Source organism: Myxocyprinus asiaticus, chromosome 23 (genome assembly GCF_019703515.2).
Source record: "Myxocyprinus asiaticus isolate MX2 ecotype Aquarium Trade chromosome 23, UBuf_Myxa_2, whole genome shotgun sequence".
In the NCBI taxonomy this organism is placed as follows: domain Eukaryota; kingdom Metazoa; phylum Chordata; class Actinopteri; order Cypriniformes; family Catostomidae; genus Myxocyprinus; species Myxocyprinus asiaticus.
The window spans coordinates 40,730,034-40,874,212 of record NC_059366.1 but is presented as its reverse complement, the minus strand read 5'-3'; the positions used below and the strand labels follow the sequence as shown (position 1 = coordinate 40,874,212).

The window sequence follows — 144,179 nt, the reverse complement described above, 5'->3', positions numbered from 1 at the left end:
TCGAGCATGATCAAATTGTGCAGTAGCTCAATTGATAGCATGTTGCATTTGCGATGCAAACGTACGGGTATGAGTCCCAAAAAGCATGCTAGTGGGCACGTGAGCCAAAAGTGTCATAGAAACACCACAAAATTATGTGGTTGCTTCAGCAATTGTGTTTTTCATGTCACATTTGCTTTTTATGACACTGTTGGTTAGGTGTAGGTTTAAGGTTTAGGGTAGGGAGGTAAGTTTATTTTTATTTTATTTTTAAACTCGATAGACCATCCATCTTAAAAAATGCATCTGTTTCTAAAAAAAATAAATAAATAAATAAAAAAAAAATAAAAATAAAAAAACTTGCTTTTAGCACCACACAGTAGACATTTTACCTAGGAACTGTCGCGATATGTTTAAGGAACCATGTACTGTAATTGCATTTTGCAAAAATGTTACGTAATTTTAATGAGATCAGGCTGGAACTGTCATTGTATGGGAAGAGCTGTGTACCTATTCTTCCAAAAATGTCTTTTGTGTTCCACAGAAAATAAATAAATAAAATAACATCTTTCACATCTGGAACAATTTAAGGGTGAGTAAATACTGACATAATTTTCATTTGTTGAGTGAACTACCTTAAATGACATTTGCACCTACAAACACCTTTAAAAGATAGCAACACTTCCAAAAGATTTTGTTTTAGCCTCAAAGCAAATTCCTGAGGTTCTTTAAGTGTTGCTGATTGTATCTTTAAACTTAGAAAATGACAACCGCAGTACCACACACTTCATCAGCTTTTATGTAATGGTGTTGATTTCTAATAAGGTGGAGACAGCACTCTTATATGGATGTTTGATGGCTTCCCTGTAAGGCTGCAACTAATGATAATCAAGAAATCCTATTGCTGTCAAGTGTTTTTGTCTTGTTTTCTATTTAAAATTGTCTAAAAATCCTTAAAACAAGATACATTTACTTGAGAAGCAACATATAAGATATTTAGACTTGCTTTAAAAGATTGTCTCTTAAATATTTTTCACTTTGTTATACTCTGCAATTGCAGTAAAGATGAAATATACTTAAATTCAAGATCTATTCTCTAAAAGCAAGTCTAAATATCCTATATACTAATTCTCTGGTGAATGCATCTTTTTTTCAAGGATTTTTAGATATTTTAAAATATTTGTATTTTTAATATTATATTCAACATTCTCAGATATTTTTTTTTCTTCTGCAGTATAGCTACTAAAGAAAACATAATGTTCTCTCGTTAATTTAAATGAGTGTAAATGTCAACATCATCATACTGTACATGTTTAAAGGATTGAAGTTTGTCATGCAAAACATGAGCTTACTGATGTTGTTCAATCAGTTTGCTTTTTCATTCCAGCCGTTATGCCTGGTCAAGTGCTTCCATAAATATTTAGCTTACACGTGGGGTTACTTTTCAATTAAGTTTAATGGTGCAATGCTCAAATATTTAGTCGGCTTATGCATAAATTGTAACTAAGTGCCCATTCACGCTAAAGCTATTCTAAGATGTAACTTACACATGGGTGATGTATCTTGCCCCTTTTCACTGATAAGAAGAGTATTGAACATGAAGGTCAGCCCTAGCAAACAGGTCCCTTTCAAAATCAGAGCTATTTGCTACTAGTAAACACTTTATTGTAGACTGTTAAGGATGGTGGAGATAATTTGATCAACTGCCTACATCCTAGAATCTGGAAAGCGGGTTTGAACATGCATGAAGTAGAAAAAAATAAAAAGAGAGCTTTTGTTTCCAAACCAAATCTGTTGTTTATCAATGCATTATGGTATTGCCTTCTCTGCAGAAGATACATGCAATTGTGCAAAATCTGGCCAAAAGAAGGTATCCTGCTTTTTAAAACAGCCTTTTTATCAATTGGAACTTTTCTGACTAAAGCATAGATTACCTAAGGATAAGGCATCCAGTTTATCCAAGTATTTAGCTAAAATGTAGGCTACTGTAATATCGTGCATGCTCAATATCTTTTATGACTCATGCCAATAATACATGTAAACATGTTAAAGCTTAATCAATCAGTAAACTATTTTCATACAGCACTAAACAATGTTTAATATCCAGATAAAGATCTAAACGACGGTTAAGTAAAGCTAAACATTTATCTATTTAAAATCACTCCGGAACCTTTTGCTGTTTTGGCCCGGACTGAGTGGTCCAGTTTGCTCAAGACTTACCATAATCTAAAGTTAAAAAGTAAACCTGTGAAAAAGCCTGTTGAAGCAAACATGAGTTTGTCTTGACTATTGAAACTGCTCTTTTTTTCCCAGTGTCATATCCAGCTGAATGGGGAGGATGCCAAGGTCAGAATCTACCCAGACATCAGATTTTCCCAGAGAGATAAAGAGCTTTTTGTTTGAGTAATATTTTAAGGATGAGTGAAAAAAAATGGGGCTTTGACAGAGAAAGAGAGATAGAGAGAAAGAGAACTAACCAGAACACTCAAATACTGATAACTGCAGCCTTAAAATTTCCTTTAGCTAGTTACTGTAAAACAGATATTTAAATGCGATGCTTTCATTTAAAAAAAGTTGTAAACTTCAATGGTTATACTCTGTTTCCAGTCATCACAGGTTTTGATGGAAGATGTAGATTTTGTCGTGGCAATTGTTATCAGTAATCATAGCTCATTCAACCTTAAAAGAAATATTGAAGACTATTCACGCTGCTCTTTTCCATAAAACGTCCATGGATGTCATGCTCCAAAAAGGACAAACAGCACCATAAAATTATTGTAAATGTATTGCAGTATGCTAAACAAAGCTATATGGCTTCAAAAGACCTTGATTATAGCACACGATTTGTATGAATAATGTTTATTATATATTTTTTTGTCTTTTTTTCTGTCTACTTTCATCATGGAAAAGAGCCTCATGAACCTTCTGCGAAATATGCCCTTTGTGCTTTATGGAATAAAGTCATATGGGTTTGAAACGACATGTAGATGAGTAAATGATGATAGAATTTAAAATTTTGGACCTTTAAAAATGTTAATTGCCTGGACTAACAAATTAGTAACACACACACACACAGTTTATTTTCTTTTTTTTCTTGATCTCTCCCTCTTTCTCTTTTACTTTGCTGCGGTTTCTCTCAGGTCCTCCTCAGATCTGGACTGAACAATATTTGCTTTCATTGCAGAATTTTTGTGAGGATTAAAACCTTTTGGACGTTTTTTTTTCTTTTTCTCTTTCTTTCAGGAGGGGTGAAAGGGGCTCCCTTAATCTGGTTCACACAGTGTCTATCTTTGGTGTAGCTCTGGTCAGTTTGAGCCAGGTCTGTATGGGGCGGGTCAATGGATGGATGAATAGATAGAGGACAGAAAGAAGGAATAGACAGAGAAATGGCCAGAGGGGAGGTGTAAAGGGGTGCATGGGGCATCCCAGGCTGAAGCTTTGAGGATTAACGGGGTGACTTCTCTTCTGGAATGTTCAGCCGACAGCTAAGACCTTCCCACTCTGTCAGACACAGGTGCATGAAGACCAAAAATAGTGATTGAAAAAGAGGACAAGAACAATGAGGAATTTTACCAGTAATTCAGATTGTACTTGCTCGCTGTTATTTTTACTGGTCCCACAACAAAAGATTATAATTTTTTTTAGCAACATATTTTGGTTATTATTATTATTATGATTATCATTTTTATTCTTATTATTATTATATTCAAATATTCATTTGAATATATTTATTTGATTTATATTTATATAATTGAGCAATTACAAATATTTTAAATATTAAAAGTGTTGAAATATGTACTAAAGGATCAAATAAATGATAAACCAATTGTTTAATTATACATAGTAAGCAATTATAAAATTATTGTTTTTAATTTGCAATAATGGTTATTCAACTTTTATTGCTCTTAATCAGGGACTAAAAACGGTTCAAGGAACAAAAGGGGTTGCTGTCCTTTTCTGTATATCGCTGCCCCCTTCCACATATCGCAGCGCAGTTTTGTGGTGCGTTCTGCATCACACGCCAGCCCATGCGGCCCCATTTCGTGGCCGGCCCACTGGGAAAAGTTCCGGTTCTCCCAATGGCCAATCCGCCACTGGGTCACTGAATAAAATATATACCATGAATGCACAGTAAGTCACTTTGGATAAAAGTGTCAGCCAGATGTTTAAATGTAACAGCACATGAAATTAAGCTTGTATAGCTAGAAGCATTTGTGTTTACGTACTTACATAAAATAGGCGAATGTTTCAGGCCAAAAACTCAAATGAGGGCCTGTTGTACAAAGTCTCTGTCGTTTGGTCAAATAAATGGTTTAATAATGTATTGAGCATATGTTAAAACAGAGACACTGTCCATATCGACCCCTCAAAAGCTAATAATGACCCCAATAAAACTATCTAATAACACTGACATGATTAGAATCTTTTCTGCTCTATAAATCATCACGAGTGAACTCTAAATGATCTGTAACACCATAATACAATCTAAAGAACACAGTCATTATGGTAACGGGAACAGAGAGGAAAGGACATTTCTCTGCCCATAATTTAAGCCTGGGAATTCAGTGGAGCTTGTCAGTGCATGTGCTAAATTTCAAGCAGTACACTGCAAAAAAAAAAAAAAGAATAGGAGATAAATTAAGCCACAGACTTGACCTTGTTGACATGATAGAACAGTTTCACAGATGTCTCAATAACTATAAAGGTGAAAATGGTATTGGATATTTCCTTCCATTATTCCATTCCAAGCTCATAAAACAGTTAGATCCTCTCGCCTTGCTATTTATTTCTTTTTCATGGGTCTAAATTTTCTTCCAGAGTTGTTTTCTTTGGAATCTTAAGGTGCTCCTCATTGCAGGAGATAACTGATTGTTTGGGGGGGGGGGGGGGGGGGGGGGGTTCTTGATAAGAAGCCTGTGAAATGGGACTCTTTGTTTTTGGATTCACCTCTTCTTGTGTGAATAGACCCATTATCCTGCTGTTTGAAGAAACTGAGGGGTTGGTGTGAATTTAGTATTGATAGTGTAATGAGTTCAAACTTCTGTAAACTCCATGTGCAGATTTGATATCAGATTAAAGATTGCAGAGATTGAGGATCATATAAACATTGTCCACCCCTTGTTGATGCTGGCAAGGAAAGCTGTTATGATTAAGTGGGTTTGAGATAGCTTGCAATTATATGGAGACTGGGTAGCTGTGGTAGGACCTTATATCTTTAAACAAACGTAGATTCCATCTTAATGGTGAATATAAGTTTGACATGGCCTCTGAAGTCCATTTGGATTAGTGGAAGTTCTGGTGCATATCCCATCTGTTTTGACTGCTGATTAATGGGTCTTATTGAAACACGTAACCATAGCTAAATTTTTGCAAAATATTTTTTACAAACATTAAAATGTATCGAGCTTGATCAAATTGCGCGTAAGCTCAGTTGATAGCCCATTGCACTTGCAATGCAAAAGAACCGTGAATCCTGAAGAGCACACCAGTTGACAGCCGAAAATATCGTAGAAGCACCACAAAATGCTTGAGGAATTGTGTTTTTCATCTCACATTTGCATTTTATGACACTATCTTCTAGGTTTATGTTTAAGGTTTAGAGTAGAGAGGTCAGTTTTGGTAATTTAAAACTGAATAGAGCATTAACCTTATAAACCTCGTCTGTTTAGGATACATTTTATTTGCTTTGAGCGCCACACAATGGACATTTCACCTCAGAACTGCAGTGATACGTGTAAGGAACCTCAGAATGTCAACATAATGTCATCAATGAGAATAGATAAAGAATAATAAAGTCATCAAAACACCGAAATAACAAAAGTATGGGAATTATTTAGTGACCAACAAATGTTAAACAAATCAAAACTATTTTATATTTGAGCTTTTTCAAAGTAGTCAATCTTTGCCTAGATTATAGCTCTGTAAATATTATATTTGTCTACCAAATAATTAAAGCATTTGCCTTTAGATCAAAAGGTTTCATTAGTTTCCTTTTCTTTCTTTCTTTTTTTTTTTTTTTTTTTTTTCTTTTTTGTGTCCTTTGAGCAATGTAACAATTATCCTCCTGTGTTATATGTAACAAAAATCCTTTTGTGGGAATTGTTACATTCCAATAAAAATGGAAGAGATGTTGAAGATGGCCTCAGGTTCCCCAGCAGAACTGACCTCAGGTTAAAGTGGATAAAGATTCATCTCAACATCCATCAACACTTTCTTTGGTCCAAAGGTTCTTATCAGTTCCAATGTCACATATCTTGATCTGACCAAATAGTTTTCCCTCTAGCCCCAGGGGTCGGCTTTACCTTATCAACTTTAATGTCCACATGCACTGCAGGAGGAGGTAGATGCCTCAGGTTAAGTGCAGTTTATCTTGGTAGACACTCCCTTGTTTTTTATGTAAATCAGTTATATGACTTCATTGAAGGTCCGTTTAAAAGCATGAAATGTATTATTTGAAAAACTCTTCCTATGTATATAAGAGGTCTCTCTTTCTTACATCAAAAGGAGGAGATATAAGAAGACCTCAGCTGGGCGATACAGCCCTGAGAAGGCTCACAGCGTGAAGACTGGCCCAAATCTCTTCCCACACACCTCAAGCCAGCAGCTGTAAACTGCAGGTAGGTGTGTGTGTGTGTGTGTTACCACTACGTGCTCTGGATCAGTCGGTGTTCCTCAGGACCACCAAGCAAGACTTTGTTCTTCGTCTGGGAAAGCAAGAGACAAAAACTCTCCCTCTTTTAATTACAGCTCTGCCACACTTTATCAACAAAGTCAGCGCTACTGGAGTTCCTGTTGTCTTAAAACAGAGCTCCTTCAGTCAATGTGAACAAATGAGTCATCAAAGACTTTAGGATTCATATTTCAAAGGTTTTACCTTGTTGTGAGACCTGTGTCATTATCAGAACAATCCCTTTTTTGTTTTATTTTTCATATTTACACACCTTGTTGAATCTCACACTTAAGGTTGGGAATTTTGAACAAACCCCTAACCTTAATCATCAAACTTCAACATGATCACACGGTTGCTACCAAATGTTTCAGTATCCTGACATCTATCACATTCTACCAAGTTACTGACAAATGCCATCTTTCATCAGACGTTTCTTCATCAATTAAAATGTGTGTGCCTTTTCCTGTGGCACTACTAACAGCGTGTTGCGTGAGCCGCCTCAGAGGCACGGGGTCTGGTCCCATTGAAACCAGGAAGTAATTACGTTGACATAATCAATGATGAGCAAGATTCGGAGGTTGCATTTTCCCTCTTAGAGGGGTTGGGGTTAGGGTATATGGTTAATAAAATATGCATTCCAGTTAACTCTGTTACAACATGTACATCTAAAATTATACAACTTGCTTTTGGTGCCACTCTGTGGACATTTCAGCTAGAAACTGGAGCTCACATGTGCCTGTTCGTTCAACAACATTTCAGCTTCGGCCACTGAGGGCAGTGATTTGCATTTCGGTAAGCACAGACCAATTTCAGCAGCAAAACTTTCGACCTACAGTTGCCGAATTCGCAGTGAGAGCAGTCTGTAAACTTTGGTGTGTAAGGATAGGTTTACTATTACTTTTCTAAGCAACGGGACTGAAGAATTTTGCCTGACAGACAATAAAACAGGTACAGAAATCCCATAAACTTCCGTAGAAAGAGGGATCCAAGCCAGGCAACAGAATATCATATGGACTTGGCAGTGGGCTCTTTTGACTTTGGCCAGTAAGCAACCACCTTGCAACCATCCAGAACAACTATCCAGAACAACTTTTAAACAACTTCAAAACAACACCCTAGAATCATGGCAGTGAGTTTTGCGTATGTAATCATTACTCTAATTGTTTTTTAACACTGTCCTGGTGTGCGTTTCCCAAAAACATAGTTTGCCAACTATGGTTGCTCGTTACCAACATATTTCAATGATTTGGTGTTTCCCGAAACCATAGTTCCAACGAACATTCGCAAACAGCATCGCACTGTTGTGTGGTTGGAACAACAGCTCTCCACCTGTGGTTAGAAGCATAGTTTCTTGTTAGTTTGCTGTGTGGACATCATTTCACTTCGCTGAGGCTTCTATATCTTTCATTCCATATACTGTATATCTTTTATTCTGTCAACAATTTAAAAAAACATATTATTCTGGGGAATTGCAGAAAGTGGCATTCTGAAACATCATGTAAATGCGAAAGAGCTTTATCACACATGGTTTCTGTCTGAGAACACGGCTTTTATGCATTTATGTTAACGCATAAGTGCTATTTATATATTTTTGAAGAGTACGCATGTGCGTATGTGCTCAAGTACGACGAGAGATCCCTGAAGTCTGATGTAGAGGGAAACCAATATTGCAGCCTATGTACAGTATCTGTACAATTACACAGTGCATGCAGCTTTCCTGTCTTCTGCAGCTTTCTCGCATTAAATTACTTTCTAGTGTACATGTAAATGAGCTTTTGTAAATTAATATTCACAGATGTTATTAATCCACCCCCTACATAACTTCATTAACGACAGCTCTATGTTGTTGAACCAATGTGGTTCGAACTATGGATGTGTGACATAGGTACTAGGGTTTTGGGAAACAGTTGTGACTAGCTAGTTAATTTCTCCAACAATGCATCATACTATGGTTGTTAAGCAGTGAGTTATGTCGTTGTATGGGAAACGCACCCCTGTCTGATTCAAAAAGTCATTTGGGGTTTGGCACTCTCTTTCAACCCTCTTTTTCTCTCTTCCATTCCTTCATTCTCACGCTCCTCTGATCCTCTATTAAATAAAGTGATCTTAAGAATTATTTGATCTGCCAAATCCAACAAAGCTACAAATCATATGGCATTACGATCACAGCAGACAGCAGCTGCCCCAGTAATCTGCCCCATCTTATTCTCAAAGGAGCTACTGTGCCCCTGTACAATGTCCTCACAAACCTCAGGCATTTGGGAAAGTGTTCCTGTTTGACTTGTGAAAGTGTGAAAGGGATAGTTCACCCAAAAATGAAAATTCTGTCATCTATTCAATCTCATGTTGTTCCTAACCCAAATTACTTTCTATCTTCCATGGAACAGTCACCATTCACTTTTAATGCATCTTTTTCAGTAGTCTGTTTCAGTAGTCACATCAAAGCAATAACTAAATCATTCTACTATCATCATCTCAAAAATATAGTGAGAATTAGATGTTTTGTATCCAGTCAAGATTTAGAGATACCTGTTCATGCATTCATCACCAGCAGGGTGGACTACTGCAATGGACTCCTCACTGGCCTTCCCAAAAAGACCATTAGACACCTGCAGCTCATTCAGAATGCTGCTGCCAGGATTCTCACCCGAACCAAAAAATATGAGCATATTACTCCAACACTGGCTTCCAGTTACATTTAGAATTGATTTTAAAGTACTATTACTAATTTATAAATCACTCAATGGCCTAGGACCTAAATACATTGCAGATATGCTTGTTTAATATAAACCTAACAGACCTCTCAGACCATTAGGATCAAGTCAGTTAGAAATTCCAAGGGTTCAATCAAAACAAGGTGAGATGGCGTTTAGCTATTATGCCACCCACAGCTGGAACCAGCTTCCAGACGAGGTCAAGTGTGCTCCAACAGTAGCCACATTCAAATCTAGACTGAAAACACTTCTGTTTAGCTGGCATTTACTAACTGAGCACTGTGCTGCACTTACTCATTGCACTGCATAATTTTATTTCTGTATTATTTTTCTTTTTTATTAAATTTTACTTTTTAAATTTATTTTTTTACTTTTTATTCTCATTTCTTGTTATTGATTGGTTTTAAAATGTATTTTTATCTTGTATTTTATTTATCATTTATATGTAAAGTACTTTGAATTGCCATTGTGTATCAAATGTGCTACATAAATAAACTTGCCTTGCCTTTTTAAAATACATTTAAAGTGAATGGTGACTGGGGCTAATATACTGGCCAAAATTAATTTGCACTTATGAGAAGTAAGTGATACTGAGTGAGAGAGACCCCTCCAAGTACCAACAAAACAGTGAATTACGACGATGTAGGGTATACAAAATGCTATTCATCGGTTTAGACTTGGAAAATGCAAAGTACAATCTATTTTTGCAAAGATCAGAGGCACAAACCAGATGATCAAAGTAACCAAACAGGAGGATTTTAGTGAATGGCGAGTTCTGTACCAAGTGTGTATTAGAAACCATAAGATATCTTTCGAAAGCAATACATGCCATAAAATATAGACCTGCAATCAAGGAACAATTATATGCATTCTTCTGACATCCATTCAGTTATTGACAATAATAAAATCAAATAGACAAATAATCTGTTCAATATCAGAAAGAAACAAATGTATGACATAAACCGTAGAAGCATGATGCGATTTGAGAAAACACAACACAAACATAGTTAAGAAGATGACATGAATCTCAAAGATTGAAAGGATCCAGATAATTAATGACCTTGCGAATGTTATTTTTTTGACAGAATCTTGCATTTCATCATCAAAGAATGGCTTGAATCCATCTGACTCGTTGATGCTGACCCTGTATTGTGTCATTTTTTCACAAACTCTTGATAGTCAGCACTGGAAGAACAACAAGCCATTCATGATTTACTTCGTGAAGAAAAGTTTTATAAACTGCAATATATACTTTAATTTCTGACAGATGTTTTCACACAATATCATGCAGACATTCAAATCACTTAAAAGGCCACAGAACTAAGGGTCCTGAGCTGTGTCTTCTATTATACTCTGGACCATTTCAAGGACTATGAATCAGTTGAAGGAAGTGACATCTTTGTTCCTTGAACATTTCCTAGTTGTCATTCTCATTCAAAACAACAGCGGGAGGCACTTCATTCATAGTGACTTTAACACGATTAAAGTTATTAATGTTAACGCGATTGTCATAAAATGTCATTATTAAAATTTGGACTGTGCTGTTTGGTGGCTGAATGCTCCCTGGATGCCTGGAACTAACAGAAATTAAAGTGTTTAGATCTCAGAAAAAGCAACCACAAATGGACACATAAACCGCTGCAGTGAGCAAGATTGCTGGATATGTGCAGTACTAACAACTGCATGATATGTAGCAGCACACATCTTATCTCTGGTAGGTGAACAACATTTATGCAAACTAATCGTAGTCATAAAACATGTTCCTGCAGTGGCTATGTACAGTATGTTTGTCTTTATCTGTCTAAATGTTGCCATATAGCTAATTTTGAAAATGCTCATTATTCCCACTGCAAAGATTACAATATGAACACACAAATGACACCTGCATCAGACTGTGGATCCACTTACAGGACTTAAGTTGCTTATCAGAAGATGATGGTAGTTTATGAGCTGATAATAATTATTTTTATAATCTGAATTAACGCAGGAAACGTCACTGAAAATGGAGAGGTTCTGTCAGATAAGGACCTAAAAATTAAAACAACCAAAGCTAATTTAAACAATTACGTTTCACTTTCTTTAAATGTCAACATGATTCTTCATGAAGATATACACTAAACAAGTCAACAAGTACAATAGACAAAGCTTACTTTTTTTATATATATAGATTATTCACCACAAACAAACATAAACCGTTAAGGAAAAGCCACATTCCTCAAAAGAATAGATGTGCAGCTGTAATACATGTGCTAACTTTTATTCATAAAGATCAACAATGACAGTTGATGATATAGACAAGACAATTCACACATGAGTTCTTACCTGGAATCAGAAGACTGAAGATGTTGTTCATTAGTAGATGATGGCGTTTATGAGCTGATCATGGCTCTTTTATAGTCTGAATCAACCTACACTGTAAAAAAAGAAAAAGAAAAAAAAAAAAGGTAAAAAGTCTGGCAGAAAATTTCCAGATGGATACCGTCAAATTACAGTAAATAACTGTACCACAAAATTATTTTTTTTTAAATGTACAATAACTAAGAAATAATGGATAAAAATGCAATAAGTACATAAAACCAAAGATAAATGTCTGCACATTTACAGTATTAATCAGTCATTTTACAGAGCTATTATATTTTTTTAAAAGTTCATTGGACAGTAGAAAAACAAGCATAGTGCATCAAAAATGCATCAAAAATAGCTACATTTTAGGCCAATCTCTGTAATTTAAGGGTATTTAGGAGTTACTTTATGCAACTGCCCCGTCTACCTCCAGTTATTTCCTACAAGATTTTTTGTTTGTCCAAGTAAAAAAACTACAACACAGTGTATAAACACAGAATACAGTATATACTTTTAATTTATGGCATTAAACAGACATTTTAGTGAATTGCGAACAAATTTATAGTTAAAAATGTTCATTTGACAGTGGAAAAACAAGCTTAGTATGTCAGAACACAGCTACATTTAGCTACATTAAAAGGCAATCTCTAGTTATTTTATGCAATTGTCTGATAAAGTGTTTTACTGCCAATATATATATATTTATTTTTGTGTGTGTGTGTGTGTGTGTGTGTGTGTGTGTGTGTGTGTTTGTGTGAAAAAAATCTATGAAATAAGTAGAAATACTTTAAGGAATAGTTCAAGATTTTGAACCCTGGGTCCACATGTTTTCATGATCCCTATTAGTAGAAACCAGAACTTTGCTAGCTCCCCTGCTCCACCTGTCCGGTAACACCGGGAAGCCCCCTCCTACTCTACTGCATGGGCATATGAGACAGTCATTGAAAACTATGATAAATGCTTTTCAAAACATGACGCTCAAGGGGCCTGGGTAGCTCAGTGGTAAAAGACGCTGGCTACCACCCCTGGAGTTTGCTAGTTCGAATTCCAGGGCGTGCTGAGTGACTCCAGCCAGGTCTCCTAAGCAACCAAATTGGCCCGGTTGCTAGGGAGGGTAGAGTCACATGGGGTAACCTCCTCGTGATCACTATAATTCTCGGTGGGGCACGTGGTGAGTTGAGCGTGGATGCCACAGTGGATGGCGTGAAGCCTCCACACGTCTCCGTGGCAACGTGCTCAACAAGCCACGTGATAAGATGCGCGGGTTGACAGTCTCAGACACGGAGGCAACTGAGATTCGTCCTCCGCCACCCAGATTGAGGCAAATCACTATGCGACCACGAGGACTTAAAAGCACATTGGGAATTGGGCATTCCAAAATTGGGAGAAAAAGGAAAAAAAAACAAACAACAAAAAAAACATGACGCTCATGATATAATCATACAGTCTGTCAGTATGTTATTTGTTATTTCTGCTATTTGGATAGGAACTATTTTTTTCTCAAAGACGCACTACCTTCTCAGCCGGTGTAAGCTCCACGACAGCCAGAAGAATAATCAAAAAAAATAACTGCTGACAGAAAGCTATTCTGAGATGAGGGTTGGCACTGTTTTGGCAGCAAAAGGGGGACCTACACAATATTAGGCAGGTGGTTTTAATGTTGTGGCTGATTGGTGTATACTAGTAGAATCTGCCTTTTGACCATTTATGTGCAAAAAGAGTCATTTTGGGTCCTTTTTCCCCAATGCAATGAATGTGTATTGGGAGGCTATATTTTGTTCCACACTTGTGAAGCACAGGAGCAGCTGAAGAAGGCGATCTGCAATATTTGGACTTATATCATGGCCACTAAACTCCACAACCCAAACTTCAACAAAGTTCGATATCACTTCAAGGAAGTGGCTGAGTCCTGATGTTAATAAACCAAAGGTATCGAGGCTGTGCCCAGCAATGAGTGCAGGTCGCAGATAAAAAGCCTGAAGACAAGGTAATGATTTCAGCAATCATTGCATTCAGTCAAAAGATACAATTTTACTATCAGGAAAGTGACGGGCTATGGAAGTTCACCCAAAAATTACTGCCAGGGGGGCTTTCTTCCAAAAAAATTACAGTAAATCGGCCTTTGGCTTCAAAAAGGAAAATAAATGTCCATAAAATGATTCCATATGGCTCGTGTAGTATAATCCATGTCTTCTGACTCCATGCGATCACTCTGAGTAGAAAAATAAATAAAAATGATCCACTAATTCATGAAAATCTAGTCAATTTACATTGTATTTACTTCTTTATAACCAAGCCTCGATAAATGGACGTCTCACTGTTGCAATCCCAAACCTCGCACAGCAAAAGTGGTCCCACAAGAATCAAATGTATAAATAATAATGGATATTATTGGATAATGGATATACAGTATAGATCAAATATAATTTTTGCCACACCTGGATTGCCATGGTCACCTGCTGTAGATCTCCACAAGCACAGTCTTTCCACATGACCTGATGTCACAAAATAAATAAATATTTTGAAATACTCTTTATTCCATTTATACACACCAGCATATGTTCCACAGACACAATGCAAAACCTAACAGTAAAACTTTGTCCTGTACACATACATCTTGATAGTTAAATTATATTTCAATTTTCACAGGCTACAGGGAGAGCATCTGGCCACTTGCATATGTGTGAGCATCAATGGGGCCCCCACCACCCAGTTCTCCTATAGAAGAGCCCTGGAGCTCTTAAATCAAAGGCCCAGAAAAAATAAAATGCCTTCTATGGCTTCGATCCTCGAGCCTACCACGGCTCCGCCTGCCACGGCTTCGTCCCTTGAGACTCCCATGGCTCCACCTTCCACGACTTTGCTCCACGTCATGGCCGTCAAGCCCGAGTTCCACATCATGGCCGCCAAGCCCGAGTTCCACATCATGACAGCCACGCCCGAGTCAGCTCCAGGCCATGTCACAGCCACGCCCGAGTCAGCTCCAGGTCATGTCACAGCCACACCCGAGTCAGCTCCAGGCCATGTCACAGCCACGCCCGAGTCAGCTCAAGGCCATGTCACAGCCACGCCTCAGCCTGCTCCATGCCATGCCACAGCCACGCTTCAGCCTGCTCCGTGCTATGTTACCGCCACGCCAGAATCTGCTCCATGTCATGCCTCCGCCTGCTCCATGCCATGTCACATCCAAGCCTCAGTCTGCTCCATGCCATGTCACAGCCAAGCCCCAAACTGCTCCATGCCATGTCACAGCCACGCTTGAGTCTGCTCCATGCCATGTCACACCTCAGCCTGCTCCATGCCATGTCACAGCCACGCCTCAGCCTGCTCCATGCCATGTCACCGCCACGCTTGAGTCTGCTCCATGCCATGTCACGCTTCAGCTTGCTCCATGCCATGTCACAGCCGCGCCTCAGCCTGCTCCATGCCATGTCACAGCCACGCTAGAGTCTTTCTATTGGCTTTGCCCTGTTCCCATGCCCCATGCCCTGTCTCGCCAGGCCACATCTCAAGGACCCCACTTCTCCCCCCCCCCCCCCCCACCAGCTCCCTAATTAACTTTGTTATGTTTTGGGGCGTCAGGAGCCGCCCCTAGAGGGGGGGGGGGATATGTCATGTTTATGTGATTTGTTCTTGTTTTCATGTCTTATTTTCATGGTTAATTCCTGTTCCTGTCATGTCATGTGATTTCCTGTTCCCTCATGTGATCTTGTCATGTGTTTCCCCTGTTCATGTGTCTTGTTTTCATTGGTTCATTGTTTGATTACTTTGTAATTAGTCTTGTCTTTTCATTGGTTAAAGTTATTTTAGTCTTGTTAACTTGTTTATAGTTTAGTCTTGTGATTGGTTGTCTTGTTTACCTGTTACCCATGTCCTTGTATTTAAGCCCTTATGTTTGCCATTGTCTAGTGTCAGGTATTGCTAATGTAACGTAGTCCATAGTCAAGTCAAGTCAAGTCTATAGTCATGTCATGTCAAGTTTAGTTAAGTTGTTTATGTTTTGTTTTGTTCACATTTATAGTTAGGGTTACTGATTATCATGTTTGGAAATAAACGGCACTAGGGTTCGTCACTTCATCATCATCGTCTGTTCCTGTCATTGCCTGCTGAGCTTTGTTACAGATGTAGCCTATGTCACCAGGTTTTAACTTGAGAAAATGTTTGTAACTCAGGTTACGACAGTAACCGAGACGTTCCCCTTCTGTCACTCACTCGACGTTGTGACAATGTAGGGGGGAAGAGACATATCTAGTATGGAAGCAGAGATGGGCTTTTCTCTCTATGTTTTCTCAGTTATTCGGCTGGGGCCATTTTAATGCTCAATATATGCACCGGGGAAGGTGTTCTTTTCCTATCCTATTCTTTCAGGGGGAAAAGACCCCGCGGAGACCACATCCTGCCCGGAGGGGAGGTGACATGTGGCAAGCATGTCATGTGGGCGCAGAGCCACACATGGAAGAGGCGGGGTGGTGGGTCCTGCCTGAAAGGGGAGGAGCTCTACAAACATGGCGACCGGGACAGAGAGGGCTCTGTCGAAGGGAGACGCAGGTCTGCTGACAGGGAGACTGTGCTGCGGAAAATACATCACAGGGGGTTACCGGAGTAACCGGCACCTGTGGAGCACCTACCTCAGTAAGGGCATATTAGCACACGTACTGGTTCCGGCTGTGAATTCCTCCACTGAATTCACGAGCCACAGGGCTACAGAGGAAGGACATCCAGGGTTCAAGGGTTTGTGAACTTACATGGAAAAAGAACCGCACATCTTCGCCACTTTGGAGGGGAAAGGTGCTATACGCAAGCGATATACCCGGCCAGCTGTCCGTATTCCCGAACTTACCTGTTCGTATCTGAAAGAACACGGGACGAAATCGGCTCAACCCGGAGATTGTAAAATCTCGTGAAGGTATTGGGTGTCACCCAGACCGCTGCCCTGCAGATGTCTACTAGAGAGGTGCCATGGGCCAGTGCCCACGAGGATGCCAGACTCCTTGTGGAGTGTGCTTGTATTCCCGAAGGGGTGGGTACGGCCTGATATGCCATAGTGATGGCATCCACGATCCAGTGGGCAAGCCTCTGTTTGGAGACAGCGTTCCCTTTCCGCTGTCCTCCAAAGCAGACAAAGAGCTGCTCAGAGTGCCTAAAGCTCTGCATGCGATCCAAGTAGATGCGCAAAGTATGCACTGGACACAGCACCGACAGGGCTGGGTCTGCCTCCTCCTGGGCAGTGCTTACAGGTTCACAACCTGATCCCTGAAGGGGGTTGTGGGAATCTTGGGCAAATAGCCCGGCCAGGGTCTCAGGATTATGTGAGAGTCACACAGACCGAACTCCAGGCTGGTATTTCTGACAGAGAACACTTGCAGGTCCCCGACCCTCTTGATGGAGGTGAGCGCAATCAGGAGGGCGGTCTTCAAGGAGAGGGCTTTCAACTTGAATGACTCTAGCGGTTCAAAAGGGGCTCTGCGAAGGTCCAGGAGGACCACGGAGAGATCCCATGAGGGGAACAGGTGTGGCCTAGGAAGATTCAGCCTCCGGGCACCTCTCAGGAACCTGATGATCAGTCGAGGAGCCTCGCTTCGTCTCGAACTCGTGGCTGCGCTGAGGGGACCCTCGAAGCACTTACCTTGCTCCATGTAACCAGCGTTGGGGGGGTCGGTGACAGGGGAGGAGGGACTTTTTGACCATCCTCATAGTCCGTCATGAGGAGTGTGATGTGACCGGACGCGCGAAGGCGGGGGGCCTGCGTTCGCGGCGTCTAAGTCGCAGGTGCTCAGTGCCCAGTTGCCGTGATAACGGCAGTCATAAACACTGGCTATGTGACCCAGGGAATGAGGAAACTGCTCTTTTATTGAGAATGTGGGTACCGCAGCCTGTTCGGTGTGCGGTGAACATAAAAGAAAAGGAAACCAAGAATTTACCTCCCGGCCCTCCACCGGGAGATGGAGTGGTCTGGTTACCAGCTCCGGGTTTGCAGCAGACATCTTGCTCCCTGGGTCTCAGGGGTGCTTAGGAGTCTTCCGGGTCCTCGTGCCGGCCCGTGAGGCGGGGGGCATCAGCTTCCTGCGGGGGGGCTCTATGCTGGGGCCAAGAACTGGGCTCGGGCTGAGGCAGAGCCACCTGAGATTTCGCCGCCGCAGGGGGACGCCCTCGGCAAGCAGACAGGATATGGGATCTTGAGCTGCGCCACGGCAAGATGTGTTGTATAGCCTCCATCTGCTTCCTCACCGCTGAGAACTGATGGGCGAAATCCTCGGCGGTGTCTCCGAATAGGCCGATCTGGGAGATGGGGGCGTTGAGAAAGCGAAACATGTCCGCGTCCCTCATCTCGACCAGATTCAGCCACAGGTGGCGTTCCTGTACCACAAGGGTGGACATCGCCACCACGAGGGTGGACACTGCCTTCCCGAATGCTCGCGCCATGACCTTCGTCACCCAGAGGGCGAGGTCGGTCGCCGAGCACAGCTCCTGCATCACATCGGGATCAGGACTACCCACGTGCAGTTCCTTTAGTACCTTGGCCTGGTGTACTTGCAGGAGGGCCATGGATTGCAGGGCAGAGGTGGCCTGACCAGCAGCGCTGTAGGCTTTAGCCATCAGAGACGGTGTCGTCCTACAGGCCTTGGAAGGGAGTGCCGGGTGATCCCGCCAGGATCACCGCAACCGCCTTATCCACCTGAGGGACCTCCGTATACCCGTGGGCAACCCCGCCATCGAGGGTAGTGAGAGCGGACGAGCTGGGAGGTCGGTTTCGGGCAGAAAAAGGTGCTCTCCATGACCCGTCAGCTCATCGTGCACTTCAGGAAAGAAAGGGACCCGGGGGGGGGGGCTGTGAGCGACGCCCCAAACCCAGGAACCAATCATATAGCCACGAGGGCTCAGGGGAGGGTGGAAAGTGGAAGGTTCCACTCCAACCCGACACACATGGCTGCCCGGGAAAGCATGGCGGTCATCTGGCCGTCAGCCTCAGACTGGGCGGGCCAACACGAAGGTGACAGCCCAATCGAGTCCTTGGTGTCTCATCCCACTCCGGATCTCCGAAAGGGACACTAAGCTGGCCCTGGGGCAAGCTGGTCTCCTCTCGGATCTCACCGGGGGCAAACGAGCATGCTGGGGAATGGGAGGTCCGCGGGGATTTACCCTACGGAGTCGCGCCCATTGAAGCCCCCAAATCGCCTCCAGCGCCAGCTGGGCCGGCCTCATACTCAGAGGTAGAAGGCATGGTGCGGGGGGTGGCTAGAGTGGCTTTCCCCTGGAAGAGGGAAAGCCGCGACCGCAACGTTGCCATGGTCATATTCTCGCAATGAGAATATGAACCATCCACGAATGCTGCCTCAGTGTGATTACAACCCAGACACGTGAGGCAGCGCCCGTGGCCGTCGGAAGCGGAGAGATAGCGACCGCATCCAGGAATCACACAAAGATGGAAAGGCATCTTGAAAAAGACGTGTCTCTAATAGAGAAAATATACTCTTTAAATATAAACTCTCTTAGCCATGTCGAAGTGCCCATGGGCGTAATCTGCACAGATCTGTGCAGAAGGAGAGAAAAGCCACTGGAATGCACCGTATATCCAACAGCAAACACTTCTTGGGAGGTGAATGGACCGATAGTGGAAGACAGCTTGCTGACACACAACCGCTCGGCTCCGAAGAAAAAATCTGAATGAGTGGTTGCGAGCCAGCTCCTTTTATACCCGTATGTCCAGGGGAGTGGCATGCAAATTCCACTCGGCAATTCTCACTGGCCTTTTCTCACAAATCTGAGGTGTCTGGGGCTCCCAAGGGCGACCCTTAGTGTCACTACATCGACACAACGTCGAGTGAGTGACAGAAGGGGAACAGAACTTATCATGGTTGCTATGACAGCACGCCACTCTTTAACAAGTGCGAGCACTTTGAGTGGGAAGGGAACAAAGTCCCTTTGGAAGGGAGTGTATGAGGTACATTTTAGGAGAGGTGTACTTTTAGTCTATAATACTTTCTTTTAATTATATCTTACTATAATTGTACATATTATATATTCTGCACCTGTTTTCTGAAGTACTTCAGCTGGGGAATTAACATTACTTGCATTTGATCATCATATTTTCGAGCAAATTGATGTTAATTCTTTTAGACGAATGAAATTCATTTCTGTTGAAGCAAAGAATTGTGGGTTGTGAGTGCCCATGAAGGATACACCTCATACATCCTCTGAATTCCTGTGAAAGAAGGTCGCATTCGAAGGCTGCATTCGGAGTGTCATACTCGCTTTACTGAAACGGGACAACCTTGATGACCTATGCGGCTGACAAGTGCGACCTCCGGAGGACACAGCCTTCGAAACGAGACACAGCCTTTGTCAGAGGGGAGACTGCGGTCTGATAATAAATTACACTAAAACGTTAAAAAGTATCGATAAAAGAACCAGTAACATTGGAGCTTATTATTATTACGGTCTTCAATAACTTAGCCATGGGCCCTTTTAATACCGGGTTTTGGTACCCATCCCTAAATCAATCATACAAATTGAACCCTCTCCCACAGCAACCCACATTTCATTAGCATTAACTTGCTGAACAAGAGCAATTTGAAAATTAGATAATTGTTACATTGCTATTTTACAAGCTAACGATAGCTAACATTGCAGTAGCAATTTATCAGAGGAATGCTAACATTAGCTTCAAGACTGTCAATTTGACAACACAAAAGTGCAGCCAATGACACATTGAAAATATCGTTCACATGTGTTATCTGAGACACTTACCTCAACCGGTGGTCGGTTGACATGTCCGTTGTGGCTTTGAAAAATGTTGCTATGTTTGCAGGCTCACTGAAAGGGCACATTATTTTTTCCCACACATTTCCAATTAGATTGGATGGACATCCTTACACTAACCCCAGCTGTCACAGCTGTTGAGTAGAGATGGCTCTGCCAACCATTTGTCATTCGTCAAACTTGTCAAACATGTGACCAGTCATTGCTCTTTCAGCGATTATGACACATCTGACATTGGTTGTTGCGGGCAGGAGGAAGCAGACTGGAAATTGGCAGCAAATTTTAATCTGTGTCATCTGATTGCATGATGGACATGTGCGTGCAAACACACACACACACACACACACACACACACACACACACAAATATATGCCTCTGAATAAAGTGTGTTGTTGATTAAGAGTTTGAAAGTTCGATTGATTTATGGAGTTGAGATTAGAATAATGCTGTTTCAATTATGCTTTGGAAATATTCTGATCAATGTCAAAATGCACAAATCTTTCTTTGAATAGGCAACGAATGACTATACTATCATTATATATATATATATATATATATATATATATATATATATATATATATATATATATATATATGGCTGTACTGTACTAACTACCTCAGGGGGGACTCAATGCCGCTAGGTGGAACAAACTGTAATTTGCACTACTGTCTGTTCAAAATAAATGAAAAGAAACCTAGCATTTGGGATTTGTTGCTACCGATCCCGTATTGAACCGTGACCCCAAAACCGAGGTACCTACCAAACCCTGGCTTCTGTGTGCTGTTACACCCCTAATATATATATATATATATATCCCCGCACATTCCGTGTTCACAGTGCGCGAAATCCCCACATTTTTCGTTTTTACATGTTGGTGAAAAGTAGTAATCCACACATTGGAACACAAGAAATCAACAGTTTCTTTCTATAGGACTGAAAATCCATGTCTCTCCATGCATATGTCTCTTCATCATATCTCTCTGTGCAGCGTAGACTGTTTAACGTGCATGCGCTCTCACGGGACAGAGCGCTAGTTTTATTCCCACTTTAAAAAACAAACACATTTTCTCTCATTAATTCGCCTTTATTGATAAAGTGCCGAATGAGACATAATAAAATTAGTTAAACCCTGATTATACACGTGCCTGGAAATCACGAGCTGCTCAATATCCAAAATGTAAGTATACATTTAATTAGGTAATGTTTCAAAACGTAAACATTAATTCGACATGATAATGGCGTTTGATATGAAAAGAAGCAAGATCACTATATGGCTATTAGGCTATTATTATCAGAGCTGTTCAGCTGCAGGGTGAAGATGAATATTTGAAATGTCTACTTCATATCATCCTCATGATACACCAGTTACATGTCTCATTTCTGGACCGTACAGGTATTTTTGTTTTTGTGCTTTGTGCATCAGTCTATGTTGGTCTTTAGGTTGTCTGATTTCATGTTATATACACATAATTCACAGATTAGGCCTGATATCTCCCTAATGAATATTACACATCACAACCGATTTGTTAGCAAGTCCCTTCTCAGGGATTCATATGTTTATTACATTCAGCCAATAATCAAATCTTTAACTCAGTGACTAAATCTTGTGTGTGAAAATAATTCACATGGCCAAAAGTTGCATGACAGCATGACTAAACGGGTGACCGAAAACCCATCATCTCCTCCACAGAACTCTTGGCTTAAAAACTCATGTGTAAATGGCAGTATGGCTGAAGTTAATATGATGTGTTTATGAATTTATATCTGTAAAGCGCTTATATGGGATTACATAAGGCATAAATCATATCTTGCAAATTATAATTGTGATTCAGTTTGGGGGACATTGTCTTAAAAACATAATATATGTAAAAAATAATTATCTTCGGACACATTTTTAAAGCCATGATGGTAAAATCAGAAAAAATCCTTAGTGCTGAGCCCATATTAGGCTACTACTGGTTAGAACAGATATTGTTTAAAACAGACCTGGTGAAAATCTCCCAAAAGTGAAATATGCCTGTGGTGATTCCAGATTCCAGCAATTCTTTTGAATGTGTTTGACTATAAAGGAACCCAAGGAAATAGGCAACTAGATCACCATATGTAGGCTACTGAAAGTGAGCTTGGAAAAATTGGTTTATCTCAATAGTTAATTAGTGAAAAAGCATTAGAATTTTGCTCCGAGATAATGTGCTTAATCGCTAGCCAAATATAAACAGATTAATTTATCTCACGTTATGGCTCACCTGTAAATTTTAAGGAAAATATTTTTAATCACCACACATTTCTGTAAGTTCAGTAATTTCTTCAGTATCTAGAAAAACAGAAGGAAATCTGTAAAATAATATAGTACTCTCTGTAATATAATCTTTTAATTGTCTTTCCACAGTAATTTACAGTAAATTAATTTTGTGTTTGTACAAATGCTATGAATTACCCTTAAAAAACATAAACTCACTTTAACCACACATGCTTAATGACCTGCTATTTTAAGGAAAATACTTTGAATGACTACTGATTTCTGTAATTTTACATTAATTTCTTTGTTATCATGAACAGGAAAAATCTGTAAAATATTACATTTTTGAATCTGTAAAAGTACTATAAATTTACATTAAAAAACATAATATTGATGTAATCTCATATTATGGTTAATTTTAAAGGGTTAAACTTTAAATTACGGCAAATATCTGTAAACATTTCATTGTTTCATGGAGGGAAAAAAAGGGAAAATCTGTAAAAACATACAGAACATTTCCTGTAAAAAATTTTTTTTTTTTTTTTTTTTAAACAGTTTACGAAACATAACTTAAAATGGACTGTGGTTGTGTAAGATAATGACAGAAAGCAAAAGCCCAAAGCTGCATTAAACATCTTTTATGCATAATGCACCAATCTTCTTCCTGTAATGTAGATGTTTTAACCACACGTAACACGACTGACACAGGGATGAGGTTTGGTCCATTTGCAGAGACTGATTAAAACCATTCAGTAATCCAAATTCACAATTAGATGAACAAGCAGTACGCAATATATTAAAATTAAGATAAAGAGTAATAAGAAAATCAGACAGGAAAATATCTGAATACTCCAATGTCCAATGATATATTAGCAAAATATGTTTCTCCAGGAACACACACACAAAAAGAAAGGATGGCAATGGTTAAACTAAATATATATATATTTATTTTTATTTGGCAACTACAATTGTAAGCAACAAGGTTTTTATCTATACTTTGCAGTTTAAGTCCTGAAGGGTTTAACTATAATTGAAAGTTTGAATGACTTTCTGAGCAGCTCTCATTAGCTGGATGTTTTTGTTCAACATCCCTTGAGTATCATAATTGGCCTCTGCAATTATAAACAATTTTCTCTATTGACATTGTGTAAATTTTTTTTTTTTTTTTTTCTGAACATGGACAATATTATCTTGAAAGCTTGTCCATAGTTGTGGTTGCAAATTTCCTTTGATTTCTCATTAGCATTTGTTGTCAATACTGTACAATAAGGTTGTATTTGTTAACATTAGTTTACGCAATAGTCAAAATGAACTAACAAAAAACAATGCTTGTACAGCATTTATTTACAGTATCTTGGCAAAGTCATGGACAGTTTTTACATGAGAAGTTGTATAAGTTAACATTAGTTCATGTATTATAAATAACATGAACTAACAGTGATAAAACTATAGATAAACATTAACCTCGATTAATGAATGCCATATAAAAAAACATTGCTCTTTGTTAACTCATGATACCTAATGCGTCAAATAATGTTAACACATACTTTGGAATCTTATTGCAAAGTGTTTCCAAATTGTTTATTACGGATATCAAATTACTCATCTTATTTAAAAGTGTGTTTTTTTCTCTAGTAAAAATGTAAACACAATGTGATTTTGTAATGGTTATGGGGATTATGCCAATATCTGAGAGTGTCATTGAACTTTAAATTATGATATAGGAACTCCTTATATGGACTTAAGCATGAACATAATTAATTGTCATTTGCTATTGGACCTTTGCTAATAGAAGCTCCCTATTGTAGTTCAGGAGGTGACAAAGGAACTCAGGTTACAGCAGATTAAGATTTCATGAGATATAACGCTGCCTTCACATTTTATCTAAATTATCCTACTTCCCACTTCTGAAGTTGTAATTTAGAGTGTCATGTTCAAGTACTTTGTTGTCGGAGAGACCATAATAGGCAACATGTTAGGTCTAATAAATGATATTTTCTCTGTGTAAAAAATGTACAATATGCATCAAATGGTTATTGATTATGTAAATGTATATTACATATGAAGTTGCAAGCACTAACAAGATTTATTAGTTTTTCAAAGCACAGCTATCATTCATTACAAAACACTACTTTGCCATTTTGAAATTTCCCCAGTCATATATAGCATGATAGCATGTGAAGGCAGCATATGGTTTTTCCTACAAGGGAGAGATTGTGACCTGTGTGATCTTTCTTTCTTTTTCTTTCTTTTTTCTCAAATTTTGACTTCATATACAGTATCATATATAGGTGTTAGTGAATGGCTTGAGACTCAAATATGCGGCAGCTGAGCGACTGCCATTGAGATGAATGGGAATGCTAACAAATAGCTTTCTCAAGGTACTCTTTGGTGTAAACTAGAATTATGTTTAAATTAGTGAGCACTACACTGTATGTAGAAGGCATCCTTTGTAACATGTTTAATTCATGCCTGTACACTTGCTTGCCTCCATCATAGGCTTGGCCCACTAAATATTCTCCATGTTTGTGTGGAAAGTTGAGTAAAAACTGAGGAAACATTTACTGATTGCTCCGCTATACATTACCTGAATACTGGAGGTACCTGCTGCTCTGTGTAATGTCATGCTTTTTGTAATATGTTGTGCTTCATCTGCAACAATCCTGAATACCTTTTGCTGTTTTAATTCATCTATGTTGTTCACAAATTAACTGCTATTTGTCAAATGATCACAAACAGAGACAGAATGAAAACTGAGAACTCTTTAATTATGCAGCATAGAAAGAATACAGAACAATGTCTGACTCTAACTATGAGGGAGATATGCTATCTGACAAGATTCAATGTCATAATCACACACAAAGATTACAAAATGACATTTAAGTAATTATTCTGAGACATTGCTCATGAATAGGGAGCAGGTAACACAAGCTGAACATAGATTTATGATGGAACTTCTAATACACTTTCATCCAGTTAAAACATGCACAAATAGTTTAAATGTAGCTTACAAGGTTACTGTTTATTCCCTTTAAAAACAGACTACTCAGATACTGTAGATAAATGGATGGAAAGATAGATATACTGTACTTAGTATACTGTAGATATATATACTTAACAGGTGTAAAGTTTCAGTGTATATATATATATATATATATATAGTATGTACTGGATATATGAAATACTTCACCATTTTACACACCTGTAAGTCTACTGAATATTATGATTGGTTATGGTTCATACTGGTTGTGTGTTGTGAAGGATTCAGATTTCTGTCTGATCTGCGCCAGCAGTAAAGAAACATCATTAAATCACCAATATCACTCCTCATGAACAGGTACAATAAACAATCAGCAAGTGGGTTCAGATACATGAGACAGAACAGAAAGTGATAAACTTTAGAACCTGTTAAGCTCAACTTATTTATTTGGAAGATCTCACAAATTAACGCCATAATTGTGAAAGGGAGCATAACAAATGTGTAATTCAGCAGCACTAGGAACAGACTGCCCAATATCAATTTGCGCTTATGAGAAGTGAGTGAAATTGAGTGAGAGAGACCCCTCCAAGTACCAACAAAACAGAGAATGGTTACAATATAGGGAATAAAAAACGCAATACATCGGTTCAGACGGTCAAAACGCAGAGTGTGCTTATCTATTTTTGCAAAGATCAGAGGCACAAACCAGATGATCAAAGACACCAAACAGGAGGATTTTAGTGAATGGTGAATTTTGTACCAGTGAGGATGAGAAACCAGAAGATATCTTTCGAAAGCAATACACGCCATAAAATATATACCCACAATCAAAGAATAATGATATGCACCCACCACATTATCCTCTTGGGGTGTAGAAAGTACGAATTTACAAAGGACCTGTACAAGATCGGAAAGAATCAAATGTATTACATAAACTGAAGCGCCATGATGAGATCTGACGAAAAAACACATTGCAAACAGAGTTAAGAAGATGATTGGAATTTCAAAGATTGAAAGAATCCAGATCAACAATGATTCTGCCAAGTCTTGTTTTTCCATATACTCTTGTATTTCGTCATCTGATCTGTTCATGCTGATGTTGCTTTGTGTCATCGTCTCAGAAAATCTTGCACTGGAATAATAACAAACCTTTCATTATTTTCACTATATGTAAAGAAACGTGTTTTTGAAAGAGAAATATTCACTTGTGACTAATATTTTCAGTCAATACCATGCAGTTAGTCAAATCATTTAACATGTTTCTATTGTTGTAAAGCTATTCATTGGGTTCCCAGTGAACATTTTCATTAATGAAAAGAAAACAAAGTTTTGTTTAGCTTTATTTAAAATTCCCTTGAAGGGTTCACGTGCCTTTACGTTTATTCATTAAGGACTACACACAGTCACTGATAACACTTTACAGTAAGGTTCCATTTGTTAACATTAGTGAACAACATTAGTTAACATGAACTAACAGCATTTTTTTAACCATGGTTAATGTTTATTTCGACATATACTAATAAATTTTTCAAATCAAATGTTGCATGTGTTGACATTAGTTAATGCACTATGAACTACCATGAACTAACAATCAATTGTATTTTAATGAACATCAACAAATATAAATAAATGATGTAAAAAAATAGATTGTTCATTGTTTGTTCATAATACTACATTAACTAATGTTAACAAATGGAACCTTATTGTGACCTGTTACCCAATCTCTGTAAAGCTAGAGCACGAAGATACTGTAGCTGACATGAACACATCAGAATTTTTGCCTTGTTTTCCATAAAAAATATTTAAAAATTCTTAAAACAAGATCCATTTACTTAAGACGCAAAATGGCATAAAAATTGGGTCTTATTTTCAGAGAAATGCAAAATAAATAAATAAATAAATTCCAATGGGGTAAGAAAAATATGTCTGTTCTTACTTTAAATTCAGTTTACTTTCCCTAAACAAGACTTTAAATATTGTTTTTACTTTTCAAATAAATGTATCGTGTATTTGAGGATGATTAGCTATTTTAATGGAAACCAAGCCAACAATACTAAGTAAGAAAATTATAATACTTTATTTCAGTGCTCATGAGATGACTTTACCTGCATCAGACTGTGGATCCACAAGGTGTTGCTTATCAGAACATTATGGTGTTTATGAGGTGACAGCGGTTCTTTTTATGGTCTGAATTAACTTAATGGAGAGTGGTTGTGTCAGATAAGGACCTGAAAGAAAACACCAAAATAATTTAAACAATTACATTTGATTTTACTCTCTAAACAGAGAGGCTTTAGATACAAGTGGGTTTAGATACAATAGACAACATAAACCGAAACTTTATAGGTCATTCGCCATGAAAAAACAAACTTTAGGAAAACAACATTACTCAGAGAAATTTTGATGAAAAAAATGTTGTCCAGCTGTACATCATGTGTTAATTTTGATTCCAAAAGATCCACAATAACAGTGAAATCAGAAGCTATCGAGGATATAGGCAATACGATTTACACACTTACCTGGATTCAGACTGTGGATCCACTTACAAGACTGAAGATGATGGTGTTTATGACCTGATCACAGCTCTTTTATAGTCTGGATTAACCCACGAAACATCACTTAGATAGACAGTGCTTCTGTCAAACTAAAAGCAAAACCTTAAAGCTACATTAAACATCATCTTCTTGTAATGTGCGCAATTAAGACAAACCGCATGTAACATGGCTGACACAGACATAAAGCCATCAGGAAGCCAGCTGAAAAGCATACTGAATCTGAAATTGAAAAACAAATGGTCAGAAATGCACTGAAATATTAATTTGCATGAAAACAATAATGAAACTTAAATCAGATTAAATGAAATATTTTGGAGCTTCTCTCATGCACTCATGGAAAGCCACGGAGAGGCAAAGGAGAGCCATGTTGGAAGTTTAGAAAACTGTAAAATTTGCTGTAAAATAACACATTTCATGTTGTTTCAAAACAAAATTGTATGCCTCCACAAGACTTGGATTATGATGCAGAAGTCACATGGACTCTTTTTGGGTCCTTTTTAAGCTTTAAACTATTAGAGTCACAATTAACTACCACTGTGTTGAGATTAGACAATAAGACATCCTTTACATTTTCTATTTTGTGTTCCGCAGGAGAAAGAAATTTATAGAGGTTTGGAATGACATGATGGTTAGTAAATGATGACAGAATTTTCATTTATGGATCAATTATTCATTAAAGGCTTCATTTTCTGGGAAGCGGCTTTGAATTAATACAGTATGTGTCATTCAAAACTAACTTGACAAGCCGATGGCATATTATAGACTGGGATTTCTTTACTATTCACAATAAAACAATATGGTGCATTCCTGAATGCTAGAACTGAACATGGATATATTTTGACACTGAAATTTCATGAGATGCCAGCAGCGGCTTTAGGCATGGGCGACATATGCCGTTGGCGGGCGGCATCTTGCGGGGGGGCAGCGGCACGAGGCACCCACACAACAACTTTGGGGGTGTGGTGAAGCAGGTTTCACCCAAGGCACCATACCCCCCCCCCCCCCCAAAATAATACTTTGGGGGTGTGTTGAAGCGGGATTCGCCCAGGGTGCAATACAAGCTAGAACCGCCACTATGAGATGCAACTTGCTGTCAAACACATACTGAGCTACACATAACATAATCTACACATGTGTAATTTATGTGTAGCTTATGTGTATCTTATGTGTATTTTCAAAGGCACTTGTTGAGTCTAAATAGATGCACAACTTACATTATTTCAGTAGTACACCCAAAAGTCATATCATACGGTTCATGTGTTGTACTTGCTATAAGTTTACTTTGATGTTGTTTCTTCGTCAAATAGCAATGTCAAATGTAAATCAAGTCAATCACTGAAACATCAGTGCCACCTTGAGTAAGAAATTGCATGTATATTATGTAAGGTATACGCATATAAAATACAGATAATTCATTTTTGCATAGAAAGTCAACATGATCTAGTATTTATTTTTATGAATATAGTACTAATTTCTCTTGTAAGACACAAAGAAATAGATATCCTGTGACTGTAAGCTTAAATAGATATGAAATAATTATTAAAAATATAATTTATTAAAGTGCAAAAAAACAAAACAAAAAACAAAACACTCTTACGTACCTGGGGTCTCTAGAGACCATATAAACTTTTTGGTCCTTAAACCATTATAATTTTTTATTTGTTTTATTTTATTTATTTATTTATTTTTTTTTTCAATTTTGCCATTTTTTTTTTTTTTTGTTTTTGTTTTTTTTGTGTGTTACACTATTTATAAGAGATAGATTGAGGAATACTAAAAAGGTGTGAGCACAACTGTACCTCATCAATGGATGAGGTCCTGGGTCTCTAAACACCCGAGGTATGCATTTAAGGGTTAATGTTAACTAATGTTGTTTACTAATATTAACAAATGGAACCTTATTGTAAAGTGTTACCGACGTAACACAGCTCTAATATTCCTTCCATTTTACACAGTGTTTTTGTTCATCATCCCTTGAGTATCATAACTGCACTTTCTCTGACAAAAGAGCTTTGGTCTTGAAATGATAAACCATTTCCTCAATTAACAATGCTTTATGCACATTAACAAAGCTTATTATAGTAGACATGGGTCTTAAAAGCATGTGATCAATGCATTAGGTTGTGATTGTACAAAGATGTTATTTATTATAAACAATTATGATTTATTTTGTTGCTTTTGGTCTTTAGTAAACATTGCCACCCACCTGAGAGAGTCAGTGGAGATGTGTCCTTATGAATTGTTCTAAGAGCAATATAAAATTGTGATGCCAGGTGTGAATTTGTTTACACATCTTAGTTTGTTGTTGTAAGATGAATTGAGTATTGACTGCAGTGGATGGGAATTTAGAGTCTGGTGCAGGTGCTGGAGTAATGAGAAACACATGGTTGAGTAAACGCACACACACACACATATCCAGACACAAAGACTCAGATCTGACTACTGGCTAAATAAAATACATGAAAACACACAAATTATAATTTGTAAAACAAGCACACACCCACAGATATATGAGCGAACAAATCCAGCCCAATTAGGGCCGACGGGCCCTATTTTAAGAGTTTTGTTTTGTTACTTTCATGCAATCATGCACTAAGTCTAGGCACACGTGGGTTGGCGAAATGGCGAGCACAAAGCCCTAATGTGCTGGGTCAAGTGCAATTCAATTCTGAGGTTCCTCTTCAGTTATTGCACAGTCTGCGTCCTATTATATATTCCATTTCCTGTCAAGCAATGTCAATATAAATAAAGACATCCCATTCATAAGATTTTGGTCGTGCATCCCTGTACTATGATGTCTGTGTTGTATGTTCTCTATTAGCCTCTCTGGGACTGTTGGCTCTCTTCCTGCTGGCCCTTGTCTTACCTGCTTGAAACATGCTTTGCTTCTTTCCCATTGTTCATTGTTTTGTAATGTATATTTGTTATATGTTTCTCTGCTTAATGTTTAATTTAATACAGCATCCTTGAGCTTTGGAAAGGCACAACAACAACAACAAAAAGACTTGTTATTATTATTATTATTAATCATATTTATCAACTGTCACACAAATCATAGCTAGTATTAAAAGTGACCTGTAGCTTATTTGATATCATCTACTGGTGGAATCCCCAAACTGTGAATGCAGGAACTGACTTTAGACTCTGCGCCAACGTTTTAGCGCAATGACCTATTTCTCAGGCAAATAGCAAATTGTACTTTGCAGCAATTAATTAACATACAAAACACCCAAAATTTGCACGCATAAACCCACAGATAGCACAAACACTCCCACCCATGCCCACTTGCCTGAGATTGATCTTAACACCAGGTGTAAACAGGGCCTTAATCGTTCAGACATTCACCCTGCTCTAATCTCTTGTATCTGTATGCAGCAGTGGAAAGCGCTCTGATAATGTAGGGATTCAGGTAGTAGATGAACAGTTTTAAAGTCCTTAATTTGACATCTTTGAAGCGTCAATAACTAATCCCCTAATGTACGTCCCCTGCAGTGTTAAAACCAGAGCATAAGCCATCTAAACTCTCAGATCCACCACCAGATCTGTTTATCATAAATGACACACAGAACGAAAAGAACAGGGTCAGTCTGAGGTCACTGATGGTGGGATGATGCAGGGAGTGTTGATTCAATAAGGAGAAATGACATATTAAAGATCCTGCTCTCAAATATTATTACAATAAATGAAAAAAATAATTAAAAAAAATATATAAAATACATCTTTATTTCTAATCATAATGATGCAGTTTCAGCAAAACATATGTATCCCATTCCATGTGTGGAACACAGTAGTTGGGTTTTGGTATTTAAAAAAACTAAAACTAAAACGAGGCTTCTAAAATTCAGTTTAGATACATTACAAACTATTCAGATATTAGCAAATGAAAAGACAAACAAAATATGTAACAGAACAACAAAGATGGCCTTAACAAATGCAACATGTCATACAACTTGTACAAGTTAGAAAAGTATACTTATTTTAGACTCTCACTCAAAAAAATTATTTTAAGGTTTACACATTTCAATGTCATTACAAAATTCCATCAAACTGAATTGAGTAGTCTTTAATAAAATAAAATAAAAAACATAAATATTTTCTTAATTTAATTTTATTAAACTTGACACAATTTAATTTAAAGGAGTTTTGTTATGAAACTGAAATGTGTAATTCTAGGCAAAAATATTTTTTTCGAGTGCACAAAGGACACATACATTGTATGTGTTAATTATTATTATTACTATTTTTGCTGTTGTTTTAAGGACATACAAATGCTAACTATATCATTCAAATATTCAGCAGTCTGTTTAAATACCTTTTTTTCTACAAAGTGAATTTACATTGTTTTAAAGTACAAAGTGCAAAGACTATGGTTTCCGTTGTCGTTTTGGTGAGAGTGTGGTCTGCGGGACAAGAGCTGGTGCAATCCGATCTCAGAGGCGACTTCAGCCTTGTTTCTTTGCCAGGTTCTGCAAGTAGCCAGACCAACATGAAAATGACAATGAAAGCAATGCAATTACAACCTTAATACTATTATAATTTTTATAAACTGTAGTCTAGGCTGATAATTATATATACAGTATTTTTAATTGGTATACACTATGGGTGAATATTTTACAAATTTATAAAGATTTAATACGGTTTAGCATGTGGTATTTTAGTATTTGTTTGTTTCATTACCTGATTTGCATAATTTCTTTAGAGAATCGAGTGCTAAAACGCAAATTGCTCATGCTAAAAAAAAAGTCGCTATCATTGGGAACAATTTATTCTTAGTGAATTCTCCCAAGAGAGGTAAAAAGAGAAAAAGAGTTGGGCTGGAATGCATCTTGTGAATGTTAACAGGCGCAGACATTAACTCACCAGTTTACTAGAGGTTGTGCCTTCACCTGCTTTTGCCCCTGGGGAAAAAAGCAATGAGAAAGTTTTACAGGACAGTTCCCCATTACATGACATGGGTTGTTTCTGAGAAAGTTATTAAACAAATGCAAGCACTCATTTAATAACTTTTAGGCAGCTTATACACCTAGATAAGCGAAACGTAAAAGAAGGCACATTTATAGATGTATTAACTTCCATACACCACTAATTTCTAATATTAAAATTCAATAATTTTTTCCTATGGATGCACTGATATCAAAGTTTTTGACCGATACTAATTTGAACAAAAAACTATATGCTGATACCGACAACGATATTTTGCCACTTACCATATTTTGTCATCAGATCATTGTTTTGCTTAGGAATTATGCTTTTAGAATGTACAAAAGCTATTTTATTGTTCTAACAATAAATAATTTCCATTAAACATGGATTGGATCTGTTGGACACACAAAAGGCCAAACTTTTAAAAGAGCCATAATGAATGATAAATACAAGATAAAAAAAGATTTAAAAAAATATAACATGACGATAAGGGGTTATTTTGCACTGCTAAAACATTTGTGCACTACTGTTTTTTGCTGTTCTAAACAATAGAACTCACGTTTAGCATATTTTGATAGAACATTACAAAGTCATATTATGCATATTCAACATGCTATCGAATTTCATTTATTTTGTTAGATGTTTCTTTATAATTCACACAGAAAAAAAATATTGTAAACTTTATGCAACTCATAACATTTACATAATTTAATGATTAAACCATCAGATTTTCATATATGCATTTGTATTATTATGACCAATCTGCTAATGGTTTTAATCTGGTCAATAATTGGCCAATAAATCGCACTGGGCAATACATCAGTGCATTCCTAGTTTGTCCATATGTAAATATGCTTATTACACAGGTCTCTGGAATACTAGATTCTGATTGGTCAATGACGCCATCTAGTGGTCTGAAAATTCTCAGTAACCACCGCACATCTACGTATCGGACCGCTCATCTGGGTATTGTGAGCAATCTTTCCTACTTCTTAGATAACTGTGCGATCTCAAATAAGCTAATAAAATAATTTCATCTCAATTCAGTGTTTCCTGTCCATGTGTTTATTTACTTTGCAAGCTGTCTTGTAATAAGCTGGATATTGAGCAGTTAGAAAGTAATTTTCCCAAAATAAACACTAACAGAACTCCGATGAGGTGGAATTCAGCTGTTCAGCAATTTATTTCTTCTTGCATAGTTACATACATAATTCCTACACAAATAAATATTTTATGTCCATTTATTTATTTATTTGGTTAGTAGCTGTGTAATAAGCGGGATAACGTACAGTCAGCTGGTTGTTATTGCAAAATAAATCCCTTCAGGGTGAGACAAGACCCCTCCAATTTGCATCTGATCGGTCCATTATTTTAAAATTATAACTGATTCATGTCTAAATTTGAACTATTTTAAACATGGCGCTTATGGCGCAAGATGCTGAAAAATAGAGAGATGTGCCATAATGACCAAAGATGGTGATCAAGCATGTTTACATAAAAAAACAAAAAACTGTGCAGACTGAACACAAGAATGTTCACAGTGAACAGCCCCTTACACACTACAGTTTACATAAGAGAACACTTAGAATCCGTTGATTTCCATTGTGATGGTGCGTCACAAGCATGTACAGAAAAACAGGCAAGGTTTTAGCAAAAGTCACACTTCAACAGTGATTTGCACTGTTAGTGATTTACAACAACAAATCCACCAAAAGTCATTCATTTTTAATGAGAGTTGGCGAACAGAGTTTTTGCTTATTACTTGGTCATCCAACATGAAACAGTGTGACTCACCTTCTTCCTTAGTGACCCCCAAACAGCCCATCAGTTCTTGCAGTGACAGGGCCTTATCATTACTGATGTCGCAGTACTCCACAAACTTCTTTACACACTTTTTTGGTTTAGATTTCTTGCGCAGTAACCGTTTGAATGGTTTGATTTCTTTCTTTCCAATGTCACCGCTTGAATTTTTGTCAAGCTGGCTGAAATACCAGTGAACAACTCGTTCTTCTAGAGTGTGACTGGGGTCAGGCTCCAACATCCTGAATGGAGGAAAAATAACAATTCATCAATTAATCATTGATGGCATTTACATGCACATCACAAAATAATTTCTTTAGTTTGGACATGCGTTGGTTGAAATAAATGTTCTGTTACAGTAGATATTCCAAATAAGAGGCCTTATTCATGAAACACAAGAGGACGATCTGTGTAAATATGTACACAGTCGCATTTAAGTTAACTGGATAATTTATGTAAGAACAGATTAATGGATGATTTACACAGAAATTTGTTCTGCTCATGTTTCTTGAATAATGCCCACTGTGTTGACATGCTGTTAATCAGATTAATACGCCAGCTGTCTTGTTTGGATTTCTTAAAATTGTAATATTGGCAGTTATTTTAATTTGGTTAACGTGTTAACATGACACGGAATCGGAATGTGACCAAATTGCAATATTAAAGGAATGTTGTGGGTTCACTACAAGTTAAGCTCAGTCAACAGCAATTGTGGTATAATGTTGATAACCACAAAAATTTATTTTGACTCATCCCTCATTTGTTAAATATACGCATGTCAATACACATGTTAACATGATTTTAGTGTCATAAATTTGTAATTAAAATTTTTAAAAATGATCAATTATCAGTTTCTTGTTTACCTGCCAGCAGCCGCCGGGTCAGTTACTGCATGGACCATGTCCGTGGACAATGCGTCCAGTATGCTCGTCAGAAATTCTGTCTTCTTTTCCCCAGGACATCCTGAAAAACATGGACACAAGAGTTACAAGTGTTCATGTCACTTTTACATGTAACCCCCCATTAATCAAAACAAGCAAGTACGACCCCCACCATACTTATACCATGATCAATGGAAACATGTAAAAGCTTCACGCTGCAAACCCCAATCAAATGTAATTTAATTTAATTTGTATTAGTGGAACACTAAAGGGAATTTCTGAAGAATCCTCAAGCAGCTCTTTTCTATACATATTTACATTTATGCATTTGGCAGATGCTTTTATCCAAAGTGACTTACAGTGCCCTTATTACAGGGACATTCCCCCTGGAGCAACCTGGAGTTAAGTGCTTTGCTCATGGACACAATGGTGGTGGCTATGGGGATTGAACCAACAACCTTCTTCTGCTTACCAGTTCAGTGCTTTAGTCCACTATGCCACCACCACTCTATATAACAACTGTTCATAGTGTCTCTCAAGGCCTTAGCATACTTATGGAGAAGTGCTTCTTCATTCTTCGTTCAGAGGTAAAAAGAAGTTTGAAACAGCTGAGTAACAACATACTGTTTGCGAACATTAAGACACCCGCTATTCTGCTGGGGGGAGGGTTGTTATATGATGATTTAAAGTAATATATATGCAATAGATAATGTATCATTTGTAATGTTTAACTTTTGCATTCATGGCGCTAATGCACAAGCACGCTATACACGGCCATAATATGAACTTACTACACTCTGTTATTGGAATTTACGATGAAGCTGGTCATAACGATTGTTCAGATGAGGGAGTTTGGACCAGCTCGCTAATAACCCTGCAAGTTAGTGTGTTCATGGTGACTGATCTTAACTAAATGAACAACAAAAAAAGTATTAGCGGTCGGCCTCTAGTGATGTTTTGTTCATAAACAAATCTGTCTTTCTGAACGAATCTTTTAAGTGAACGAATTGGTCTCGTTCACCTCCATACACTGACTCGTATTTTTCATTCACTGACGTCTGGCTGACTTCAGCGCAAGCCAGTAGCATTCGAGTATGGGCTGTTAAGGAGAATATCAATGGATTCACCCACCAAACGAATACGCACCTTCACTGAACCGACATATAGGAATGAGTCATTGTGAACGATGATCTGTTGACCGAGAGGAAGAGCTGCATGTCGTTCGTTCAATTCGTCAATCTCGTATAACAAGAAAAGAGGCCAGATGAATTATGAATAAAAATGAGTGATGACCACACATTACAATGACGTTATTGAATACTCATAATAATTTTTAAGCTAGTATTGTTGTCCTTTTTTGTATAGCTTGATTAAAAAAATCGTGCTCAGCAGTTAACAGTATGAAAGATATGCTTGGTTGTCATTTGTGGGGAAAGACTTGTGATGCTTTAACAATCTGCAGTGCTTAGGTCTCCTAGTATAATTTTTATAAAGGATAATTAGACTTATTGGCTTATTTCTGGTTCAATGCAATTACTTAAAAGATGGTCATTTGGCGCCATCTGCAGGCGCAAAGGCAAGGGTATAGAATTTGTTGAATGTTGGGGGGGGGGGGGGGGTTGCAGTGTGTGGGGGTTGCAATGTGTGGTGTGGAGGGTGTTGTGCTTGCTTTTTTCATTATTTGGGGGGTGGGGGGTTACCTCTTCCCCCATCCCCCCAGAATCTACGCCCCTGTGCAAAGGTGTAATTTCAAGATCTGATCAGTGAACAAATCAATGAACAAATCTTTTTGGTGAACGGAATCAAAAGAATCGAGTCACTATAATAAATCAAAATCACCACCACTATCAGCCTCAAAGTACTGCTGCCTGCCAGGAACAACCGTAGCACCTTTGTACAATGGGCAACCTACCGATGACGTGGACCAGTGGCAGTAAGAAGGTGTTTAGAAGCCAGTAAGAAGTGTTCCTTAAAGTTCGCCCCTGCGAGCAGTTACAAACCACCAAAACGAATGCAAAAACACCTTCGTTTTGGCCAGCTTTTGTTCTCAATAACATCACACCTATTTGTTCTTCGATTTCGTCCGCAGTATGCAGGGGCTGTCAAGATCCAAAAAGGACCTTAAAACTGCACCTTAAAATAACCATAAATCTAGTTCATATTATTTGTGTGCTATATTGTAAGTCTTCTAAAGCCATACAAAAATTTTGGTGAGGAACAGACAGAAATTAAGGTCATTATTCAAGGCAAATCTTCCCCTCTGCAGCAGCTCTCAAGAATGTTAGCCTCAGTCACTATTCACTTTCACTGTATAGAAGAAAAAAAAAAACATGCAATGAAAGTGAATGGTGACACCTCCTTTTGTGTTCCACAGAGAAAAGAAAGTCATACGGGTTTGGAATGACAATTCCATTTTCATTTTTGGGTGAACTATCCCTTTAAACTGTTGCTACAAAAACTGAGGGGGGTGAGATTAAAGGAGAACAAAGCTTCCTTTCATATTACATTTGTACCTTCAGGCAGTTATCAGTATAAACATCTATGAAACTTCATAAACAGCTGTTGAGACTGAATTACCTTATGTATTTATACTGCTCTGGCCCTAATTATTGAACTATATGTTATTTTGACACTCCGAAACTAAGCGAGCATGTTAACCCTGTATATGTTAGCATCTTCATTATAACACAATTCTTTCTCATTAGAAAAGGCATGGAATTGGAAAATGGAAAATACTTCACATTTTGTAAATTTTTGTTTGTTGAATTTTGTATTCATACTGTATATGTATATATGTTTAAAACATTTTCTTTGAGTGAGCTCTGGATGCAGGCACATATATATTCATAAATGGGGCATAGGAATGCATTAACCAGAACAAAAAAAAAAAAACAAACAAACAAAAAAAAAAAAACATGGTACTACCATGGTCCATATCCTTGTAAGTGCAGGCTTCTGCTGGTGTGCAGAACTATTACTGTATGCTATTCCACTTACCGGTGGCTTTGTTGGGTATTGATGCCATAGGTGGCCCAATAAACACTGAAAAGATGTAAAGCTAACAGATGTTTCACTGTTTTTACACCAACTGCACATAAAGATGGTTGAGAGTAGGAGAGATAAGCTCTATAACGGCTTCAGAGATTCTTCGCCACCCTGTCGTAAAAATCAGACCTCCCCTATCCTGTCTGAGGAGGATAACGGCTGCCAATCATACAGAGGGTGAGCTATGTGTCCTGGGTTTATGGTCGCAGGTAAAAGCGTACTGTGTGTGGGAACTGTGCACTGTGGACGTTAGGTCCACAGAGCACAGAAATAAGAAATTTGATTTTGCTTAAAGAAATTAAGGCCTATTTTTAGGACCCTTAATTGAAAAAATCATCCCCAATATTACATTTTTTTTCATTATTTACTCACCTATAATATACTCACTCATGTCGTTCCAAACCCATTTGACTTTCTTTCTTATGCGGAACACAAAAGGAGATGTTTTAATAAATATCTCCATCCGTCTTTTCAATACAATAGCAGTTGACTCACTTTAAACCTTAATAAAGCCAAAACCTATGGTTTGCCTTCAGAAGACTTGGAATATAACACATGAATCACATTGACTACTTCACGTCCTTAGTCAGTGAAAATCTTGATGTCCGTTTTGTGTTCTTCAGTGCACGAGAGAAGCTTGTACACATGAGAACTGGCATTGTTTATGCGCTAAACAACACAAATATGTACAAATTTTCATTTTTGGGTAAACTATTCCTTTATGATTGTAATATAATTTTGACAATTAAGCACACACCCCTAAATTATTACCATAATCTCTTTTACTGTAATGCTTATTCTTATGTCAATTTTAAAGAATTTATACATCATTGTAGAATTTGTCGCACTGACTTTAATTTATATTTTATACTCAATAATAAAAAGAAAATATTACAGATTTTTTTACTCATATGTTACTTATATAACAATATTACAGTACTGAGAATCTAATGAGCATCATCACTGAGAATAATGGGAATTACTTAAAAATAAAAATATTTATTGGATGATTAATAGCATTGGATAGTATATAATAGATAGTAAATAATGTCTGTTTTAATTGTATTAATTTGTTTTCTTTTTTTTTTTTTTTTTTGTGAATTTGAGTTAACGTGGCATAAAACAAGTGTTTGTTTTATGTCTGTTTATTTATACATCTTTTTATATTAACAATTATATCAACTACCCTGCTCTTTAGACATTGGTTTCGGTGTTAGTCATTGAAAAACCCATCAGTCGCCTACTAGTCAAGGAGCTGAGAGAGTCACACTCCTACACCTTCTTTCTCATATCCATCTCTCTGTCCAGAGAAAGAAAGGGAAAGTTTATGTGTGTGTGTATTTGCAATGAGGAGTCTTTGCATGTTGGGCTGTTTACGGTCAGGCCCAGAGGCGACAGATTCTCTGGTGCAGGAGATAATAGCATGCTGAGAACTTTGCAAACAGGTGTGTGTGTGTATGTGAGTGAGAGAGTAATAAGGTAAACAGACGACCTCTCATGAGAGAAAAGAAAAGGAAAAATGGCAATTAAACGAGATGAGTGCAGACATACGAGGGAGTGCATTTTCCCCTCACGCTTTTTCAATAAAAATTACGTTTAGTGCAGTCTAGACACTAACCAACAATAACAAAGTTCCACGAACATTTGAGGATTTGTTTTGCTTACATAATTTTCATGGCCAGATCATAATCTGTGTCCCAAATGACTTACTATGCACTGTGCACTTAGACTACGCACAATGTACTCTGCAATCTAGTATGAATTTTCAAAGTGTAGTATCGCCTCAAATGGAACACAAACATTTTTTTACTTCATGAAGTTGGTTGGTGGTTTGGGGGCGGCTTCCAATTTGGTGCCCTATGCCTAGAAAAGGCCCTGAGGGTGAGTAAAGGCGCCAGAATTGTCATATTTGGGTGAACCCTCCCTTTAAGGCTCCTCTAAATTTGTGACCAAGAGAAATAATATAAATATTCAGACATTCAGTCAAACTGTTCAGTTAACAACACAAATGTATACATAACCATTAACATACACCAGGTTAAAATGCTGTTAGAATTCACTGGTTAAACCCATTACCTACCCTACATTTTAAAGCATTTATGCGGAACCTGCATAAAAACTGTCGGGTTCCTGCAGAGTCATGAGGATTGTGGTATTGACTGTAGATGTTTCGCTGCCAGCAGCCCCCTTCAGCCCCTCCTCTACACCACAATTAACCAGCCATGACCAGAGAGCTACTCACACAACAGCACCTGTACACACGCTGCTGGCAGCCTTACCGTCCACACACACACTGACACACACCTGAAGAACAGAGGGAGCTTTATTCATTAACACCTTGAGATATTAGCATGTTTACCAAAATGCCCAAAGCTCTCTGCAGCAAGGCTAGAAGTTTTGAATAATGGAGGCTAAGACCAGCAATTAATTAAGTTTTCTTAATTCGGTTTTCTCTATCTTTGTCTCACACTTGCGCGTTTACCCAGCTAACTAGATGAGGACATACCATAGTCAGACTTCTTTTGTTTTTATATAAAGCTAATTGTAATTACTATATAGACCAACCCTAAGGTGCGGTCACACTTTGCGCTCCATTCACTCCCATTCAAACACAGTCGCACGCAGGAGACCGGAAAGCTAATGCGAAGAAATTTTGCATTCTGCTGCAGAGGAAAGTTCAAGTTTGGTGAACTCCGGATGACGAGGAGATGTGTGACCAACAGAAGAGCGAAACTGAAAATTCACACACTGACCTCTTGGCTCAATACAACGAATAAATGTTTTAAAGCTCTGTGTTATTGTTGCAGGAAAGTACGTAGATGGTTTGAACATAATCAAAGTCTTTCTAGCAAGTCAGTCCACTGTCGGCCATACTTGGAACGCTCTCGGGAGACTATTTCCAGTCACGACAGTGCAGCTCCTATCTACTTGAATGGGGAAACACCGAAATCTCAAAAACACTTGCTCAAGATTGCGATCGAAGAGCATTTAAAATCAGCAGTAAAATCTGACAAAACTGGTATTATAAATTGTGCTTCTTTACCTCATTATTATGTAAAAAAAAAATAAAAAAAATGCAATTTTCCCGGCTTGTATAGCTAATACACATACGTGTTCTCGAATTGATTGAGAGGCGATGTCTGTATCTAAAAGGTGATTGGCTCTTTTACCTGTAAGGCGGGACTTCCTTTCTACATCCTTTGACCGTTGGGCTCAGAGCTCCTTTGTTGGGCGTTCCAATTTCTCCCATTCATTTTAATAAAAGTGGCCCTTCTCTGCTAAATAGTCTGTGACAGTGGTGAATTCTCAGGGCCAGCAAAGCCTTCTCTGCTGGCCTAACATTCCAAATAAATAAATATTTTTCATCCTTTCATTCTCAATCATCTTTTTGCCTATGTATTTTTAATCACTTTCCACTCTTAATTAAGCTACAAACAAATAGAGAAAAACGTGTGACAGCTGTTTCACAAATCACATGCCCGAAGCAGCGCGTGAGTTTGAGTTCCACACCGTCAGGCCTTCAGAATTTCCACAGAATCCCTCAACAGTGCAAATGAATGTACATCTAATGTCAGATTGTCAGACTCATCAGCCAATCAGATTGATTTATTTGTTCTTGATGGGTGTGGTCTTTAGGATATGTACCGGTCGAGGCCTTCTAGCTGGCCTTGGGTGATGCAATCACGCTTTAAGTGATGTACATAATTTGAAAGCGAAGAGTGCGAGATCTGTCTGATGAGTCGGCTGTCACTGCCACATCACCATTGAGAAAGAGATCCTTATGGATTTAAAAACATGAGACGTTCCGCATGACTGTGTGATTGATTAATTTATTAAAAAGGAAAGTAGGACTGATTTTCACTTCAAGTAAATTGGTAAGTGCTTTTTGCATTGTTATAGCAACATCAGGAGTTTTCTAAGTGTAAATTAGGCTGCTGAAGCATTCAGTGTCGGATCAAGTTTTGAAAAGTAGTGTTGCGTTCCATTCAACTCGGAAAGTTGGATTTTACAACTTCCTACTAGAAAAAGTGCAATGGATGCATCTTGAAGTCAGAATTACAACTTGTAGTCGAGATGCAGGGTCATGATGTCAAACAAACATATCGACACTCAATGAGATATACAAAGTGATAAACATTTACTTTATTAAGTAATATCGATAAATGAGTTCATTTCCACATTACATGATATTAAAGCTTGTTTAACAAATGCCTGCAGAAACAGGTGTATAAAAGATTATAATCTCTTTTGATAATCGTACATCTGAAGCACAAATGCTAGCACTGCAGCATTGTTTATCAGTTGGGTTGCTAGGAGAATTCTCTAATGAGAGTCAAACCCCTGCTAAGCTAACGGAAGCATTGCTGTTTTGTTTCCTTAAACTTTATTTTCCGAATATCGGGGAATGGAATGCATTTATGGTTGGAGATATCAAGTATGAATATCCCTCATCCAACTTGAATGGAACACAGCATAACCGTGTACCCTGACGAAACGAAATTTATTGCAAGCAACATTTAAATCGCAAATATTATTAGATAGATTTTTCCAGGTATTATAGACCTCCTTGGTAAATTCATATGAAAAATTATGATTATTGAATGTCTGTTCGGGAGACGTTCATTTCACAACACAGTCATGCTACAGTTAAAATTATGCTTGCTTGAACATTAATTGTCGTTTCAAGTTCTGGCATTCATGCGTGGACGTGTTTTTAAAATGTCAATTGGTATTACTAGTTAGCTGCAACATAATGTATGATGCCCAAAGGCATAGGGTGTCTTATTCATTGTGAAACTGTGTTTTCTTAATGGCATGAATCACACTGAAGGCCTAGACTTTAAATGCACGGCCCGCCACTGGTCTGTGATATAATAGTATTTGCTATTTGTAATTTATGATTTATTAAAACCAGAAGCCCTGGAGCGTGATATCATATCCTGTCCGTTGTCCAAAATAATTTTCCATGTTCAAAGTAAAGTGACTGCCTCTTAACCTGGTAATAAAAAAAATAATGTTTTGTAAGGTAACCTAAAAAAATTCACGTCGTGTGGTAACATAAAAATTAACTGGTTTTATTCAATAAAAAATACAAAATAAAAATAAAAATAAAAAAACATTATTTGATCTGACATAATTTACTTGACAAATTAGGTTGCACCAATAAAATGAATTATTGTGGGTTAGATCAAGTACAAATATATTTTTAAGGTAACAATTCCTAACTTTTTTAGTTAAAAATACAGTATTTATAATTCCTTTTTTTACCTTTACCTTTAAGATTTAGCTAACTTCTTGGGACAACTTTGTGTCCAAATTATAACACACAGACAGCTTAGCTGCATGTACACTCAAAAAAATATTTTAGCCTATTTTTAAAATTTACACATTTCAATTTCAACAAAATTCCATCAAACTGGAAATTTTATTAATAAAACTTAAAATGTTTATTTTATTTTATTTTCTCAAATATTACTCAGTTCAGTTTGATGGAATTTTGTTATGAAATTGAAACCTGTAAATCTTAAAATTATTATTTGAAGTGTACCTATTACCTCTCATGGAAGGTATAAAAATGAGACTAATCTCATAAAAGGTAATTCACGACTTATATCTAACCTCTTGAGACCTGAGCATGACTGCTGTGTGCATTTTCCATTTCTCTTTTTGATTTGTAAATAGTTGCACCTAATAAACAGGAAGAAAATAGTAATTCTAGAGCAAATAGTTTTCCTAAAAATGTATGTCCAAAATTGATGATGAATGTTTATTTCTACACTGGCAACAAAATCTCATTATTCTTATGTTTTTGCACATTCACACAAGCCAGTGCTGAAGCATTTTACCAATCAGAAATTAGCATAAATAATTCTGATTCAAAGTAATGACCAGCATCATCCTGTCACTGCCAACCATGTTAAAATAAAATGATATATTATAAAATTCTGAATCTATGTACTGATTACCATTGTCCCAAGTCGGCCAAACATGTTGAGTGGTCCAAACATCATCTGCAGCCTGAAACTGAACTTCTGGTCAGATGTTAGAAGTGAATACAAGGAAATGCTCCCTTGCTCCCTATTTAGTGAATGACTTAACCTCCAGTGTGCCATCTGTCTGCACTGGTCTCAGAAGAATTTGAAATGCACCTTACTTTCATCCTAACTCCATATAAAGACTCTGAAAGCAAAATATTTCAGTTTTGGATGAACCCATTGATTCTCAATGTGATAATGCACAGAAAATATAGGATTTCTAAGGAACATTAGTGCTAAAGTACCCATTAGTGTACACTTTATATAGCAGCATGGCATTTTGCGATAAATCACACAGATTTAAAAAATGGCATTTTAGATGAAACTAGAGACTTATCTTTTCACTCAAACAGGTTTCGATGTAAAAACTTAAATAGGTTTCTTACTAGATGTGGTTTTGTTGGCATTTCTCCCAAAGACAAACTCCACTGTGATCGGCAACATGTTGCACACCATTATATTTTGCACTTTCCTTTTGGTACTTACAGGGTCTATTCCAAAACTTAGTGAGCTGCCTCACTGTCTTCTATGGCAGCATCCTAACTCAAATGGAGCCCCATAAGAGTCCGATTTGGAACGCTCTTCATAGGCAGCAACTCCACGGACCATTCAAAAAGCGTTCCTCACACGCAGCGCACGAGAGACTCGATTCGCAACTGATTTCAATACAGTTGATGCGAGAGGAACGACGCAATACTCTGATGAGCATAAATATAAATACGATGCTACCTTCAGGCAGTTTAATTAAGATACCAACCTTTTGGAACAGCCTTCGCGTCTGGAGTATGCCTATAATGCCTTGAAATGCTGCCTCCAGAGGCAGCTCACTAGGTTTCGGAACATGGTTTTGAAACCCCTTTGCCACTATAAGTTCGAAATGATATGCAATTTATATGCAGTTACACAAGTGGATTCACACACACAGATGCATAAACCCAAAAACACATTCAGAGACACATTCTTACACCTCATACTGTTTCGAAAGCCTATTTCACCACTTAATCTTAATTAAAGTATGCAGATAATCCTATTAGTTAAAGTCTGGCCAGGGTTACTCTACATTCTCTTATTCGGCACCGAGCTAAAACACAAAAGCTTTTCTCATGTATTTGCACTAAACAGAAAGTCTATGGGAATAGACCCATTTTTTTTTTTTTTTTTAGTTCCATCTATAAGCAGCACAATGGTGCATGGATATAGTTATTCAGTACCATGGTATAAATCAAAGGACCATGGTATTACCATCTGATACCATGGTACCACCACAGCACTTTTTTGTAAAGATGGGTATAAAGGTTGGCCAATATAGTAAGAAAGAAAAGGTTTTGGCCATGAATATCTGTTTGTTAAACCAATGGAAGACAGGGTAAGTGTTCAGGAAACCTGTTTGAAAACAATCATGATGTTTGCAATGCCGCTTGGTGACACTAGTGCTGTTTTTTTACACACACCAACCCCCCCACTCCTTTATCCTCTGTTTTATCACGACCACTCCCCCAAGCTCATCCCTCCTTTTCATCCTCCTTGCTATATTTTGTAATCTATCTTTTCTACCTCCCCTTTTCCACAGCGAGATGATCTGTTAACATCTGTGGTCGACCGTGGGGTCGTGGGAAACCTGGAGATGGTTTTTAGATGAATAGTTTTAGACTGTAGATGTACACACATAGGTTTATTTCCCTGTAAAAGTGTAAACACTGTGTCTCTGGCAAAATCAAAACATTGCTCTTTTTGTTTGAGCATCCTGACTAGTCCAACACAGCAACATTGAGTGAGTTTGGGGCGGGACTAGTTGTTTGTTTGTCTACCAGTGGTAGACAGGGTAATTTCAAAACATTATTTTTGTAATTCTGTTTGGTGACGTAGAAATTACACACTTCATCTTTAAAACACCTATCTAATTAAATGTTTATATCCTGTCCAAGTGGGTCTTTTTGTTCATCTGTATGTTTGCATGTGAACTCAAGCATCCACATTTGTCTCTGCGCATTAAGCAGTGAGGAGAAAGTTTTTTTAATATTGAAAAAAATATTTTAATCTCGCTTAGCACACACTGACCCTGCAGGTGTCTGCTCCTGTAATGGTCCTTTGGTTTGGTGGGATGTGCTCTGGCATTTCCATCACATTTTGGTTGTTCGTATCTACAGCAAGAAGGAGAGAAAATACAAAGCATTATTGTTTTATTTGACTGTTTATTTTTTTGTTTATTGTTTTATTATTGATTTATTTAAAAGGCCATTCACATTGCCCAATAATAATAATAATAATAATATATATATATATATATATATATATATATATATATATATATATATATATATATATATATATATGCATGCATACATATATACAGTATATACTGTATATTATTTATTAGCTTTGAAAACAAATTTGGTTGATTTTGTTTTAATAAAAAAACAAACAGGTACTGTTGCAAAGTAGATATAAAATGTAAAAAGCTATAATTAAAATACAGTAAAAATGTAGTTAAAAATAATCAATGCATGTTTTCCATGTTTTCACTAAATAAATAGACAGAATTTTTTATTTCACAATTTACATTTTTTATATTACTAGTTTTTATTTATATACCCCAATGTGATTTTTTCATTAAAAATAACAGAAAGCCTAAAAATATAACCATAAACCACATGCCATTCATGACATACTAAAACATCAATTTGCCATCCACAAATCTTAAACACTTCAGAACTGGTTCAGGACAGAAATATTCTTCTTTTATCTACTGATATACTGTGAGGTGGCTGTTAGGGCAAGGTGATAAAAAAAATAAAAAAAAGTAAATATAATTGGCTTCTAACTTTTTTAATGGCCTTATTATTATTCAAAAGGGCAACTGGATGATTCATGAGTCCTGAAGACTGTTATTGAAGAATATTTGGTCCATTCAAACAAGACATGATAACTCTAAAAAGAGGATGTGATTGCTTGAAGAAGGTTTAGGAAGTAGAGAAAAATGGAGTGAAGACTCAGAGCAATGTTCATTGCCCCATTTAGAAAGTAAATGTGATCCAATCATTGTTTGGTGACCTGCCCAAATCAGGCCACAGATAGAGAGAGAGAGAGAGAGAGAGAGAGAGAGAGAGATGGGAGGGAGGGGGCGAAGGTGATGGGAAGGTAGCACTTCCATGCATGCTCTAATGCGCTGTCTGGCAAACTGCCTGGGCCTTTGTTAACTCAATACTACATTCTGTGATGGTCGGCAATCAGGCTTGGGGAGTAACAGATTACTTGTAGTGGCGTTTGGTAATCAGAATACAAAAAAGGTAACTGTAATCTGTTATAGTTACATAAAAACCCATCGTAATCAGATTACAGTTACATTTTCAAAAAAATTGGGATTACTGTCAAGATTACAAGTTTTAATTTCTGTCAAAAGAAATAGTGAATTTTCCATAAAGTGATTCATACAGCTGTTTGTTTAGAGTGAGAGATGGTTTAGAAGTACGTTCTCTTCGGGTTCTCTCTCATGACTCACTTGAGTCAGGAGAGCCTCGTTCTGTCGCATGCGCAAACACCTGTCTCACATCAGCACTCTGCTCTTGAGGCAAACCGCTGCTTCATCACGATGGCCACGGAAGAACATGCATTATTCTCTCTTTAAAAGAGAAAAGCGAAACAACTTTAAAGTTCAGTGGAATTTATGCCTTCCAGCTGTGAAGATGCTCTCATTATCCAAGGACTTGATCATTGGAAGGTAATAAGAGCCACACAGAAATCACATTAGCTAGGTTAGCTAAAATTAGTTACTATGAAAATGTGTTAAAATGAGTTAGCCTTAGTGCTCAAAGAAATCCGTGGCCCTCATTATTTGGCGGGAGCAGGAATAGCTGACAATACTGACACAATTTGCGCATCATTGCTGGTATGGCATAGAAATCCCCTGGTTTGCATGGTTGCAAATGCGAACTGTACTATATTAGCCAGGATGTCCTGTACGTTGTTGTTCCGTTCTGTATTGAAGCTGAAAAATGAACCCTTCCCCAGGTGAACGGTACTTAAACCTTAATCATTTAAGAAAAAAACGTTTTGAATACAACAACAATACAAAAATCAACTGAAAAAAATACCCCTGGAAAACCTGCTATGACTTTCTCTCCTTTTTCACCTCTCATGATTTTGCAACCCTGATCACTATTAACATATCCAAATTGTACACATAAATGCCAAATTAATTGAAAATATGGTTTAAGTTCTTAGGAAAGAAAGAACAATGTCTGGGTGAGGGAAACATTCTGGCAAATGTAACATGTTCAACACTTATAGTAATTAGGAATAAGTCACTGAAAAGACACGCTAAAAGTTTAAATCTGTTTTGATCTATTCTTTAAAGCTAGTTTTTTTTTTTTTTTTTTTTTTTTATCAAAACTTTTCCCCCCTTTAAAATCCTGCTTAAACAGAAACATAAACATAGAGATCAGCTATAAACTGTTAGCTGGTGATGTTTGACTTTGGATCATGAACAAACAAAGGAAAGACACTCTCCAGCATTTAATTATGACAATAATAATAATAATGATGATGATGATGATGATGATAATGTGTGATCTACCTATTTAATACAGTCTGAAGTTAATGAATAGTGCAAATTACAATTACCTATACACACTAACTTCAAAAAGTAATCCTCCCAACCCCGTCAGCAATCCACTGCAGCATTCCCGTGACTCATTAATTGTGCCCCTGCATACACTGCCATTCCCACTGAGTAAATTTCACTGACCCCATAGCCAACAACACACCCACACACTCATACATACTAACACCATTCACTTTGCAGTGTTTTTGAATCTGAGGTATATCCTGTCAGATTTAGTTTAATGTTAACCAAGACATAATTCAGTGCATCTGTTCTGATAATATTTGCTTTATGAGAAATTGTATTTTTCTATAGCAGACAAATAAAAAAGGAACAAAAGTACAAAAGTAAAAAAGACAGAGAACTCACCTGATTTCTATAAAAAAAAACTGAGTTGTTCTACATTAACAGCTCATTTTCTGTTTTCTTGGTAGGGTGCATCATACGTTTCTTTTCCCTAGATATAATAAAAGCTACAACAGTATTCATAATATTACTCAAACATGTTCTGTTTGCATTCAATGCATAATTAAATGTTTTAGAGATCATACTGATTTTATCTTGACATTATTTACATATATGCCAAAATGTGTAATCCAAAAGTAATGAAAAGTAATCTGATTACATAACTTTTATATAGCTGTGATTGGATTATATTACTGATTACATTTATTGTTAAGTAATCAGTAATCCATAACGGATTACATTAAAAAAGTAACTCTCCCAACCCTGTCAGCAATCCACTGCAATGTTCCCGTGACTCATTAAATGTGCCCCTGCGTACACTGCCATTCCCAGTGAGTTTTACTGATCCCATAGCCAACAACACACCCACACACACATGCACACTAACAAAGTTCTGTCATTCTGACACCATTCTTCATTTCCAACAGCATAAGGCCTGATCAGATTTGGGCCAGCGGAGCAGCCCATCTGTTTACCACATGAAGCATCCTGGTAGCAGGTGAGTAGTTCATTGATTTGATGGTATATTTAGAAAAAAAACATCTTAATCGAGTTTAAAGTGAACAGTTGGCTGGTTTTAGAGGGGGTTTGGGGCACTTTTCAGCTGGTCAGCCCACCTTTAACAAGCTAAGACCAGCTTAAACCAGAAAACCAGTGTAGGCTGGTTTACCTTCATGGGTACTGTTCGCATTTTCTACACAGCAAAAATGTACTCTTGCTACCTCTCAGAATTACCTAAATGTTAAAAGAGACTAAATCAGATTGGGCCCAAAACTGGCCCCTGAGGGACACCAAAGCTCAATTTTGTACCCCACAGTAAGTTGAATAATGAGGGCTGCCCCGGGTGTATATTAGATGTACTCTAAGAGAACAGGTTGACTGGCACCTACCATTTTAAAAGCCAAGTGGTGGGTTTCTCCTTTCAATACAGAAGAATTGCTTAAGTTCTATTTTGGCAACTACATATGGAGGGATTAGTTTCATTGGGGCGCCAGAGGTATTTTAGAGTGTTTAAAATAACATTTTGTTAAAGCTAAGGTTAAGAGACGTACTGAAATAGGATCTATTTGTCTTGGCAGTTGTATTGGATAAATTTCACCCAAAATTGTTGGATTGTACCAGAGCTCTGATTTTTTTTTCTTTTTTTTTTTTTTTTATGTATTACCAACTGAATATCCAAATCCAGTAGAAAAGCATTACATTTGAAGACATTTAGTACAGTGGTTCTCAACTGATTTTGCTTCATGACAAAAACTGGTTACAAAACACATTACCAAAAAGGTTTTTAAAGTGTAAATGAAAGCCAAATTAATATTCTAGTTTTCAAGGATCAGGGCATGTCCATGTTGGCGTCTGCCAAATTTGGATCTAGCTTCTACAAAGTGACATATGAATTTGTATTAAAGTACAGTAGACTAAATAAATGGGACACATTTTTTCCTCCCTTACAAAAGTCTATTTATTTTTGTCTTCTGACTGTGTCTGATTATATGGTGAGTTGCATTTTATTATTTTGATTTAGCATTGTTTCTTTTCTGCTGTCTGCAACCCTTTCAGAACACACCTGCAAACTGTTTTGGGTCACAACCTACCAGCTGAGAACCACTGATTTAGGACATTTAGCAAAGTACATGTTCTCACCTGGTGGATGTGCCAGGAATGGGCCGCCCAGTATCCACTAGGACACACCAGCAGTACCCAGTAGAGGGATGGCACTGGACAGGTTTGTAGAGGCCACCATGAGCGCAATCGGGCACAAAAACTGCTTCGTTTTTATGTTGTCTTGCCTCTTCCTGCGCCGACAACTGCTCCTGATCGCATGAGGTCGCTGGGGTAAAACAAGACAAAATTCATCTTATTCACTAATAATTCTATAGAAGTGTTCTTAATTTTATGCGCTAAAAAAGTTCTCCAACAATTTTAGCACTTTTTTCAGCCTGGTTTCATGAAATTTACGTGACCACACATTTTCAATCAAAATTGACGTGCTGTATTACACAATTGGCTGCAGTTTTCCAGTAAATTGTCCAGCTTGGGGAGCCAAAAGCGAGTGAAGTGGTGTCGTACTCAGATGAGGTTTTAAGGTGAATTTTAGATAGATGTTTTAATGATTAAAACATACCTCCCTAACCTAAAACTTTAGCCTGAACTAGGGATGTGCGCGAAGCCGAATACCTTATTCGGAAAGGTACGAATTATTACTTAAAAATGAATAACAGATTCATCCGAATAAAATAAAAAAATATTTGTATGACTGATTATCCAAAAAGCACAATGATAAAGCGACATTCTAAATAAACATATCCAAAATTACAAAGAATTTTTGAATCTGCGTAGCCAATATTTCTAAAGTGTAAACCTTATGAATGAAAATGCGCATGTTGTGATTTCAGATCGTTTGGGCGTGGTATCTGTTAATTGTGCACGTCTGGAGCTTGTCAAGTGTAATATTAACGAAGATACGACATCATATGTACTTTCCACATCTTGAAATGTCTATGTTAATGTATCACATGATTCACACGTGATTCTCATGTATTTATTTATAGCCTAAACCTGAGTGCGATGTTAAATTCCTGACCTGATGAGATTTATTGTTGGAGCTCGTCTTTCCGTCTACTAAAGTTGACCTCATTTATATCCACAACAGCAATTAAGGTAATCTATTCCGAAACAAAGTTAAAATGCTCCATAAAGGTTTAAATGCTCCATAGAGTATTCATCTATTAGGAATATTCCTCCTTATGTAAAACAAAGAAACTGAAACATGCTCTATGCAGGGAATTGTACCTGGAGACACATATAACAAGTTTTGCAAAAATGTAGATAGTGGCATGTTTTCACTTTGAGACCAGGTTGGCTTTTTTTATTATTATTTTTAATTACTATGTGGCACTCACTGAACAGCTAATGCACCTTTAGGACTTGAGCGCATTTACATGCACATTCCTACATGATTATTCTTAATAAGCCGACAACGTTTGGTCATGTAAACGCCTGAAAGGTGCACTCAGTAACGTTTTTGTTTGTGTCATCTTGGATTTACACTGACACCTAGCGGTGTGGATGCAGCATCATTCAAACACAATAGTAGTTACCGCTGCCATTGTAGAAATTCACTATTCACTGTCATCCATGATTCATTTAATCCATCAGTGAAAGTGTCCAATAACAAGGCGGTTACTGAGATTAGGCGAGTAGCCATGTGATCTTAACATGGCAGCCCCCATGAAAGGACCCTCTCCATGTAGAATAAAACAGCTTTTATAAGGTTGCTGATATGACTTGCGTTTTCATCTCATGTGAGAGGTTATTATTTTATGCATATGTTTCAAATGATAATTTATTTATTTTATATTAAATTGTATTTAATAAGGAAAAAAATGACTGAGTGCACCTTTATCCGGGTAAGGTCATAAACAGTTTAAGCAAAAACAGATTGGCACAAATAGATTTTTGCCCATTACTGCAACTTTGTGTTGCATGTAGACACCTTTACAGGCATCCTTACCAACTTATCCAATGTGTGCAAGTGTTGTGCGCTTTTTTAAAAATTATTATTATTAAATAAGCTAATTTTGTTTATAGTTATCAGCATATTACTGTGTATGTAAACATGCTCATTGATAACAACAACATTTTGATTCAGTTTGCCAAAGCGTTGCTGAAATATACGCTAACTTTCATTTTGCTGGCTTCGCCATCAATTTTTTTACTGATTTTTTTGAAGAATGGCCAAGAAAATCAAATATCCATTCGGTCATCCATTCAGAAAATCAAAAATCTAACTGGTCACTTCTGTGAGGCTTTGTCTGAAAATTATCTGAGCAAAATTTGTTGAAGACTGGACAAAATTTGTAGAAGTAAAATAACCCGCTTTTAACAAACTTTTTACCAAGCCCATAAAAAAGAAAGAGAAGAGAAAAAGGAGAGGCAGAAATGGATGTGGTGATCTCAGTAGAGAAATAGAGATATAAATGGAGAGAGTGTTTAAGAGGGAAGAGGAGAGGGTAAAAGAGGAAAACAGAGTTTGAGAGAGAGAAAGTGAGAAGAAAGAGAACTTGTGCTTTATCGGGGGCCTACAGCCATGTCTATGACATTAAGAAGTTAATTACTGCACAGGGCTCCTGCGGCTCAACCAGCATACATATTTACACATTGTCTCTGTCTGCCTGTGTCTGCAGTCTTTGAATGAAGATATTGACCTTGGGCAGAGAATCGCTGCGTAAAACACAATATGCTGGGGAAATGGTATTTAAAACATGAACTTTAAACACAGGCTATCCCAAAGACACATGAGACTCAAATATATCCATATAACAACAGCCTGAAACACATGAACGATCCATATGGGGCACAAACTTTTGAGCCGTGAGATGTCTCTGCATCAGGAACCAATCATCTCTTGAGTCCCATGCCACCACTCAGCTCTCCAGCAAAGCTTTAAGCTGCCTCTCCTAAAGCAAGCATCTTGATTGAAGACAATGAGTTTGAAGGCTTGTGTTAGCCTCTTCGCTCCTTCTTGCTGAATTAAACATCCCTCCATCTCTCTCCAGCTTCACTGTATCATCAGGTCTTTTTAGATTTAATTTCTCAACTTCACGTAACTAAAAAGTATCATGATATTAACATTAACTAGATTTTTACATTTTATTCCAACCTGGTCTCACAGAATCACGTTACTATACCTACATTTTTGCAAATGGATTTTTCACGTGGCTTGTTGTATGTATTGCGGCAGTTTCCTGGTGAAATGAACACTAGAGGCACTACAACAACTAATTTTATTTACTTTCACACAAATCCTGAGAAAAAGGGCTGATTATTAGTTCATTAACACTCTCCACCCTTTCCCTCACACAGTCCTATCATACATCAAAACACATCAAAACACTTTTAATATAGTGCATGACACATTTTCACGTTTGCATCACATAACCAACTACATTTACAAGCGTGTTTAAATGCGATCAAATTGCACGGTAGCTCAATCGATAGAACGTAACATTTGCGATGCAAAGGACTGGTGTACGAGTCATAAAGAACACGCAAGTCGACATGTGAATCGAAAGTACCATAGAAGCATCATAAAATGGCGTGGGTTTTTTTTTTTCAGCAATTGCAACTTCAGCCATTTTTTTCTCATTTCGCCGTTTTAGAACATTATCGATTAGGTTTAGGTTTAAGGTTTAGGGTAGGGAGGTAGGTTTTGTTGATTTTAAACTCGATAGAGCATTAACCTTAAAAACCTCATCTGTTTGGGAGAACATTTAACTCACTTTTAGCGCCACACAGTGGACATTTCACCTTGGAGCTGCCGCGATACGTGAAAGGAGCTACGTAATGTAATTTAGCAAAAAAGGCAATGCTACCACTAAAATACCTTGGTTTTTAACACTACCATGATATTGATACCATGGTATTCTCTGAAGAAACTTACAGTACTATTTAAGTACCATGGTATATGACTATTAGAATCAAACAGTACAATGATATACTGTAAATCAAAGTACCACAGTATTACGTCCTGTTACTATCATTGAACCATAATCCTGCATAGTTCTTTTTGTAAGGATAAACTCTTTCTTTCTTTCCTTCTTTCTTTCTGTCTTTTTTCTTTTTTTTTTTGCCTCTCTCCCACATTCTTTTATAGTTATCGTCCTTTTTTGTGGTGTTGTCAGATCTTTGGCTTCGTGATAGCATAGTTTCAGTCAGAAAATGTTGCCATGAGTTTGTACTTCTTGTCTTTTTTTAAACTAATGCTTTTCTTTCTCCCCATCTTCCTTTCAGTTCGATTCTGAGCTGCTCTGAATAGTGATAATCACCCATTTAAACCCCAAGGAATCAGGCATAATCAAAACCATCGGCGTTCACTGCGCTGAGCTGACTTTTTATTGGTTATACATCAAGAGAACTTTACCATCAAGCTATTCACACACAAGCAAAATTAGTCTAATGCTGTAATAATGTCATCAGAATCAGTCTTAAGTGTATGGCGTCATTTTCCCAGATGGGTTTTAATGACATCACTGTTGACTCCTTCATTAGATCAACATGTCAGGCAATGGCTGGGTGCCACATTGAGTTGGATCTGTGAGCATCATCACTTATGCGCTCCACTTATAACTCCAGCAACGGACAATTTCCAGAAGTTTGCAGATATTTAAAAAAAAAAATTGTAATGCTTAGTCATCACAATCACAAATGAGATCTCTTTAAGATCTTAACGGTTTCTCCTAGAAAGCAATGAGATTAAATGAGAGCACGTGGAGACTTTTGTTAGAGTTAGAGTCTCCTGCTTCTTAGATGTTTCTCCAGAGAAAAAGACCCCAGTAATCTCACACGAGTGTCCTCAAATGTGTCTCAAACTGTTATCAAAGAAGTCTGTGATCAAAAGATTTCAATGCAAATGCATTTCTCATCAAATTTTCTAAGATCAAATTATCTGGGCCACACTCGTTTTATAATTTTACTCTCTTGTTACATGTCAAAATATAACACCGAGCTTATAACATTTTGCTCCTTAACCATCATCACATTCTTCTCATCTACTATCAAATTCTCCATTCACTCACAAACTGTGAAGTCAAATAGAGAAAACGTGCTGGAAATGGACCGAGATAAGACCCAATGTCAAAGTCCAAGTTTGCTTTTATACAATAAATGCAAGCACTTCGCATGTTTTCTCCAAAATACCAAAACAATCCCAGCTCAGATTATTCCTGTTAACATTTTGTGTCAAAAAATGGTAACAGATGTTTGTCTGTAACTTACATTGTGTTCTTGTCCTGTTTTGCCGGCTGCGGACCTGTTCTGTCCACAGTGTAGGGTACTGGGAGATGATGTCTAAAAACACACAGAAAACATTAGATCTGTTCCAAAACCTAGTGAGATGTCTACCTAGAGAGCATTTTAAAGCATCATAGTGATCCTGACACAAATACATTGCCCTATAAAAAATGCACCATCTATTTATATGGTCACCCAGCTGGTCTCCCAGCCTGACCAGCTGAAAAGTGCCCAAAACCCCCCTAGAACCAGCAAAGAGTCCCATCTGACCAGTCTGGGAGATTTAAAACACTCTACAGAGGCACAGGAGATGCAACGAACACTTTCTGCTGATTCCAATTTTGTTTGTCATGCAATATATATATATATTTTTAAGGTGGTTAGCTGGTCATTTTTTGCTGGTTTTAGAGGGGTTGTGAGGTCTTTTCAGCTGGTCAGGCTGGGAGACCAGATAACCAACCATTTTAACCTGTTGACAATCCAGCTTGGCCAGCATGGAAGTCCAGCTAGACCAGCAAACCCCTTTAGGCTGGTTTAACCTTTTCTTTCAGCATGGTGGGGGGGGCTAATGTTGACAGCGAGGAAGAGGAGCATAATGATGAAGATCAATGGCACTTACCTTCCTCATCGGCAGACGGCTGGGGTTCCACTATGGGAGTAGCCAATTCATCTGCATTTAGAATGGAGAAGATTTGCAAGGAAACTACAATTACGACAGTCAGCTAGTCACATAACATCAGCCATGATGCATTTGCACATTGCCCGGCCAGGACAGATTCAAGAGATGAAGAAAGAGAATAAATGAGAGAGAATAATGTAGAAATCTGATAAAGGATAGGGGTGCAGACAGGCAGAGAAAGACTGATAAGTGGTTATAATTGACTCACTGTAAGAAAAAAAAAAAAAACATTCAAATATTCACTCTGCTTGACAGCAAAAAAAACTCTGTTTCTGAAGAAAGTTGAGAAATATTTGCAGCCAGGGTCCAAAATTATCACTTGCCAAGCACCAAATGGAAGTAAAAACTGGCTTCGGTTAGTAAATAAAATGAAGTTGCATTAAAGTTGTTCTGTAACTTAATAAGGAACTGCAACATAATACTTGGTTTTAATCTTTTTTACACTTTTGTTTTTACAATAATACGTTTATCGAAGACACTAGGCAAGTTTTTGTCCTACAGAACTCCATGTGGTAACACATATGTGGAATATTTCTCACATTAAGCCACCAAAATATGAGAAAAACTTTTTTAACAGATGACCTCACCCATCGATTCCACTTGTTTATTAACAATTGTGGGGTTTTTATGTTATGGAAGTTGCCATCTTTTCTATTTAGTCATTGGTACATATGGTTACAGGATGGACTAAACTTCAGTTATTTGTTCATATGGACATTATTCGAGCCACCACTGTAAGCTGTTGCATGAACAGGGCATTTTCGAGACTCACACCTGTAAGTTACTGCGGTTGTCAGTCCCAGACATTGACTGTGAGAACTTGGCCAGAGAGACAGAGACTGGCTCATCTTATACTGTATATGAATGCTGCATGTGACACAATGATCTGCAGTGTTGGTCCCTAATATCTAAGGAACAAATTGTTAAATAATTCTGATGTCAAATTGACAATTATATATTTCCTAATAACAAAATAATGCTAAATACAGTGTCGTGGCTGGTAAATTTTCCAGATTCATCTGCCATTGGCAGGTGTGGCTAGAGGTTAATTTTGAACCCTGTATCCAAAAATAAACTACAGCCCTGTAAAATCAAATGTTTTGTTTAGTTGATATTCTGAAGGTCCAGAGAACCGGTATGCAAGAATACATGCAAACACACAAACACACACACACATAGGACACTAATAATTCCAGCAGAAAGGACGTTCTGGTGTTTAACGAGTGGAAGATTGCTAGATGGTTTGGCCACAGGAATCTGAACCACTGAGAGCTGCAGGTGTGGTTAACTTCAGCAGGTCACCATTAACTTATCAGAGGGCAGCAGACAAACTGCCCTTTTCTTTCATGTGGTGTGTTTCTCTCTTCTTTATAAAAACATTCACTTCTGGCATCTTCGGGAAACACCAGCAGTTGAACCCTGACAACTGTCAGTACTCTGATGAAGTGATAACATATTATTGTTAGTCTGTCACCACATGTTTTTTTCTATTATTTATATGACTTTCTGTGTAGCTCAACACATTGTCAGCACAGGTCGGACGGTGCCACTGGAGGGGGTTTGCCATATTTTTTAACTTTGAAGGTGCCAACCCTAGATTCAACTCTATCTTGAGAGCTGTGTTTTTGAGATAGCCTACGACATTCCCATCAAAACTGAAAAAAAAAAAAAAGTTCATCTAGAGATCAGGTGGTCTGTTTTGTCTTGTGAAAGGAGGGAAATCAATGTCGTTAGTAAAGTGCAAGAGAGAGGTCTTCATCTGAAAAGAAGAGGAATGACGTCCAGGTGAAGTGGTTCATGTTCACTGCGGGACTAAGACAAATCCATGAAGCTCTTTGATTTCATTTTAATGACTGTGAAAGGCAAAGGCTGTTATTATGGCGTCTCTCTGTTTAACTACTTGAACATATGAACATTTACTTTCAGCCCTGAAGCAGTTCTCTCCATTCACAAAACATTAGAATGACAAGCCGCAACCAGTAGTACACACACACACACACACACACACACACACACACACACACACACACAAACACATACTTGTCAATGCACAAAAAAGTCAATTTCATAATCAGTATTTTATTTTATTTTATTTATTTTTTTTTTTTTTGTCTTGTTTTACAGTAGAAATATGTAAACAACCTGAAAAGAAGATCAATTAACTTGGAAGCACATTTGTGTAGCATAATAAGAATTATTTTCATAAATCAATATTCTTTTGCAACAAGTCTTATTATGTTAAACACAATTGCTTAGCATGCAAAATCAAAAATAGTTTAGCCTATTTTTATGATTTACGCATTTAAATTTCATAAATAAATCAAACTGAATTGTATAATGTTTAACAAAATTAAATTAATAAAACTTAATATATATATATATATATATATATATATATATATATATATATATATATATATATATATATATATATATATATATATAAAGATTACTCAGGTTAATTTGATGGAATTTTGTTATGAAATTGAAATGTGTAAATCTTAAAAATAGGCTAAACTATATTATATTATATTATATTAAATATTTTAGATATATTATATTATATTATATTATATATTTTAGACATATGTACTGGAAAAATGCGAAAATGCTGAATAAGAAAATGATTTTTGTGTGCAGATTGTCAATTTTGTTACTCATCAAAGTAAAATAAATAGTGATGTTGAGGGCATTTACCTGATTTTCCTGGTTCCCTTGGATTTACCTTATCAATTTTGGACCCTGAAAACCAATGGGATAATCACAAGTTACTCCTGTTTACATGTTAGCAAATCTACACCTAGAATGTGTATTTGTCAGCCGGACCTTAAAGTTGTACATTCAACAGTACTGGAAGGTTTCTAAAAACAAAAATAGTCCTGCAGATCAGAGCAAGTCTGTGTACCAGGAACAGTTGATTATGCACAAATTGTATTTTCGAAAAGTGACTTACGTTTTCAATTATGTTTTAAGCCTCTATGAGGGAACAGAATAATGTTATAAGGACGCTGCAGGGGGTCAAAGCCACATGACACTATCTTGGAGTAAAAGAGCAACAATGTTTGAGCTCGGCCGCTTTGCCTGCCAAACGCACATACATTTTGTGATGCTCCCCCAGACCTTACTGATTAAGCTGTTGCATGTGCAATTACATCTAATTGGTCTTTTTCGAGTGAAGTTGCGGTTGTTGTGCAAAGCCAAGCCAACAATGTCATGATCCAAGAACTTGTGGCCTGCAGTGATAGGGCTTAGCTTGTTTTGTGTGTGTCTGTGTTTAATGCCATTCTAGGGCAGTTTTCTGCATGTGTCTTTGGTTATGTGGCATTGTTATGCTGGAACATTTTTGCAGATTAGGATTAAAAATGTTCTGGCATTGCTCAATGCTATCGCTGGCTTAGACGGTGAGGGTCTGTGAGCTTGTAGCTTGTGCAAGGAGCTCTGGAAGACTTAGTCTCTTGATTTATACTCCTGAACAATGTGCATGCAACTGGAGAGATAAAGAAAGTTTGGCTTTCTGTAGCCAAAACATTGAGATCTGTCATCAACATTAAGATTACTGTGTGGGGTCACTTTGGAATATTATTGATGATGTGAAAATCTCTCTTGCAAACAAATGAAAGAAAACATCAAGGCACACAATGGAATATACTGTAAACAGAAAACGATTGAGGTAGTTGTGGTACGGTACCTTGGCATCGAGGTTTCTTGTTGGCTACTGCTGAGCCACTGATTGGCCTGCCATTTGGTGTTACACACCAACAATAACCAGTGTAACTGTGGCATTGAACCTGTTATTTAAATATACCATAAAGACAGAAAATTATGAGAATTTACAGAGAAATCCTTCACCCGTGTTATATTGAATACTTTTTCCCATTAAACTTTCTGACATAAAATAGCTCAGATAACAAAAGTAGAGAAAAATATTTTTGGGGGAAAGAAAAAAAAAGGGGGAAATGTTGCCATATGGCAACTCTGTTGCAATAGAAAATGGTAAAAAAAAAAAAAAAAAAAAAAAAACAACAACAACTCAATTTTCTTAAAAGTATTAATTTTTTGTCTAATTAAATTCATGCTTCAAATAAATTTAGAAAATGTCATGTATCTTAAACAGTATATTATTGTTTCTTTAAATACTGCACTTTTAATTTTTTTTTTTTTTCTGAATAACATTTTTATCATTTTATTTTTTCCCTGAGGTCCAGTTATAATGTTAGTCAAGGTTCTTTGCACCTAAAACAATCAGAATGAAACTTTTCATGACCATTTTCCACTCTCTCTCTCTCTCTCTCTCTGAACTTTTGTATTAAACGGGGCCATTTTTGCTACCTTTAAGACTTTATCTACTGTGCATGAATAATTGTGATGTCACAACCTTGAAGATTTAGATTTCTACACAAGCCGTTTTTGCAGCCTTCTTTAAAAAATGGGGACTGGGGTGGTAATTTAGATGATTTCCGAAAGAGTTACATTTATCTAATATCTTGTTACCTCACTGTAGGTTCCATCTGGATTGCAGACAGGAACAAACACCTGTGGAAAGAGTTTCTTGGCCTGTTGCTCTGTGTACTTCTTTTCTGCCACACACCTAGATGTATCTGGAGACATAGAACAAGTAAATCCAACAAGTTACATTACTTATACCAGTGTTTCCCAGCATTTGTTTGTCATATGTTCCCCATCATCAACACCAAACCAAAAATGTGTCCCTTTTAAAGAAATAGTTCCCCCAAAATTAAAATCCTCTCAATTCTCTCATCATTTACTTACTAGAAAATATCTCTGCACTGTAGGTCCATATAATGCAACCAAAACTTTGAATCTCCAAAAAGCACATAAAGGCAGCAGTAATCCATTGAACTGCAGTGATTTAATCCATGTCTTCTGAAGCCATCCTATCGGCTTTTGGTGAGAACAGACCAAAATATAACTACTTTTTCACTGTATATCTTGCCATCGCAGTCTCTAGGCACAATCATGATTTCAAGCTTGATTAAACTTCCAAATGCTTGACGCATGTGCAGAGCGCTAGAGAGCGCTAGGATGTGGTTTTGATCTGTTCTCACCCAAAACAATTTGGATTGCGTCAGAAGACAGGGATTAAATCAATGGAGTCCTTGGAACTTACTGTACAATTCGAGGAGGGCGAATCACTGGTCCATTGTTTGGACCTACACATCTGGGATGGCATGAGGATGAGTATCATCAGAGAATTTCCATTTTTTGGTGAATTATTCCTATAATTCATATGCATTATAACTAATGAAACCCATCATTTTAACAAACCTTGATAAGAAGACCCTCAGAGGACAGCAATACATCTTTTACATACGTAAGATTGTAAGTAAAGTTTGGGGAAAGATGTTGTTCTATTAGTGCAGTTTTGCATTAAAACAATAGAAAGTTGTATTACGGTGATGGAATCGCTGTTATTATAATTCACATTAACTGTTCTCCCAACATCTAGGTGGTGCTATGTGGGTTTAGGATGAAATGAGTTGAGAAACACATTTAGGAGATCTTTTAAAGTAATGTAAATTGTGTGATTCATTTGTTCACAAATTCTCTCCATCCTCAAAATGTTCCTTGCTATATTTAACCTTCATTTCCAATCATTGCACTTTAAAAACACACACAATTCTGCTAACCTTGTCAGCGTAATATCGAAAACAGAGAGTCCACAGAGAGTGTGCATTAAATTCAACCTGACAGGCCAGTCTTCTGGCGTTCTCTCTGTCTGACTGATGTGGTTTTTTGGGGAGAAAAGGAAAGAATGGTAATGGCTAAAGAAAATGAAACGGGAAATAAAGGCTGGCTTCTTCTGCAATTAAATGTCTTAGTATGCCTTTGTATGTACCAGTGTTGGGGAAGCTATTTTGATACTGAAGCTTCCCAAACTACAGCTTCTCATAATTTAAAAGAGTTCAACTACAGTCAAGCTACGCTTTTGAAAAAGTATTTAGCCACACCACAAGTTACCAACAAAACGTAGCTAACTACATTGAAGCTATTTTAATGAACAGTTCACCTCAAGAATGAAATTTCTCTTATAATTTATTCACCCTCATGCCATCCCAGATGTGTGTGCCTTTCTTGCTTCTGCAGAACACAAACAAAGATTTTTAGAAGAATATCTCAGCTCTGTTGGTCCATTCAATGCAAGTGAATGGTGGCCAGAACTTTGAAGCTCCAAAAAAGCAGATAATGGCAACATTAGAGTAATCCATTCAATTCTTCTGAAGTGATCCAATTGGTTTTGGTGGGAACAGACCAAATATAACTCCCTTTTCACTGTACATCTTGCTATTGCAATTTACATCCCAAATAAACAAGAGTCAGAAACACAGTAATGAACAGTAGCATTCAACTTAATACTTTACTTCAAAAAGAAAAAGAAAAAACCCACCGACCGAAGCCTCACCATTCTCAGTATTTCATTTCAACATACTGTAGACGTTCACTCAGTTTCTCCACTTGACAAATCACTAAAACAGTCTCAGTCTGGGATGGCATTAGAGGACAAACACATAAAAAGTCCAAGAAGACTTCTCCTCTGTCCTGCCTTCACTAGACTACAGTACCTGACAGTAGACTGATCGCATGAGCTTCACTATTTGACAGGGATTTCAGCTTAGTTGTCTGCCGAAAATTTCAACAACAAAAAAAATCAGTCTCTTGAGGTTTGACACACATCCTGCATTTACTTCCCTTTACAGTCATCCAGTCTTTCTTTTTCTCTTTTTTCCCCCTCTCTTTTGATCTCCAACAAAAGTAATTGGCTGCATCCAAAAGCCAAAAAGCTTACATTCACGGAAGTAAGAAGGCCTCAAGGCACGTCAACAATCTATTATTTGTGTCACATCCTGTCTACTAAGATTACTACATCTGGTCAGTTTTTGATGGCAGCTTATATGCGTCCTTCACTGCCTTTGATACGCTACAGTCTGGTGCGTGCAATTTGGTGGTTGATTGAAATAATAAAAATGCCATCTGAATGAGTGATTGAAAGCAGTAAATTAGTTTATACTGTATATACCCAGGTTGTTTTTCTACCACAAAATAAGCATTCTTGTAACTAGATATTAGGTATGTGCAAGACTAGTCTACTAGTCGACTAAACGGTTCTGATGCTGCAAGTCGACACTGGAATTACTAGTCGGTCAATATTTTTGCCCATTAAACTGTCCAACATTTTTACACATTTACCTTTGGCTTTATACAGTATTTTTACAAAGCATGCGCTTAAACTATTGTCATGTTAATGTTACATTTAAAATGCAATTAATAATACAATCATTTAAAAAAGAGGATATCTGGAGCAGATGTATGCAAGATGTTTCATTTCACCTCAGATTGTTTGTACTTCTTCCCTCTCTGACTCGCGGCGCACGCAGGTGTAGTGCTGCATTTTGACTCCCTAGTATACTTATGTTTCGGGGTAGGTGTAGGGATGGCCTTTAGGGGTAGGGACCCATGAGGATGGGGTTAGGGGTGGGCTTTACGGATAAGGCTAATCAGGTAGCAGGGAGTCAGAATCTAGTGGGCTGTCAGATTTCGGCACAACACCGGGAATATTTTTTCATGTTAATTTAAATTTTGCTCATCAAAAATGTCTGCTGAGTAACTAGACTAAAAAATTACTTTTTTAGGCTAGGTATGCCAATTTTTTAAAAATGATTATTATTTTTACCCTGCTGATCAAGAAGGCTATTTTTAGCAATGTGCTGACTGCTTAACTGGTTAAACTATCTTTTATTCTGTGTGCACATCATATTAAAAAAAATACATTAGATTTATTGTACATTTCTTACAAGGCTATTTTTTTCTATCCTAGCTAATTTTTTACATCGTAACTGTTAACAGCTGTCATATTAGATCATAGGCTAATGCATATCGTGAAATACGCACACATTTTCAGGGCATTTTGTTTTTCTCATAGATTTGGCATATCTGTTAATTATTTTCGACAATGTCCTGACTGTTTTAATATGTAAACTTTTAATTGGTGAATTCCGTTTAGAACAGGCTATTGGGGTTTCTCTGTTGGTCCTGCACTATTCATTCAGTTGTTTTCAAAAAATATGGCAGTGAATATGTCAGTGAATGCGTGTCATGTTCTATTTTTAATGTACAATGATCATAATACAAGGCAAGCACACTGCAGAAAAATGCCCCTTTAAAGCAGAATTTATTGTCGGATTTGGCTGTCGGATTAGATTAAATATTTTAAATGGGTCGAATAAACACAGATGTTTTTTGACTGTTTTCTGAGGGTTTCTTACTTTTCAGACTAGTCGACTGCAAAATGTATGTTTAATTGTCTGTGAAATTTACAGATATGTGCTAGATTATTTCTAAAGTTCACTTTAATTTGTTTTAGATGATTAGACATGGTGTTATGGTGTCTTGGAAGGCTGTGTGATACCAGTGTCCTTTCGAGGTACCTTCACACACAAAACGTAGCATGTGAAATCATTGACAGACTAAGACTTAGCTTTCAGACGCAGCCATACTCTCTCTTTTTCTCACACCCTTTAAATCTCAATGTAAGACACATTGTGCTTACAAGTAGGAATAGGAGAGAGATTGACAGAGAGAAAGGAAAATGCCGAGCAAAAAAAGAAACAGTACAGGGCATGACAGTCTTCATGCCGAGTCCAATACAACGAGAGTGTCTGTATGGGTACCGACAGCATTTTGCCCCTCCCCTCACACAAATGACCGCAAATGTCTCACACATATGAATGCACCACTGTTCACTTTTTTACGCTGACAAGATCTGTCAAGGTCTTGGCAAAGATATTTAACAAATTTAAAATTCACATGAAACAACAACAACAAAAAATCATTTTTTGTACTTTAAAGTAGTTCATGGTTAAGCGAAAATGCATTGATTTTACCTGTTATTAACTACTATTACATAGTACATTTCATGTTTAATTCTCATAGTGATTTTAAAGACAACATGAAATGGGATTTTTACACATCTAACTTCTAGAACTTGATGTATGTGTACAACTGTATTTTAATGGGAAAAATGTGGATGGGAATCCATCGGGATTTGATTGGATAGTTGATGTTAGACTATGATATTATTGATTCATATGATTTTTCTCCACCCATGTGGCCTTGGTGACATCAGCTGAAAAGAAAAGTTGTTTCAGAAGTGGAAAAGGTTCTTACATTTTGATGAAAGAACACAAGACAACTAGACAGGTAAAGTTTATGATGTTGGCTTGACAAAGCCTTGTCTGAAAGTATAACTAGTTTTAAAAGTTAGAAAATGTATAGTAAAGAAATTACAGTAAACTAAACATCAGCTAGATAAATAGTCAGATTAAATGTTGCAAGGCCAGATAATCCATCAGAAAGATACATACATAGTACAGTAGAGAGAGAGAGAGAGAGAGAGAGAGAGAGAGAGAGAGAGAGAGAGAGAGAGAGAGTTTAGCCAGTTTTCCACCATCGGGCTGAACGATTCTAAGCACAGTACTGAACAGTTACAGTAGCATTTCCACATGAGCACAGTTCGGCATGGCACAATTATAAACCGTTCTCGGCCCGGAATTCTCAGAACGATTAGCTAACCATGCTTAACTGTGCTCCACCATGCTGGTGGAATGGCTTGATTACGTGGCGACTCACGACTGTCAATTTGCCAACAGCAAGGTAACTTATAGTGCTTTTAGTTGTTTCTAGCTGGCCCAGTTCACTAATATTTGGGTAAAGTTAATAAAAGTTAATAAAAAATAGTGTATGTCTAGAGCATCTTCATGATTTTATGATGATGGTTTAACTATTATTGTAGCCTACATTTATTTTTCTAAATGGCTTTTTCATCAGGCAATTAGATTGCTAGCTCATTAAAACTCAAAATGTATCAATCTATTCTCATATACTATTTTCATATAATACTTAATAATATTTTGTCAATAAATATCTTTTTTAGCTAGTCTTGGAACTTTTCTGTGTGTTCATGTCTGGTGGCATACACAAGCCCTCAGCACATGACGGTAAACCACTCGCCTTTTTTCTCTTTGCTTTCCTTTTTGTAACATGGGCCATGTCTTCCATATATATTAGCAGAGTAAAAACAGTGATTAACTCTCACACTGTCACCAAAAGACGGATGTGTTACGGACATTGTCCTGATTTCACCGCACCACAGTGGAAAAAGAAACCGTAACCTTACCAACTGGCAAGGAACGGCACGGTTTTGCTACAAGAATTGCTCAGCCCGATGGGGGAAAAGCGGCTATAAAGAGAGAGTGAAATGTAAAGCAGATCAATTGCCTTTTGCAGGTTTGTTTACATTTGCATTTTTTGACATTTGGCATTTGAATTAATGAGCATTCCGTTGGCCTGTTTGAACGATCCTACAATGTAATTCTATGGGATTTTTCAGATTTTTATAGTCTGCTGTGCAAAAGCCGAGAGCCCGATCAGTTAGAAAAGACATAGCACACTATTCCAGAACAATCTGATGGTCTGTACCACATTTAGTTGATGCAGCTTGAAAGCTCTAGGATGAGTTTGTTAGAGATTTTGATTAGTTTTAAAGTTTATATGTTGTCTTTAAAATCCATTTGTGAATGTTTCATGTGTATACAGTATCTGTAGATGTGTATAGAGTATATACTTCTATATAATTCTACTCTGTCTTCTCAAAGAATCATTCATCCCTGGATGGATTTAACCCAACCCGCCTCAACCCTGACCCTCAGAGGGCATCAGCCCAACCAGCAGCAGTTCATGCATGACTGGTGACCTCTGACCTTTGCATGGCCCTCGAATGACCTCCAGCTGAGAGTCACGGCACTTGGCGCGGAGGAACTCGCAGCGGGAACTGAAGGTTCGTCCATCTGATGCACACAGCGGCTTGCGAGGAGCTCCAGAACAATCCGTGTTGCATTCTTTATCCTGTTCAACACGCAGAAACTATAAAGAGACAGAGAGAGAGAATAAGGAGATGGTGCAGAGTCAAAAGGTGCAGTAACATAAACCACTCAGAACTTGTACTACAATTTGAGGACGAACATTGAATCTGAACAAACAACAAACAATGCAACATAACCATGCTGACAAATTCGGCAACCAATGACTCTTATGAGCTGGTTCTTTACAGTGAGTCAGTCGATAAGACTCATAAATCAGGATTGTGTTGACTCGCGAGCTCTTCAGGACTCAAAACAAATTACATAGTGTGACGAACATGAAACTGCCACCAAACGCACAACCAGTGACTTAAAAATCCGTTTGCAAAAATGTAGGTATAGTAATGTGATTCTATGAAACCAGGTTGCTTTATTTTGTTCATCTTTTAAGCTCCAAACTCCATTCTTCCGAGTTCCATTATATTAATTTACTGAATAAAGCACACACAAATAAACAAACACACACAAAGGTTCATGCAAACACAACACAGACTAACACACAGTCAGACTCAGACAAATAACATTCACACACACTGACCCCTCTCTCCTTCCATGTCACATCTTGTTTGTGAATGAGGGATTGAGGGAGAAAGTCATGGGTGACGACTGACTCTAGTGTAATGCTTTTATCTGTCTGTCAGACTCACACCTGCCCAGGTAGAATTAAAAACAAAAACTGTGACCCCCACACACACATTAATTGAATAAATGTGTATTTTACTCTTTGTGCACTTCAAGAACGTTCAACGATATAGCAAACATCACCTCACTGGAAATCGACTTCTTTTGTGATCAGAACACTACCTGCACAGGTGTGGGGTTTAATGTTTGGATGAGTTACAATCGGCTACGTGATCTATTGCCACAACTTGGCAAATACAAAAACACTTTAAAAGCTAGTGACACACACACACACACACACACACACACACACACACACACACTCACCTGTATCCTATAAATCAGCCTCGGGAAAACAGATGAAAGGAAACAGATTCTTCATATAAAGTTGATGGGTAGGATCATTATCCACTCAAAAAATTAGCACTGGCTGACAAACTACAAATGGCTATGTTTGTGAGTGTGTGTACATGTGAGGGAGCTCTGCACCTGGAAGGGGGTGGGGGGGTGGGGGGATCAGCCTCAGGCGATGGGAGACAGCCCTGCTGTCATCTCGAATCGTAAATCTCAAGTTGATGAATGTTGGGGAAGTGTGTGTGTGATGAATGTGAGGGAAGAAGCTGGTTTGGGCATATCGGAAGAAGGGCTGTGAGCATACTGGAACTAAACTAACTTTTGGTTTCCTCTTTTTCATATCTCATGAGACTTTTAATGACATTCCCAGTGATGTTTCATTTAAGTTTCAACATTGTTTTGGATGTTTCTCCTAATCCCACGGAGAAATAAAAATAGAAATTTCATTGCTCTTTAGGAGAATCATTTGACATATTAAAGATATCTCATAATTTCTCCTCAACCATTTTAGGAGAAATATCAGAGACAAAGTTCAACCTTAAATTAAGCATAAGAACTCCTGTAGGTCTCCAGAGCTATGAAAGAACAACGACTGAGCAATCTGATCAACCAATGGCATAAATCAATGAAAAACACACGACCTGTCATGGCTCATTGCTTCATTTGGCAGTGGGCTACTGTTGTTTACATGGACCACACTACTAAAACTCCACATGTAAATGAACAGCTGTAGTACATCCTGTCTCTGTGTGTGAAAGTAAAATAAGTTACAAAAGGACAACGATTCTCTTCATCATTCATTGCCCTGCCATGACGACCCGCTTTTCACTCTTGATTCAGAATCTTTATGAATGAATGCACATTAACTTCTGAATAAGAGGGTCTCATGTTTGGGGTCTGTGTGCGCTAGTCTGTGACTGACAAACTCTTGCTGTCTGGGATCAGGGCTGACACTGACCCCCCTCGAAACTCTCCGGCCCACCATTACATCTCTTTCTTTCTCTTTGTTTCTGACAAAAACACAGTCTCTCTTTTTGTGTTCTCACCCTGTTCGCTCTCTTGCTTTTTCTTTGTGTCTATCTTACACACTTACACTGCAAGAAAATAATTTTCACTCTATATTTTTTTCATGATTTCCAGTGAGAAAAAAAAAAAAAAAAAAAAAAGCCACATTTACTTGAGAAACAAAATGGCATAAGATATTAAACAGATAGTCCACCCATAAAAACAATAAAATTCTGTCATTGTTTACTCACCCTCATGTTGTTCCAAACCATATGACTTTCTTCTGTGGAACAAAAAAGGAGAAGTTAAGCAGAATGAGTCTCAGTCACAATTCACTTTCATTGTTTGGAAAATACATGCAATGGAAGTGAATGGTGACTGAGATTATCATACTGCCTAACAGTTCCTTTGGTGTTCCATGGAAAAAGTCATGCAGCAAGGAACAACATGAGGGTGAGTAAATTATTAAAGTAAATTATTTCCATTTTTAAGGTGAACTGTTCCTATAAGTCTGGTTTCAGCTAAATCTAATAAAATGTATTGAGATTTTTGTGGGAAACAAAAAAATTTACCAGTGGGGTAAGAAAATATATACTTCATTCAAAGGAAGAACAAGTTTTTGTTTTAAGCACTTCCCTTACTAAATGTGTTAGAATTTTTTGAATCAGGACTTAAACGGATAGTTCACCCAAAAATACAAATTCTCTCATCATTTACTTACCCTCATGTTGTTCCAAACCTGTATGACTTTCTTTCTTCCGTGGAACACAAAAAGAGATGTTACACAGAATGTTAGCCTCAGTCACCATTCACTTTCATTTCATCTTGTTTTCCATACATAATGGTGACTAAAGCTGTCAGTCCTAAACGTTCTACCTGGCATAGACTTTTGTATACTTCATGAAAGAAAGAAAGACAGACGGATTTGGAAAAACATGAGTGTGAGTAAATGATGACAGAATTTTCATAATTTGGGTGCACTATCCCTTTAAAATCGAATGTCATTTTCTTTTCCGTGTAAACGTGTAAGGGTGTTTATATATTTCCTGGATAACAACAACAAAATAGTGGTGAAAATTAAGATTATTATTATTATTATTATTTTTATCGTGTGCTCTTTTTTTTTTTTTTTTTTCTCATCCCATCGCACTCTCTCCCTCTCGTTCTCCGCAGCTGTGACCCCGCGCCCCTTCCGCTCCGTCATTCTCCCCTCTGCTGTCAGGGAGTTTGCGGGAGGCGCGACAGAGATGTCAGGAAACAGATTGTGCCCGGAGCGCTGCCGAGCTTAAACACAATCGGCAACGATGGTTATCTTGCAAAAACGGCCATGGGAGAGCTCACAATCCTGGCACCAGACGGCCCAAACTCAGTCAAGCGATCTCTGAAGCGCTCTCGCGGCCAACGCGGTGCAATTCGGTCCCAGCCGGTGTCCAAGAGATGGACAAAACCGACACGACCACCACAGATGGCTCATCAGAGCCAAGAAACATTCGGCGATTCAACAGTTGAGATGGACCCAAACTAGACCCCACAAACCCAGACTCAGCCAAATAATCGCCAATCATTTCAGACGTAGCCAAACCAAGACACGTCCATTGAAAATCACCGGGTAATCTTAAACCACCCACGACAGCTGTCTGTACATGGCATCAACAGCTGGGCACAGAGACATGGCCAAAGCTGCACTGTGAGAAGAGTGACGTGATGATTTGACATGGTTATAGCCTAATGTTGCAATATGACCTGTTCATGAATACTCGAAAAAAAATTAAAAAAATAACAAACTGCATATGCTGTATTTAAATTGCAAGTACCCAGCACGGGATTACCAGGTTTATAACTAATATATATATATAAATTTAGGGGTAGGGTGTGGGTTAGGGCTAGTATGTGTGTGTGTGTGTGTGTGTGTGTGTGTGTGTGTGTGTGTGTGTGGTACCACTAATGTGTGACACTTTAAAATAAAGTTCTATTTGTAACATTAGTGAATGCTGTCAGTATAATTAAATGACAATGAACAATATATTTTTACAGCATTTATTAATAAGAGTTAATATATGTAAAATTAGGGCTGTCAATCGATTATAAATTTTAATCAAATTAATTACATTGTATGGTGATTAAATAATTGAATTAATTGCAATTAATCGCAATATTAAAAATATAAAAAATAGCTGAGAAAGCCCCTCTAATTCTCTAGCCCCAATAATTTAATAGATAATGTTTAAATAATTATAAATAGTTATATTTAAATGATAAAAAATTAAATATACTGTATATATTTAAAAATAATAATAATTCTGATAATTAAAATGTATTACATTATAGTGGCAGACGAGTAAAGCATTGATAAGACAATAATAAATAAATTGGCTTTAAAATCCAATATATTGTTTATTTCCATATTATTGAACATAACCCAATTATTGGCCTACAGTTTACAGCAATCCATTCATTTTGCACTTGAATTCGTTAATCAGTCCAAGATAGATTTATTATAAGGGCTTTTCTAAGGATGTGTCAATGTAGACAGCTTCAGACGGACACTTTTGTTACTATTGTTATTTGTTAAAGGGATAGTTAACCCAAAAATGAAAATTATCTTATCATTTACTCACCCTCATGCCATCCCAGATTACTTTTTTCTTCTGCAGAACACAAATGAAGAATTTCAGAAGAGTATATCAGCTCTATAGGTCCACAAAATGCAAGTGAATGGTGGTCAGAACTTTGAATCCTCCAAAATCACAAAGTCAGCATAAAAATAATCCATACGCCTCCAGCTGTTTGATCCATGTCTTCAGAAGTGATATGATTTGTGTGGGTAAGAAACAGGTCAATATTTAAGTAATTTTTTACTATAAATCTCCGTCTTTGACCAGCCCCGTCAGTAGATGGCAATATGCACAAAGAATGTGAATCAGCCAAAAAAAAAAAAAAAAAGATGCAGTAGTAAAAGTGAAAGTGGAGATTTATAGCAAAAAAGGACGTACTTATTGCTCTGTTTCTCACCCAAACCTATCATATTGCTTGTGAGTTATGAATTACTTTAATGCTTCTTTTATGTGATTTTTGGAGATTCAAAATTTTGGTCACCATTCACTTGCATTGTATGGACCTACAGAGCTGAGATATTCTTCTAAAAATCTTTGTTTGTGTTCTGCAGAAGAAAGAAAGTCATACACATCTGGAATGGCATGAGTGTAAGTAAATGATGAGAGAATTTTCATTTTTGGGTGAACTTTCCCTTTAATGTATACAACTTTTCATTTAAAAAATGGACTAGTATATGTTTATATTGACATTAACCAAGATTAATAAGTCCTGAAGAAGTATTGTTTCATTGTTAGTTCATGGTAACTAATGTATTGAACCTATCTCTGTTAACGTACTGTATACAACTATATTGTAATGTGTTAACCCACCATCATGTTAACATGTCTCCTACATGACATATTGCAGAAGCATTTAGACAGACACACAAGAAATAGAGCCATTTGTCATGACCTGAAACACCTTTTACACTGACAAAAAATGTTACCTAAAACGTGCTTTAAGTCAGAATGTCTAAATTAAATGGTTTTATGCAAGTCAGAAATATTATTTAACAACACTGAATCAACCTGAATACACTAGGTTACACCAACAAAACTAATTTTAAGGGTTACAACACTGTAGTCCACCACAGCTGCCACCCCCTCTTTTTTTCTTTCTGCTTTTTTTTTAATCATTCCTTTCTTAAAGCAAAATAATTGTAGATGAATGAGAAAGCATGAGAAACAAAAAGAAATAGATAAAAAAGAGAAAAAGACAGAGAGAAAAATTGACATATTTTTCAAGGGACCCACCAGAGCACAGACCTCAAATCCTATTACCCCCTTTTGCCAGCAAGGCATTGTGGGACTGAAAGCAGTGATCCAGGGGCCAACCTCCAGCAGAGTGTGCATTGTGCCCAACAGAGGGCCACATGGGGTCCAAGGGGCCCCAGAAGGACAGAGGGGGGCCTTGCAACCACAGACCCAGAGAGGCCCCTCACACCTTGCCCGCTAAGGGTCAATGGGGGCCCGGCAGAGAGCGCGAGAGCAGGCGCAAACGCGTGAAAGGGTCCCGATGGGGGCTTCCTGGGATTGCCTAGGCATGGTTAGTCTCCAGCATAGTGGAAAAGGAAGAAAGTGACAGCTTAGATCCAGCCTATTAACTCAATCAAAGAGAAAAGCCTGTAATTGCTGTGAAAAATCGTCAAGAAAAGGGACAGCCTGCTGGTAGTCATGTGAAGGACGAGAGAGAAAAAAAGATTTTGTTTTCGTCTTCTGCAGGTGCACAGTTTTGCGTATGAATGCGAGCACCATTTGAACGGGTCCTGTTATGATCTAACTGATATACAGTGGCCCCCAAAAAGTATTTGGACATTTAAGCTGCACATAAAGGAATAGTTCACCCAAAAATGAAAATGCTGTCATCATATACTCCCCCCGAAGCAGTCCCAAACCCATATGACTTTCTCTTTGTCTGTGGAACAGAAAGGTAGATGTTAGGCTGAATGTTAGCCTCAGTCACCAATCCCTTTGATTGTATCTTTTTTTAATACAATGCAAGTAAATGCTGACTGAGGCTAACGTTCTGCCTGACATCTCCTTTTGTGTTTCACAGAAGAAAGAAACTTCAGGGACATGAGGGTGAGCAAACAATGACAGAATTTTCACTTTTCAATTTCATTGCATTGCACAAAATATCAAACCAAGTGTGATTTATTTTAAAGAAAGATATCAGAAGCACACTTTTCAGCTAAAATTTCACAAAAAGAAGCTTGTTTATTTTAGGATATAAATCAATAGATATATTGTTCAAAATTAAAATTAAATATATTTGGACACTTTCTTGTTGTGAAACATGTCCATAATTATTGTGATTAACTACACTTGTGGACACCTGTGTGAACTTAAAGGGATAGTTCAACCAAAAATAAAAATTCTCTCATTATTTACTCATCCTTACGCTATCCCAGATGTGTATGACTTTCTTTCTATGCAGAGCACAAACAAAGATTTTTAGAAGAATATCTCAGCTCTGTTGGTCCTCACAATGCAAGTGAATGGTGACCAGAACTTTAAAGGTCCAAAAGGGACATTAAGGTAGCATACAAGTAATCCATGAGACTCCAGGGGTTCAATCCATGTCTTCTGAAGAGATATGATAAGTGTGGGTGAGAAACAGATCAATATTGAAGTCCTTTTTACAGAAAATCTACACTTTCACTTCCACATTCAGCCACCTACTGACTAGCTGGTCAAAGGTGGAGATTTATAGTAAAAAAGGACTGAAATATTGATCTGTTTCTCACCCACACCTATTATATCACTTCTGATGAAATGGATTTAACCACTGGAGTCATATGGATAACTTTTATGCTGCCTTTATGTTCTTTTTGGACTTTCTGAGTTCTGGTCAACATTCAGTTGCATTGTGAGAACCAACAGAGCTTCTAAAATTCTTCATGTGTGTTCTACAGAAGAAAGGAAGTCAAAAAAGGAAGTCATAGTGGAGGGCCTGGGTAGCTTAGCAAGTAAAGACACTGACTACCACACCTGGAGTCGCAAGCTTGAATCCAGGGCGTGCTAAGTGACTCCAGTCAGGCTTCCTAAGCAACCAGTTGGCTCGGTTGCTAGGGTGGGCAGAGTCACGTTGGGTTAACCTCCTTGTGGTCGCTATAATGTGGTTCTTGCTCTCGGTGAGGCGCGTGGTGAGTTGTGTGTGGATGCCGTGGAGAATAGCGTGAGCCTCCACACATGCTACGTCTCAGCAGTAACGTGCTCAACAAGCCACATGATAAGATGTGCGGATTGACAGTCTCAGACACAGAGGCAACTGAGATTCACCTCCACCACCCAGATTGAGGCGAGTCACTACACCACCACGACGACTTAGAGCGCATTGGGAATTGCGCATTCCAAATTGGGGAGAAAAGGGGAGAAAATTAAAAAAAAGAAGAAAAAAGAAAGAAAGTCATACACATCTGAAATGGCATGAGGGTGAGAAAATGATGAGAACATTTTCCTTTTTGGGAGAACTATTACTTCAAACATCCACTAAAATCTTAAGACCAAAAATGCATCAGAAAAGTGAAGTTAGACCTTGAGGAAAAAGTCATCAAGCATTATTTGTTTACATGTGTGCATCACATTTTAATTGTGGCTTAAGGGTCCACATGGATTTCAATAGAGAGTTCTGGAAGGGAAGATACATTTGAGCGATTTTAAAAATGGAGAATAACAGAGGAATGACAAACAAAAAGCATCCAATGCCGTAATGGGCTTTCCTGAGACAGTAATGCTAAAATCAAATTCATACCAAATCATTAATGTCTCCAGTCTAAAACCACCAAAACATTTGTTTTTACAAGCCTTTTCTGTCTGTTATGTGCACTGCACTGCTTAAAAGTAAGAAATCTCTGAAAAGATCACCACCAGACACATTTGAGTCAAACTGAATAAACCTTATTTGGAAAATGTGCTTCTATATGTAGTACTGGTGTAGAAAGAGAACCATTCCCGCTGTAATGGCTCTAATGATTTTTAAAGGTACTTGGCACAGCAGAGTTATGAATGGGGTTTTTGATATTCATGTACATCTGCTTTACTGTAGCAAACAGCACAGTTTATTAAAGGTATCATGTTATACAGTGTGTATATATATATATATATGATTTTTTTTTTCTTTTTCGTGCAGACAACCCAGGTTCGATTCATACTTTTGTCACACCTTTTCCCATTCTGTTTCTTGTCTCCACTCTTAATATTTGCTTTAAAACTACCTATTATAACACATAAAAATGTATATAAATGTTGATTTCGTCACAGTGATTTAGTCACGGTGAAGGTAGGGGAGTTGAGAGAAAGGTTTGATCTGTCTAAAATTGACTATGGTTTTACTATAGTAACCATGTTTTTTGGTGGAAGTCATAGTTTTTATGCAATTAACCATGGTGTTTCTATAGTAATATGCAGTTAATATAGCAAAACAAATATATATATATATGATTTTATTACAAAATACCATGGTGATACTATGGTTACTGTAGTAGTAAAACTATGTTTAATTTTTGTAAAGGAAGGTTAGGTTTAGGTTTAGGAGTAGGGGTTGGTGTAGGGTGTCTGTGGGACACTTTTACTTAGTGCTAAGATACTTTTGGTTGCTATTTACACCTAGTGTAGAGTCACTCTATATAATCTAATATAATTTAATATAATCTAATATAATCAACTCACAGCTTTTAGATAAGCTTAACTTCCAGCACATTTGTGTGTGAGATAATGAGGGTTTCCACTATGCTGCTCTGCCTCCCACATTCCGCTCTGCCAGGTTGTTTAAGGAGAGTAAGATGGGATGACCTCTAACCCCCAGGTTAACTACCCACAGCCATTTTTTAACGTTTAAATGTAGAGGCATCCCTGCTCGGCCTGTAAATAATGAGCAGAGGAGCATCAGCCTGAGTGTTTCTCAGTTAATCACAGCACTCCGATAATGACACTGCATTCCTTCACACAATCCACTGCACTTGAGCTGGATTGATTTTCTTTGAATATTGTCTTGTAACACTTTTCTTATGCTTCAGGATACTTCTCACACATCAGTGATGGTTTTTCTGCTGGGTTCAACATGGCAACCAATCCATGGTCTCAAAACAATTTAATAACATTAAAAAAAAAAAAAATTATACGAGATGGCGAAATTGTACGAGTTGGATCATACAAGAAAGTACAACTTTTACTACCATAGTGAAAAATAAACAAACCAATGAATGATGTTATCATGATTTCTATAAATAAGTTTAACCCCTAACCCAAACCTAACCATCAAGTCTAACCCCTTCCCAAAACCCTACACCTAAGAATGAATTTACTAGATAATAACATTTATGTACCACGGAAGAAAGAAAACACCGGCATTTGGAACGATACGAGGGAAGCATATTGCAAGTTATTGACATACATCAGACATTTAAACTGCATTAATATGGAACAAGTACCCAAATTCACCAACGTATCCTTTCTTAAAGTAAAGTGGAGTGCTAAACACAATTTTGTGCAGCAAAATCTACTTAAATAACGAATAATGAAATGGCTGGTTATAACGCTCTTCTTCTCTGTCATTTGATCATCCAGACTGATCTAACAGTGAAATCGGAAACAGTAGATTGACTTTTCTTTAGCTAAAATCAGTCTGTGCTTACTGAAATTCGAAATACTGCCTCGAGTGGCTTAAGTGGTAACTGTTTTGGGGTTTATGGGCATGTGTGAGCATCATTTTTGTAATGGTAATGTAATGTCCACAGAGGGGCGCCAAAAGCGAGTTTTGAAGCGAGTTGCTCTCAGCTGTACAGGATGTAATACAGTGAAGAGGAATGCCTTTTTTATAAACTCTAGCCCCCAACCCACACCTAAACTTAACCATCAGTGGTGTAAAAACGTAATGTTAAAGGAAAAAGTATAACCTCCGAACGTGATTTCTACCTGGTTTCAATGCAGGATGTAAACTCACTCTTCCGGTTGCACCACAAGGGAAGGTACACACACTGGAGCTGATGCAAACATGTCTGATAGGAGATAGTGCTTGTCAGCAAGTCGGCATAATGTGGCCGAACCTAGAATACTGGAACTCACAGAAACAACATGCCAACTTCCCGTGTGATCATGTAGGTTCATCATTTGATGAATTACTGCCGCTATGATCAACAGAAAATGTAAACACACATCTCTTTTTAATTAAATTTAGTTTTAATTGTGCAATGTTAGTTGCAGCAGTCAAATAGCGCTGACTGTTTAATGTCTAATCTATAATAAGCCTCAGTTACACAGAAAGGAGGCGTGTTTGCATTGAAAAGAATAACAATTACTTTATTTAAATATGCACGGTGCAGCGCCATACCAGTGTAGATACAGTAGTGTCTGGTTAAATTGCATTGCGGGTGGCTAGTGAATAATGCCACGTCCACACTATGGGTCCATTTTCATTTGAAAACGCATTGACTTTGCTTCATTTACGCCTCCCATGCACACTGGAATGGCGTTTTCCTCCACCGAAAAAGCAGACTTTCGAAAACGGTCTCCATAACTGCATAATTTGGAAAATGATGACATTAGGAAAATGAACATTTTGGTTTTAAGCTTAAATGGAATAGTGTGAACATGGCCTGGGATGCAGGGTTTTGCCCTGAATTGCAGCATGCAAAAATGCCGTAAATGTTTATAAAATTTGCCCCTATTTGTTCTCACCAACCGAGCCTATTGATAAACTACTACAGGTGAATCAGAGAAATCGAGACAGCTAGCTTATTTAAACAGAGCTCTGCTGCAGTGTTTTGAAAGTGAGAGGCTCGTACCTTACGCCTTGCATGAAATGAACTCCCCTAATTACCATTTCTCAAAAAATAGCATATCTTCCCCATCAGATACAGGCTGCAGCAGGTGCCCAGGAGACCTCTGCCCAATGCCACATAGCTGCCATCCCAGATGACCCACCAGCAGCAGATGCCAGCAGAGAAACATTGACAGCAACTGTATCTCTGGCCAAGGTGCTAACAGCCTCCTTCAGCACCAAGATGGGTATGCCAGGCGAAAACTCTGCGGCTCAAAGCCCAGAGGATACCGGACTGCACAAAATTACTGCAGAGCAGTGGTCAGTCTCAACATAGAAAATGAGAAAACAACTCACCACCTCACCAATATCACACCAAATTAATATAATATGTTGTTCCAAATCTGTATGACTTTCTTTCTTTCATGGAACATAAAAGGAGATGTCTGGCAAAATATTAGCCTCAGTCACCTTTTATCCATACAATAATAGTGAATGGTGACTGAGGCCAACATTCTACCTAACATTTCCCTTTCTGTTTTGTTCTGTTCCATTATTTGTTAACTATCTTTTAAACCCTGTTGAATTGCTAACATAGTCTCATCGAATTACATTTGTAACCCTACATTTTTTACAAAATTATTTTTATGTGACATGTTGTATGTATCGCAGCAGTTTCCTGGTGAAATTAACACAAGAGTCGCTACAACAATGACTCATTCAATTTCACACAAATCATGAGTAAAACGGCATATTATCAGTTCATAAACATTTACTTTCACCCTGTTCCGCACACAGTGCAAGATCCTGCACACAGTCTTATGTCATTTAAACTCTTAATATAGCACATGACTTGTAGGGCAATGCATTTTAACATTTGTGACTCTTGTGAGTACGAATCCAGGAGAGAACGTGAGTCGAAACGTGAGCCAAAGGTGTTATAGAAGCTTCACAACATGACGTGGTTTGCTTCAACAATTGCATTTTTCATCTTACATTTGCTTGACACTATCAGTTAGCTTTAGATTTAAGGTTTAGGGTAGGGAGGTACGTTTTGTTGATTTAAAACTCCATGAGCATTAACCTTAAAACCTCTGTTTGGGAGAACATTTAACTCGCTTTTAGTGCCACTCAGTGGACATTTCAACCTAGAACTGCTGAATATCATTTTGCAAAAATGTTGCACAAGTCACGTAATTTTCATGAGATCAGGCTGGAAATAGCTTGACAAGCACAGTTTTCTGTCCTGTGTTGACGCGTTTTGTACCAGTCATTTGGGTGGGACTTTTTAAAGGGCTTGTCTCCTTTTTTTAAATAGCCCATAAGCTTTTAGTTCTATCAGAGCCATGGACATTGCTAGTTGGTTTGTATTAGTGGGAGGGATATTCTCATTCTAGAGAGCATTTGAAAAGGCAAAAATCTGTGTAATGCAAGATAAGTCAATACAATTTTTGGTTTAGTTGCCCATAAGAGAAAAACTGTAAATTTGAAATGCTTTTATGGATGCTAAAGTTTAATTTTGTCAACTTTTAGGGGTAGCAATATAGATGGCCGCAAAACAAATAGACATGGACATAAATACACAAAACCCAGTTTTGATTTCATTGGGTCTACAATTATTTGGTCCTACAAAACTACAGAGACAAAATACACTGGTGTCACACAAGGTTTTGTCCTTTAGCAGTATGAATGTCATACGCATTAAGAAAAGAATACTGTTAAGCATAAAATAAATAATCATTTTTTCTGCATATTGTGTTTAATGGGAATAAACAAAACTGTGACCACAAATGCAGATACCAGCTGCAGCAAACCATCCAAATCTGCTGCCAAGCACACATTACATACTAGATTTGTTGCAATCCCTGACAGGTACACAAATATTGACCATCGTCTAACATTTATGGATTAGAAAGTGGGCTGTTTCCTGCCTCTCTACTGAAAGTGCAAACTCTCTCTAGCATTCGGCGGGCGCTGACTTGGTTGGACATAAATGCCTGAGCTTCGTAGTCCATCAAAGCTGCTCTGTGTGCAAGCTCTGGATGGACCTGTGTGTATCTGTTTCTCTCTCTAGCGGCCGTGTCCCAGTGGGACAAGCTACACTCACTCTCTCACTCGGTTAATGGGGAGCGGCTTCCCGCAATCAGCGGCCCTAAGCCTGTGTACACAGGCAGACGTCCATGTAGAGGCCATGCAGCGGCCGCAGGGAGGGGAGAAAATCTCACCAAGTTCCCAGCGCTCAGCAGGCAAGAACCAAACCGCTGTAACACATAAGGCAAAGCATGAGGTGAGAGTGCACCTGTAGCTCACTTTAGTAAATCACACATACACAAACATGTGATCCACAAGCCTTCTTTATGTTTTAAAGCAAGCTTGTGGATCTCTGGTTACCTTCTTGAAGAATTTAATGTCTTTGAGTTCACAAACATCACCACTCATGAGCCCAAATAGGATTCCCAAGATTACTCATCTCGCCTTACTCAGATAACTGAGGTTCTCGCTTTACAACACAAACACACAAGCACATGCCAACAACCATGATGCTCTGCATCCAAATTCACAAAAAGAGTGTTAAATCAACTTGAAATGATCAGCCTTTAGCAACTTGGCGTGTTTACCAATAAAAAAAGAATTATGACTCTATTGACAGGCTAATATCAGATTTACCCTAATTTACACGGTAAAACATTTAATTTGCAGTTTTACTTTAACAAGCTATTTCTACCTCATCTGACCCTTAAATTGACTTTTGTTAAATGTCTTTTGTTGGTGTGACCTAATGTTGCCAGGATTGATTCAGTCTATTATATATATATATATATATATATATATATATATATATATATATATATATATATATATATATATATATATATATATATAATGTAATAATAGGTCCATTTTAAGTCTCTTGTCAGCATTATGGAGAAAAAACAATAGCACAATAATAACACTTTAACTTTCATTATTATTATTAAACATTATTACATTAATGCTTTATTGGTGATCATGCAATATTCATTCAAATAGTTACAATTATTTAAACTTGATTTATTTTCGTATACAGCCAATTACTATATAAACTAATGATCAGTTAAGCATAAATAATAATGTATTGATGAGAGAGATTATAAAGTGTTGTGTGACTCACCGTGAGCGCGGATAGCTTGTGCGCGTCTCCTGCGTAAAGAGCGCAGAGAAGCAGCAGGATCGAGACGCGCATCCTCAGACTTCACCAGACGCAAAAAATTCCACAAAAACTCTTCAGACTGGACCGAATCTCCAAAGTGAAGCTTAATTCCTTAAATCCCGTACCTCGCGCACTTGATAACAGATATAAACTCAGTAGCGTTGGTATGGAGTGTGTCTTGTTTTCCTCGTCTCAATCTGAACATAACGAAGTGAAGCGCTCTGTTTGGACTATCCCGACTTTCTCTTCAGTGCCTGTGTGCAGCTCTCTCTCTCTCTCTCTCTCTCTCTCTCTCTCACACACACACACACACACACACACACACACACACACACACACACACACACTGTGTTTCCGCGCAGGTCTTATCGGATGCCCGTGCTGTAGTCGGGAGGTGAGTTTGGGAGGAATCTGTAGATGCTGGTAGCTGAGGGTTTTAAAAACTCTTCTCTGTCGTGTTTCTTTTCATGAACACGTAAATCACACACTGTTTGGGAATAAGTGATATGCTGTGCTGGTTTAAGCCACAGACATTAACAAAGGGCTTCTTTTAGACATGGTGATGGTAAATAGAGGCCTACATCCATTTTAATATCCTGCAACACTTTAAAACTTTCAATAATATGTCATAACAAAATATTAGGCTATATAATGCTCAACAGATTAGTGATTAATGCACGTTCAAAAATGAATATACACTAAGTGTTATACACTACTTACTCTTTATTCTTACTCTTTTAAATGTTTTGATGACTGTTTTTTAAACAGAAGTAAATACGTTTTCATGTATGCTGGACACTTGTTGGCTGATTTTTCTTTACTATCCGGTCTAAGTCATCCATATTATATAACATTAGTTTTGTAAAGACATTCATAGGCACAATTTATATTTGTAAACCTTAAAGCTTAAAGGAATAGTTCACCCAAAAATGCAAATTCTTTCATTGTTAACTCACACTCATGCCATCCCGGATGTGTATGACTTTCTTCTGCTGAACACAAACAAAGATTTTTAGAAGAATATCTCAGCTCTGTTGGTCTATTCAAAAAGCACTCCAAAAGCTATAAAGTAATCTAAAATAATCTATAAGTGGTTTAATCCATGTTTTCAGAAGCGATATGATAGGTGTGGGTGAGAAACAGATCAATATTTGAATCCTTTTTTACTCTAAATTCTCCTCCCTGTTCAGTAAGAGGCAAAATGCACAAAGAAGGCAAATCGTCGAAAACAAAAGAGGAAGAATATGAAAGTGAAAGTGGACATTTACATGGATTTAACCACTGGAGTCTTATTGGTTACTTTTATGCTGCCTTTATATGCTTTTTTGAGCTTCAAAGTTTTGGTCATCATTCACTTGCATTGTATGGACCAGCAGAGCTGAAATATTCTTCTAAAAATCTTTGTTTGTGTTCAGCAGAAGAAATAAATACACATCTGGAAAGGCACAATGATGAGAGAATTATCATTTCTGGGTGAACTATTCCTTTAAGATCAAAAGGTTTTCAAGATCAAGAGAAAAAAATTCAGTCAAGTGTGTTGAGACTTTTGACTAGCAGACCTCATATAAATACATTAATCAAAATTTCATGACATTCCTACCTACTTAAATGTACATTAACTTATCTGTAATGCATTATGTAATGTAAAATATTTGATAATGTTGTTAATTAAAAGGACTACAAAGTGTGGGATGCTCGCTTTTAGCCCCTTTCATCTTCCTTTACCATACCATCATCGTCATCATCACAAAAAATTGTCCTGGTGTCTCGTTGTGTTTTGAGTTTCTTTAACCACTTTGGCTTGTTTGCACTTACATGCCAAGTGGCTTAAACTAATTCAAAACAAGCACTTTGAACAGCATTTCTCCAATAACCTTCAAGCCAAACAAGTAGACATATGGCACTGGTTATTAAAACTCATAACAGCCTTCTTCCCACGACTAACCTGCACATGAGGGATTTCAGAGCCTCACTTATTTATCTTTCGCTAAATCAAATTGCTCACTTTCTAATATATATATATATATATATATATATATATATATATATATATATATATATATATATATATATATATATATATATACAACAGTTGTGTTGTAGGCCAAAGTGCAATTCTTCACGGTATTTCATGAAATGCCTCATTATAAAATTCAATAAAACTATTTTCAACGAGCCACTCATGAAATAACTCAGCTGCAAAATGTTAGAGCAACGTTTATGGGCAGGCAGATGTTAGTGCTCATATATAGGAACATCTGCACCATCTACAGGACACTCATGGTATTGCAGATCGAAATATATCAAATAAAAAACAGCGGGTTTTTAAAGCACGTGACCACGCTGAGTTTAAATCTTATAAATGTAATATTTATCAAAATAATTGTATGAAACGTTTTAATATCCATTTAATTGACAAGGCACTGTGAAAATTATTAATGAGACCCATCGTACCGGCTGAGTAATTAGAATGAAACAGCCTTAGTGGCCCAAATCTTGTCTCTAATTAGTCAGGTACGATAGATCTATAATAATGAACCTATTAATAATATTTAATAAATTAAATAATAATCAGTGTATTCAGATTTCAAATGTTGTCAAGAACTCTGCTGGAGCGCGTTGTCACATGTTACTTTTCTCATGGCTGGTCAGGGTGTCCTCTTTTTCCCTATGAATAAGTATCTTATTTAATCATCTTATAATATACGTTGCGCCAAAATACAATTTGTCTTGTAAAAAAAGAAAGACTTAAAATTATTACATTTAAATGATTTTACATTTTAGTGTACACATCTCTCAAATGCGTCTTAAAGGGATAGTGCTCCCCAAAAAATTAATTATCTTATCATTCACTCACCCTCATGCTATTCCAGATGTGTATGACTTTCTGTCTTCTGCAGAACTCAAATTAAGATTTTTAGAAGAATATCTCAGTTCTGTTGGTCCATACAATGCAAGTGAATGGTGACCAATACTTTGTAGGTCCAAAAAGCACATAAATGCAGCATAAAAGTAATCCATATGACTCCAGTGGCTAAATCCATGTCTTCAGTAGAGATATAATAGGTGTGGGTGAGAAACAGATCAATATTTAAATATTTTTTTCTATAAATCTCCACTTTAGACCAGCCCCGACCAGTAAGTGGCAATAAGCATGAAAAATGTGAATCGCAATAATAAAAAAAGAAGAATGTGGAAGTGAAAGTGTAAATTTATAGTGAAAAAAGAATTTAAACATCAGTCTGTTTCTTACCCACACCTATCCACCTTATTTTTCAGCGTGACTAGGGCGCCACCATTATCCTCCCTGAATGTGGACCTCTTCCAGTATAAGCCACCTCCAGCTATTTTGGCAACACAAAAATGCTACATTATGTTGCTTTATATTGCAGGCTGGCAATATATGTCATCATACTGTATTATTATCATTAATTATTATTTTCATAAACACATTGGTTTGTAGCGCAAACAGTTTGACCATTTATTACATTTTGCCATCGTTTCATCACGCTGTTGCACAGGCAGAATGAATAAGAGATCAGGCACTGATCACCTTTTAAAATAAATAAATTAAGGCAGCACTGGAGATTTTGCAGATAAATATGAAGGGAGGTTTAAATGGAGACATTAAAAAACTGCATCGTCACGCTCTCGGTAAGAAGCAGATTTTATTATTGTCTCTTCAATATCAACACACAGCAACAAGTGAATCCTTACAGTCACTCTTTTACTATAAATTCTGACGTTAGAAATGTATCCGACAGGGGCCTGGGTAGCTCAGCGAGTAAAGATGCTGACTACCACCCCTGGAGTTGCGAGTTTGAATCCAGGGCGTGCTGAGTGACTCCAGTCAGGTCTCCTAAGCAACCAAATTGGCCCAGTTGCTAGGCAGGGTAGAGTCACATGGGGTAACCTCCTCGTGGTCGCCATAATGTGGTTCGCTCTCAGTGGGGCGGGTGGTGAGTTGTGCGTGGATGCTGCGGAGAATAGCGTGAAGCCTCCACACACACTATGTCTCCACGGTAACGCGCTCAACAATCCACGTGATAAGATGCGCAGATTGACGGTCTCAGACGTGGAGGCAACTGAGATTCGTCCTCCACCACCTGGATTGAGGTGAGTCACTATGCCACCACAAGAACTTAGAGCGCATTGGGAATTGGGCATTCCAAATTGGGGAGAAAAAGGGGAGAAAAAAGTAGCCGACATTAGGGTATTATTCTGCTGTACATTCTGTGCTTGTTTATACGTTTATAAGATCATATCACTAAATTCTGGCCTTATTATCCTTCTTGTTATTTACATTGTGGTCAATGACAGCAAAATTCTGTCATTGACACGAAGACATGGATTATACCACTGGAGTTGTATGGATTAATTTTATGCTGCATTTATGTGCTTTTTGTAGTTTCACAGTTCTGGTCACCATTAACTTACATTGTATGGACATACAGAGCTGAAATATGGGGGTAAGAATATGATGAGAGAAATTTCATTTTTGGGCAAACTATCCCTTTACTGGGCACTTGGCTTTCTGAGCCATCGAGCGCCCTCTGGAGGAGAACTGCTGTGTCTGACGCTAACAATCATGGCCACTTGATAATGCAAACATGATAGCTCAATAATTTAAATTCTTTATATTGAATAAAAGAGGGGAAAATATTTGTAACGTTTTTTTCACGTTTTCATCTCTGTTATAGACTTTGTATTGCGACACCCTACACGTAGGATGTTGTTATTGTATTCCTCATTTAGAAGTAATTTTGGATAAAAGCGTCTGCTAAATGCATACTAACTCTAGATGTGTACACCTTTGCAGATCTTTTGCTAATAAAAACACACTGACCGCGCTTTTTACACCGCTAATAATTAGTTAATAGGTCCCAAAGATAATTTATATTTATTTTTATTTATTTATTTATTTATTTATGCTAGTTAAGCTAGTTAAAAGTTCTTCCGATCGCGGCCTTCGGCTGCGTCACCGGAAGTTGCTGACAGGGACTTCCTTTCTCTCCTCCGTGCGTGGTCGGCTGGTAGCATCGTGGTTTATTCAAGGATTAAACTGAAAATAGACGAATAAACTTCACCATGTCTTACCCTATAGACGATGACGACACGAGTGTGAGTACACGTTCCTGGTACATTAAATATATTAAAGCGGTCAGAGCATGTTGGTTAATGAAATAGCAGGATGTTGGACAGGCGTCAGTTTCACCTTCTGAACATATTCGTCTTGCTTTGTAATTTACAAAAGTGTTTTGTTTTCTTATCTCCTGTCTGTAGTATGACCCTAACAGCTACCCCAGTGACTATGACTATCACACTGGTGAGTATCAGATCACTCTTGACCATCACATATGTGCATGTATTAACAGTCAATAAAAGCGTATATAACAGCTGATGTGCAAAGAATACATTTATCCTAATGCAAAAAAATTCACATTAACACTTTCTATTATCATATGGGCGATAGATAGATACATAGCAGGGCTCGACATTAAGCATTGTCATATGCAGTGTTAGGGAGTAACGAAATACATGTAACGGGATTACATATTTAAAATACAAAATATAAGTAACTATTCCACTACAGTTACAATTTAAATCATTGGTAATTAGAATACAGTTACATTCAAAAAGTATTTTGATTACTGAAGAGGTTACTTTGCATTTTATTGTTTATGTTTTCATTGTTTATAATTTAGTAATCTTATAGTATTAATATTATTATAATGTGGATTGTTACATACTTATTAATATTGACTGATTCACATGGCAGAGAAAATACCTCGGATATGTACATTAGAAAGCTCTAGAAAGGTGAGAGTTGTAACGGGTGCATAAGTCTGTTTTAAGCATTTCTCTTCACTCTACAAATGGTATTATTACTCAAAGCATTTTTGCAATTTCTGCCTTTCTTGCTGTATTATGAGGGAGCGCTACGATGTGACGACAATTAGATCTCTCCAGCGTTGCGCACCTGCGATGAAGACAGCTTTGTTAATTATAAACAGGAACAATAGTTTAATCGCATCGCTCGCTTACAGAGACGTGTTACAACACCATTCACGTATCCAATTAACAGGTTTACATCCGTTTATATATGTAAAATCTAAAGTTCAGTAAATATGTGCTTCCCCACTGCTCGCACTCACAAGCTGCAGAACGCTGCACAAGTGAAGGTGAGAGGGCGACCCAGTAGAGCGAATTCCCCGCATTTTGAAAGTGAAACATACGGGAATTATTAAAATTGTACTCAATCTCCCCAATCATAGCTATTGCGCTAGCATTCGTTATTGAGATTTTAATCAGGCTACTAGTAATGTTGGCAAGTAAAATTGTCTTTAACTTGCCCGTTCAAAATTCCACTTGTTAATATGTTAATGTCAAGCCCTAGATAGATAGATAGACGGACGGATGGATGGATGGATAGATGGACTGACAGGTAGATACAATGTTGTGAAAAAAGTATTTGCCCCCATCCTGATTTCTTCTGGGTTTTTTGTATATCTCATACTAAATTGTTTCAAAAATTCTAACAAACATTAACATAAAACAAACACAATCTGAGTAAACACACACAAAAAAATTTTTTTTTAAATGATAATGTTCCACAAACCTATGAAACTGCATTCATAATGGGGTTCAGCTGGACTAGACACACCCAGGCCTGATTACTGCCAGCCCTGTTCAATCAAATCAACACCTAAATAGAACTTTTTCAGCAGCATGAAGTTGATTAAAAGGAGCCATTATCTCCAAATGGAGAAAACTTGGCACAGTAGTGAACCTTCCTAGAAGTGGCCAACCTTCCAAAATTCCTCCAAGAGCACAGCAACAGCTCATCCAGGAAGTCACAAAAAAGCCAAGGACAGCATCCAAGGAACTGCAGGCCTCTGTCGCATCAATAAATGTCACTGTTCATGACTCCACTATCAGAAAGACACTGACCAAAAATGCCATCCATGGAAGAGTGGCGAGGCGAATACCACTGCTAACCCAGACGAACATTAAGGCTCATCTGAATTTTGCTGAAACACACCTTGATGATCCTCAAAGCTTTTGGGAGAATGTTCTGTGGACTGATGAGTCAAAAGTGGAACTGTTTGGAAGACTGGGGTCCCGTTACATCTGGCGTAAATCGAACACAGAATTCCACAAAAAGAACATCATACCTACGGTTAAGCATGGTGGTGGTAGTATGTTGGTGTGGGGATGCTTTGCTGCTTCAGGGCCAGGGCGACTTGCAAGAATTGAGGGAAACATGAATTCTGCTCTCTACCAGAAAATCCTAAAGGAGAACATCCGGTCATCAGTCCGTGAGTTGAAGCTCAAGCGCAACTGGATTATGCAGCAAGACAATGATCCAAAGCATAGGAGTAAGTCCACCTCTGAATGGCTCAAAAGAAGCTAAATTAAAGTTTTGGAGTGGCCTAGTCAATGTCCTGACTTGAACGCAACTGAGATGCTGTGGCAGGACCCTTAAATGGGCAGTTCATGCTCGAAAACCCTCCAGTGTGGCTGAAATAAAGCAGTTCTGCAAAGAAGAGTGGGCCAAAATTCCACCACAGCTTTGTGAAAGACTGATCTCCAGTTATCACATTACAGTAGTTGCTGCTAAACCAGCTATTAATTTTAAGGGGGCAGTTCGTTTTTCACATGGGTGATATAGGTGTTGGATAACTTTTTTTGCTTCAGTAAAAAATATATATATTTGAAAATGTGTTTTGTGTTTACTCAGTTTTATATCTTGTTTGAAGATCTAAAACAATTTAGTGTGAAAAAAACACAAATATAAGAAATCAGGCAAATACTTTTTTACAGCACTATAGATAGGAAGTAGCACACTGCATCTGGGATTTTATTCATCTTGGACTGTTGTTGCCTCTATTTCTGTATCCATCATGGTAAGGAAAGACTAAGATTTAAAAATCTTCCTTTTCCACCAGCTTGGTTATCGGTATCGGCAAAGTCCACTATTGGACGACCTCTAGTATGTAGAACATGAAAGACAAAGGTATATATTTTTTGTATTGTGTAGGCGACCCTAAAGCTGATCTGGCTTATGAACGTCAGTACGAGCATCAGCAGACGTACCACGTGATCCCCGAGGTCATCAAGAACTTTCTGCAGTATTTTCATAAAACCATCTCTGACCTGATTGACCAGAAGGTGTATGAGCTGCAGGCCAACCGCGTGTCCAGCGAGAGCATTGAGCAGAAGATCTACGAGATCCAGGATGTCTATGAGAACAGGTGCGCAACCGTACAGTTATATGGTCTGTATTCAAATGTATGAAAATATTGTTCTCATCTTGCTTTCTTTTTGTTTTAGCTGGAACAAGCTTACAGAACGCTTCTTTAAGACGTCCCCATGGCCAGAGGCAGAAGCCATCGCTTCTCTGGTCGGTAACGGTGAGTGAAATGATCTGGGGTTTTCTGGAGCATTTATGAAGCAGAAGCTCTTAAGGGACCCTTTTCATCTTTTCAGGTTTGGAGTGCGGAAGTAAACTATAGCAGAGTAAACTTTTATAGAATGGGATACCATAATAAATATTATTTTTGCTCCCATTTGCAAAAGGAAATAATCCACAAATATGTTTCCACGACCTTACAAAAGAGAAAAACATAGATACACTATATACAGTACTGTGCAAAAGTTTTAGGCACTTGTGAAAAATGTTGCATAGTAAGGATGTCTTCAAAAATAATGTCATACATAGTTCTCATTTAAAATTGATATTTTCTACTGAAACACTAAAAGCAGAATATGTAAAATAACTGTTTTAAGACAGTGTTTTTGTGAAAAGTATAACGCGCTTAAGACTTTTGCACATTACTGTACTGTATGTACAGTTGAAGTCAGAGGTTTACATACACTTAGGTTGAAGTCATTAAAACTCATTTTTTAACCAAGAACCTTGTGAAGATGCTGGAGGAAACAGGTAGACAAGTATCTATATCCACAGTAAAACGAGTCCTATGTCGAAATAACATGAAAGGCTGCTCAGGAAGGAAGAAGCTAATGCTTCAAAACCCGCCAAAAAAAAGCCATAAAAAAAAAAAAGAGAAATTTCCTCTGGTCTGATGAAACAAAAATTGAACTTTTTGGCCGTAATGACCATCATTATGTTTGGAGGAAAAAGGGTGAGGCTTGCAAGCCGAAGAACACCATCCCAACCGTGAAGCATGGGGGTGGCAGCATCATGTTCTGGGGGTGCTTTGCTGCAGGAGGGACTGGTGCACTTCACAAAATAGATGGCATCATGAGGAAGGAAAATTATGTGGATTTATTGAAGCAACATCTCAGACGTCAGCCAAGAAGTTAAAGCTCGGTCGCAAATGGGTCTTCCAAATGGACAATGACCACAAGCATACCTCCAAAGTTGTGGCAAAATGGCTTAAGGACAACAAAGTCAAGGTATTGGAGTGGCCATCACAAAGCCCTGACCTCAGTCTCAGACTGTTGTGTGTGAAAATCCCAAGAGATCAGCAGTTACAGAAATACTCAAACCAGCCCATCTGGCACCAACAATCATCCATGCAATTATCTAATCAGACAACCGTGTGGCTGCAGTGCATAAAATCATGCAGATATGGGTCAGGAGCTTCAGTTAATTTTCACATCAACCATCAGAATGGGGGAAAAAATGTGATCTCAGTGATTTGGAGCGTGGCATGTTTGTTGGTGCCAGATGGGCTGGTTTGAGTATTTCTGTAACTGCTGATCTCTTGGGATTTTCACACACAACAGTTTCTAGAATTTACTCCGAATGGTGCCAAAAACAAAAAACATCCAGTGAGCGACAGTTCTGCGGACGGAAATGCCTTGTTGATGAGAGAGGTCAACAGAGAATGGCCAGACTGGTTCGAACTGACAAAGTCTATGGTAACTCAGATAACCTCTTTGTACAATTGTGGTGAGAAGAATATAATCTCAGAATGCTATTCTGAGATGCGGCTTGGCGTTGTTTTGCTGGGACGAGGGGGACCTACGCAATATTAGGCTGGTGGTTTTAATGTTGTGGCTGATCGATGCATATACATACAAGATTTTTTTACAAGATATATCCTGGTAAATTAGGCTGGAAATGTGCTGTGAAATTGATTGAGTGGTTTGCAGGTATGAATTTCTTTGTTGACCATGTTGTTTTGTTCTGTCTCACAGATGCTGTTTTCTTGATCCTCTACAAGGAGCTGTACTACCGACACATCTACGCCAAAGTCAGCGTGAGTGTGTCTGCTCGTTTATCTTGTTAAAATGTTCTTGTAGTCTTTCTTACATTTTGACTGGAGGAAAGTGTCTTTAAATATAGATTTAGCCCCCTAGATTGAGTATTAGCTCTAGTATCATGCTTGTAAACAATGTGTGTCTCATGTGTAGGGAGGTCCAACTCTTGACCAGAGGTTTGAGTCCTACTATAATTACTGCAACCTCTTCAACTACATCCTCAGTGAGTCCAAACCATTAATTCAGCATTTGTAGTATGTTAATTAACTATTTTGCAATATCACAATATATTCACAATGACTTTGCTGGCTACGTAAAGTTAGGCAACATTGTAAATATAAATTGATGATTAATGCATTTGTTTGTTTAGTTTAAATGTTCGTAACTTAAAAAAAACCCTGTGCCATTAGACTAGTTTCACAAATATAATGACATTTACATTCCTTAGATTGTTAGTTGAGTTTAATGATCATGTTTTTGATCAGTGTTAAATATGGTGAATTTTCTTAGATGCTGATGGGCCAGCACCACTGGAGCTTCCAAACCAGTGGCTGTGGGACATCATCGATGAGTTCATTTACCAGGTAAGAGCAAAACACCTCAGATGCCCTCTTCTTCTGGCACTTTCTCTGTTTGGACTGCTGTTGCTAATGTGTCAATGCACAAGTAGCTTAAAACAAATCTGAAATGCCTTTTATTTAAAGCGTCTTTCAGAATGCCTCTAAAGAAACAAACCTATCCAGTTGAAACTCAGATGCTGAATCTCTCTATGATCTATAGTTTCAATCGTTCAGTCAGTATCGCTGCAAGACGGCCAAGAAATCTGAGGAGGAGATTGAGTTCCTGAGGAACAATCCCAAGATATGGAACGTTCACAGCGTGTTGAATGTTCTTCACTCTCTGGTGGACAAGAGCAACATCAATGGTCAGCTGGAGGTGTACACCAGCGGAGGTGAAAGACTGCAGTGATTCCTCATAGACCAGCTTTTTAGTTTTCTTGTTTGTATTCTTCAGATCTGAGTGTGATGGTTGTGTTTATCTCACAGGTGACCCCGAGTCTGTGGCAGGTGAATACGGCCGTCACTCTCTCTATAAGATGTTGGGTTATTTCAGTCTGGTGGGATTGCTCAGGCTTCACTCTTTGCTGGGGGATTACTACCAGGCCATCAAAGTCCTGGAGAACATTGAACTCAACAAGAAGGTAATAAGATACCCAAACACAGTGGGGTTTTCACAGTTCAAACATTTCAGTAGCTTTGATACCACAGCGAAAACTAATATGCTATGAAACACACTCCTTTATTTAAATTGTAATTAATATAAACAATAACACAATCAGTTAAAACATTTGCATGTGGTTTTCAAGTATTTTTCAAACAAGTAAACATTGGTTAATGTTTTTCCATTTATTCACGTAAACTCAAGTAATAATAAAACAAAAGCACAAATTACAAGCAGTAAAGCAATTAAAAACAACAGAACAAAGGAACGAATTACAAGCAGTTAGACAATAGAACAAAGATACAAATGAAGTAAACAATGATTGAAAATTCTCTCATTTACCCACCCTCATGCCATCCCAGATGTGACTTTTTTTTTTTCCTTCTGCAAAACAAAAATGAAGATTTTTAGAAGAAAATTTAAGCTCTGTAGGTCCATACAATGCAAGTGAATGGTGACCAAAACATTGAAGCTCCAAAAAGCACAAAGGCAGCATAAAAGTAATCTATACGACTCCAGTGATTTAATCCATGTCTTCTGAAGCAATCTAATCTGTTTTGGGTGAGAACAGACAAAACGTAATTCCTTTTTCACTGCACATCTTGCAGTTGCAGTCTCTAAGCACATCATGATTTCAAGAGCTTGAAATCATGATCACCAATGAGACTGCTGATGACAAAATTTATAGTGAAAAAGGAGTTATATTTTGGTGTGTTCTCACCCTAAAACAATTGGATCACTTCTAAGTTCTGGCCACTACTCACTCGCATTGTATGGACCTACAGAGCTGAAATATTCTTCTAAAATCTTTTTGTGTTCAGCAGAAGAAAGTCAAACACATCTGGGATGGCATGAGCATGACTGACATAATGACTGAATGATGAGAGAATTTTTATTTTTGGGTGAACTGTTTCTTTAAGTAAACATTCATAAATTGGGAAAAAACACAAAAGTAGTAAGATGTCAAATATAGTGCTTGCATTGTAATTAATTACAAAGTACACAAAAAACAGTGCATTTATTAGGTTATCGTTCTAACAATGGATTCATAATCAATGGGCATTAATGTCATCAATTTTGATTGACAGTTGTATCTGTGTATTTCAGAGCATGTACTCGCGTGTGCCTGAGTGTCAGATCACCACCTACTACTACGTGGGTTTTGCGTATCTGATGATGAGACGCTATCAGGATGCCATCCGAGTGTTCGCCAACATCCTGCTGTACATCCAGAGGACCAGAAACATGTTCCAGAGAACAACTTACAAATATGAGATGGTCAGTGATGACTTTCCTCCATGTTGGACAGTTTAATACATTTGAGTTAAGGAAGGGGTTTTAAACAGAAATGGGCATTTTTATGTCATTTTGTAGTTGAGAGCTCTAACCCACAAAAAAAATGACTTCTGTTAAAAATAACATTTAATGACACATGTGAAATTTATATTTTGTTTTATTCACAAACCATTATAGTGGTGCACCGATCAGGAAGTCAGAGGCCAATACCGATCTCTGAATTTCTTTCTTTTTTTTATTTTTTTTTTACACACATCGGCCGATACCGATTTTTTTTCTTTTTTTTTTTTCTCTCCCCTCTTTGGCCCTTTGCCACGCTTTTACAAATTACAGTTGAAGTCAGAAGTTTACACACACACCATAGCCAAATACATTTAAACTCAGTTTTTCACAATTCCTGACATTTAATCATAGAAAATATTCCCTGTCTTAGGTCATTTAGGATCATTATTTTAAGAATGTGAAATGTCAGATATATAGTAGAGAGAATAATTTATTTCAGCTTTTCTTTCATCACATTCCCAGTGGGTCATAAGTTTACATACACTTTGTTAGTATTTGGTAGCATTGCCTTTAAATTGTTCAACTTGGGTCTAATGTTTTGGGTAGCCTTCCACAAGCTTCTCACAATAAGTTGCTGGACTTTTGGCACATTCCTCCAGACAGAACTGGTTTAACTAAGTCAGGTTTGTAGGCCTCCTTGCTCACACATGCATTTTCAGTTCTGCCCACAAGTTAAAAGTGAAACGATCTGTCTGTAAACAATTATACAAAGTACATGTCCTAAAAGAATTGCCAAAACTATAGTTTGCTAATATGAAATGTGTGGAGTGGTTAAAAAAATGTGTTTTAATGACTTCAACTTAAGTGTATGTAAACTTCTGACTTCAACTGTATATGCTACGGTTATGTTATGCCCCACACAGTAAAATTATGGAACACTTTACAAAAGGTTCCATTTGTTAACATTCTTTAACAACAGTAGTTAACATGAACCAATAAACTTGATGTTAGTTACAACATATACTAATACATTTTTAAAAACTTTAAAAAGTTGTAATAGTTAACATTAATGCACTATGAACTTACAATGAACAATTGTATTTTTATTAACTAACATTATGATTAAATTATCGGCATCGGCCGATTTGTTCCTGTAGGGCGCTGAGAATCACATGCTTTCATGTGAAGAGACTGAGACATGTAAATGACCAGTCACAGTTCATTTTGTTGTTACGTGCCATCGTGTTACTACAAGAATAGACCGGTGTGCAACACAGTGTCATTTAAACGGTCCGCATATCAGAGCCTCGGCAGACACATTTGAGCTCGTAATGTTAAAGTGCTCACCCGTTTCACTCACCCTCTCTCCTCAACAGTTCCCTGTAACTTTTAACTATCTTGTCTAATGATAAAAAGGCAAATATCAATAAAACGAATATCATATACCATCTGCAAATATGAGCATACAGTATCTCATTTAAAAAGATGTAATAAACCTCACACAACGTCAGCAGATCCAGCATCCTGTGGAGTGCTTGTATATCTTCCTTTGAAGCATGTATTCTATCAGCCTCTCCTTAGCAGTTCCTTGTAACTTTTAACCTTCTTTTCTAATGATAAAAGGCAAATATTAATAAAACTTCTATTATATACCGTCTGCAAATATGCAGATCTCTCGTTTAAACAGATGTAATTCAGGAACCTCACGAAAATCCAGTGTTTTCTTCCCGTCGAGCTCTCATCTAATATTTTCCTCTGAAGCTTGTATTCTATCAGACAGAATCAAAACTTCAGGATCAGGATAAAAAGTTCCTCTGATTCACAAATCATGACTGTCTCTCCGTGACAATCCACATAGGTGATCCAGGCAATTTAAACTGTCAGTAGATTGCTGCTGCTCGCGCTGGATCTGCACGAGCGCGTGAGTGCAACCAAAGTCTTTCTAGCAAGTCAGATCACTGTCGGCCATCTTTGGAAGGCTCTCGGGAGGCTATATCCAGTCATGCCAGTGCAGCTCCTATCTACTTGAATGGAGACAGACCAAAATCTCAAAAACGGTCAAGATTACGATAAAAAAAACATTTCAAATCAGCAATAAAATCTGACAATACTGGAATCATAAATTGTGCTTCTTTAACTCCTATTAGCTTGTACAGCTAATGCGCGTTATCGAGATGATTGACAGGTGATGTCTGTATCTAAAAGGTGATTGGCTCTTTTAATTGTAAGGCGGGACTTCTTTTCTACATCCGTTGACCGTTGGGCACTCAGAGCTCCTTGGTTGAGTGTTCCAATTTCTCCCATTTATTTTAATAGAAGTGGCCCATCTCTGCTAAATAATCTCTGGTGCAACTTTAAAGTAAAAGCGCTTCACGTGCGCTATAAGTAAATTTCATATTCACTATGCTCTGTATGTGCAGTTGGTTTGATTCTGTATTTTTTTTAGAAAATGCAATTAATGCGCACATGCTATCCATGGTTGCTGGACAACTGTGTGTACTGTTATATCCTTCCTAATATATTAACAATTTCTTCACATGCAAATAAATTAATAAAATTTCATGACTAAACAGAAATCTGAAGAAATTGCTATCTACCATTTAAAATACAATATTATTTTATATTATTATAAGTTAGTTTAGTGTGAAATTGAGTAAATATAGTGCTAAATAAGAGTTAATTCATTATTTAGCAAGTTTATGTTTGTTATTTACTATATTAAATTGTGTGATGTATCGGCCACCCTGCTCTCTGGATATCAGCATTGGCCATTAAAAACCCATATCGGTCAATCACTGGTTATGAATAGTTCTGTTGTCAAAATCAAAGGTCATTGTGACATACTGGCAACCAGTAGAAACCATGAGAGCATCACACACAGTAGAGATATGTTCAAAAATAAGAAATATATATCCATTACAAGCTCTAAAACTGCTCCAGTGAGAAATCATTCATATCTATGATTTGTTTACTGTCTTTGGCATTTTGCTGTAACACAAATCCCTAATTATTAAGCAAATGCGTGAAGACGTGGCGCCATTATGGTTAAAATGTAATTGCTGTAATTAGTGGTAATGTGACCAACATTAATCTGATTTAAATTGGGATCCCCTCAGAATAGCACTGAGATGAGTGGCTGATGAGATATTGAGAGCACCTGGAGAGCACGCATATGTGATTGACACCTAGAGTGCTCATGTTGAAGGGAGTGAAGCTAAAAGCGCTCATGATGGCTCAAACAGTCTCTATCGCTCAACACAACTTCTGATTGTCACGACTTATGTTACATCACGTTTACTCAGATTTGTATTTGCATGTTTATTTGTCGTTTAATTCATTTTTATACCCGTTTGCAGCCTCTTTATCCTCTTTGTGCTCACTGTGCCGCGAGTGAGAATTACTACCGTAATGACTCTAGAAAATGGGCAACTTAATATTCATACATGTGTAATTCGTACACATTTTTAAAAACAAAATGGCATATTCATGTAAATTACATCTTGTCTGAAAGTTTAAATTATTGAATGCTTAGAATTGCCAACAACTCACCCACCAAAGGCCACATGCATCAATGGCTGAGAAAGTGCTCATTTATTAGAGTAGCAGTGTATGTGTGATTCCTTGCGTGCTGCAAAAAAGTTTGGCTCTAAAACTAGGCACAATCATCCGATCACGGATTTAAGATGAAGATCAGCCGATTTAGATCGGTGGCAGATCAGTCGTGTGCACCCCTAATAGCTTACACAAACTATGCATTGATTTTTAGAAAAAATTTAAATGAACAATATGCATTAATTAAAATGGGGAAAAAAATATTAAGTAACTGCAAAACTATTTGTACTCACCCTGAGCTTACATAAAAACGAATGGCATTAGGGTGATGCGCATAAACTCTAAGTCTACATAAAGGTTTGTTATTTTTCATAAAAACAAGTGGTTAAAGTTGTGCTTTTTGCAAAATGCTGTGTTCAGAAATTTAACACACACATACATACTGGTTTGAACTTCTGAGTTTCTTGTACCGCTTCGTATTTTCTTACCACCTTAAAAGCGATCCTTGTCTGCTGGTTGGCATGTTTTTGTGAGATTCAATCAGTCAGTCCTGAAATTTGTGCTTAAAAAGTTTCTAATGTTACACTTGGAAAATTGAATTTGTGTGATGTGTAATTGGTTTTGTGTATTGTTCAGATTAATAAACAGAACGAGCAGATGCACGGGCTGCTGGCCATCGCTCTCACCATGTACCCCATGCGCATCGATGAGAGCATCCACACACAGCTCCGCGAGAAATACGGCGACAAGATGCTCCGCATGCAGAAAGGGTGAGGACACGCACACTCTGCCTTCATCTCATTCTCCCTTTTTGATTTGTAACTAGTAACACCTAATAAACAAGCTATCTATATTTCTAGAGCAAATAATTTTCCTAAAAATTGATGTCCACATATGTGGACATCAGGACCAAGTTGTGAAATTTTTAGTAATACCAAGCTATAGAAAGTCAGATTTTTTTCATCAAATAGTTTGTGGCCAGGAGTGTTGGTTATTCATGTATTTAATGACGTTATAGACATTACAGCTGATTTTCTATAAAGCTGAATCAATTCTGATTCAAAGTATGGCCAGCATCATCAAATCACTGCCAACCATGTTAAAATAAAATTATACATTACAAATTCTGAATCTATGTAAAGATTATCATTGTCCCATGTCTGCCAAACATTTTGAGTTGTCCAAACATCATCTGAAGCCTGAAACTGAACTTTTGGTCAGATTTTAGGAGTGAATGCACTTAGCTGCATAGAAAGCTATAGGATGCACCCTTGCTCCCTATTTAGTGAATGGCATAACCTCCAGTGAGCTGTCTGTCTGTGCTGGTCTCAGAACAGTTCCAAATGCACCTTATTTTCATCCTAACTCCATATAAAGCCTCTTAAAGCAAAAAATGTTCAGCTTTTGCATGAATACATTTATACTCAATGTGAAAATGCACAGTAAATATATAGAAATGCATTTACTAATGTTAATGAATAGAACTGTATTGTACAGTTATAACAAATTAAAACAATAGCAAAATGTACATTAAAATGAAGCAAATTGACCCACAGACGTTATAGATGAAAATTATTTAAAATAACATGTTTTTTCAACTTTTGCGGGAACGTGGTCCTAATTTCAACATATGTGGACATCATATTTATGAGCACGCTGATGCGCAAAAAATGAATGAATTTTTTAAAGCGCCAAATCAAACGAAACTAGAGACGCTACTCTTTACAACCAATCAGGTTTCAGTCAAAAAACTTCTAGGTTTCTTACCAGATGCACTTTTGTTAGCGCTGCGCCAGAAGTAGCGCTTCAACGTCACACTGTCACATGACGCGGTGCGCCAGAAGTTTAACCCTTAAATGACAGTGTAGAGTCTTGCAAAGAGTATTTAGTCGGTTTGAATTCATTTAAAGTATGCGTTGCGTATAGCAAATCCAAAATACAACGCCCAAACATATGGACGTGGGGTCGCATGAGGTTAAGCCATTTCAGAGCAAATTCAAATAGGTTTCAGTGTTTTTTTTTATCAAAAATAGATTTTAAAACCCTTATTTTAAACCACTATACCTATAATTACATTTTGAACCTGGTTTTCACCATGAAAAAAGCCATGAAAGCTGGCATGGTGTTAAATCACAAACAGAGCAATTAATATAGCATTATTCTCTTGTTGAATAATGTGTTTTTTCAGAGATCTTCAGGTGTTTGAGGAGTTGTTCAGTTTCGCCTGCCCCAAGTTCCTGTCGCCTGTAGTTCCAAACTACGACAACGTTCATCCAAACTACCACAAAGAACCATTACAACAACAGCTCAAAGTGTTTGCGGAGGAGGTACAACAGCAGGCGCAGCTCTCCACCATCCGCAGGTACAACACTGTGTGTTGCAAAAATAAGACTTATATTGTGTGTTGATCTCGTTTTGTCCGATTGTTTCCAGCTGAATATAATATATATATATATATATATATATATAACTCGCACCAAAGAAAGCAGCATCAGTTATTAGAAAAGTTTCGTCCTGACTCCATCTGTTTGTCTCTCAGTTTCCTGAAGCTTTACACCACCATGCCTGTGGCCAAGCTGGCAGGATTCCTGGATATGTCCGAGCAGGAGTTCCGTATCCAACTGCTGGTCTTCAAACACAAGATGAAGAACCTGGTGTGGACCAGCGGCATCTCTGCTCTGGACGGAGAGTTTCAGTCCGCCTCTGAGGTCGACTTCTACATTGACAAGGTGTGTGTGTGTGTGTGTGTGTGTGTGTGTGGGTGTGTGTGTGTGGGTGGGTGGGTGGACTGTTTATTTGTGTTAAGACTAGAACTGCCAAAGTTAACACTTTAACTTGTGGAAATAAATGCAGGGTTGCCATAGTCCTGAAAATATCAGTGAATTGTAAGGTTGTGGTTGTCCAGTCCTGGGTTTGTTATGGAAAAGTTTAATGCATTTCTGTAATGAATATAATTTTTCCCAAGTTATGCTCAACTTCAAAAAAAATTAAAATAAAAAATAAATATATATATTTAAAAAAACAAACAATTTTTATTATTTTTTTTGACTAATAAATGAACTACAAAAAAATGACTTATAATGATTATTTTAATGCGTCAATAGCAAGTTATTTTACTTAAGCTGGCATGGCGTAAAATCACTAACTAATGCATTAGCATTTTAGTATTGTAGCAAAAGATAACTAAAGAGATACTGAAACATTCAGAATAATTGCTGTCTTAGTCAAGTTTTCACACATTGTGACTTTCTCTCTCTCTTCGATCAGGACATGATCCATATTGCAGACACCAAAGTTGCCCGTCGCTATGGAGATTTCTTTATCCGACAGATCCACAAGTTCGAGGAGGTACACATTCTTCAAAACACAATGCAACACTGTTTCCATATATGGATGTTTGAATCTACAGTATATTCAAATTAACATCTACATCATGTCACATTTTGATTTGACCTCTTTCACTCTCTCTGTAGCTTAACCGGACACTCAAGAAAATGCCTATGACGGGCAGCTCCACTGGTTCGGGCAGCTCAGCATCACGTGCCACATAATGAAAGTCCCTCCAGACCTAAACAAGTTACTCTGATGCAAAATAACTAATCAGAACCCGATTTGATGAGTCTGTCATACTGACCAATCACAGGCCGATGCTGTACATCTTAACTGGGAATCAGGAACATCAGGAATCACCTAAAATATTGTCACATTCAGTTCATTTTTTCTGATTGGCTCTGGTGTCAAACCAAGTGTAGTCATTCTAAAGTTGATAAAGTTTGATGTGACTGAAATATAATTTGAACTTGTCTATTTTTTTTTTTTCAAATTTTAAATTGTACAAAAATAAAACTTGAGTTTGTGCTTGGGCAGATGTTTTCAGTTACTTGATATTGAGTAAAATACATTTTAATTTCAGCTGTTTTCTTTATGCATACTATGTGCTGTCATTATACAGTGTTTCTTCATTTTAAGTTATATGTATTGCCCAGTGCTCTCCAACCATTTAAACCCTTATCTATCAATAACTAGTATTGTGTTTTGGTACAAGTGCCACAAGATGGCAGAAGAATATTTGTATTCATTTGCATTACTGTATAAAAGAGGAATATATCACACCTCAATGCAATATAAACTTTTAAATCTAAACAATTCGTTTTTAACAACTTTGGGCTGATGGTATATACCAATATAATATACTAAAAATTAAATGGAGGCTGAAATTGAAGGGGGAAAAAAAAAAATATTTTTTTTTTATAGACTCACTTCTGTACAAATCAGTACAAATTTAATTTAATAGGACTTAATTCATAATTTTGTCCAGAGAAACATGTGTTTCTGTGTGCTGTGTCATGTTGCAAAATATCTTTAATATCCTGTCACTGTGCACTAGTTCATAGAGGAATGCTGTCGTCATGACGACTTTTGGTTTGGTTTAATATTGTATCTTCATGACCTTAAGGCAGAACTGGTGCATATATCCTTTATTCAAACATGATCCACAAAGGTTTTTCCATCTACAGCCTCATCGCTGGTGACGAGACAACAATCACAAAAAAAATTAAATAATATATACAAAAAGGGGAAATATATATATATATATATATATATATATATATATATATATATATATGAATGCCATACAACATACAAGACAGTAAAATAAGTTGAAAAATACACTACAACCATTTATACACCACTCGGTCTGGTAGATAAGCATTTTTCTTTTTCAAAAATACCTTTAGTACTCAATTTTTTTATATATAAAATAGAAAAACAAAGGAAAATAAAGACATGGTATTTTCCCCCCTCTTAGGCAGCAGTGTTCTGTCAATGGTTGGGCAGAAACGTTTTAGCTTGACTTTTTTTTTTTTCTTCTTTTAAAGTTGAGTTCCACCATCTAAAGATTTGTTGCTCTTGTGAGCTTCAATGCCACAGTTAGGTTTCACTGCCATTTAATGAAACGCATTATTAAAAAGTCCCACAGTTAAAGCGAAAAAATGAGAAGAGCATTTTCTTTGTTGCCCATTTGACCAGACACAAACCTCTTACCTCAGTAAGTTCAGTGGAAACAGTGTTTGGTCTGCTTACTGGCTTTTCTCATTGGTCCATAAAATATTTTTCCATCTTGAATGTAGCCTTCCAGGTTTTTTTTTTTTTTTTTTTTTTTTTTTTTTTTTCAGTTCTTTCAAACATTTTTAGAATGCCTTTTAAATTTATGGTTGTCTCCATAAACTTCTGATTTTTGTCTGTAAAGAACACCAGTAAAAAGCTGTACATTCTATTAGATAATTTTGTCTTTTTTTCTCTCTCTCTCCTTTATATCTGATGAGCTTTTCACACTAGAAAGATCAAGGTTTATTTTCAAGGTGGCGTGGGCTAACGTAATTCTGGGTTATTTTGTTCAACATTTCAAACCGTTTATACTTTACACAGGGTGAGTGGGTATGAATTAGTCCTAGCATGACCAAAACGAATTTGAGAAAATAGGCTTACTGAAAATGACCAAACGGAGAGTTCCACCAAATCTCAAACTCACTCTATTGGTTGAGCCAATATAGCTATGTTGGGTTGGTCAAGATGCTCAAACAAATGAAACACCACAGTGCTTTTCAGAGAAAGTCAACCTACGAATGGCTTAATTATAGTTGTCTCTGCATAAGCTGGGATAGGAAAAAGTGTTTAAACATCGCCTTTAAGTCCTCTAAAATATATTACAAAATATAAAATCTGTAAAAATAATAATAATAATAATAATACTGTCTCTTCACTCTAAAGCAGTGTGGTCACTGTGGGATACTTGCCGGAAGTGTTCAGTGTTTCCATCAGAAGCTGAAACTAAACGGCGCATGAGAGTTTCTGCGACAGTACAAAGTGCATGAATATGAGTTGAGGTCAGAGGTTTAGCTTTTGTTAGGTTGTCTGCTGTTGAACAACTCTGCTAGCACCATGCTGTTTAACACTGTATACCCCTGACAATGCTACATACCTGTTTGGGAGAGAGTTACTGTATGTAAAAAACAAAAAAAGTGAAACTATATCCCAGGGTTAAAAGTGGCCTTAAACTGGGATTAAAACAGCCATTGTGTGAAAAGCCCTTGAGATACACACTCATAATCAGTTCAAATGATTATTCTTCTTCATCAAATTATTTCTTGGTGCCCCTTCAAATATGAAAAACTAACTACATTAAAACTAGTGTCCATGTTTGGCCTTCCACTGGTCTGAGAGTGCATTTGTTTATCTTTTGTAGTGTGAGTGTGTGTGGGTTGAGTCTCGGCACTCTTGAAATAACCCTGACAGAATGACTCCGAGGTCTTTGGACCTCCCTTGATTTGGGTATTCCTGGTCCACACACATCTACACTTTCCTCACGCCTGGCTCTTACAAACCTGAACTCCTCTCCACACCGCAGGAAATTATTTACTACGAAGAATACAGAGCCAGGAGAGGCATGCACAATGTCACTTGTCTCAGACCAGCGAGGCCTCTGCTAGTCATAATTCTGTGATCTCTAAGGGACTCTCAGACAGAGTATCGCTGCCCTTGTTTCTGTGTAAAGGTGTCGATTTGGCTGATTCGGTTCGGGCGTTTTGTTCAGCATACAGTCCGCCGTCGGCGTGCAATGCTTCAAGGGAGTGTGCCAAGGCCCGCTGGTCATCTTCAGGCAGACTGTTGAGGTCAGAGGTCAAAAGCGTGCCTGTGCTGCCGTGAACGGCGTGCACCCCGTCGGGACCCCTCAGCTCAATCGGTAGCTTGTGCTTGAAGCGAAGGGTTCCTCGACCTCCACCAACACGCTCATCATTGTCATCATCCAGGTCACTCTGGATCAACTGAGAGATGAGAACATAAAGGATGGATGGATGAATGCATGAGATTATGTATTGGATGGATGGATGGATGGATGGATGGAATTAAAGATTTGTGGTTGGATGGATTGATTGAATGTTAGATAGAAGCATGGAATTATAGATTGGTGGACAGATTGATGATGGATTGTGCAGGGAATTATGGAGATGGATGAATTTAATTAAGGATTGATGGATGGATGGATTGAATGATGGATTGGTGGATGATGGATGGATGGATGGAGATATTATAGATTGGTGGTTGGATGGATGGATGCATGAAATTAGGAATTGGAGGATTGATGCATGGAATTATGGATAGGTGGAGGGATGGATGGATGGATGCATGAAATTAGGGATTGGAGGATTGATGGATGATGGATGGATTGAAGAATGGAATTATGGATAGGTGATTGGATAGATGCATGGAATTATGGATAGGTGGAGGGATGGATGAAATGATGAATGGATGGATGGATGCAATTATGGGTTGGCAGATGGATGGATGATGGTTGGATGAAATGATGGAGATGGATGGATTAGTTGGTGGATGGATGGATGGATGGGTGGATGGAAACAATGATATATGAATGAAATCATAAATGGGTGGATGATGAAATGATGGATGAATTATGGATTGGTGAATGTGAGGGAGGAAGAGAGAAATAAGGATTATCAACAAAGATTTACAATTTGACTCCAGTTTTCAAGGACACACTAAAAGAGAGATGTAACACATCAGTGAAGCAGTGTAAAACATAGAGCAGAGAAAACTGAGCTCATGTACAGCAACAGTCTGGGGAAACATCAGCAAGGTCACATGACTCAGTGTGGAGAACAACAGAAGCAGAAGTCATCAGGAGAACCCAGGGTTTCTACTGATAGGACAGGGTGAAGACGGAGTCAGCCAGCAGTGGGGAAGAGCAAACACAACACCCTGTCACAACGCCCACCTCTGTCACTGATGACTGGTCACCGTGGCTGGTTGGGTTGGTGACCAAGCGAGCGGCAAACAGCTTTTTGAGTCTCAGGTAATCATCCAGTACCACATTGAGCAGCGAGCCCTGACTGGATGGCAGGAATGGTCATGTTGTGTCTCATGAACTGAATTCATGAACAAGGTTCTGACAATTCATCTAAGAACATTATCTCAACTCACTTATATCAGTTTCCCAAAAATCTTGTTTTGGACAAAATAGCACCACAAATAGCGACTAAATCCAAAATACTTTTGTTATATTTGTAATCATTTGTAATTTGGGAATCAGGTCTCAAAAATAACTGTAGCACTAAAGTATTGTAAAGCACTGTAACACCACGTCCTAAATAGGTACGATAACACAACTTTCCAGAGTCAAGTAAAATTACAGCCAATCGGAGCTTATTCGATTTTTAATATACTGTACAGCTATGTCGAGCAGGATTTTGGACTAATGACATTTCACCGCGGGCAGAGCTAACCAGAGTAAGCCATTTTAAACAGTATTTTACAAAAATACTAGTCGATATACAGATATATCCTCAGATCCTTGACAAAAAATGAATAAATAATGAATGAATGAATGCGTCTTAAAGCTGTATCGGCTGACCATGAATTGTCGTACCATGTAGGGACACGGTGTAATGGATTATTGAACTATATATTTGTTGTTTTCTATCAAAGATTTTATTTGCTTTTCTTGTTTGAAATGTTCTCCTACCTAAATGGGCTTTTAAGTTGTTTGATTTTAAAACCATGTCCATATTGTGAATGTTTTCACCTTGATTGGCCCCTCCCTCATGATTTGCCCTAGTTTGGCAATGTTGTCATATTCCTGAATAGCAGCTCGTAGATATCTGTCGTCCTCTGGTTTAGAGACCTGAGGCTCACGTCCAAATGTACCCTACAAAGGCAAGACATCAGTTTACTAAAATACAAAGAGGATATGTCAATATAGACTGTTTTAATAACAATATATTTAGCTGTATGTATTACATGTGTGCGTGCCGGGCTGTTCCACAGGTCAGTGAAGTCACTCAGGTCTTCAGGCAGGTCGTCCTCATTTTCCGTCTGTGAAGCTAACTCCAGATTCCTGCAGAAAGGATCCAGCCACACTGGATTCGCTCTAAAAACAAACACACACACACACACACACAGTAAAGGACAAAGTAAAGGACTGTCCACGCGTGGCCCAGATTTTCTCGACACGCAGACAGTCCTTGTCTGTGCCATCGTTGTCGCATATACCTGCCGTTGACTGTACTAAAAGAGTTTTACAAAGCAAGTCATAGTGTGCATGCCTCGAACATGTTTGTATTCATTAGTGCTCAAAAGAGTATACTTTGAAAGGGCCACGATCCCCGGACACTAAAGGGATAATTAACTCACAAAGGAAAATTCTCATTATTTACTCAGCCTCATGCCATCCCAGATTTGTATGACTTTCTTTCTTCTGTAGAACACAAATAAAGAATTTTAGAAAAATATCTCAGCTCTGTAGGTCCATACAATGCAAGTGAATGGTGACCAGAACTCAGAAGGTCCAAAAAGGACATAAAGTCAGCATAAAAGTAATCCATTTGACTCCAGTGATTAAATCCATGTCTTCAGAAGCAGTATGATAGGTGTGGGTGAGAAACAGATCAATATTTATGTCCTTTTTTACTGTAATTCTACACTTTCACTTATATTTCACTATAGTTATTTCAAACAAAATTTTGGACCAGTGAGAATCCACTGTGGGCGGAGCTACCCATACTTCACAGTAATGAGTTCGTGAATTGGACATCAAAGCAAGTGTGACCACTGGAAACTGGTGTGTGTGTGTGTGTGTTCTTTGTTGATGTGTCTCAGTATCAGTTCTCTCTCTCACCCTTCAAATGTGTAGTTGTTAGTGTTGGGCATATCGAGGATATCCATCAACCCATGATTCCCTGCGGAGAGAGAGAGAGAGAGAGAGAGAGTGTGTGAACAAACTCGCTGTTATTGTGACAACACAAACACAAAGCCACGTTTGTCTAACTTCTCAGTTCGTGTGAGGCTCTTCCCAGCTTCCTCCTCATGGAGGTACAGGACATTCCCGTCCGCTTACCTGTGGAGCCGGCCACGACTGCCTTCAGCTTCCTCTTGTGCCTGTTAAAAATTCAAACACAAACAAACAGATGCTTATCACAGAACTAGGTGTGATACCTGGTTATGCAGTTATGAGGAAATCTTTTCAACAGATTTTTGTGATTGAATATGACAGTGGCATTTGAAAGTGGCAGATCTAAGTACTTCTTTCCATAAGAATACTTTGTGCTCTGGCTTTTCTAAACTCGGTTCATTCAGGATATTACATGCACTATAATCTGCTTGTTTTTTAAATGTACTGCAAACATTAAGAGGCATCAAAATACACAGAAATACTCACACTGTGCGGTAATACCAGTTCATCAAGATAAACAACATGGCAGCAAGGAAGAGTAACACTGCCAAAATGATAATGGCCATCTGAAAGAGATATATACGTATAGGCATGTACATTTTAATGTATTCTTGATACAACACATACAAGCTGAAATACATACACACCTGTAAGGTAGTTAGGTCATCAGGTGCGCGTGCGGTCATGGCAGGCTGAACGTCCAGGACGTTGTAGTTTCGAAACAGATTCCTCAACTGCTCCTTATTCTCATCGATCATCTGAATCACCCTGGCAATGAATGAACGAATCAATGAATCCTTTCTCAATGAATCTCATAATGCAAGAGGTCAGTAAACTGTCATATATTATTGCTCGTGTTTGGAATATATGCCTTACCTCTCCACATCCAGAATACGGTTGTTCTGCTTGTTGACCACGTGAATCAGAACATCAGTTTGAGCAAAGTTCACTCTTCCCTTTTTATCAACATGAAACTACGAGAAAGAAACATTTGACTCACTCATCGAAACTTGCTGATGCTCATGATGCAAATGATGGTTTACGGAGTAATCACATGTAAAATTAGAAAGAAAGTCAAAGCTGTTGTTATTTGTATAGCACTTTTTACAATACACGTTTCAAAGCAGCTTAAAGGAATAGTTCACCCAAAAATTAAAATTCTCTCATCATTTACTCACCCTTATGCCATCCTAGATGTGTATGACTTTCTTTCTTCTGCTGAATAAAAAGATTTTTAAAAGAATATTTCAGCTCTGTTGGTCCTCACAATGCAAGTGAATGGGTACCATAATATTGAAGCCAAAAAAGCACATAAAGGCAGCATAAAAGTAATCCCCACGACTCCAGTGGTTAAATCCATGTCTTCATAAACAACATGACAGGTGTGGGTGAGAAACGAGCATATTCTTCGAGCATATTGCCACCTACTGGGCAGGGAGGAGTATTTATAGTAAAAATGGCCTTAAATATTGAGCTGTTTCTCACCCACATCTATCATATAACTTCTGAAGGTATAGATTTAACCACTTGAGTCTTATAGGTTACTTTTATGCTGCCTTTATGTGCTTTTTGGAGCTTCAACATTTGGAACCCATTCACTTGCATTGTATGAACCTACAGAGCTGAGATATTCTTCTAAATATCTTTGTTTTGTGTTCTGCAGAAGAAAGTCAGTCATACACATCTGGGATGTCATGAGGGTGAGTAAATAATGACAGAATTTTCATTTTTGGGTGAACTATTCTGATTCTGATCTGTGGAGTTACCATAGAAAATAATTTTTTGCCCTTTTGTATGTAAAAACAAACAAAAATCTGGTTTACAGTAATGCACTTACAACTGAAGTCTATGGGGCAAGGAATTTTGAAAGGTTTCAAGCAGAAATGTGCAGCTCGTGTTTTTTAAGCGCTAATATTAATTCTTCCAAACAAAACTGTGTTATTTGAGTAGTAAAATTGACTAAATCATCCTTTTACTTCTCGTCACCAGTGTAATTCCTGTAGGTGGAGTTTGCTCCATGTAAACATTCCCTTTCTGGTATCCTTGCATGTACCATGAGAATAGTTACCAGATTTACAGACTTTACATGGTCTTGACAGGAGTTGAAAGATTAGATATAACTTTGCACAGACAAGGTTACATAAGTCTCCTATGAACACTTACAATGTTTAGGTCTTGTGTACATACATTTGAAACAGTATGCATTTTAACATTTATACCAGTGCAATGACTTTCATTGTTAAGTGAGGGATAAGCCAAAATTATTTCCTGTGGTAATCAACAGCCTAATTTATTTTTTTTAACCCAGAATATTCCTGTAAATTGATTTTGTGAACATTTCATCATTGAAATTTTAATGTAGAAATTCAGACGACAGTGTAATTCATGTCAAAAGCAGTCTCAAATTCTTAAAACTGTATACTAAAACCACAGAAAATAATTATTTTAACTGAATTTAATTTAATCGAAATAATTATCTGTATTGACTATTAAACTGTTTTATTAACTGTAAATTATGTTAAACAATTAACAGGAAGCATTAGGATAAGCTGTCAAATATTTTTGCTGCAGGGCTAACATTAGCAAACTAATTTTGATCATCAGCCATCTGTTAGTTATCCTGCTCGGCCATGCCGGTATAAGGATTTCAGCGTTTTTTACCTTCTATAAATCGTTTGGGAATATAATCACAGGTTAATGTTCAAATGTTGTGAATATGAACTGTCTGTGAGCCCTAGGAGAACTTGAGAAACAACGATAATTAAAGCCGTGTTTCTGAAGATGTTGGTCATGTAAGAAGATACCAGAAAAAAAATTTAAGAGAACGCTGGCTGTTGCGTATGGACGGATGCATGTTTTCCCTCAAGCATTAAATGCTATTAAGTGTTATAGGATAAGAACTCACTAATGTCAACAGTTGTGTTGTATTTAGGTAGGTATTTCAGGTATTCCAAACAATTTCTAATTTCTAATAATCCCATACTACAGCATATGTTCATGAATAATATTTCTTCATAATAAATCAGCACAGCTATACATTTCCTGATGGGTTATTTATGTGTGACATCAGTGTGTAAATGCAGTGAGTTTACGCTCCCATCTCTGGGATCTCTACAGACATCCCTTATCCCGTGCTAATCGAAAGTAAACATTACAGATGTCCGCAGTAATAATTAATCTACAGTCAGACATTTGTTCGGAAAACTAACCACGTCCAAATTGAGCTTTACTTAAGAGCACAATCTACTGTTGGATATGGCAAATGCATTCAGTCTGACAGAAACGAATAAAACGTATCCCCACTTGGAGATAAAAAATGAATGAACAGAAGGGGGGATATCAAAAGCAGAGGCAGGGAAATCCCCCTACCCCCACCCCCCCATCAAATCGCACCCTGTTTACAACACACATATGCACCTGTACATCATCAGTATTGACTATGGCTCCTGTGATGTTTGAGAGCAGGTTTATAAACTCCTCCTGAAACAGCCGCACACGCTCTGGTATCTCATTAATGACGATCTTCACCCGCTGGTCATCTCTCAGAATGTAAATGCCCACCAAAGCCACATCACTATGACCAGCCAGATCTCTCGCTAACACCTCCACCACAAAATAACCCGGAGCATATGCCATGAACAGATCAAACGTCCGGATGATGCCGTCAGTTTCTCCTGAAAAGAAAAGATAAAGATGGAAAATTTTGGGTGTTTACCAGTGTATTGCTTTGTGGTTGCTAAGGTGTTCAGAATGGTTGTAAGTTTGTTACTCTATGGCTAACAACATGTTCTGTGTTGTTGCTTACTTAGTCAGCAAGTCTCTATGACATTATAGGATCTTTTGCCTATTTTATCAGCCGCCAGGCAAAAATCGAATCGCTTGATAAGTAATAGCAGTAATTGAAAGACAAGGTACACAAATGCCTGACCCCAAGTATGAGCAATATTGATGCTTGCCTTAGAAAATGCCTCTAATAAATGCCTAGTTATTTGACATTTCAAGAGTTGACTATTAAAAGAGCACACAGACCAATGATGAAGACGTTGCCCATGTCTTCAGAGTCGTTGGACTGTAGTTTGATGTAGCGGATGGAAAGAATGTGGTAAAGAACGAGACTGTTGTTGCCAATATCATTGTCAATCGCCTGAACTCGGACCAGATCAGAGCCCACCTTTGCATTTGCAGCCACACCTGACAGAGAGAGAGAGAGAGAGAGAGAGAAGGGGAACAGGTGAGCGCAAACATAAACAACAGACACACACGACTTCTACTGATATATGCAGAGGCCTCAAAAAGTATTTGAACACTTCGGCCACACTTAATATACAGTGTTGTAAAAAAGTATTTGCCCCTTTCCTGATTTCTTCTATTTTTGTGTATTTTTCATACTAAATTGTTTTAGATCTTCAAACGAGATATAACATAAAACAAAGGCAACCTGAGTAAACACAAAATACAGTTTTCTAATATATATATTTTTTACTGAAGTAAAAACACCTATATCACCCATGTGAAAAACGAACTCCCCCTTAATATCTGGTCGTGCCACCTTTAGCAGCAACAAATGTAACCAAACACTTCTGATGACTGGAGATCAGTCTTTCGCAATGCCGTGGTGGAATTCTGGCCCACTCTTCTTTACAGAACTGCTTTAGTTCAGCCACATTGGAGGTTTTTCGAGCATGAACTGCCCATTTAGTGTCCTGCCACAACATCTCTATCGGGTTCAAGTCAGGACTTTGACTAAGCCACTCCAAAACTTTAATTTAGCTTCTTTTGAACCATTCAGAGGTGGACTTACTCCTATGCTTTGGATCATTGTCTTGCTGCATAATCCAATTGCGCTTGAGCTTCAACTCACAGACTGATGACTGGACGTTCTCCTTTAGGATTTTCTGGTAGAGAGCAGAATTCATGTTTCCCTCAATTATTGCAAGTCGCCCTGGCCCTGAAGCAGCAAAGCATCCCCACACCAACATAATACCACCAACATGCTTGACCGTAGGTATGATGTTCTTTTTGTGGAATTCTGTGTTTGATTTACACCAGGTGTAACGGGACCCATGTCTTCCAAACAGTTCCACTTTCGACTCAACAGAACATTCTCCCAAAAGGTTTGAGGATCATCAAGGTGTGTTTTGGCAAAATTCAGATGAGACTTAATGTTCTTCTGGGTTAGCAGTGGTTTTTGCCTTGCCACGCTTCCATGGATGGCATTTTTGCCCAGTGTCTTTCTGATAGTGGAGTCATGAACAGTGATATTTATTGATGCGAGAGAGGCCTGCAGTTCCTTGGATGTTGTCCTTGGCTTTTTTGTGACTTCCTGGATGAGTCGTCGCTGTGCTCTTGGAGGAATTTTGGAAGGTCGGCCACTTCTGGGAAGGTTCACTACTGTGCCAAGTTTTCTTTTTCACACAGGCCCAGTTGGTATTGGATAACTTTTTTGCTTCAATAAATAAAATTATCATTTAAAAACTGTATTTTGTGTTTACTTAGACTGCCTTTGTTTTATGTTAAGCTGTGTCCCAAATGACACACTATACACTATGCACTTAACCATGTAGTGTATGAATCTTCAAAGTGTAGTATTGTCCCAAATGGAACACTTAATGGTTTGTTACTACACGGAAGCATTCGCCGTTTAACAGCTGACGGAAGTGACGTTTCAAGCACACGTGATGTGTTGCTGCTAGCTTTAGCGCATTAGCGGAACTCAGTTCAACACTTGTATCTCAAACAACAAACATATTCACACAGCATGGTGTGATGGTAAAGCATTCAACTTGCATATGCAAGGTGCTGTCTATACAGAAGTTTCACTAGCTGCTATATTCTTCATTATTTTCAACTGTTTTGTCAGATCAGCAACGCAGCCAGGTAAGTCCGCTCCTTCCGCTATGTATGGCAAGCCACGAGATCTAAGATCAATTTGTTTTGACAGTTCAAAAAGTGCATCATCCAGGTACTTAAAGTACACTTCTTTTTGTTGCATTTTCAGTGTAAACATACTACTCGCACTACTTACACTAGAAAAATGGTGTAGTGCAGAGGTGCGCGGTTTGGGACGCACCTTTAGATTTTGTTTGAATTTTTTTAAACAATTTAGTATGAGATATACACAAAAACAGAAGAAATCAGAATGGGGGCAAATACTTTTCACAGCACTTTATGAATGTCGATGCATTATATAGCAAAACACCTACCATGTTTTTTTTTTTTTTTTAATTGCACACTTTAAAGGTGCAATATGTAACATTTTTCATGTAATATTTGCCTTTTTTTTTTTTTTTTTGCCAATGTGTGAACGGCTTGTAACGCAACTTAAAAAATGAGCCCTTCCCGGACTTACTAGGTTGCCTATTAAAGCCTGTAAACTGATTTTTATGTGAAGGGAGCGGGTCGCTTTTGCCGGGAAAATCCAAAGGATGTGATGTTTATGCGCACTCCCGAGAGCCTTGCCTCAGACAGTAATAGCTTCTCTTCTGCTATTCAACAACAAACTGCAACACTAGGTAACGTTATCTTAGAGATGGAATCCAGCAAACGTCCAGCTCCCAGCACAACACCGACTCCTACACAAACTCTGAGTAAGCCAAAAAACAAAAAACAAAAAACAAAAATTATCTACTGAATCCCGTCTGGCTAAGTGGGAACGTGATCCTGGTCGAGCGAAAACTTAAGTGAACATCAGCAGGGCATTTGATTCCTGGAGGGACCTTCGTTCAGTTTTGGGGATCAAAACTGACCCTGAATTGGCGTTCTTCTTATTGGACAGGTAAGCTTACATAACTGCAAAGCATGTGAAATATAGTGCCATAAGGATTGATCTGTGTAATTTTAGCTAACTTGATCTTGCCTGCTAATGCTGACGAATTGCAAGCTACCTTGCTTCGTAACTTTCAAATAATTTCAACGATCTTCTCTTTATACTAAAAGTCAGGTTAATGTCAATGTTAATCTGTAATTATTCAGCAAGGTAAACTACAATAACACATGAAATGAATGCTAGACAATGTTCAAGATAATGCAAAAAGCTCCATTCATTAGTGTAACGTAACTTGGTTATACTGAAAATATATACATTCTATTATTATAAAACAATAGCGCTTCGATATATCAAAATAACAGTTGTGATGGAATCACATCAATACTGAATTGTGTCAACATATTTATAATGTACAGTCTATTTTATAAACAGTTACTGTCATCATCCACCAAATTAAGCTAACAGCTATTGATAAAGCTGGCTAGCTAGCTAACGCCGACATAGGCTATCGTATAAATGCAGTCAATGTATCATGCAAAGAAAAGTGATTACTTCAAACGACAGTCTCGCATAGTCAGACCTATATCCATACTTTCTTTTAGCCCTGTTCCAGCACTGGAGAGTCAAATATAATATACAGTCTCAAAGTTTGTAGTAAAACAATCATACCTGTGTAATTTTAATTATGCTACCTCATCTGTCAGCATGATGTCAGTGAATCATGTTCAGTCTCTTTGTACGTTACGTAATTGTTTTGGTGGATGCTCGCTCGCATCCCTATGGAGTGTGTGCACGAGCACGAGCAACAGGTAGCTGGCTGCAGTTCACTTAATGGCCACAGGTGTCATTAATAACAAGGGTTTCTGAATCTTACATACTGCACTTTTAAGCAAAACATTTCAAAACTTGAGGGGAACTGACTTCATACAGTATGTCCACTAAAAATGATATTGGGACCATTTATTTTTTGCAAAAATTCCCAGTAATTGCAAAAAATTCTCAGAAAGTGAAGTTAGCTCTGAGAAGAGGTCTTGCATCATTTTTTTTTTTTGATAACTAACGCAATGAAATTGATGCAGTTTCAGGTTTGGCTTCAAATACCTTTTTGGGCCATGTTAAAGTTTATTACAGTATAATAACAACAGACTCCAATCTAAACCCTAACCCTACACCTAAAATACACATTTTGTATTTTCATAATAATAATAATAATAATAATAATAATAAAAATAATAAAACATTATTTATTGTATTTATAAAAAAAATTCCGATTAAGCATGTGCCCGGATTTCCAAAACTATCACACACACTGTGTTACCTGATGTGTACTCCGGCTTGGTAAATCTGGGAGGCTGGTCATTGATGTCATCTAGAAAGATTCTTACTTCCTGTAATGTAGGGTCACGGCTTGGGTCAAGCAGTTTGATTCGCTGTGACCTTTGACCTCTTGGAGGAGACCAGTTGCGGTTACTGGAGGCTTTAACGATGATGGAATACAACGGAATGTATTCTCGATCCAGCTCTTTCTTGACCCGCAAAACACCAGCCACACTCATACCAAAGTTTCCCTCGCTATCACCCCCTAGAAAGCAAAATTAGCACTGCAGTTAGTGAAGTGTTTAAAGGGTTTCGTAAGTTCCTCAATACTCAGAATTTTGGCATTTTGTGCTGATGCAATAGAATTGTGCAATCTGAGTAATTTTATGCTAACTGTATGCAGAAACATCCTATGAAGTAATAATTTTGACCTAAATTGTCTGCAAAAAAAATTATTTCCCTAAACAGTATTTTTGTCTTATTTTGGAGTAAAAATATCTAAACATCTTAAAAATATATATCAATTTACTTGTAACAGTATTTGTAACTGTGAAAGGTAAAAATAATTTGTTTTCAGACTTACATTTATTTTTCACACCCACTGGCAAATTGTTTTGTCTTGTTTTAAGATCAACCTCACTAAATTTAGCTAGATTAATGTTAACAGAAAGACACAAAGACTTGCCAGTGGGGTACAATATTTTTACTTAATTCAAGAAATATTCTGAGAAAAAAATTATCAATATCTAAAGCAGTTTTACTTGTCAAGTAATTAACCTTGGTTTGGTTTAAAGATCGTTTTGGACGTTTAGATATTTTAACAAGAAAACAAAATACATATACTGAATAAGAAAATGATTATTTTGTGGAGTTGAGTCATTGGTAATCATAATCCAATATGAACAAATGGGACTCATCTAGTACTGGACCGGAGTGAAATAGGTCAATTCTATATTCATTTGGACAGGGCAGAAGATCCTATCCCAATTTACATTCTTAAATTAGGAATAAAAACTTACTGAAATGTTTCTACTTGCTGAACATTAGGTAAGCATGGCATAATGATGCAAACACATCTACATCTTAATTTATGTGGTATGTGTTGTATCTGCACCTGCGATGAAATAGTAGACGATAGCATTTGAGCCCTCGTCTGCGTCGACTGCACCAGTCACATTACCAACGACAGTCCCAGGAGATGAATGCTCAGGTACAGACAGACACTGATATGGTAAACTTCCCCTCTGAAACACATGCAAGGCAACACATATGGCCTTAAGTAATGGGAAACTTTCATGTTTCATAAATTAAGGTGATCATACCATGATGAATACAAATTTTCTTGATCTTGTAAGATAAAGAATTTAATTTACTATGAAGACATGCAGTTCTAAATAACTTAAATAACTTATAATTTCCTCCCCAGCCCAAAAGGACCCTTTATAAAAACAAAGCTGCAAAAACAGCTCATTAAACAAAATCCCTGATCATTTCAATCCGACCATGACAGTTTGTGACAATTCATCACAATTTATGTATATGATCTTTTAATAAAGTAACAGCGAGTGACCCTGTAAAACATTACCAGAGGTTTAAGGAAGACAGGCTCGTTGTCGTCGATGTCAGACAGCGCCACCTGCAGTGGCTGCATGGTCTCATACGGGACGGGTTGTCCAAGGTCATACGCCACCACGACCAGCTACACACACATATACAGAGATAAGTACACACAGTATATGATGTTATTCTTTTGACTGTCTTTTTTTTTTTATTACTATTCATGCCAGTCTATTCTAGTTCTGTTTAGAATTTTTGAAAGTTTTTTGTATTTTGTCCAAAATTGTTCCCAGACATTTTCACCGAAGACTTTCCAGGAATTTTCCAGAACAAACGAAAGAAAGAAAGAAAGAAAGAATCAAAGAACAAAAAAGAACAAACTAACAAATGAACAAACAAACAAATAATAAAAAAAATAAAGAAAAGAAAAATAAAAAGAATGAAAAAGAACAAAAGAAAAAGAAAACACTAACACAAAAACAACGAACAAATAAAGAAAAAGACCGAAAGAAAGAGAGAACAAACAAACATATGAACAAATGAAAAATAATGAGAAAAAACAAACTAAATAAAGAAAGAAAGAACAAATTTACATAAACTATGAACAAATAAAGAAAAAGAACAACATATAAAAAGAAATCAAGAATAACAAATTCAAGATTAAATGTACAAACAAAATAAAAAAAGAAAGTAAAGAAAGAACAAACAAACACATGAACAAATGAACAAATAAAGAAAAGAAAAAATGAAAGAAAGAAAGAACAAAAGAACAAGCTAAACCATGAACAAACAAAAGAAAACAAACAAACGAAAGGAACAGAAAACAAACTTACATAAACTATGAACAAATAAAGAAAAATAACAAACATATAAAAAGAAACCAAGAATTAATAAATTCAAAATTAAATGTATGAACAAAAGCAAAAGCAAAAAGAAATTAAAGAAAGAACAAACAAACATAAACAAATGAACAAATAAATAAAAGAAAGAACAAACAAAAGAATAAACTAAAGCATGAACAAACAAAAGAAAGAAAATGAAAGAAAGAAAGAACAAACAAACAAACACATGAACAAACAAACAAAGATAAAAAACAAACTAAATAAATAAAGAACAAAAGAACAAGCTAAAACATGAACAAACAAAAGAAAGAAAACAAAAGAAAGAAAGAACAAACAAAATAAATAAAATGAAAGAAAGAACAAACAAAAGAAATAAAATGAAAGAAAGAACAAACAAAAGAATAAGCTAAAGCATGAACAAACAAAAGAAAGAATATGAAAGAAAGAAAGAAAGAAAGAAAGAAAGAACAAACAAACATGAACAAATTAACAAATAAATAAAAGAAAGAACAAACAAAAGAAAAAACTAAAGCATGAACAAACAAAAGAAAGAAAACGAAAGAAAGAACAAACAAACAAACACATGAACAAATGAACAAATAAAGAAAAAAACAAACGAAATAAATAAAGAACAAAAGAATAAGCTAAAGCATGAATAAACAAAAGAAAGAAAACGAACGAAAGAAAGAAAGAAAGAAAGAAAGAAAGAAAGAAAGAAAGAAAAGACACTTCTTTGTGTCACTCACGCTGTACAAAGCTTGTTTCTCTCTGTCCAGTTTAACTGCAGTGGTGATCACTCCAGTCACTGCATCAATATGGAAGTTCTCCCAGTCTCTGTTTCCCGCACCAGTCTGCAGGAAACTGTAGCGAACCTCTCCGTTAACCCCCTCATCCTCATCTGTGGCAAAAACTTCATATACCACTAGCCCAGGAGGCTGTTCCTGCAACGACACACAAAACAAGAGTGAATGCTTTGACAAACATGATAAATGATCCTGGACAACATATGAATACTGATTTAAAAACTTCAAATAAAAATAAAAATCAAGAATACGCATGTATGAATTAATATAGCTTTAAAGATAAGAGGATGAATAAATTGCGAAACTGCAGTAAATTCACACTTGTGCATTCACACGCTACACACCTCCAGTATGTGCATGATAGTGCCATTGGCAGGCCGCACAAAGACAGGCCTGTTATCATTGACATCTATGACAGTGATTTGGAGACTAGCTGTGCCCCAGAGTGGAGGCCTGCCATGATCAGTTGCCACCACAGTCAGATTAAACTGTTCAAAACTCTGCAGTAACCGCAGCGAGCGCATCAGCCCTGTGTCAGGATCCAGAGAGAACGCATCTGTGGGGGAGAGAGGAAGAGACATCACCAAAATCACCAAACACTGTAGCTGTACAGGAGAGTATCTATCAGGATTGTGCGACTTTTGGAATTGAACTGAAATGCCTTTTATACACCAATCAGTTTCCTGGATTTAAATTGAGGTAGTAAACAGGATGCAGAATTGTAATTTATTAGTTTACTTTAGCCATCTCAGTGTGATATGATAAGTAGGAAAGATGATTCACAAGATGATACCCAGATGATCGGATGGCAGGTCACACTTTTATTTTTTCAGTAGTCTTAAAAACTGAACAAAACATTTAGGTTGTTTTAGACTAATGACATTCCTCTGTTGTGTGACTGTACTTAAATACTTAAATTCAGAATTTTTCCAACCCTTGTATCCATATTCTTGTAGGCCTATGTGTGTGTTATACCTGCTCCAGGGCCCTGGAGACTGTAGGTGAGTAATGCATTCTCTCCCTCATCAAGGTCTGTGGCTGTCAGTGTTATCACTGATGTACCAACAGGCTCATTCTCAAACACACTAGTGCTGAACACTCTCTCTGAGAAGCGAGGACGAAAGTCATTCACATCCATAACTGTCAACTGCACCTGAAATACAGACAGATGGAAAGATCGTTCTGATATGCTGTTAAACTTAAAGGAATAGTTCACTCAAAAAAGAAAATTCTCCCAGCATTTACTCACTCTCACGCCAGATGTGTATGCCTTTCTTTCTTCTGCAAAACACACATTCCATTTTTCAAATAAAATCTCAGCTCTGTAGGTCCATACAATGCAAGTGAATGGTAGCCAGAAATTTGAAGCTCCAAAAGGCACATGAATGCAGCATGAAAGTAATCCAAACCACTCCAGTGGCTAAATTCATGTCTTCAGAAGTGATACGACAGGTGTTGGTGAGAAACAGATCAATATTTAAGTCCTTTTTTACTATAAATCTCCACTTTCATTTTCACTTTTTTTTTCTTTGTTTTTTGAGATTCACATTTTTAGTGCAAATCTCTACCTACTGAAAGATGAAGATTTATAGTATAAAAGGACTTTTGATTATAATAATAATAATAATATTGGTATGTTTATCACCCACATCCACCACATTGCTTATGGATTACTTTTACGCTGCTTTATGTGCTTTTTGGAGCTGCAAAAATGTTGGTACACATTCACTTGCATTATGAGGACCACCAGAGCTGAAATATTCTTCTAAAAATCTTCATTAGTGTTTAGCAGAAGAAACAAAGTCATACAGATCTGGGATGGCATGAGGGTAAATGATGAGAGAATTTTCAATTTTGGGTGAACTATCCCTTTAAATTTAATTATATATTAATATGGTGTTCTATTTTTTTTACATACATTCTCAGCTTTGGAAATATTGTATTGTTAACAGTCATGCCAATAAAGAGATGCTAACGTTGGAGTAATAAATTTTTTTTTTTTTTTTAAAACTTGTATCGATTGTTTTGTCAAGTATCTGAGGTTTGATTTACTGCAGTGCAGCTCATGCAAAAATGCATGAAACTGAAACATCCTGTGTGAAAAAAAGCAAAAATGTGCATCAGAGTTTGATATCTACCTGGAGATACAGCCAGTTGGAGCCGAAAGTTAACTTGTCTCCACAATGCTGACAATGAAACCATTTTTTTTTTTTTTTTTTTTTTTGCTGTTTTTGCTGTTTTTGTGATTTTAATTAAGAAAAAATTGGCAATGACCCAGATCAGAATCTACTACCAGCCAATCTGCGTCTATGACATTTTGCATTATTTTTGTTAGAAAATGACCCTATGACATTGAAACTTTTTCACAGTTTCCAAAGCGGAACAAACTGCAATATTTATTTATTTTTTCAATAGACTGAGTGTATCACTTTGATTTGGATGGCTCACATCACTTACATCATCGACAGTCAGATTTTCAACTTACATTTATCTATTATATGCTGCAGCTCCTAATAAAGTTACTAATGGCGAGTAACATTTTATTTACTCTCCATTGCCAATCTTTCCATGCATCTGGCACTTGGCGAATGTTTAATTTTGGACCAATTGCCCAAAGCTCTTTACAACAATTCCAATCAATGTTCTTTGATTATCATCCAGATAGCCTTTGAGTAACTGCTTTTAAGAGATATTTTCTAAACATAAAGTGACTTTGGCTCTAAACATACATGTGTGGATGTGAAACAAATGATCCGGCCCAGCTGATGGCATTTCGATTTTCTGCTTGTTTTGCTGCTGAACTTCCTCCCTCATATACACAGTGTCTGAATAGAGGAAGTGAAAACTGAACGCTCGGCCACTTCACACTCTCCACATTTTGTCAAACCTCATTTGCACAGCTGATGCTCTCTTCATATCCTCCCTAAACAGGAATTAGAAGCAAAGACCAGTCTGCCCAACTGCACCAGGATGTCTCTTGTTCGTTTGCTTTTACTTGTTGAGTCAGTGAGTTTGCAAAAAGCTTGTTTGAATGTTGATTTAATACTGAGATTTGAAGTAGTAAAAAGGTTTTTCTGGCAGTTTCTGAGCAAGCTGAATGCTCGCTGGGCCTAAAACATATTTGGAGATTTTTAAATACTTTAAATAATTAAAATATAATATCTCACCGGTCTCTGTGACAGCTGTAGTCTTTGTAAACAGCAAACAAAAATGTGTCCACGGACATTGACGCTTTTCACCTGTCAATCATTTTGCTAGTTCTCATAGTGTTGTATTTGAAGCGGATCATTGAGACTATGATTCATAATGTTTGTCAGTTGAGGGCGCTATTGTGCCACTATTGAGTTTGACAGCCACAGGAACAAACAATGCTGCTCTTCTGCTCGGTTTTGATCTTTGGAGGGCGGGGTTTTGGAATGAGGGGGCATGGCAAATTCAATGGCTCAGTCACGTGAAAGCGTCAGAACGCTAAAATCGCTTACATAACCTTTAACTAGTAATGCAGGCGTCAGCTCATCCACACATAGTTTGCACCTGGACTGAGTTTTCTCTGCGGTTGTTGGGACTTCCACCGGGGTTGTCTCTGGCGTAGGCTGTGAGAGTGTAGCGGTCTTTGGTCTCTCTGTCCAGAGTAGAAAGAATGTAGATGTCACCCTGATAAGAAAAAACATTGACATTGAATGTTTACATGAATATTCTGGTGATTTACTGACATGTAAAAGAACTTTTGCATAAATGCAAAATTTTTTTTGTCTTAATCTTGCCTTTGCTGTGTTTTTTTTCACCATGACAGACACACACACTTACCGTAGTGGGTGTGATGCCAAACTTGCCCTCTCCATCCACTAGTCCATATTCAATGACAGAAAACAGGCCGGAGTCTGCATCTGTCGCACTCACACTAACAATAATGGTGCCGAGTGCAATATTCTCAAATAAGGACCTCTGCACATACACAAAAACAGAAAAAAACTTCAGCTCAGAAACCGTCAGAAGACTTGGGTTGCTATGACTTATTGATTAAATTGCAAAAAATCAATAGTAAAATAGTCAACAAATAATTTACATTATAGATTAGATCAGTATCGATTATGCCTCCATCAGCAACAACATTTTGGAGTAATGAACCAAAAAATATTTCAATAAAAATTCGTATAATTCGAGAATTTCCATTTTGATAATTTCATTTCTATAATTTCCAAATCAGCTTGTCCTACACACCAAAAAATATTTTCTTATTCAGCATTTTTCTATTTTATTTTTTATTTTTTTGCAGTAAAAACATCTTAACATTCTTAAAACAAAACACATTTACTTTAGATAAATCTAACCAAATTTAGTGAGGGTAAGGCTTAAAACAGGACCGAAACTGTTTTCCAATGGGGTAAGAAAAATAAACCTGTTTTACTTTTACTGTTTACCTGTTTTATCTTGTTTTAAAGATGTTTAGATATTTAGATACTGGCAAACAAAACAAAATACTGAGAAAGAAAATGATGTTTTGCAGCATAACTGCAAGCGATCGATTATGGGTCAATGAAGTGACGCTCATTTTTTCTGTCTGTGTCTAATAAATTATTACAAATACATTACAAGACACTTCTTCTATGATGAACATGTTTTCAATTACATAGTTCAACGTCATTTTGATATTTTTTCTGGGGCTTAAAGTAAATAATGCCATGTGGTGTAACCGTCCAGAGACAGTAAAAAAGTCGAATTAAAAGCTGAACTTCTTGAAAAAATAAATGTTGGCATGAGTTGTGCTGAATAATTGTTTTTTTATTATTATTTCTTCAAAAAAAAAAAAAAAAAAAAAAAAAACAAATGCAGTGAAACAATTTAATTTTAAAATATTATTAATATACCAAATCATAGTCATGTGGTGCAACCAACATGTAGGTAGAAATTTTGTTGTGACAAAAACCATAAAACAGAGAAGATCTATTTAGACCCACAAGACTGAAGACTTAAAAACAAATCATTATTTTGTCATATCACTAAATATCAATATTTTGACATTTTAATGAAAAGGCTCATTTGGTTCAACCATGAGGAAACGTCTTAATGTTTTTGACTTAAAAATTCATGATGTTTGTAAAAAAAAATAAAAATAAAAAATTCACCCTGAAACATATGTTTGAAAACTTTTTTGAAATTAATAATGAAGTTGTGTATGCTCTCATGTATTCAAGGTGCAAGGAAAATATTGTAATACCTTTTACTTTATGGTTGCACCACTAAATAATGTTTTTTTTTTTTTTTTTTTTTTTTTGTACAAAATGCTATAAATGTCATTCAAACAATTTGTAAAAACAACATGTGACACATATGTTTTAAAGCAGATTTTTTAAAATATTTCTCATTTTTGTTACCTTGGACAACCTTATTTGTCAATGACCCTTAAACGTTGTTGTTATTACATTTCAAATACTACATAGAGTGTGCATATGCGGGCCAATCAAATGGAGCGCAACAGAAAAGTGAGCGCATGACTTAATAATTGTATTTCCCTTCAAACTTTCAGAAAAGCATGTGAGCATTAAAACACTTTCTGAATAGAAAAAAAAAAAACATTTGCACAATAGCGTGACTCTTTAGCCTGATGTACCTGGTACAAAGGTTGTTGAAAGACTGGGTTGTTGTCATTGACATCTACAATGCGCAGATAGACAGGAAGTTCAGCAAAGCGGGGAGGCGTGCCGTGATCCTGAGCACGCACCGTGAAGTTTAGCCACTGCACCAGTTCATAATCCACCATTCGATTGGCCAGAATTTTACCTGTGGATGAGAATTATGCATATGTTTGCATTAAATCGTAATATTGGAAGAAACCATGTAGATTACTCTAGAATGAAACTGAAAAACAGCAAGATGTTTCCTTAAACTGACATATATTTTTCAAGCTGCAATCGGTAAAACACACTCATATAGACCAAGCTGACAAATCAAAACAATTCTGTATACAGTCTTACAGTGACTAGAGTGTGTTTGCTTTTTCTCCATTTTTGTTTCATAGAAAAAATAACAGCATACAGGTTTGTAACAACTTGAGGGTAAGTAAATGAAAACAAATTTCCATTGTTGTATTTTCACTTTATCATTATTAAAGGAATAGTTCATCCAAAAAGGAAAAATCTCTCATCATTTACTCACCCTCATGCCATCCCAGATGTGTATGACTTTCGTTCTTCAGCAGAACACAAATGAAGATTTTTAGAAGAATATCTCAGCTCTGTAGGTCCATACAATGCAATTGAATGGTGACCAAATCTTTGAAGCTGCAAAAATCACATAATGAAAGCATAAAAGTAAGTTCACTGTACATCTTGCCATTGCAATCTATAAGCATGATCGTGATTTTAAGCCTGATTACATTTCCTAGTGCTTGATGCATGCACAGAGTGCTAGATGGTGCTAGGAAGTGTAATCAAGTTTGATATCATGATCGCCAAGGAGACTGTTGATGTCAAGATTTATAGTGAAAAAGGAGTTACATTTTGGTCTGCTCTCATCCAAAATCAATCGGATTGATTCAGAAGACAATGATTAAACCACTGGAGTCTTATGAATTACTTTAATGCTGCCTTTATATGTTTTTGGAGCTTCAAAGTTCTGGTCACCATTCACTTGCATTTTACTGTATGGATGTACAGAGCTGAAATTTTCTTCTAAAAATCTTTGTTTGTGTTCTGCTGAAGAAAATTGATTTAAAGGAACATTTTTCCATGAACTTGTCATACTTGTATAAATCATGTTTGCATGATGATATATGTGTTCATGTGCATTTAAGTTTAAGTGTAACCTGTAGATGGGTCTTCCAGTCTTATGTAGTCTCCACGGGGCAGGTGCAGTAGCTGGTAGATGATCTGTCCATTAGGTCCTTTATCAGGATCAACAGCCGTCACTGACAGCAGCGTGGTTCCAGGCTGGGCACCCTCCAGAATCCTCTCAGAAAAGTTTGCCACACCGAAGGGACGGAAACGAGGAGTGTTGTCATTAACATCCAGAATGTTGATGGTCAGTTTGGCTATGGAGAGGGAGGAAAAAATAGGGTGTTTGAGATGATGGAAGAGAAAAAAGAACAAAAAAAAGAGTATACAATTATTTCCATGCTGTCATGCACAGTCATAATGTTTACTGGCAAAACTTAGCCCTCTAGTAAAGCTGGTTTTCCAGTGTAGTCTTAACTAGCAAAACTGATCGATCATATTCAGCTAATTCAGAAGCATCCCTAAAAGGCTCATTCATTTTTTAATGTCCCAGCTATGAACCTACTTACTGGTTGAAGGTGTTAAAAGGGGAAGGGAAATTCTCATTCTACAGAGAATTCGAGTGGACAAATAACTGTATGGGTCTGTTTTTCCCCTTTAAAAAAGGACTGTGAATTTCAAATGTGCTAAAAGTCAATTTTGTCAGCTGTTACGAGTATAACAGCATACACATGAGCTTAAAACTCACAGACATGGAATAAAAACCACAAAACTTGTGATTTAATAGGGCCTTTAAACTTAGGAAAGAGGAAATGGAAGAATAGAACAAAACAGGAAATAGACTTTACAGAAAGAAGATCTTTCTTACCGTTGGGTACACTGACAGACATGTCAATGACATCACTGGCATTGTCGTGAACTGAAACGATGATCTCAAAAGTGGCAACCAGCTCTCTGTTCAAGGGGTTTCGTACAAACACAGCACCTAACAAGAATAACAACAACAAAAATAAAAAATAATTGTGTTGTTTGCATAGTTTGCATGTAATGAGGTGGTGTAGCCTAATGGTTAAAGATCTGGGCTGGCAGCTGAAATATTTTAGGTTCACTACCTTGGCATTGCTAGCAAAATGCTCAACCAGTTGAGCTACATGAACACAATTTAAATGCCTGCACTATTATGATAAATGGGATTACATGAATGTGCTATCTCCCGCTACTAACTTTAATTTTTAAATATACATAGTTTGTATGTGTAAGTCATTTGTCAAAATTAGAATCGAATCAACCTGAGCTAACCTGTGTGAAAGTCAATCCCAAAAGACTCTTGCAGCCCATCCACCGCATTATTCCCATCATCCTTTGCTTCCACAGAAATTATGTAATACTCCAGGCGGGGTCGTAGGTCAGGGTCCTCAGCCGTTAGCGTGGCAACAACCTCTCCTGGAGGAGTTGACTCGTTAACACTAATAGTCTGCACAGGCCGAATGAAACGAGGACGAGAGTCGTTTACATCATCGAGGACGACTGTTAGCGTCGCTGTCCCAGAGAGAGGGGGCATGCCTCGGTCAGTTGCTATGACAACCAGGTGGTACGAGCTGCACTCTTCTCGGTCCAGTGTAGCATTGCTGACCAGAACGGCACCGGAGAGATTGTCAACGACAAAACGGTCTTGAGCGCCGGTGTCTAACCTATACTGCAGCCAACCATTAGAGCCCGCATCAGCATCACTCGCCGAGAGCTGCGTTACCACCACACCTGAAATGCACACGTGTACATATCACACCTTAAACACAACAACAATAAAACATATACACACAGAGACACACCCTACAGAGGGACACATTGTTTTTAAATATAAACATGGCTGATGGATAACAATGTCCAACTTTTTTATCAATGTAATCTCAGGTTATATATAATTAATTAATTAATGTATACGGAAAAGTGTGTATCCTGTAAAAGGTCACCATTTCTTTGAAAAGTACAAATATTTCATGTAGTCTCTCAATTAATATGAGGTCATAAAAGCTGCATGCATAATAATATTCTGTATAAAAGAATTAGCAAAACTCTGTTTAAAATAGTTTTAGATGGAGGATAACATGCCACTGCAGGACATGTCGACTCTCCAAAACAATTTCAGGTCAACTATCCATAAAAATAACAAATAAATAAATAACTGAAAAAAATGATAATAATTAAGCACAGGCATAAATAAATGCAGACATCTACTCAAACTTAACATATAATAACATATACTAATAAAATATTAGTAAATAATGTTTGTTGAAAAACAAAATGTTGAAGGATATGCAAAACTTATAATTGTAATTATAAATTATAAACATTTTAATACTTTTTAAATTATATCTTCTTATAGATATTATAATTATATCTATATTTTATTATAATAAATTGTATTTTATTTGTATTTAATTAAATTAAAATGTTACTGAATATAAATTAAATAATAAAAATTAAATAAAATATTGTTTGTTTTGTATTGTTTTGTTTTGTAGGTTTGGTTGTCCAAAACACACTTTCAGGTGACTACACTCACTCCCACTCTACTACACTGCAATGGCGACCAACAGATCAGACCAAACTAGTTCCTCCACCAGTTCATCCACTTGCATCAGTTGATACTGTCTCTCTCTCACCTGTGGGGCTGTTCTCAGGAAGTCGTATAGTAAAGCTGGAAGGATTGAACACAGGTGGGTTGTCGTTGCTGTCTAGGATGGTGATGGTGAGTGGAACACTGCTGTTTAAACCTCCCACATCCTCCCCGAGCAGCAACAACTCCACCCGCGCTTCAGAGAACGCCTCCCTGTCCAGCACAGCACCCCCACGCACTGATACTACTCCTAGAGACACCAAGAAAGAGAGAGGGTGGGAGAGTTTGATGGAGGAATGAGGGGGTGAATGCGTCATGAACGGGAGTGGTGATTGCTTACAAGAAACTATGTGGGTGGTAAAAGGGTGGGGGAATTTCATCATTTAGAACTGACACCACAAGAATCTGGGTACCTGCATGTTCATGGAAATGAAATGTAACACCTTTTAAGACTCTTTAAAACCCCATAAAATCAAAATTGGAATTTTGTGGCTTTTAGTCCATGCCTATTAGCTGTTAGGTCATTTATACGCTACTGTATTCCTAAAAGTTGACACATGTAACTTTTAGCAGACTTACACATTCACTTTATATGTTTTAAAACTGCTGATTAGTCTTAGCCTTTATATTATTAAACTTTTAACAGATTAGAGTGCATTCATTTTTTCCCCATTAAAAAAAGTTTTACTCCTAAAGAAATCAATTGTAATTGAATCATGTATAAAATCATGAGCACTCACATGAGATGAGGACTCTAGTCATATCAGTAACCTTACAAAAGCTGTTTTTTTCTACAAGGGGCATGGGTGCCCTCATGGGTGCTCCCATTTTAGAATCACATGACCAGCTGAATACTACTTGCTGAATCTCAGTAACCGTCTTGTTGTTGGACACTTTCACTCTTGGATTAAACTAATCATGGCTGATTGTGAAGGGTGAATTTCTACAATGGCACCTGTAACTGAAATCTATTGATTTTGAATGAGGCTTCATCCACACCACAAGGTATCACTGTAAGTTGACACAAACAAAAAGTTACTAAGTGCACCTTTAAGGTTTTATACATTTATTTATGGGAACTGCAGTGTCTGACCTGTGCGGGGGTCTATGGAGAAGAGGTCAGCTCTGGCCCCCAGGAGACGATACCTCACCACTGCATTCTCCCCAATATCTCTGTCCTCTGCCAGAACAGGCCTGTTCAGAATCAACACAGTAGTGCCTGAGAGAGAAAGAGTAAGGCAAAGAGAATGCATTACAAGTCCATATTTTGATCAGACAACGTTAAAGGGGTTATATCATGATAATGACCATTTTTCATCATTTTATTTATTTCCCTGAGGTCTGGTTATAATATTAGCCTACATTTCTTCTGCTAAAAACAGTCGTAATTTAGCTTTTCACAACCATTTTGCACTCTCTCTCTGACCCTTACAAATAAATGGGCTGTTTTTGCTGGTGGTAAAATATAGTTTTTAACTTCTTCATCCTTAAATACTAGCCTCCTTGCAAAGCCTGTATTACATTGGGACAGGTTTGCAAAACCATCGCTGCTGAAACGTGCTGCATAAACTGTTAAGATTAAAATGACCAGGAAACTTGTTAAAAGTAAACTTAAGCTGATCTTTCTTAATGTTGGAATTTTTCAGAGAGATATGCAGAGTGGCAGGTGCTACACATAGCTAGGATTAGCACAATGTTAAGCAGATTTCCACACATTTAGATACCAATTGGAATTATAATATTAGAAGTATACTTATATTTATTATTTTCCTGTGACTGGGCGGGCAAAGTTTTTGAAAACAGAATAGGCGTCATTCATGTGTAAATGTAGGCGGTCAAGGTAATGCATTGATCTCTGTCAAGTTACAACCATGAAGATTTAAGAACAAATCACTTTTTGCAGTTTAGTCTTTTTGGCCTGGGAAGTATTTAAAGTAACGATAGGCTTTCAAAGTAAAACGAACTTAAAAGCTCAAGCAAAATTGCAACACAGCTCTATTAGTCACTGGCACCCTTACAAACCAGAGCTAAAGAAGTTTGCTTTTCACACCTTTTTTTGACAGGACTAACTCAACACAATCTTTCATTGCTGAGAGTCAGGATGTGGTTGTTACTGAAAATTGTTTCAACTGAGAGCCAAGACCAGAGAAAGAGACACTGTAACATGCTTGGTACCTGTGGGCGAGTTCTCAATGATCTCTCCCCTGTAGCTGGACTGTGTAAAGATGGGTCTGTTGTCATTCACATCCAGCACAGTGACCACCAACAACTCTGAGTCCTGAAGAGAGAGCAAAAAGATCAGAGAGGTCTGTCATTACAGTATTTAACTCATTGTGCCATTCACTAGTCCTGTGAAAGCATGATAGAATAGTAAAGTTTCCACAGGTGAATAGTGGGAAACCATCTAATTTTGGGTCACATGATTGCTGTCATGTCTATTTTGTACGTTAGTAAGAACATACACAAGTAACTAAAAGAAACTAATAAAGGTCTTACAAGGAGAGGAATGTTGTGTTATTTATACGGTTTGTACTCTGGGTGATGCTGCGATTGTCAGGGTTGTGTTGGAATTGTTTTGTGCTGTCGTGTTATTTACCCTGCGGGTGTTGTCATTAGCCTGCTGGTGATGCGGTTATTGTGCGTTTTACCCTGCGGGTGATGCGGGTATTGTGTCATTTATCGTGCAGGCGATGTGGGTGTTGTGTCATTTACCCTGCGGGCAATGCAAGTGTTGTGTTATTGACCCTGCGGGGAATTCGGGTGTTGTGTTGTGTACCCTTCAGCCGATGCAGGTGTTAAGCTGTGTTATTTACCCTATGGGAGGTGCAGGTGTTGTGTCATTTACCCTGCGGGAGTTGTGGGTGTTGTGTTGTTATTTTCCCTCACGAGTGTTGTGATTTATCCTGCGGTGTTGAGGGTGTTGAATTATTCACGCTTCAAGCGATGCGGGTGTTGTGTTGTGTACTTTACCCTGTAGGCAATGCAGGTGTTGTGTCATTTACCCTGCAAGCGATGAAGGTGTTGTGTTGTGTCATTTAACCTGCGGGCATTGCGGGTGTTGTGTACTTTACCCTGCAGGCAATGCAGTTGTTGTGTCAATTACTCTACGGTCATTGCGGGTGTTGTGTACTTTACCCTGCGGGCAATGCAGGTGTTGTGTCAATTACCCTGCGGGCAATGCAGGTGTTGTGTCAGTTACCCTGCGGGCAATGCAGGTGTTGTGTCATTTACCCTGTGGGAATTGCTGGTGTTGTGTACTTTACCCTGCGGGCAATGTAGGTGTTGTGTCAATTACCCTGTGGGCATTGCGGGTGTTTTGTATTTTACCCTGCGGGCAATCCAGGTGTTGTGTCAATTACTCTGTGGGCATTGCGGGTGTTGTGCACTTTACCCTGTGGGCATTGCAGGTGTTGTGTACTCTACCCTGCGGACAATGTAGGTGTTGTGTCAATTACCCTGTGGGCATTGCGGGTGTTGTGTATTTTACCCTGCGGGCAATCCAGGTGTTGTGTCAATTACTCTGTGGGCATTGCGGGTGTTGTGCACTTTACCCTGTGGTCATTGCGGGTGTTGTGTAATTTACCCTGCGGGCAATGCAGGTGTTGTGTCATTTACCCTGCTGTCATTGTGGGTGTTGTGTACTTTACCCTGCGGGCAATGCAGGTGTTGTATCAATTACCCTGCGGGCATTGCGGGTGTTGTGTACTTTACTCTGCGGGCATTGCGGGTGTTGTGTACTTTACCCTGCGGGCAATGCTGGTGTTGTATCAATTACTCTGCGGGCACTGCGGGTGTTGTGTACTTTACCCTGTGGGCAATGCAGGTGTTGTATCAATTACCCTGCGGGCATTGCAGGTGTTGTGTACTTTACCCCATTCGGGCAATGCAGGTGTTGTATCAATTACCCTGCGGGCATTGCAGGTGTTGTGTACTTTACCCTGCGGGCAATGTAGGTGTTGTGTCAATTACCCTGTGGGCATTGCGGGTGTTGTGTCATTTACCCTGTGGGCATTGCGGGTGTTGTGTACTTTACCCTGCGGGCAATGTAGGTGTTGTGTCAATTACCCTGTGGGCATTGCGGGTGTTGTGTATTTTACCCTGCGGGCAATCCAGGTGTTGTGTCAATTACTCTGTGGGCATTGCGGGTGTTGTGCACTTTACCCTGTGGGCATTGCAGGTGTTGTGTACTCTACCCTGCGGACAATGTAGGTGTTGTGTCAATTACCCTGTGGGCATTGTGGGTGTTGTGTATTTTACCCTGCGGGCAATCCAGGTGTTGTGTCAATTACTCTGTGGGCATTGCGGGTGTTGTGCACTTTACCCTGTGGTCATTGCGGGTGTTGTGTAATTTACCCTGCGGGCAATGCAGGTGTTGTGTCATTTACCCTGCTGTCATTGTGGGTGTTGTGTACTTTACCCTGCGGGCAGTGCAGGTGTTGTGTAATTTACCCTGCGGGCAATGCAGGTGTTGTATCAATTACCCTGCGGGCATTGCGGGTGTTGTGTCAATTACCCTGTGGGCATTGCGGGTGTTGTGTCATTTACCCTGTGGGCATTGCGGGTGTTGTGTACTTTACCCTGCGGGCAATGCAGGTGTTGTATCAATTACCCTGTGGGCATTGCAGGTGTTGTGTACTTTACCCTGCGGGCAATGTAGGTGTTGTGTCAATTACCCTGTGGGCAATGCAGGTGTTGTGTCATTTACCCTGCGGTCATTGTGGGTGTTGTGTACTTTACCCTGCGGGCAATGCAGGTGTTGTGACATTTACCCTGCGGTCATTGCGGGTGTTGTGTACTTTACCCTGCGGGCAATGCAGGTGTTGTATCAATTACCCTGCGGGCATTGCAGGTGTTGTGTACTTTACCCTGCGGGCAATGTAGGTGTTGTGTCAATTACCCTGTGGGCATTGCGGGTGTTGTGTCATTTACCCTGTGGGCATTGCGGGTGTTGTGTACTTTACCCTGCGGGCAATGCAAGTATTGTGTCAATTACCCTGCGGGCATTGCGGGTGTTGTGTACTTTACCCTGCAGGCATTGCGGGTGTTGTGTACTTTACCCTGCGGTCAATGCAGGTGTTGTATCAATTACCCTGTGGGCAATGCAGGTGTTGTGTCAATTACCCTGCGGGAATTGCTGGTGTTGTGTACTTTACCCTGCGGGCAATGTAGGTGTTGTGTCAATTACCCTGTGGGCATTGCGGGTGTTGTGTATTTTACCCTGTGGGCAATGTAGGTGTTGTGTCAATTACCCTGTGGGCATTGTGGGTGTTGTGTATTTTACCCTGCGGGCAATCCAGGTGTTGTGTCAATTACTCTGTGGGCATTGCGGGTGTTGTGCACTTTACCCTGTGGGCATTGCGGGTGTTGTTTACTCTACCCTGCGGACAATGTGGGTGCTGTGTCAATTACCCTGTGGGCATTGTGGGTGTTGTGTATTTTACCCTGCGGGCAATGCAGGTGTTGTGTCAATTACTCTGTGGGCATTGCGGGTGTTGTGCACTTTACCCTGTGGTCATTGCGGGTGTTGTGTTATTTACCCTGCGGGCAATGCAGGTGTTGTGTCATTTACCCTGCTGTCATTGTGGGTGTTGTGTACTTTACCCTGCGGGCAGTGCAGGTGTTGTGTAATTTACCCTGCGGTCATTGCGGGTGTTGTGTAATTTACCCTGCGGGCAATGCAGGTGTTGTATCAATTACCCTGCGGGCATTGCGGGTGTTGTGTACTTTACTCTGCGGGCATTGCAGGTGTTGTGTACTTTACCCTGCGGGCAATGCAGGTGTTGTATCAATTACTCTGCGGGCATTGCGGGTGTTGTGTACTTTACCCTGCGGGCAATGCAGGTGTTGTATCAATTACCCTGTGGGCATTGCGGGTGTTGTGTCATTTACCCTGTGGGCATTGCGGGTGTTGTGTACTTTACCCTGTGGGCAATGCAGGTGTTGTGTCAATTACTCTGTGGGCATTGCGGGTGTTGTGCACTTTACCCTGTGGTCATTGCGGGTGTTGTGTTATTTACCCTGCGGGCAATGCAGGTGTTGTGTCATTTACCCTGCTGTCATTGTGGGTGTTGTGTACTTTACCCTGCGGGCAGTGCAGGTGTTGTGTAATTTACCCTGCGGTCATTGCGGGTGTTGTGTAATTTACCCTGCGGGCAATGCAGGTGTTGTATCAATTACCCTGCGGGCATTGCGGGTGTTGTGTACTTTACTCTGCGGGCATTGCAGGTGTTGTGTACTTTACCCTGCGGGCAATGCAGGTGTTGTATCAATTACTCTGCGGGCATTGCGGGTGTTGTGTACTTTACCCTGCGGGCAATGCAGGTGTTGTATCAATTACCCTGTGGGCATTGCGGGTGTTGTGTCATTTACCCTGTGGGCATTGCGGGTGTTGTGTACTTTACCCTGTGGGCAATGCAGGTGTTGTGTCATTTACCCTGCGGGCATTGTTTACCCTACGGGCAATGCAGGTGTTGTGTACTTTACCCTGTGGTCATTGCGGGTGCTGTGTCAATTACCCTGTGGGCATTGCGGGTGTTGTGTCATTTACCCTGCGGGCATTGAGGGTGTTGTGTACTTTACCCTGCGGGCAATGCTGTTGTTGGGTCATTTACCCTGTGGGCGTTGCGGGTGTTGTGTACTTTACCCTGCGGGCAATGCAGGTGTTGTGTCATTTACCCTGAGGTCATTGCGGGTGTTGTGTACTTTACCCTTTGGGCAAAGTAGGTGTTGTATCAATTACCCTACGGGCATTGTGGGTGTTGTGTACTTTACCCTGTGGGCATTGCGGGTGTTGTGTCATGTACCCTGTGGGTGTTGCGGGTGTTGTGTAATTTACCTTGCAGGCATTGCGGGTGTTGTGTCATGTACCCTGTAGTCATTGTGGGTGTTGTGTCATTTACCCTGCAGGCATTGCGGGTGTTTTTGTCATGTATACTGTGGGCGTTGTGGGTGTTGTATCATTTACCCTGAGGGCATTGCGGGTGTTGTGACGTGTACGCTGTGGGCATTGTGGGTATTGTGTCATTTCCCCTGCGGGCATTGCGGGTGTTGTGTCTTGTACCCTGTGGGTGTTGCAGGTGTTGTGTCATTTACCTTGCAGGCATTGTGTCACGTACCCTGTGGGCGTTGCAGGTTTTGTGTCATTTACCTTGCAGGCATTGCGGGTGTTATGTCATGTACGCTGTGGGCATTGTGAGTGTTGTGTCATTTACCCTGCGAGCATTGTGGGTGTTGTGTCATGCACCCTGTAGGCGTTGCGGGTGTTGTGTCATGTACGCTGTGGGCGTTGTGGGTGTTGTGTCATTTACCCTGCGGGTGACGCGGGTGTTGTGTTATGTAATTTACACTGGGCAATGCAGGTGTTGATTCATTTACCCTCCGAGCGATGCGGGGGTTGTCTGGGTTGTCTTTGACGGTGATGGTCAGACTGTATTCAGGCACTCTCTCTCTGTCCAGCGGTCTGTTCACCTGAACCACACCTGACTGGAGGGAAGGGCACATCAGTCAGCAAAATTACAACACTATCTCCATTTCCAATTCCTGTTTTTTCCCTGGATTCCTCTCTCTCACCGTCTCATTAATGTAGAACGCTCCGTCTGTGTTTCCGGCGGTGATGCTGAACGTAAGCAGAGCGTTGCGGCCGCTGTCAGAGTCCTGTGCCTGCACTTGAGCAATGGAGGTTTGAATGGGTGCTCCCTCACTCACGCTGGTGTTAAATGGTAAATTGAGCAGGACAGGGTCATTATCATTAATGTCCAACACCTGTACGCCCACCACCACCTGAGATGGACAAATAAATCACATGAATTATGAGAAACTCAAGCTCCAATAGGAAAGTATGTAATTGATTATAAGTGCAAGTGCATACTGTAGTGCTGAGTGCTGGTGTTCCCAGATCTTTGGCAGTAATGGTGATATTGTAATCGGCAATAGTTTCTCTGTCAAGCTCTACATCCCTCCTCACTCTCAACTCGCCCTCAACTGATGAAATAACAAACTCATCTGGGAAAGAAAGACAGCAAGAGACAAAGAGAGACAGAAAGAGACAGATAGAAAACAGAAAGAGATGGAGAGAGACAAAGAGAGAAAAAGAGAATGATAGAGACAGAAAGAAAAGGAAAAAATCAGAGAGACATAGAAAGAGAAGGACACAGAGGGAAAGAGACAAAGAGAGACAGAGATATATATAAAGAGACAGAGACAGAGACAAAGACAGTAAGCAGGAACAACACATTTTTTACAGCAGACAAAAAGCACAACAGATCAACAAAGAATTTTTCAAATTCTATTAGAAACAAAAACAGCTTTCCATCACACACACACACACACACACACACACACTTTTCAGATCCCCTGCAGTGATGCTGTACTCCACTTTTCCGTTCGATCCCGAATCGGCATCCGTGGCTTTAACGGTCCAGACACGTGGGCCTGGCTGACCCTCTGGGATTTCAAACGGACCCTCGAGCTGATGCGGGAAGATGGGCGCATTATCATTCAAGTCTACTACACTGACCAGGACCTGAAATACAGGAGCATCTCATCAGTGACATTCATTTAAAGAAAATGTGCATGCTTACAAATAGTGTGTAGCAGACATGAACTCACTGTGGTGCTGGAGGTGAGTCTGAACAGAGGTATTGGACACTGATCTGTGGCTGTGACCGTCAGCACATAATGACCACTACTGATCTCATAATCCAGCTCCTTTATGGCCACAATCTGACCCTGTGCACATCCACAAACACGTAAGAAATGTACACTATATACAAGTAAACAAATAAATACTAGCGTATTTCATATTGTGCAATATATATATATATATATATATATATATATATATATATATATATATATATATATATATATATATATATATATATATATACACACACAGTATACACTGTTTACTATTTAAAAAAATAAATAGTATGGGAGACAATATGTAGTATGCAATGATAAACAATTCATACAGTAGTATGCTATATTACTGCATTATCCATTTATATTCTAAAATTGGGGAAAAATTTCTTACATTTTGGAAGTTCAATCAAATAATGGGTTAAAGAGAATATTGTGTTTCACACTACTTTCAGTATCCCAGGCAGTGGTTGCACATTTTGGCAAATGTAGTAGGTAATCCGGGCATGCTATGTCAACAGAAAGTTCACATACTGTGCATAGTTAACATACTGCATACTATTTTCTTTCAAAAAGAGTGGGTAGTATGCCTTGCCAAACATACCCTATAAACTTTATTGTACACAAACACAACACACGTTCCCTCCCTCACCGTTATGGCATTGATTTGAAACGTTTGGGCCAGGTTGCCCTTGGGGATGGCATAACGAATGGTTCCATTGAGTTCCTCATCAGGGTCGATGGCAGTAACCGTGGCGATGGTGGCTCCTACAGTGTTTGGCCCCTCTCTGAGCTCCGTCACATAGTCTTCCTCTGGAAACACGGGCGCATTGTCATTTTCATCTATGATACGCACCCACACGGTGGTGGACGTCTGCAGAGACAACAACAAAAAGCAAGATTTTAATGAAAACTGATACATTTTTTGCAAAAAAATAGATTCACTTTAATGAAATGTACCACCTCCAGGTAGTAAAATTAAATAAAAGCTATTTATTTTCCTCAGTAATCTTTTTGTAATTAGTACGTTACAGAATGCATAACTAACAACATGTGGACAAAATGTGTGATTTATCAGCAGGTAAGTTAGTAGGGCAATGTTATAGACTTTGAATAAAAGTATTTGCATTTTTTTTTTTCTAAACATACTGTGGAGCAGTGTGAAGTAACCTGGTGTTTGAACTGATGTAGCAGGTTTGAATATTATTTGCATAACCTGATACTGTGTGTGACTGGAGGGGTCGCTGAAGTGTATGTGTGGGCGGGTTTTGGTGGTATTCGAGGAACTTTTTTTAGGTTACAGACTGGTAATTACAAGAATATTATGCTATAAATGTGGTTTATGAGGACATTTCTAGTGTCCCCATAATTCGGTTTAAGACTAGGGTTAGGGTTAGGGGATAGAATCTATAGTTCGTACAGTATAAAAATCATTATGTCTATGGAGAGTCCTCATAAGGATAGCTGCACCAACATGTGTGTGTGTGTGCGTGTGTATGTGTGTGTGTGTGTGTGTGTGTGTGTGTGTGTGTGTGTGTGTGTTTCCTTTGGTATTTGATGCTATCAGCAACACTGCATCAGATCTAAACTAGTGAATCCATGTCTTTCAACAAAACTCACTAAATAATACTTGCAAGCACTGAATGTGAAATTTGGTCAATTATATTAAAACATTTATTAATCAATGTTAAGACCACTCAAGACCGCTGTTAAAGCACAGTTGGTCTGAAATATAATTTTGGTTAATGTGATAATTTACTTGAACAGAAGAGCTCATTCTTTGTATTTTTTTATTTTTTATTTTATTTATTATACAAATTTACAATTAATTCATAGTAATGCAGAAAAATAAACGTCCAGAAAAGTAAAGCACAGAGAAATGTAAGGTTACAATTTCAGATGTAGGCCTAAACTTAATATATATATAGATTATCAAAATTATTTTAACTATAAATGTAACTAAATTTTTTAGAGTTTAAAAATGAATAAATATAAAAAGATTTATAAAAACAAATTATAACTTAGTAAAAGTAAACTTTATGTATTAAAATGTGTTTAATAATTATCATTATTGATGAATATAAACAGATGCATGTAAAAAAAAATCACATATTAAAAAGTCCTATTTAATAACTTCATATGTATGTCATTGTAGATGTAAATGTCATATTATTTATATATTTAAAAGAAGACAAAGCACACTAAATTTATTATTCAGTGTTTTATTCAATGAATATATTATTATTAATAAAATGTTTAAAAAACTATATATTAAAAAGTCCTGTTCAATTATTTTATTTTTGTGTCATTGTAGATGTATCCATCTTATTATTGATTTATTTAAGAGAATATATAAAGCACAGTGAAGTTTCATTGTGTCATGGTGGGTGGAGTGATCTGGAGGGAGGGGAGACAGTGAGTGAAGCTGAGCTTCTTGTTTCTCCTTCACTTCTTAAATGAAACTTAGGAGTTTAACTTACAGTAACAGCCTAAAGAACAGCAGAGTTCACTTTGCACTGGAATAAGAGGAAGACTTAACAAGATTTCTGTCATCATAGCTGGAACTATTGTAGAGGACTTTGAGCAGAAACTGAAGACATTTAAAGAGTTTTTGTGAAAGTCAAAGGAGATTAAGACTGATGGATGTACTTCCAGCTCTGTTGCTTTGCGTTCTTCTCTGTATTGCGGTTCAAGGTAAATCTCTGGACTTTTTTCTGTACTAGACCGGGGTCGTTCACACAGGACGCGTCCTTGCGTTCAGTCTGCGCTATATTTTAATTATTGGTGTTTGTGCGTCAGACGGACGTCTTTGGCCGTTGCGTCGCGGCTCGCTGTCTTGTCAGCGTTGTTAGGGGCCGTTCACACCGAACGTGCACTTACGCTAAAAAAGCTAGACGCATGTGTCTCGAGACGCTTTTTTAACAGTTCTTTTTAACTTGACAAGGCGACTAAAAATGCACGAGTCGCTGTAAATACATCGAGACGCGGCGCAACGGTTAAAGACGGTCGTCTAGCGCAGGGTAACATAGACGGACACAAAAACGTGCTCGGTGTGAACTGCCCTTTTAATTCAACTTTGATATACAAGTCTCAAGACCCCTGCGTTGTGTTCAATTTCGTTGCGCAGTTCGCCGTCCAGCTGTTTTGACGCTATACAGATCTTGTGTGAACAGCCCCTTATTCCGACATTTGATGCCTCGCTAAATATTGTCTTTTTCTCAAGGCTGATCGGGCGTGTCAACTTGTTTCAAAACTGAAAACACAATTTTTTTTTGGCCTTTTAACCTCTGCCCTTAACTCAAACTTGAATACAGTATTTGTTGCGGCTAAAGCGAAAAATCGTCATCTGTCATACTTTATGATCGCCGGTCTATTACATTTTGCTACTATAAACGATATCAATTAAGGCTACTTTATTGTGATTTAGTTAAAATAGTTAGGGTTAGTAATCACAAACTTTAAGGGGTTGGTACATGTTCATTGGAGAGATGTGCAGTTGTAAAAAGCGCTAGCTGGCCCTTTAAATTCTTGCCATGGTTTAAAACTGTTATTTTGGTCAAATTAATCAAGGAGTCGTAAACATTAAATAAAGAACATTTTAGTTATGTCCCAACACATTACATCAGATTCCTGCTCAAATGTTGTGTAATGTTTGTAACATCTTGAGCGACACGACGTTTGCGCTCTCTTGTAAGATCTTCTGATATCAGCGAACGCAGCCTGCTACGGCAACTGCTTGGCTCATGAATATTAAATGACGTATGCCACTGATTGGCTAAAAGGCATACCGTGTTAAGTGAGCTCCAGGAAGCTTACTTAGAACATCAACCCGCGTAATTAATATTCATGAGATTTTGCTTTTGTCCTAGTATGTCTCGTAATTTCGCTTTATCTGATATCTAATATATTATCAAGATATATTTAACAAAAAATGTTGTTTGTGGATTCTTGTATTAGTTGGTGTGGCACTGCCCTGTGTATTTGAACAGCACCTTGTTTAGACACTTCCTACCTCATTTAGGCCTACTGGCACAAAAACAGCTTCACCCTCAGTCAATCAGATAAACCTTACAAAAAACTGTAACCACTGTGCTGGATATACTGCACAGTGATGACATCAAATGGTAATGCCAGGGTGCCAATTGTCTAAGACCACATTGCAATCTGGTATTTTTCCATTTACACCTGGAATTACATTGGAAGTTTAAAAAAGTTTTAAAAGAGAAAATAAAATTAATATTTCACTCAGATTGTTACGCTGATAACCTAATTTGTAGTGAAACTTTTTGTATGAAATTAGACAGTTGCAAAACAGAAGCATGTGATCTCAGACTTTTTGGACCCCACTGAATTATATCATGGTACTGAATGATTATCTATGTTTTTTTTATTTATTTATTTTTTTTTTTATCAGTCGTATACTATGGTTTTTACATTGCACTCCAAGGTACTTCAAAGAATACCATTGTATTACCATAGTACATGCCCAAAAATATAGTAATACCATTGTGCTTTTTGCTAGTGGATCCCAAACTATGATCAAAATATAAATGTTCCATCCAACAAGCAAGAGCTTAAACAGCTTTAGTTTGAAGAAAATGTACAGTCAGTAACCCACAGACTACAGCTGGTCTGTGTCTCAGCTAATATTGATTTTTGCCATTTATAGAGCTTGTTAGTTCTAAAGGTAGATGGTTTGATGTGTAGATCTGGTTCTTCAGGAAGTGGCCATCGAACCAGTTCACCATTCCGAGGATGTATCGATTCCTAACCATCCCTGCTTCGTCATCACAGTGAAGATGTGAGATCTTTCAGAAAAGCCTGATGGTTACAATCGTTCACCCTGTCTACATTGGGTGAAGCGAACATTCTAAACTCAACACATCACTCGCATCCAGTGTAGACAGGGCGTTAAAGAGTAATTTTATTGATGTTAAAATGCTTTCGGTATGCCGAGACTAATATAAGTAAATCATTTGTAGGTCGATTCATCCAAAAAGTGTAAACACTGTGACTCTGGCACTTTTGAAACATTGTTTGGGTATCTTGACCAGCCCGACACAGCACCATTGGTTGGAAGTGTGGGGCGGGACTATCCGTTCACACAACCAATGGAAGAATGTCGGAGTGTTCAGGAAACCTGTTTAGAAACAAGTTATTTTTGCAATTCCGTTTGGTGATAATAGTGGTGCAGAAATTACACACTTCACCTTTAACCAACACTGAGAAACCAGCATGCATGTGTAGTTGTGAATAGCATGTTGCATTTGACACAGTGTTAGAGATGATAAAGAGAGCGAGAGAAACAGGAAGACAGACAGCAAGGAATGATCCCAGATGGAATGAGACAGGCAGACTTTGTCTACATTTTGCTTCTGGATTACATTCCTGACCCCTTAGGTTTCCAAGTCGTCATGAGAGGACACATCCATGTTGTCCTAAGTAAGAATGGAAAGGATACAAGCTGATTAACTGTGAACTACTTAGAGAGAAATTAAGATTTTTATTAGGAGTGTTTGCAAACACATCTCACATTTTCTATTTAAAATCTAGTCTGTGTGACCTTTGACTTGGTCAGAGACTTTTTGCCAACCTCCTTTTATATAAAGCAGAGTTAGTTTCAAAGACAGAGCTTATAACACTTGAAACTGGAGGAGTTTCTGTGTTGGTGGACAGATACTGGTCTGTATGAGATCTTTCAGGCTGGGAAACGGGACGGTCCCTCCCAGTCATGCTGTCTGCAGAGATGAGGAGGGTTCTCAGTCAGTCTCCCACAGTTTTCGTTAACACCTTTTAATTAGGCTCTTACACAAACACACATGGCTGGGGGAGCAATTCTCCCCTTTTCTTCTGTTAGGGTTTCTATCGTTTTGTTACAGTCATAGATCTTCCTGCTCTAGAAAATGAAGCAGCTTATGGAATGCAGCACGCTTCAGTGGTATGTAAATGAATGCTGAT

General features: G+C 37.9%; 4 protein-coding genes and 1 long non-coding RNA gene across 57 annotated transcripts in view; 3 read left to right on the top strand and 2 right to left on the bottom strand.

Moving 5' to 3' along the window:
* Nucleotides 1–31,371: 31,371 nt before the first annotated feature.
* Nucleotides 31,372–83,146, bottom strand: LOC127414025 (SPARC-related modular calcium-binding protein 2-like). 2 transcript variants are annotated; one of them, XM_051651674.1, is made up of 13 exons: nucleotides 82,878–83,146; nucleotides 68,234–68,396; nucleotides 61,950–62,056; nucleotides 61,147–61,246; nucleotides 60,156–60,200; nucleotides 57,399–57,482; nucleotides 56,765–56,836; nucleotides 51,632–51,818; nucleotides 46,984–47,066; nucleotides 35,828–35,927; nucleotides 34,959–35,206; nucleotides 33,102–33,139; nucleotides 31,372–32,707 (listed from the first exon to the last, which is right to left on the bottom strand). In XM_051651674.1, the coding sequence occupies exons 1-13, from the start codon at nucleotides 82,947–82,949 to the stop codon at nucleotides 32,684–32,686; spliced, it is 1,323 nt and encodes a 440-aa protein (XP_051507634.1). In that variant the 5' UTR covers nucleotides 82,950–83,146; the 3' UTR covers nucleotides 31,372–32,683. The 2 variants fall into 2 exon arrangements, with proteins under 2 accessions (XP_051507634.1, XP_051507635.1); XM_051651675.1 differs by having other exon boundaries at nucleotides 57,399–57,449.
* Nucleotides 83,147–87,912: 4,766 nt separating this feature from the next.
* On the top strand, nucleotides 87,913–103,084 carry LOC127413680 (eukaryotic translation initiation factor 3 subunit L-like). Of its 2 annotated transcripts, XM_051650997.1 has the most exons (15): nucleotides 87,913–88,037; nucleotides 88,200–88,242; nucleotides 90,958–91,171; nucleotides 91,251–91,330; nucleotides 93,084–93,145; nucleotides 93,300–93,369; nucleotides 93,657–93,730; nucleotides 93,927–94,098; nucleotides 94,193–94,347; nucleotides 95,475–95,645; nucleotides 99,855–99,988; nucleotides 101,407–101,580; nucleotides 101,758–101,947; nucleotides 102,486–102,566; nucleotides 102,692–103,084. In XM_051650997.1, the coding sequence occupies exons 1-15, from the start codon at nucleotides 88,005–88,007 to the stop codon at nucleotides 102,767–102,769; spliced, it is 1,731 nt and encodes a 576-aa protein (XP_051506957.1). In that variant the 5' UTR covers nucleotides 87,913–88,004; the 3' UTR covers nucleotides 102,770–103,084. The 2 variants fall into 2 exon arrangements, with proteins under 2 accessions (XP_051506957.1, XP_051506958.1); XM_051650998.1 differs by lacking the exons at nucleotides 87,913–88,037; nucleotides 88,200–88,242; nucleotides 91,251–91,330 and having other exon boundaries at nucleotides 91,093–91,171.
* The window catches only part of LOC127413678 (cadherin-23-like), a 315,190-nt gene continuing 274,029 nt past the window's right edge, over nucleotides 103,019–144,179 (bottom strand). For both annotated transcript variants that reach the window (XM_051650995.1, XM_051650996.1), the window contains 32 exons: nucleotides 138,874–139,095; nucleotides 138,189–138,308; nucleotides 137,922–138,102; nucleotides 137,449–137,582; nucleotides 137,151–137,360; nucleotides 136,956–137,063; nucleotides 131,757–131,859; nucleotides 130,675–130,800; nucleotides 129,628–129,831; nucleotides 128,264–128,722; nucleotides 127,833–127,949; nucleotides 127,057–127,281; nucleotides 125,863–126,032; nucleotides 124,059–124,196; nucleotides 123,786–123,905; nucleotides 121,227–121,404; nucleotides 120,596–120,807; nucleotides 120,195–120,389; nucleotides 118,635–118,748; nucleotides 118,164–118,293; nucleotides 117,051–117,314; nucleotides 112,996–113,157; nucleotides 112,384–112,640; nucleotides 109,843–109,940; nucleotides 109,614–109,734; nucleotides 109,453–109,532; nucleotides 109,132–109,172; nucleotides 108,913–108,973; nucleotides 108,036–108,165; nucleotides 107,821–107,943; nucleotides 107,014–107,124; nucleotides 103,019–106,045 (listed from right to left, as the gene is read on the bottom strand). In XM_051650995.1, coding sequence (XP_051506955.1) covers nucleotides 105,710–106,045; nucleotides 107,014–107,124; nucleotides 107,821–107,943; nucleotides 108,036–108,165; nucleotides 108,913–108,973; nucleotides 109,132–109,172; nucleotides 109,453–109,532; nucleotides 109,614–109,734; nucleotides 109,843–109,940; nucleotides 112,384–112,640; nucleotides 112,996–113,157; nucleotides 117,051–117,314; nucleotides 118,164–118,293; nucleotides 118,635–118,748; nucleotides 120,195–120,389; nucleotides 120,596–120,807; nucleotides 121,227–121,404; nucleotides 123,786–123,905; nucleotides 124,059–124,196; nucleotides 125,863–126,032; nucleotides 127,057–127,281; nucleotides 127,833–127,949; nucleotides 128,264–128,722; nucleotides 129,628–129,831; nucleotides 130,675–130,800; nucleotides 131,757–131,859; nucleotides 136,956–137,063; nucleotides 137,151–137,360; nucleotides 137,449–137,582; nucleotides 137,922–138,102; nucleotides 138,189–138,308; nucleotides 138,874–139,095 — 5,250 coding nt within the window. In that variant the 3' untranslated portion in view covers nucleotides 103,019–105,709. The remainder of the gene's footprint in view (nucleotides 106,046–107,013; nucleotides 107,125–107,820; nucleotides 107,944–108,035; nucleotides 108,166–108,912; nucleotides 108,974–109,131; nucleotides 109,173–109,452; nucleotides 109,533–109,613; nucleotides 109,735–109,842; nucleotides 109,941–112,383; nucleotides 112,641–112,995; nucleotides 113,158–117,050; nucleotides 117,315–118,163; nucleotides 118,294–118,634; nucleotides 118,749–120,194; nucleotides 120,390–120,595; nucleotides 120,808–121,226; nucleotides 121,405–123,785; nucleotides 123,906–124,058; nucleotides 124,197–125,862; nucleotides 126,033–127,056; nucleotides 127,282–127,832; nucleotides 127,950–128,263; nucleotides 128,723–129,627; nucleotides 129,832–130,674; nucleotides 130,801–131,756; nucleotides 131,860–136,955; nucleotides 137,064–137,150; nucleotides 137,361–137,448; nucleotides 137,583–137,921; nucleotides 138,103–138,188; nucleotides 138,309–138,873; nucleotides 139,096–144,179) is intronic.
* Nucleotides 120,904–127,133, top strand: LOC127413684 (uncharacterized). The gene is made up of 3 exons (XR_007892675.1): nucleotides 120,904–120,950; nucleotides 121,208–121,252; nucleotides 127,076–127,133. It is a non-coding gene; the product is annotated as an uncharacterized LOC127413684 (long non-coding RNA).
* The window catches only part of LOC127413681 (V-type immunoglobulin domain-containing suppressor of T-cell activation-like), a 19,395-nt gene continuing 15,834 nt past the window's right edge, over nucleotides 140,619–144,179 (top strand). For all 50 annotated transcript variants that reach the window (XR_007892661.1, XR_007892662.1, XR_007892664.1 and 47 more), the window contains exon 1: nucleotides 140,619–140,915. Coding sequence is in view for 1 of the 50 variants with exons in the window: in XM_051650999.1 (XP_051506959.1) it covers nucleotides 140,861–140,915 (55 nt within the window). In the remaining 49 variants the exon portion in view is untranslated. The remainder of the gene's footprint in view (nucleotides 140,916–144,179) is intronic.

Excerpts from the sequence above, each read along its gene's own strand:
- LOC127414025 (XM_051651674.1), bottom strand. The coding sequence starts at position 82,949 with ATGCGCGTCTCGATCCTGCTGCTTCTCTGCGCTCTTTACGCAGGAGAC. Across the intron at positions 57,483-60,155 it reads AAGGGAACCAGGAAAATCAG|TTTCCTTGCAAATCTTCTCC; the intron begins GTAAATGCCCTC and ends TCGTAATTGTAG. Across the intron at positions 51,819-56,764 it reads AAACAGGACAAGAACACAAT|CGACCTCATGCGATCAGGAG; the intron begins GTAAGTTACAGA and ends GTTTTACCCCAG.
- LOC127413680 (XM_051650997.1), top strand. The coding sequence starts at position 88,005 with ATGTCTTACCCTATAGACGATGACGACACGAGT. Across the intron at positions 91,172-91,250 it reads CAGGATGTCTATGAGAACAG|CTGGAACAAGCTTACAGAAC; the intron begins GTGCGCAACCGT and ends TTTTTGTTTTAG. Across the intron at positions 95,646-99,854 it reads CAACTTACAAATATGAGATG|ATTAATAAACAGAACGAGCA; the intron begins GTCAGTGATGAC and ends TGTATTGTTCAG.